At 41.8% G+C, this 144,179-nt stretch overlaps 1 protein-coding gene and 1 long non-coding RNA gene across 5 annotated transcripts; one reads left to right on the top strand and one right to left on the bottom strand.

Annotated features, from left to right (window-relative positions):
* Positions 1 to 43,522: 43,522 nt before the first annotated feature.
* Positions 43,523 to 46,735, bottom strand: LOC116787074. Of its 2 annotated transcripts, none has more exons than XR_004357164.1 (3): positions 46,253 to 46,735; positions 45,606 to 45,678; positions 43,523 to 43,657 (listed from the first exon to the last, which is right to left on the bottom strand). It is a non-coding gene; the product is annotated as an uncharacterized LOC116787074 (long non-coding RNA). The 2 variants fall into 2 exon arrangements; XR_004357163.1 differs by having other exon boundaries at positions 46,212 to 46,733.
* A 13,162-nt stretch (positions 46,736 to 59,897) lies between these two features.
* RASSF8 (Ras association domain family member 8) lies at positions 59,898 to 142,679 on the top strand. 3 transcript variants are annotated; one of them, XM_032688431.1, is made up of 7 exons: positions 59,898 to 60,163; positions 96,121 to 96,218; positions 122,003 to 122,198; positions 133,867 to 134,756; positions 137,082 to 137,226; positions 138,342 to 138,497; positions 139,420 to 142,679. In XM_032688431.1, the coding sequence occupies exons 3-6, from the start codon at positions 122,096 to 122,098 to the stop codon at positions 138,461 to 138,463; spliced, it is 1,260 nt and encodes a 419-aa protein (XP_032544322.1). In that variant the 5' UTR covers positions 59,898 to 60,163; positions 96,121 to 96,218; positions 122,003 to 122,095; the 3' UTR covers positions 138,464 to 138,497; positions 139,420 to 142,679. The 3 variants fall into 3 exon arrangements, with proteins under 3 accessions (XP_032544322.1, XP_032544319.1, XP_032544321.1); XM_032688428.1 differs by having other exon boundaries at positions 59,899 to 60,163; positions 138,342 to 142,679; XM_032688430.1 differs by lacking the exons at positions 59,898 to 60,163; positions 96,121 to 96,218 and adding an exon at positions 108,532 to 108,669 and having other exon boundaries at positions 138,342 to 142,679.
* Positions 142,680 to 144,179: the final 1,500 nt, after the last annotated feature.

The raw sequence follows: 144,179 nt of genomic DNA, 5'->3' as shown, positions 1-144,179 counted from the left end.
AGGTAAGTTGTTTGGGGGTTAGAGCAGCAACCAACCAAGCCACCCCAAAGCCCTCACAGCTGATCCTGGTGGGTGAAGCCATTCTTGGCTGCTTATCCCAGCAGTGACATGTGATCCCTGCAGAACATGCCACAGGCTGTACCTTAATGATTTGAGCAACCAGACCACACCCTGGAGGAGCTGGCTGTGATGGCCATGGTGCTTACACACCACATTCACCCTTTAATTAAAAAAACACAGGGAAAGCAAAAAGGTATGATTATTCTTCCCTGTCATATCCAATAAATATTGCAGAGCTCAAAATTAAGGCATGAAGAAAAGCATCTACAGAACAATTTTCTCTCCATTAGAAATAAAGCATTGCTGCTTCTCCCAGATTTTAATTTACTAAGCCTTTTCCAGTCATGCATCCTGGTCAAAATTTAAGAAGTTTTCTGTCTGAAAAGAGTCATTTACTGAACTTTATGAGCAGAAGAATGCTGTTACTGATTCTAGAAACTAATAAACAGTATTCTAAGTGATAGTGTTCTGGATTTCTTGGGGGTGGAGATGTGGGTGGTTTGTAGTCCAGGAAAGAAGTGCTGTTATAGGGACAGAGTAGCTTATACTGCTGCTTAAAAGAAAAGAAAATTTCTCCCACGGTGGATCTTTTGCTGCCTGCAAGATGCACAATGCCATTAAGACCCTTTATTCTTCCAATATGATAGTGGTCTTGGCCATACCATAACCTGTTGGATGTTAACTTTGTTTTATATTATATAAACCCATTGTGTACAAGGAATGCTATTCATATTAACTAGACAGTGTATTTAAAAATTCATAGTTAAAAGCAGTGATGTTGTTAAAAAAAGACTGAAATGAAGAGGAACACCTGGGTCCTGTTTCCATGACTGAGCTCAAGCCTGCAAATCAAATTTAATCCTTCTCACCAGAATTGCACTCAGACTCAGTACAGTCATTATGAAAATTAATACTTCTCTGTATGAAAATAAACACACACACGCTTTGAGAAGTGAAAATATATATACAACTAAATTGCTTTCAAATCCAGAGTGATAATTTAGTTTTAATGATCATCTATTGCAATTTAAAATGGAAACCTGTACGTTAAATTTGAAACAGGTTGGCCCAATACTCCGATTCATCCAAGGAGCATTCCACACTAAAAAAGAAACAATCATTGATGTCTAAACAAGATTTTTGATTGCAGAGTCTAGCTGAGCTCTATCTGTCCCTACTAAAAGCCAGGGCAACTGCCAGGCCCAGAACAAGCTGAAAACCCCAAGGAGGTGGTGATCCTAGGAAACTGATGCTGGATCTTTCACTGGGTGTATCCCTGATGCTGACAGCCTAGAAAGGGAATGACATTGGAGCTGCCATGACAACCTTACCAGGCATAAGGTCCTCCAACACCAGGAGATACTCTCCAGTGATTACTTGATCTACTATAAAGCTATTTTGTGCTTTCAGAGAGCTAAAGAACAGCTTTAATATACTGGTGAATCAGACCGAGAAGCCATTTAACTGCAGAGAGTACTGGAAAGCACATATAAATTATCTTTTCCCAGGGAAACATGCTCTCAGATTCTCTATTTTCCCCCTACACAGAGGGATGTTTTCAATACTCTCTTGGTGGTTATTATACAAAGAGCTCCTGAGCACTGCCACTATTTGAAACAAACATAAAGGGCATAAAACACGGACAACTCTAAGAGGCTGCTAATCTGTACATCAATAAGGTTTGGAGATAAACTCCAAGCCAGCCAGGCCCACACTGTTAAGGTTCAATCCAGTCCCCAGTACAGCAGGGGATGGGAGAGGGATGGTAGAGCTGCTGACCCTTCCTTGAGTTGGGGACACACACAGCAGTTTCTGCATCTGGTTGTTCCTAAAGTTAGGTCTGTCTTGTGTTGATAACATCCCTGGTTGCTACAGAAGCAACACAACTTCACAGCTGATGGTGAGCAGCAAACATCAAGCACTTCCCAGAGATCCCCACTAAGGGTTTATGGACTGAAGCAATCACACCTCTCGGGACCTTTTCTACCCTAAAGAAAATTAAAAAAAAAAAAAAAAAAAAAAAAGGAGGAGGAGGAGGGATAGGGGGAGAAGGAAAACTCAAGCATGTCTGACCCTTCAGATCACTCATTGCAATTCCCAGAGACCTTGAATTGTTACCAGGAGTACTCAGTCCCAGGCTAAGAATTGGCATAGAGCCCTTCAACTCTAAAACTCCCTCCTGGGTAAATCCCTTTTTTACTGAACATGGGCAAATCAAGCTGCCCATCATCATCATCACTGACACCCTCCTCCAAGCAGTCATGTCAACCTCCACCCTGTAGGAAGAGGTGGCTGCAAACCCCTTTGGCCCTTGTCACATGTGTGCTGGGGGAAGATTGTGGGGAGCCAGGCTTCAGAGGCATTCATGGCATGCCCGAAAGTAACATTTGTCCTGGGGGTTTGCATCTTCAACAAGACCCTAAATCAAAAGGAAAACAGCTTGACTTTCAACACCCAGGGAGAATCTATGGAGTCAGCAGTTAGGGAAAAACATCTCTGCAGGTATGTGGAATGATTTTTGTTCTGAGAGTCCGCAAAAGTCAATAAACACGGCGCCCTGGGACACTGTTTTCTAAAGAGCTTCTCTTCAGGGAAGAGGGGAAGTGACTCACAAGCTCTGAAGGAAGGGCCAGGAACAGAGGGAGGCTTCAGAGAGCAGGCACCAGCAGTTAACCAGCTTGCTGCTCATGTGTTCCTCATCAGGACCATGGATTTTAACAGCCAGCACCTCTCAGTGCTGTGCCTGTCTTATTGCAGTATTTTATTGGCAGCACTCATGCTGACAGCATGTTGATTATGCTACAGGACTCTGAATTGCTGTACTTTTTGCTTAACAGTTACTTTATCTCCTTTGCATTATGTCTGTTCCACATAAAGCTCCACATTGGGGTTTCTTAGGTCCAGGGCTAGCAGGGAAACACTCAAAGTAGGGAACTAAAGGAAATTATCACAAGTATATGTCGGTGCAGGGAGAGCCACGACAGAAGTACGGCAAGTTTTCCTTAAAGAAATAAATATATTTTGAAGCCAACAAGGCACTGTTTTACATACACACAAGCATCCTTTTTCTTCCTTGCTCTAGGAGATCTACAAATATATGCATGGTTCTGCTTACACAGCGTTTTTGACCCTTTGCCAGCACACATGAGATAAGAAAACCTATTCTGGAAGATAAGAAAACATTCCCCATGAAAACCAGTTCCCTACAGGCACAGGTACACTGCCTAATGCAGCAGTAGGTAGAGGGCCCAGAGGCACTCCATGGGATCTGGTCCATCTTACTGCTCCAGGCAGAACATCACATTTGAATCCTGGAAGTGGGATAAAACCACACCACAGATTAAACTGGCACTGCCAGGGCATCCAGTGCCACAGTTTGCCTGTTTCTGCTGTCCAAGCTGGGCCACTCAGCCTTAACTCAAATGATCTCTGCCCAGCTCTGTACCATGCAATGCAAACTACCCTCAGGGCAGGAGACAAGGCACACCTAAATTTAGAGGGTTATTTTAAAGACCACAACCAAGAATTTTAAACAAGTTCCCTAAACATTAAAAAAGCAACAAAAAAGAAAAAATAGGGAAAAAACACCACCAAAACCTTCAAGTGTAGAGGCAGAGGAGCAGTTTTTAAATAAGGAAAAAACCTCCTCTATTCTTGTTAGCACAGATCTGAGGCAAGAACTCTTCAGCATGAGGAGCTGACACTCTTTTCCTGTTATGAACTGCAAACAGTGATATATAGAGAGAGAAACAAAGGGCATTTTTTCCTACACACAGTATCTAAAGTGATGAGATTGCTCAGACATAGGTGGTTCCCAGTAACTTATTAACTACATACAAGTAATATAATATATATACAGAACCAACCTGCTTAGGGCCCAAGGAGCCACTACAGAAAATGGGAAAAGCCTGGAGAAGAGTTTACCTACCCAAAGATGTGCTTCGTAATGGCTGTATTTTACTGTGAGATGTTTTCTCTTTTGCCTGCACGAAAGGGTGGTACAAAGAGTAGTAGTATGATGCCAACTGGACTCAAACTGAAAAGCAATAAAAATTGGGAGAATAACAGAAAAGTGAAATAAGAGGAAGAAGCTCAACGGGACCGGGCTCTGAAAAACCTACAGGAGACCTACTGATGCCTAGTCAGGTGGTTACTTTCAGCTTGCAAAGATATAAATATTTTATGGGTTTAGGATAACTAAGGAATTTTTTCCAGAAATAGGAACACAGATCTCTCCAATAAGCATAATGCAAAGCCCCAGATTTGTTTATTTCCCAAGAAGGAGCTCCAGAGCAAGCACAGCCTTTCTTCCCCCCACCCCCGGATTCTCATCTTCAGTTTAAGAATGTTTAATGACCTACAGGATATGTTGCAAGCTCTCCCCCTTTTTAGGAAATCACCTCATACATACACCACTAAGAAAAAGAAGATGAAATAATGGCTTACTGTGGTCTGGACAGTCACCATCAACCGGATTTACATCCTCCATTAATGCACTTAAAAACACTTGGAAACTAGCTTAGTACCTAAATCTTTACAACCGAAACACTCAAGATGCTTGGGAAGTACTGCCAGTATTGTAAAGTCAAAGGCTAAGTTGCAAAGGAAGGTTGACACGGCAGGAGAATGGAAAACTCATTTTAAAACAATGATTTAACGGCTGTCTGCTTTTGTTGCCTTTTTTTTTTTTAAGAAAAGAGCATCAAGTAGTGAATGAGGCCGTCAGGTGAGACTGGAAAAGGCAGACTACTTAATCTGTTGCACCATTAACCTGTAGAGCCCACCACTATAGACGACAATTAAGATAAAGCAGCAGCCGTGAAGACAGCAACGGCTAAAGCAAAATAAATACCCTGTTAAGTAGAGAAGAGGTGGATCCTCACACAATCTCCAGCTCTCAGAGAGCAGAGAAAAGCTTTCCTGAGGACTTTCATGAGATGCTGTAGTGGAAGGTAGTGGGGGAAAAAAAGGGAATTACTGACTTGTAATAACAAACCCATTGGAGTGCAAAACAGCCTCCCAGAGGAAGCCAAAAACTCTAGTAGTAGATAAGAGGCAGGAATAAATCGCTTGTCTTTATACATTATCATCTCTGAGGAAGGATAATTGGACAAAATTAAGGGAAGAGCAAGACCATAATCCTCTGGAATAATACTGGTAAAGAAATACATCAAATTACATTGTCTCCTGGATAGCAGAGCTACAAGTCACTACTACAAGATAGTGGGTTTAAGTATTTAGAACAAGAAAGAACCTGAGTCTTACCCAGACTTCTTATGCCATATTTGGGAATGCAGAAGTGTAAATACAAAGCATTAAGTGCTTTTCTTAGAGATCCCTATTGGTACTGTTTGGGGTAACGTTGCTATAAACATGTCCTTCATTCATCTCTAGCAGGGCTGATAAAAAACACACTGCTTCTGACTCAGATTATTTAGTTATCTATCAAATATTGAGCATGCCAGTAACTTTGTTAAAGTCAGCTGAGATTACCCCTAGCTCTAAGTAACACTGGGCTTCAACACATCACCAAACCAGGATTATTATTTCTATAGTATCACAAACAGAAAATACATACAAGATATTCTCTGTAACGGAGTTTTCCTTAAAACTTGGAGAAGTTGAGAAAGATTCAGTCCATCAGTGGCTTTTAAACAGTGACCAGAAGAAACTTTTGCCTCAGGAAAGCCCAGAGGAGAAAGAAGGGAGGTATTCAAGAGAAAGGCTGTCATGCCCTCTTGCTTTAGCCTTTGCTGAGCATCTGCTACTCAGCAACACCAGGGGAGAGTCCCGACATTTAATGTCATCTGAATCATCAGGCATTTCTGTAGCATCTCTAGGAAAATTCATGGTCCATGTACTCTTCTCCCCATCTCTCCATGATCAGAAATTCTTACAAAACCAAAGAATTTGTGTTTCAGTGAACAGGTATTTTCCAGCAAGGTGGTCTGCTGAACATGTGCTGACTTGCTGTGGCAGTGGAAGCACAAAGTTGCAGCTCCTCTTACCTCAGTCACCCCTGTACCAAATACCAGCAGGTGCCTCATCACAAATACAATAACCAGCAGGTGATTTTTTTTCCCCTTAATGTTTATATGTTGATTCATAGTTCTAACAAATAATTATTATCTCTCTCTTGGCTACGGGAAAAAAAAAAAAAAAGAGAGAAACACACACTTGTTATTCCTCAGTGGAGTGCTTTTCAATTATTTCTGCATTTCTTTCTTTACTTGACCTCTGTTGAGTGAGGTGGTTGCAGAGAAAGACTATTGTTGGAGTAAATTGACTCTAGAAAAGAAGTTGAATGTTAAAGCCTTTTCATCTTGCTCTTATGTCGTCCATACAGTAACATTATGGAAGTAATAGTGAAGTGCAAGTTTAATTTTCTTCCTCCTTAAAAGCTCCAATTAGGTATCTCTATTCCAAGTTTCTCTCCTTTCCTTCCATCTCCCATGGGCATTTCCTCTTCAGACTACAGGAAACCTAGTTCACCCCCATTATACCAAAGTACAGTGCAAGTTTAAAAGCAGCAACTATATTCTGAGCAAAAAAAAAAAAACAAAAACAAACCCATATTTTTATATTTAAAACAGGTCTGGTGTGTTTACAGACACTAACACAGAATAAGAAATCCATGGGCTCCAGGAGCTGCATTACCTTTGGAAACAGCTCTGTGCATTTTTCCTCACTACCAGGAACACTACTAGGACACAAAAAGTCAATCCAACTGGAAAGCTACCTGGGGAAAATCCCAAGAGAATATTGCTGCTTGTCTCACGGCGAATCAAAGACAAAGGGCTCTTGGAGCCACAGATTTAAGGCTGGACTTTTTAGCCTTAATTTGTTTCACACATTTTCTTACTCTCCCACCCTTAGCCCTCTACTTCAGATGCTTTCCAGACACTTGGCTGAGACACATATATATATATATATAATATATATATATATACATACATATGTATACATACACACACATACACACATGCCTCCAAAAAACCTCTTCTGGTCACAGAGCATCTTTCTTCTGAGGTGTGAGACAGCCTCAAAGTAATCTCAGCAGAAAGACAGGCAGCAGCAGAGCTTCTGTTTGTCTCTGGGCAAATCTTAGGAGAGATGTCTCTTTTAGATTTTTTTTTTTTGTTTCTGTTGTTGCGGTCCAGAGGAGCCTGGATGCTCAGGGGTTTTCACTGGCAGCTTGCACACAGAAGCACAGGCACAAACACAGCTCAGCTCAGCAGTGACAGCAAGTCCTCGCCCTCAGCAGCTGTGCTGGAGCTGCTGTGAGGCAGCTGCTGGTCAGGCTTGTTGATGCATGTCCCAGTAAGCCTTTACAAGTGGTACCCATTAGTGTTTTGCTGGTGGCCCCAGCAGGCCAAGGATTAAGCAGGAATTGGCAGCTCTCTGGTCCCATGGGAGGCCACCCCGCAGGGCAGGACTGAGCTGGTGCTCACACCTGGCTGTAGATTTAACACGTGTCTTCAGAGCTATCAGCAAACCACCTTTCACCAGGGCTAAACCCACAGATATGCTGGGTTAGTGCAGCAACTGAGAGTACATCATGGGAAGGTGAATAAGGACACTGGGGAATCCCCAACCGACAGCATTTTCTAGGGTGGGCTGAAAACTGATCCAAGAACCCTTGTCACAAGGAAGAGCAGCCTCAGTGCTGCTTTAAATTGCAGAAGCTATCACATCTGCAAACAGTGCAAGTGTGTTCTTGTTTGAGTTCACCTCGTCTCACAGTTCCTTTTACTCAGACCCATTTTGGGAAACTCTCACAGAGGTGAATTAAAATGCAGGAGTGGAAGGAGGTTCAACTCAAATACTGTGCAGCCTTCAAGGCTTATCATCTGATTGCAGACAAGTCTCAGTTTGCCAGCCTGTAGCTTCCAAAACACAGTACAAGGGTGCCAGAAAAGAAAGACAAAGCATCTCTTATTGCTCAGATAGCTCTCCCTTCACTGTAATGAAGGGTGAGTTATGGGCTGCACCTTCATGCCACCCATGACAGAACTGCCTTTGCCATAAATATCACTCTTTACTATAAATATAGTACCCACAGAGACAGTACAGACCTAAACCTACTGAATCCCTTCACATTAACAAGTCAGGAGTAATTCCATTTGTGATGAGGACTAACTCTACTACGAAGTGATTGCAGACAGGAGCAGCACATTTTTTCCTTTCAACCTATACTGTTAGGTTTAGAAATAACATACTTTTTAGTGTCTTACTTAGTCTTAACCACTAACTGATTTATAGAACAATTAATGAGTATTTATTAGAAAGTCTAATGGGTCAGTAGTTAAACTAATCAATTAGGAAAAGCTTTAAAAAAAATCTCTGGATCACATATCTTTTAATTTAAAGACCTTAACACACAGCATTCCTCTACTAGTTTATAGATGTAATTACTGCATTACATTACCAAATTCTTAGAAATAACCTTGTTTTCTCCCTTGAGGTAGAATTAATCATCCTGTGATTTCCTTTCACTCAACTGCACAAGTGTCCTGGGAAGCATTTTTATCTCTTACACTCCAGATGTGATTCACCATTTCCCACTTTATCTAGCTAGATGATCTTTCCATTGAGTATTAGTTTCTCATCAGGGCTGTTTCTAAAAACCCAACGATCTGTTCCTGCCTGTGATGTCAGATGAACAAGTAGGGTTGACCATCATTTCTCAGACTTTCAGACATCTCTGGCTTAGCTACCTTCACACAACCTGGGCAGCAGTCTGGCTCTGGCTGGGACAGGAGAAAGAAAAACCAGCTGCAAACACCAAATGCAAGAGCTGACCCTCTCCCAACCCCGTAGGTGCTGAGTTCCTACCATCCATTAAATGCACTTAGCAATTATAACACCATTTAAACACTTGCAGCCAGTAATTACAGCCTTTCTCATCCCTTTTACCCTGAAAGAAATCAACTGCTGCAGAAGCCTAGAAAAAGAGACACATGGTTCAGTGGCACAGAGACAGCCAAGAAGGTTGTGCTTTTTCCTTTCTCACTCTCCACAAACTCCAGACAAATAACCCAGGTCAAAGAGAAGCCCCAAACTCCTCAAAATCTCTTTTACATTATATTATCATCAAACTGTCACACTATTAAAAAAAAAAACCAAACCAAAAAACACCTCAATAGGTCAGTGACACCACATTAGACCAGGAACACCATGGACTCACTGCAGGTAGTGCTGTACCTGCACCCAAAAAACCTGGGACCTCTTTGAACCACTTCAGAGCCCACCAGAGCTCAGGACCCACCATTTGGGACACACCATCTCAGGTGTAACAGTACTGTCAGGGCTATCCTCCTTCCTACCACCCCCCTTAAAGCATCTGAGGTCCTGACCAAGTTTATGGCAGACCTCTAAACATCTGCTTGAGGGATCATAACCCACCGCTTTTGCTACACACCAGGATCAAACCAAACAGTGCATGGCAGTGCTCTGGGATGCTCAGAGCAGCACTGAATACTTGTGCATTCCAGGACACACATGCACACATCCACTATTCTCCTGCTCACCATTTCCCCATTTTAGGCAGCAAAGATCCATTTGACCACTTGTCATCTCTGCACAACACACAGTGAGAGCACACACTTCTGTTCCTGTACCAATATAAGGATTTACTCAGCCTGGAATTTGGGTAAACACAATTTGCTTATAACTAATCCCTCCTGTAGCATTAAAACAGGTGAATGCTGGGAGGGGGGAACTGATATTTACTTGGGAGCCTAATTCACCCCATGTTGAGGAGAACAGAGAAGCTTCTCTCAGTTAAAGTGGGCTTTGGATCAGGCCCCTCATTCCCTGCTGCAAGTGCACTGTCATTTCCACAGCAAGCCCTTGTTGCTACCACAGAGAAATCAGTGACATTAACTGGACTCAGGAATCAAACTGCATCTTGTCTACTGAACTTCATAGCCATGGAAGTCTAAACCCAGAGATGCAGGAATTCAGCTTCACAGAATTAGCAGTCAACAGCCCCAGCAGAGTTCCTATGGCAAATCCCTTACACTGTCACAGAGAAGACAAGAAGAGTGATACACAAAAGAGGTGTTCCCATTTTCCCCTCCCAGGTGGATAAGCAGGCTGACTGCTACAGGAAGCACTGAGGGGTCTCTCTCTTGGTGCTCCACAGGCAGGAGATAGGACACTCAAGAGACAAAACCCTCACCCTCCTTGCAGGCTCCCACTAGCCCCCACATGTTTCTTTTAGGTCTTCAGGCTCCAATCATGCTTAGAACAGAGCATTACAAGCCTGGGCCTTCTCCAGATCCCAGAAAAGCAGAAACACTTTCCCCTCTTGAGGAGGAATTGGAGGCTACAGGGGGTGGAGGATGATGACACACATTCAAACACATCCATCACGGTTGATCTGTGTTTTAGGAAAGCAATGTAACATCATAAAAGTATCTGTAAATGTTTAATAAGGCCTCTTTTGCACTGAAAAAATACTACTTTTTTTTTTTTCAAATACAGAGCAATGTTTTAAGTGTTCTGAACTTACCAGGGAAACTGTTGACTTTGGAGCTAACAGCTAAATAATATTAAGTACACATTTGCAGCTCATCAGGAGCAGCACACCCGCTGATCACAAACCCAAAACAAAAGAGTTGATGAACTGTGGTCTTTTACCTCCTCAAATTTCCCCACTGACGCACATCATCAGAGCCCCTGCAAAGAGAGCCGAGGCAGTTTCCCCCGAATCAAATAGCAAGGGAGATTTTATTTGGGAACATTGACCAACTTGGGAGCATATGCCTTGCAGACTCTCCCCAGGGTGGAATTGATTTTATCCATGCCAGAGCTTTGCACCCTGGGATCCCCTTCATGGTCAAGGCAGGGAATTAAGCTATCATTCCATCAGTTACACGTTACTAAGAATCAGAAACACTGACCTTCCTCTTGCAAAAAAAAAAAAAAAAAACAAACAAAAAAAAACCAACAAAAAACAACCAAACACAAAACAAAACAAACAAAACCAAAACAACAAAAAAACCCCACAAAAAAACCAAACAAACAAACAAACAAACCAACCAAACAAACAAACAAACAAAAAAAAACAAAAAAAAACAAACAAAAGAGCCAACTAGTAAATATTAAAGTAAGTAGTTTAGCAGAAGATTTTATAAGTGAGTCAAATATGGTTTTCATCTATATACACAGTCATATGTGAAAAAACCCACCAAGTTCTTTAAAATTCCCAGTTTTTTGGATCTGTTGCTAAAACACCTATCAGGTGTTGCAGACTTAATGCCATATGATGGAAGTTGGGTGTTAAAAGCAGAGCCTGTAAGGAAATGGATAATTACAATTGTTGCCGCTCTCAGTCTTGCACAAAGCAAGTAACTTCAGATAACACATAGTCAAAATAACCCCACACTCAACTGGATGAGTGCTTTGAGCAAACACACAAATCATAACCTGACATGGCAAATAATAGTTTCAGTGCTAGTATCAAACAGTTCTATCTCCATTCCCCATCCATCCTGTAATAAGCCATACTTCAAATCACGAGGATTCTATGATCTGTGAAAGGTCACATAGCATTATGTATTTATGACATGTAGGTTGTTAAGTATTGCAGTCACCATTAACTGCTTAACTTATCCGATATCTGTTTCTACAGCTGTTCCATTAAAAAAAATAATGTTTAGTCTGATTTCTTGGGTTGTTAGCTTTGTTTCTTAAGGAAATGAAGCTTAAGCAGCTTATTAACACATCCACACATGTGGATGGGCATGTACACACACAGGGTCCCTCTCACCTCCAACAGCTTTGAACTTACTGACTAATTTCAAACAGGTTTTATAGAGCAGCTGAAATTAAGCTCAGTGCCCAGGTAGAGAGGAAAAAAAGCAAAATTAGTGACTTAGGGAAAAACTACCATTATTAGTAGTCAGCAAACAAGCTCAGGGATACATAAAGAGAAACAAACTTCAAGTTCTGTCTCATATGTAGGTAAGTTATGACTGAGGATAAACTTGTGACATGATGAGTTCCTTGTAGACAGAGATACTCAAAGCACTCATTCAAGACGAGGTTTTACATTTTGCATCTTTGCACTTTTTCCAGCAGAAGTGCAAGTCTGTTTAGGGCACCTAAGCACGATGATAATTATCTTTTATGGCCTCTCAGAAAAGGGTTCATGGATCCCCCAAGAATGATGTACCACAAGTTGTAAAATAACTCATCTCATGCAGATTTTTTTGCATCTGCAGTTTGGGGTTGGAAGTTTCAGGAACACCCAAGGAGATTCGCAGGATTTCCTAACTCTAGTTGAACTGGAAATACAGCTGAGAAACCTCTTTAATAGTGTTTTAGCATCTCTCATCATGACTGAAACAATAGAATTGACAGCAAGAAGTAACCTTAGCTCACATTTTTCAAAGATTTTTCAAAGAGTCAAGGCCACTTTTTCCACAGATATTTTAATGAAAGCCCTTTCCTATATCTTGACCAGATATTTCTAGTGCTCAGTTGTGGGACAGCTTAAAGTAAGGACTTAGATCTTTGCCACTTCTTCCCCTTCTTGCTATCCCAAAATGGTCTAGAAAGACTAGGATAAAGTGCGCATATTGTGGCCCAACTCCATACAGCAGCACACTTCATCCACAGCAGCCCTGATGGATTTGCTCTTTAAAATGGTGAAAAACTATTTTGATTCCTCACATTTTTGCTAAGCTAACTAGAACAAAACACAGATTCCTTTGGGCAGCATTTCAAAGATTTGACATTGCTATTCTTGTGTCAGAAACTGTCACTTAGATTTTCTTAATAAGGTTCTTTGAAGAGAAATAACACTTCAATGAAGATGTCTATTAACATTCAAAGGCATTACTTATTTGATAGAAATTGATGCTTCACTAATCAACTGTTCACTGAGGGATCTGAAGAGAAATCCATGAGAATGACAAGAATAAGACAAGGGACACATGGTTTAGAATGATAGAATACCCTGTTGGACCTTCTCAGACTTTTCCAAATTTGTGTATTTGGAAAAAAAGGTTTTCAGTCATCCTACAAAAAGATCAACCACTTATTCCTGTTATTCTTCGTTTCATTTCTCATACACACACACACTTCATTGGCATATTCTTTCACTGGTTTCTGACCAATACATTTTGGTGTCCTTTTTCAGAAAGCAGGCTGTTGATCAGGGAAAAAATTGTAATTATGCTTTACCTTGAAAAGGGAACTGCAAAGCATGCTTCATGACACTATGTTGACTAGTTACTGTTTTTTCATAAAAACGAAAAGCCCACCAATTCTGAGCTCTATTAGCAGGTTCTGGCCCCAGAGACCTCAGCCTAGGGCTTCTGCTCCATCTTAGCTCATTAACTGGGCTCCCCAAAAACCCCAGACCTATGCTGCTGATATTTATCCAGCATAAAAGTAAGAAATAAGGTTCTTTTACCAACACTGGGTAGCTTCATCTCCAGTCCAGTCTCCTGGACTCCATTCCTGACTGGAATCCTAGACATATCCCAGATCTGACTCACCATCTCCCCTTGCTTAGGTCTGTCAGAGGAGCTTGCTATAGTCACAGGATCACTAAGGTGATCCTCCAAGATCATCAAGTCCAACCTTTGACCAAACATCACCTTGTCAACTAACCCAAGTGTCACATCCAGTTGTTTCTGGAACACTCCACTACTGACAACTGATGTCACCACCTCCCTGGGCAGCCCATTCCAGTTGGCCTGACAACCCTTTCCAGGTAGAAATCCTCCCGATGTCCAACCTGAACCTCTCCTCTGGTGCAGTTTGAGGCAATTTCCTCTTGTCCTGTCCCTGGGTGCCTGGGAGAAGAGGCCAATCGGTCACCAGCTACGGCAACCCGGGCTCTGTGGAAAGAGGGTCTTGCACGGCCTGTGTCGGCACCACCCTTGATCACAGCCATCACCCCCATGCCCAGCCCCTGTTGGGCTGCTCCATTACATTGGGTTGAGACAAAACACAAGGATTTGTGTTGTGACTCAAATAACAAGGTAATGTAGACATCCAAAAACATCTTTCCCCTTGACCTACTTGCACGCTATCATGGACACACATCCTGCCTGGTTGTAGCAAAGAAAACACTACTCACTCCAAACATGCAAGAGAGGTCAAAGACCCACTTCAAAACATTGAGCTGCTGCTTTCAGAGGCCTACATCAGGAACCAGGAAATACTATATGCAGAGAGGCAGGTAGGACACAAGCTATGGAAGTTCAGGCCAGAATTTCACTCACTGACTACTGCCACTATTTATCGATAAAAGACTTGGACAACCCAGAAAGCCACTGGAAAGTACCAACCTACATGGAATAGGGAATAGAAAGGTTTTTTAGAGTGGAGGGGAAAAAGAGGAGCTGATGTCTCAAAATACCTGGAGATAGTCAATTATCAGATGCACTAATTGAAAGGGAAAACAGCAACATTTCCAGTTCAACATCAGTACCTACTTAAGGCACTGTGGAAAACCACCAGAGGCATGAAACATCTGTCAGTCATATTGTGAAAGGTCAAGATTAAACACCAGTAGTCTTAGTCTAAGGACAACAATTGTGAATCAGTCACTCAAGCCCACAGAAGGCTTATTCCAGGAAACTGCCTTTAAAAAGGGCCAGGATGGCTTGGAAATACATACAAGACAAAACCACATGAGCAATCTAACAAAAAAAATATTAATAATCTACAGACTATACATCCAACAGCCAAACTGCCCCAAGCCATGCTGGGTTGGGGCTGAGAACACATCCTCCCATTCTGTCTCCTCCAAAGGAGCAAATCCCACTAACATAGGAAATGGAGAGGAAGGAAACGTCCTCATACCTCCTCACAAAGGACAAGTCCAAGAAAAGTAGGGGTTTATTTACAGTCTTCTGAAGTCCTTGCCTACCAGATGGTCCTTTAGAGCTCCTTGGAGGGGCACAGCTTAGAGCTGTGTTAAGACTCCCCAGAGCTGGGATAAAGCCCACAGCAGAAGGAGCCAGGGAATTGTGCCAAGTGCCAACAAGACCACACTGCATCAGGTGCAGATGACCTAATTTTCTGGAGGATTTGGCATTAGAAGAGAACTGTGTGTTTCAGGTGTGAGGTAAGAAGAAGGCTATTTCTTATGGAAATAAACAAAAAACAAACCACCAAACAAAAGAATCCTGGGAAGTACCCCTGGAAGGTTCTGCTAGATAGAAGGTTAGCTAACCACCCTTTGTGCTTCTGGAAATACCTTCCTCTGCCATAGCAACTGAACCAGTACCCCATATTACCATTTTGAGTTAAACATGGGCCCTTATTGACTCTCATCAGGCCAGGGTTTAAACCTCTTTGTTTTCCTAAAGCAAAACATACATGCTTGCAGAAATCACTCTCTTCTGATTCATTTCCTCTGGCATTGTGTTGTTAAGTTGCTTAAAACAAAATATTCAGTTTTCTCCTCTTCCTCCCCTTCAGGGCCACTTTTTCCCCCAGTGGAGAAGTCTAACTTCCTAAGTAAGCCACTGCTGGAGCTAATAGCCTAGAGGGAAAAAAAAGCCTCCTTGTGAACCCTGAAAACACTGTGTATTAGCTCTTGTAAAGTAGACAAATGAAAGCAGGAACACATGTTATACATTAAGGCTCAGATTTGATGGTAGGCTGCTGCAGCCTAATTTTCAATTAATTTCTCCTGTTTCATTGGCTTCTTAAGTTTTCTGAACTTTAGCTTTTAAATCTAAGTTTATATCACTCAGGTTCTGAAGGTTCTGACGGAAAGAGGTTCTGACCTCACAAGCCTCACTCTTGTGATGGAATCTATAACATTTTAGGAGATTAACTGACACAGTCTTAGGGACAGGCCATAAAGAACTAGCTCACAAAACCACATAGCATTTATTACCAAAAAAAAAAAAAAACAAAAAAACAAAACCACTCAGGTTCGTAGCCTTACATTTGCTGAAGGAAACCAATTATTGATTGCTAGGCCCAGTTTAAGAGGAACCTCTAATATGCCTAAGTTCCTGCTAGACTCAATACAAATTGCTGTGGCAAAAGGGTAGAAAGTAGGAGGGAAAAAAAAATCTAGCAGGAAATATAGGATTGACTGTACTTCTGAAGTCAAGAGAAGAAAAATTTCACTCGTAACCTACAGCTTCCCAAGGACTAAAGAGATAAATCTTTTAACATAAAGCTGTTCAAATCATACCTTTCAATTAAGCACCTATAAAAGTGAGCAGCAGACTGTCACCCCAAGTAATGAAGACAGCCCTTAAAAATGCTTTATTGCTCATGGCTCTGTCCTGTGCAGCACATCCTGCTTTTCAGAGCACAGGATGGCTTGTCACCACACATGTGCCAGCTACAGCAGCCTTAATAACTTGGTGCTTTCAAAACCAATGGAATATTATCTCATATACAATATACATGTATATATATAATCCCCCATCATCTCTGTGCAGAGCTGCAAGCTATGCACAAGCCCATAGTCTTCTTTCCACAACACATTGTTGTACACATGAGAAAACAAACAACCAAAAAACTCCAAACAAAACAAAGACCCAAAAATTTTCCAGGATAGAATTTAAAAGCAAAAATGGGGAGAAAAAAAAAATTGAGTTTTCAGAAAGCCTTTCAACCATGTAAAAGTATCTTTGTTTAGCAACATACTAGATGTTAATACTCCAAAATTATCTTTAGTTAACAGGCTCCAGCTATTTGTTTCACATAGAAAAAAAAAATTTATGCAATACTTATTTTTGCTGAAGATTTGAAATTCCACTGCACCGAAAAGCAATTGTGTTCATTATTATGACACACAAATGCATATATATGAATTGTATCAAATAGCTGGGTGAGGTCAATCACTGCTCTTTCTAGTTGCCTCAGAGGTTTAGTTGGGGCTTAAATTGCAGGTACTAGTTATGCTTCAGATGAAAACGCTCTTCTGGAGTGAGAGGAAGCACTAGCAGAGATTCAGAGACAACTAGCTCTGTGCACAGTGTCAGAAGTTAAGCCATCTCTGTGAGGAAGGACTAAGGGAAAATAGCAGTCAGCACTGGAAAGGGCACGCTCAGACTTCCTGGTTGATGAGATTCACAGAGTTCTGTAACATGTGTTGGGCAGTTAATCATACACATGGTTCTGGCTTCAACACAGTCTGCTTAATCCATCAAGAGCTGCTGTGGGGGAAAGGAGGCAGAAGAAGAGCAAAACTCCTCTCAGAGTGACCTCAGTTAATGCTGCAGCCAAGTCTGTGAGGTTTGGATCCAGACACTCCCAGCAGCCAGATCTAGACCGTTAGTTCTGCCATTACAGAATGAGGGGCAAGAGAGGCAATAAATATGTAAAAATCAAGCTTCAGCTCTGACCACGTCCTCAGCACAAAACCCAATGTGTTTTGATGTGTGTCCATCTCTCCTTGGTACAAGAACAGTCCTGCCAGCAGCAGAGGACTTCAGGAAGATGGCAGAGATCTTCCCTTCATGCCAAGGGAAACACTTCTTGCTTTGGCATTTTGGCCCACACATAATTCACCTCACTTCATGTTTGAAAACAAAAAGGAGGAAAACAAAAAATCATCATTCAATAAACAGCAACATCAACTCACCAGAGGAAACAACAAAGGCAAGGGAACACAGGGAGGAAATGTTACATATGCGCAGGAACAGCCAAGAGAACCAACTAATGAAAAGACAGAAAACAAATCCCACCCTGTGCTGCTCACCCTCACCTCCAGCTGCAAACCAGCCGGACTTGGTATCAACCTGATGCAGGTGCCAAAACTTTATGCTGGCAGCCCCAGGGGTTTTTGCTGCCCCAAGACAGAGGGAAAGCAGGGCAGCAGAACAGCAGGGATAGTTAGAATAGCTGGCCCTGCTATTTGTATTCCTAGTGGTCCATTGGGCTCACTGCTATTGCCACAGAGCAAACAGCCCCAGTGCACCAGGCTGCTCTTCCTGGGCTGGGACAGCAGGAGGCAGGACAGGCAGTGGAAAAGGAAAGGATGTGGTTGCCAGCCAGCACACTGTCCTTCCACCCCAGTGCAGGAAGAGGTCTGACAGCAAGCTCCAACCTCTCTCACACTTGCAGGCACACAAACCATCCCAGTGCTGCCCTAATCCTCATGGAAGGGGTAGCCCACTCACAGTATGTCCCTAAGTATGTTCCTCTAAAGCAATTTTGTTCTGTAACAGAGAACCTTTCATTTCTCATTGCTCCTCAAAGGGCTCATCACACGCAGTGTGGAGGAATCACCTTGGATTTGGAGTGCCTCCCACTAGGCAATCCTGACACAAGGCATGGTGTGTCCTTGCGACATCCGCTCAAAGGTGGTGGCAACAAACTTCCCACAAAAGCAGCAAGTAGCTCATAGCTGGTGACTGCTTTACAAATAGACCCAGAAAACAATTAGGACCGAGCTAAAGCAAAATTGGGCTGACCACCACTGCCAAAAGCACTCATATCCATCTGGGCTTTGTGATCCCCCGCCTCACTGCCCTGAATGCTTCCACTGGGAGAGGAATAAAACATCTGAACAGGTCATAAGCAGCAGATTGTCAGCTCATAATTATACTTTGCCTCTACACAGAGTGATAGAGGGACCATGAGGGACAAAGCATGCTTCTCGCTTTTGGGTTGTTATTATACCCATGCCAAACAGAGATGGAGAGGTGGAACACCTTATGGAAACAGGTCTGTACCAGGGATGCAGGAAACCTTCTGCCTGTGCCATATCCAGCTCTTACCCAGCCTCACAAAAAAAGGGGGAGGTGGGGGCAGGTGAAAAAAAACAACCACACAAGAAAAGGCCCGCTGAACACAAAATCCCATGTTTTGGTGTTCCACTTTGCTCTGGAAGCAGCCAGCCATACACAATGCATTGCAAAGGACCAGTCACATTTTATCTATCAGCTTGCAACATTAGAGTGTTAAGAGTCAGCTCTTTCTTTCAGACATGCTTCTTTTTCACTCTGCACACAGGCTGAAATCATGTTCTTCTTGTTTCCACTCTTTAATGTACCTGGAGACAAACCAGCTACTGATGAGGGCTGAGTTTTACCACAGAAGACATGAAAGCAGCACGAAGGTAGTTCAGACCAGCAGTGATTTTCCAGAAGCTTTGCAGGGCTATTCAAAGTTACATACAAGACAACACTGAGGAACAGAACAGACTCATCTTGCTTCCTGTCTGAAGGAAGACTCCAGGAGTCTTCTGTTGGCTTCTTCATTCTATGTACCTTTAATATCACTGTGTTTGTGCAAGTTATTAAACCCAGCAAATGCTGATTATTACCTTTGCTGTTCCCACTCAGATCATTAACTTAAAGTCAATGATACTGCTTTTGGCACCAGCACAGGCTCTGTGCCTCTGAGGGAAGGCTGAAGCCTCCTTACTGTGCACCAGCTCCTTTGCAATGTGCATACAGAAACAGGATTTCTTTCTGGCCACTTCTAGGAAACCAGTTCCCTAATCAACAAGTTTAGATCTCATCTCACCTTGTGCAATTTTAAGTGTTCTCCCACACAAAACAAACCACACACACACGAAAAAGAAATAATCCCTAAGCAGTTACTGACGTGACTCCTGCTCTGTTCCCATAGAGAGTCTCTTAAAGTGAATGGCTATAAAAATGAAAATAAATAAAAGACAATAGTGCATAGACTACAGAGTAAGCTTAAAAGGCAAGTGAACTTATTTTAAAATTAAAAAGCCTCCCCGATTCAAGAATATTCTTACATTTTCTTCTCAGCAAACTCTTGTCCATCTACACAAGGAACCAAAGTGACAACCATTATCAGAGCATTCAAACAGCACATCATTTTAGCCAGCAACCATTTAATGCAGGGAGCATCTCACTTTCAGGTAGAACACGAAGAGGTATCCTAAATACAGGGCACAAGTACTCACAACCTACCTGTCCTCTGCCTAAGTCAGGCTAAACATCCAGGCTAAAGGGGAGAGCAGAGCCATACTTTAAGAGCTGTTCCAGCGATGCCAATGGTGTTTAAAAACAGCTTACAAAGGACTCGTGTGAGGACTCAGAAACGAGGCTCTCCACTACCTTCATTTCTTGCAGAAGCCATCAATATCCACCTACTAATGAGAACCCATTGCCTTGCAAGTGGCTCTTCCTTACCCAGCTGTGCTCTAAAGCTGTTCCTGCTTGCCCAGGGATAAAGAAATGGAAAGAGATACTCGGGTCTCTAGAGTACAAAGCCAGAGACCTAAAGATAGAACCACTTCTTTTCCTTTGTTGGGCTTCCATTGTCAGCGTGCCAAGAGCTTATGGATCAGCAAGGTGACTACCAAACACACACAGGGCTTGTTGTCTTGTGACTTTGACAGCCATTCTCTCAAGAGTCTCTCTAATACAAATGCTAATTCATGCTTTGCTTGTTCTTTTTAAATCCACACATAGGAAAGATTTCTGTTGCCAAGTTGTCATTTCAGTGGTTTCATCAGGAAAATAAAAGCAGACTAAAGGGAGAAGTTGACCCTGAGGTTTCAGGAGGAAGCCTGGAAAACCTGAACCTGGCAACACTGATTCCAGCTAACAGAGTCCCAGGGACACTATTTTTGGCACAGTATCTGCAGCTTGACTTAGTGACATTTCAAGGACCTTTCTTTCACTTCCCTTTAACCTCAGGTTTTCATTCTGGGGTGTATTTTCTTACGAAAAGAACCCAAATAAAACAAATAAAAAGTGATCCTACATTATGTCAATTCTCCATCCCCTTCCACTATCCCTCCACCACCAGCTTCTGTGTCTCAGCTGTAGTGAGTTAACTGATCACAACCAAAAACTATTCTCTCAGGAGGGAAGAGGTTCTGCTCATTTCCAAGTTTGACAGAGGAAGTTCCAGGACTAACAAAGAACTTAAATACCCCTCAGTCCTGGTGGGGTTGGAAGTCATCAGTCCAGGGGGAAGTGTTCCCTTAATACTCACTAGGAACAAGATTTAATATTAAAACACATTTTAATATTGTAATCAAACAGCTCTATCACTTAGTTTATAATAAGCTAAATAATAATCCAGCCCTGAAAACTTTCAGCATAAGACCACTAGTAAGGTCTACAAATCTCAGGTAACTTCTTCACAGAATTTAAAAACACTTAGGAAACACTAATTAATCAAGCATCACATCACTTTCCAAACCAAGTGACCGAATTCACCATGATAACACATTAGATTTTCCTGCCTGCACTTGGGGTAATTCAAACAATTTGCTTTCTCATTCTCCTCAGGAAGAACAGCGACTCTTCCCTTAGCAACCAAAACAGCCCAACCCGCTACAGACGTAGGGCCACGCAGACGCTTTGAATCAACGAGTGGAAAAAGGGATTTTTTCACCTTTTACAAGCTCAGTCGTTTCCAAGTCCAGCATTATTTTCCCTGTCATCAGCAGGTGGGCTCCAGGAAGTAATACCACATGCTGGCCATAAAGGTCACTCTATAGTAGGTGTTAGAACAGAAGCTCCCCATCAGCCCACTCACTGTGTGCGAGTTGATAACACAGAGGGCTGAGAGCCCACAGAGAAGATTTCTTTCAAGTGAAGCTAAACAGAATAGTCAGCTCCATTTGCTAATGGACACTTAGTCTGCTGGATGAAGGTAAGAGTAGCCCGAAATACACATACTACAGATATCAGGCCCTAAGCAACAGCTCTTTTGTGCTACAAGTCAGTTCCTATTGGGTTGTTCAATTTATTAAAAGAAATAAAGCCACAAACAACCTGCTCCTGAGAAGAAGCAAGGGCTGAGGCTCTTTAAATTTACATTTTAGCAGGGAAGGAATGCAGAATGGAGGTTTCGGTTTCTTCCTTTCAGACAGCAATTTGCAGAGATAGAAAAGTTCATTTAAATTCACACAGAGCTGGACCCCTAGGGCAGCCAGCAGAGCCATAGCTTCCTTAGCACTTTGAGAACTCCACAAACTCATCTATAGAAATGCCTTTGGATGAAAGGAATTAGATCTATAGAATAGCCCTTTCCCCAGCTGTTCCTCCTTCCTGCAGTACGAGTACTTGCACCCCAAGCAAAGTTTAATTCTACATGCAACTTCCTAAGTCATCTTAAACTATTATCTAATCCAAAAGCATTTATTCCTCCTGTAGAGGACCTGGGACAAGTCACCCATGAACAAAATTAAGAAGTGAAAGGAAGTAGAGTTAGCATGTGCAATATGACATAAGGCATCAACTCGCTGGACAAATACACCTCCACAAGTAACTCCATAAAGCACAAAGTAAGAGCAACTTCACATTCAGACAAAATCACTTACTATCTTATATCACAAGTGTTAATAAAGCATGATATACTCACAGAGAAAACCTCAAAGAACCAGCTTCATAGCACACACAGCCTTCAGGACCAGACAAAGGATCTCAGCCTTCTCACGAGACCTAAATAGCAACTCTACCTGGCCAAATAAAAGGGAAGGGGGGGAGGAAACCTTTGCTGGGAAGCATCAACAGGTGTGACTGATTAACAATTAGGTACAATGGCTTAACTGGGGCCACTCAGCATCAAATGTGGCTTATTGAGTCCCAGTATTGCAGAGATCCAGTTGACAAAAATGAGAGAAACCTAGAGCTCCCAAAAAATTGAGCCCTGTGAGGAGTGTCTTGTACCTTAGCTTTTAAGAGTGTGGCCATTGAAATGCTCTCTAGCACCACTGCAGCAGTGCAGTTGAATTAGTCTGTGCTCATCTGCTTTGGAAGGAAAGTCAGCTCTGTGGCAACAACAGCACAATCAAGAGGCACTGAAGATGTCTCTTTTAAGGCCAAGGTTACTTTTTGCACCTGTAAGCAATTGTGTCATTGAACTTCAGTTTGGTGCTGGAACTGCAGTACCTGGTAATTTCAGTTGTTGGAAAAACCCTTTCATGTGCCTGATGTTTGGGGGTTGGAAAGGAGAAATAAACAGATGTTTGTTTTGTTTGTGTGTGTGATTTAGTGTTGCTTTGGTTTTGGTTTGCTTTGGTTTGTTTGGTTGGTTTTTTTCTCAAGGAATCAATTCCAGTGAAAAACGTGAAAGTCCAACTCACTTGCATCGGGAAATAGGGGTGGAAAGGGCATTGGAATTTCATGTGACCAGTGTTGCTTTGTCTCTCAGATACCCTAATTTGGGTCTGTGGAGTGGCAAAGGGCAGATTCAACAGGACAAAGATATTCTCTATCACCTTCCTGCATCCCTGCTTCTCCTTTTGCATCATGTGCTGATAATCTTGGTGTCAAGATTAAAAATTCAAGATGTCACTCAACAAGGCTTTACAGAGTAAGCTTTTATGAGGTCAACACAGCCAGTGCAGGTCTGTTGGCCCGCAGATTACTTTTGATGATTTATAAAAGAGATGTGACACAAAAGCAGGTTTTGCTGGTTTTTTTAAAACACATCAATTTGACCCTGCAAAGAGACAAAGAGAAACCAAGTGGGTGCAAACAGATTAGATCCTTCTTTGTTTCTTAACAAGTCTGGTGGAAGAGCTCATCTGGCGGAGAGGAAAATTGTTGTTTGCATTAGGACCCTTTTGGTTGCTGCTCCTTTGCTCTGAATAGATCATGAGCCATTGCTTTCCTCCTCTCTTTGAAACTGGTGCTGGGGGCCTGTTTTCCTAAAGTGACTCTGGGGAAAGCTTTTGACTTTCTGGCTCAGTTTTTGGCTAGCAAACTACTTGCTACAGGGTGGTAGATACCAATCTAAAATTTTTGAAGGTAAGAAATGTCGTTGCATTGAACCCTAATTTAGCAAGGACCGATCCTCCCGTGCCAGACTCAAGCTCTTCTTTCTGGGAGCAATAGGGAGACTGTCACTGTGTAAACAAGTCACACATTGTCACTGAAGATTAAAACTGCTGCTGGTTTAATTTTAATTTTAATGAGTGGAAACTTCGGGGGGGGGGGGGGGGGAGAAGTGATGTAAAACATTAGCCTGAGGATCACAGAATTTGGCCCAAGATCTTTCCCAATTTCACTGGCATGGTTGAATACACACTGCAAAAAGACAACTGTGCCATATAATGCAGCCCATTGCTATACAGAATATCTAACCAAAGGAATTATTTGGATGCTGAAGGCGCCACAGAGGCAAATAAAATTCACTAGCTAGGGCTTGCTTGAATCCCAATTATGCTTCTTTTTCTGAAGGGATAAAAACTGTTTTCAAATAAGGAAAGATTCTTTTCAGAAGCCATCTGGTTTCTTCAAACACTTTTGGAAAAAGAAAATCTCTGCTTTGTTATATATAATCATAATTTTTCTTCCACTGAGCTTCATTGTAGGAGAACTTGTTTCTAGCCTTGTTCTTGAATTGAATTTCTGTTATTCATAACAATTTCTGTGTACCAAACTAAATTCTTCATTTTCTTGGTACCTCACTCCCAAGGTCTCTTGGTAGGAGTATCACTGTTTATCCATTAGTTGGCCAGTCACAAAGCTTAAATACGTTTGAAACTCTTTCAGGGTTTCTAGATGAAATGAAACATTGCCATTGTGAAAATAACGCTTTCAAAACACTGCAGAATGGCATCACACAGTCCAATTGCTGTTATTGTACACAAACACCAGGGTGTACTCACATTTGATGCCCTACAGAGTTCAGGATGTGTAGAAATGCCTGGGGTTATATTGCCACACCCTGCTCAATGTTCTTGAAGTCCCAGGACACTCAGCAAACCTGGAGGTGACTCTAGATGACCTCTTGGCTTGTGAGCTTCGAGAGGCTTTCGCTCTTTCATTTTGTTTTTATTTTTTAGTAAGTAGGTATGGGAAGAAAAGCCAGGGTGAGAGAATTTCATATTTATCTAGAAAAGCACAATAACTACGGGGCAACTCCTAGACAAAACTGCTCAAGTGATGACCAGAGTCTCGAATGAGTGACTTTTTGTACCACAACAGTGCTGTTGACTCAACAGGACCTGAGCTGAATCCTACATGTGTCACTCAGATTAAGTGCCCCCCTGACTCCAGAGCAAAACCTGCCTGATCAATGCCTGGAGGATGCAGCCCTGGAGTGCGTGGTTCACTGCTTCTGCCAATTAATTGAGAATACCATCTCCATCACTGACTAGGGCCCGTTTCCACTGTATCCGTATTAACCTTTACAGGTTCTGCCAGTGCCCAGAAGGCTTAGCTGAGTTTGGAGAGGCAATGCGTAGGTCTCAGTAGAGAGATAGCATCTGTTTCCAGGAGTCAAAAGGCAATACCTCCAGGAACAGGGCAAAAAATAACTTGCAAGTCCTGTCACTCTGCCCTGGGCCCTCTCCATCAGAATATGTTATCTTGCCTTGAACTCAAAAAAAACAAAAGTGACCAGATTTACATCCCCCTGTTTCACATGGAAACTGCTAAGGTCATCAAAGGCCAGCTGGCTACAATCACAAAGACATTTTTTAGTCATGCCTACAATATATGCAAAAGGTAAAAATGCTTCTTGGCATTCCAGCTGAGAAAATACAACCAAAAAAAAAAAAAAAACACAAATAGAAGGGGGAATAGGGTGTAGTAAATTGCTACATTTCTGAAACCTAATTTTTAAGATTTTGCTTCCAGCCCTGGAGAATTGCCAGGTTGGCTTTACAATGCAGTACTTTCCTTGGTGTTTTGCTTTCCTATTACCAGGTGCTAAACTGGCCAGGCTTCACGCTTGCCTCTCACACAGCAATCTTGGATCTTTGAAGCAATAATACATGTTCTCAGATGTCACACAAATAACCATGTCGTGTTTGCCAATTATACTCTGCTTGTCTGTTGTTAACAAACCATGCAATTTCTAGTTTCCTGTAATAAATTCAGGCACAATTATCTTGTAATCTTACAGGTATAAATGTAATTAAACCAGAGAAACATAGTAATAATTACCAGGTAGGTACCAAAGACACTGTGTTGATCCCAAATTCTTCTGTATGATGCCAATCATGTCACATGGCATTTGTATTTCTTTGATACTTTCCCTAATATCTCTGAGAACAGCCATGTGAAACTGATTATCTTGTACATTATTAACTGGGGCCTTCAATTTAAATTGACTTTCCAGCTTGCAAGGCAATCACAAATCTTACATGGGACAGAGATGTGACAATTTCATTCGTAGATAACAATGCAAATGTGAGACCAAGCTATGAATAACAATTCTAGTCGATCACACCAAAGTAGTTTCACGTTAAATTGCTTTACTTGGTGATATTTTTTTTTGAGATAACAGAGATTCCTCTGCCCTGCATCAGCTTCCTGTCAGGAAACATCATCTGCCAAACTTCCTGCTTGCCACAGTGGGGAAGAAGAAGACAATATAACATATTTTCTTTACCAGGATCATTGCATGGCATAGGACATCTGTGGGAAACTGCTTCCAGCTGGGCAGGAAAAACAGCAAAGTAACAGCAAAAAGGGTTGAGAAGTGACAAGTAGAGTGAAGAGGACAAGTTCAAAACACAGAGGACATCTGAAAAAAATACACCTGGACACCCTTTGATTTTCTAACACAGTATGAAGCTGAGACCAGCATAATTTTGTGGGTGCTCCCGTACCTTCTGAAGACATAGAACAGTGCAACAAATAATTTGCTTTTTAACGCCCACAGAAGTGCTGATGTTTTACAGGATAAAAAATACGGAGTTCTCAAACTTATCCTGAGGTACAGTAGTAAAATCTTCCTAGTAGGCAAAGCCAAAAGGTCAGAGTTGTCAGATGACATACATCTCTCTGTGGAGGAAGGACAGAAGGTGAAGGCCCAGTGCATCAAAAAGCTATTGCTCATGCAAATGCACACATGAAGGCAGCAGTTTTGCCTAATTGTTAACAGAAGTTCTGCCGGTTTTTCATCTCCCTGGGGCTCATTCCCACTTCGTCTGCTAATATAGCAAGTTATATTGAATTGATTGTCGTCAAAGTTTGCTGATCAGGACCCAGTCTTTCAAGCTGGCAGCAAGCCTGGAGTATGGATTTGTCGCAATAATGAGCAAGGCTGGGATATTTTGAATAAACATGGACTCTTCTGGTGCAGGGCCAATTTGTCATCTGAGTATGAGAAGTGTGGTTACAGGTATTAAATGCCAGAACACTAAAAGCTTGGAGACTCCTGAGAACCCTACCATGAGCCAGCTCCCCTATCCTGTATGTCTAAGCAAAACATGGGAGATAAAAAACTCTGGGTGGCATTTGTATTTCCAAAGCATTTACATTTAATTCAATAATATTTGTAATGCATTCAGTGAATAAGCCGTGGCGAATTTCAACAAACTCCTTTACACCTCAGAAAACCTGAGCTCCCAAAGGGGCTGCCTGCTGGAATTAAAGGCTGGAGTGAAGCAGAGGTTCACATGAGGCAGTATTGCTGGGGGCAGTGGCACAGTCCTACTGTCTGCAATGCCAGGCTGCTGCTGCCCACCAGGAAAGAGGTGTACAGGGCAGCTGTAACTGGGGCTCTTCAGCTGCCCAGTGTTTCTTCTTCTGTTTCTGCACTGACAAGCTTTGTTTCTTACCTTCTTCAAGGCATCACTATGTCCCTATTTTGATGCCTAAGCTCTTTTCCTGGCAAGACCCAGCAGCAGGAAGGTTCCCCTTCAAGCCCTCAGGCTCCACAGCTTTCCCTCCTGCTGCCCTGAGAGTGGTTGCCAGAGCTCCAGTGCTGAACTCCTCCGCCCCATATATGCACAAAATCCAGCTTTATCTAGTAATGGGCTGGGATTTCTCTCTTGTGCAGGCCCCAGGTCCAACTGCAGTCATGTTACAGCCACATTTAGCACCCCAGTGTGCCCCTTCACCTTTCTTGTCCTGGCATAGTTCAGCGATGACCTGCCCTCATCATTGCTCTGCTTAGCTGAGAGGAGACTTCTTTTTAGGGAAAGGAAAGAAATGACCTTCTGTAGGATAAAGTGTTTTTTCCTCTGTAAAAGGCAGCAGAGAACAAACCTGGTTTGGTATGTGATTTTCTCTGGGGTTTTATTGTTGCCGTTCTTCACTTTTCTCTGCTTGCCACCGGGAACTGTTCTGTGTCAGGACCAAAAAACACCTCATTTCCTAGATGGTGAGTGCTGGATGAAGGACTGACCTGCCTGGGGAAAGTGAGGATATGTGACATTCCCATCAGTCCCAGAGGATAATGTAGCAAAGCTAAGCTTCTACACCATCGAATTGCTGCCTTCGCAGCGCCTCAAACCTGGCCCTGCCATGGTAAGTCTCTGACTGATGGAGTGTAAGATCCAGCTCCCCTTTCTCTCCTAACATCTAAACTGTCCAAACTGTGAAGCTTTATATTCCACTGCATCACCCTGCTGGGCCCAAACAGTCCTATGCCCCCTGATCCAAGAGTGCAGACTGGTCTGTCACCCTGCCTGAGGATGAGACTGCACCACTTAGTGCGGAGACTTCTGTGCCATCCCCAAAATGATCCACTCCTCTGAGATCCATGTGGGGAAAAGCTACCTTTCCCCAGCACTTCAAAAGATCATTTATTAAGCTCACTGAATAAGCACAGGGCAAAGCCTGCAATATGAACTTTCACTAATGTAATGCAATCATTTCTAGCAGTAACTGGCAGACCTGAAGCACATCATGTTCCCCACAATCATCAAGCAAGAACAGCTCTCTGCTGCAAGGTAGAGTCTTGTTTCACTTTGAACAAAATCCCACTTTGCTTCTAATATGAAACTCTCCAGAGGAAAGAAGGCAGAGCTTTTTCTGATGTAGAACAGCTGCTCCAACCCATTGATTCATGTGGGACACCTAGAAACAGGCACAATGGTGCTCTGTTACAGATGCTGTAACACAGATTGTTAAAAGCAACACAACATTAGCACCTCAAAGCTTTGAGAACCAGGGCAGCGAAGAGAGCAGGCTGGTAAAACACAGACTGAGAGAGAAACCCTTCTCTGGACGGATGACAAACTTAAACTTGCAAGGCAGAACATTTTATGGAGTTATTTTGATGTTTAACTGGAGGGCAACTAATGTAGAGCGAAGAGAGGCTTCCCACAAGAGTGCACATAATAAATTTGGTTGCACATACCTGGGTCTTCAGTTAATGTTTGCTAATGCAACTCTTGTGAATTAGACACAAGATGTAAGTCTAGTCTCACCTGAAAAAGTAGTATATGGAACAAATCCTGTGTTTTCAAGTACTTTTACCAAGTGTTGGTACCTTGATATCCCTGACTTCAGTGCTGCAGCAAGCACAGGTGACTCCCAAGGAACTGATGCACTGTCTCTTGTGTATGGAAAGAGGGTGAAATTCACTCTGAAGCAGAAGGGTCTGGGTATCACATCTCACTTCAGCCTTCAAAAGACACTCCAGCTGATACACAGACGCTGAGAATCTGTGTATCCATCGAAGACAGTAGTGTATCCATACCAACATCTTGATGTACCAACTTCTCCAAAGGAACCCCAAAACCCCAGGAGGACAAGAAGCAGCTTTTATTCTTGGCTAGGAGTAGCTATGAGGATTGGAACATGATGACAAATCTAAATCCTCATGAAAAACTGCCAGGGGCCCATAAGGCTGCCAAAGTACAGTAGGCAGGCTTTCACATAATTGCAAGTCTTCCTTTCTCAAATGCCCAACCTGATTGACCAATTAAAGTGTTTAATTCTCTGAGAAAGAGTCTATCATTAACTGTAATTTGTTCTAGTCTCACCGGTCCTTTCATGACTGCCTCTGGTGAAAGAACCATTATGTATGATCTCAATCTCCATATTACAATGTGGAATTCTTGATAGTTGGCTATAAATAGGAATTGATTCATAAGGAGAATAATGAATTCATTGCTAGTCCTTTACCAACTACTTAATGACTGTCAAGATACATTAAACATTCTTAGCCCTACACTAGGGTCTGAGTTTTTCTTGGCTAACACATCTGACTGCATTATGCACTCAGTGAATTAATGCCAAGTGAAAAATAGTCTCAGTGACTACAAATAAATTTTAGAGTGCTTTATTTCATCATAAATATTGACACTGATCATTATAAATGCCTTCCAAAAGAGGTGATCTTATTCACTAGATGATTTATAATTAAAAAGAAAGAGAAAACCAAAACCAAAACCAAACAAAAACAAACAAAAAAAACCCAACCCAATCCAGCATATCATGTTATCATCATGCTCTCCTGGTTATTCTCACCTGAAAGAGCTTGACATTGTGCAAGGCCCTGGACGAGTTACAGGCACTTTTTAAGCTGTATTACTTGACAGGTGATTAACAAGACAGTATAAACTCATCTGTATGTTTAATTTTATCAAACCTCACTTCCATGTCATGCCCATGCAGCAGTGTAATTACCAAAGTGTATTGACAACTGCATTTAACTTCAAAATACAGCAGGCATTGCTCAAGAGTCACATCCCCTGCTCTTGCCCAGCTTCTCCTCACAGAACTGGCTGCAAAGATTGAGCCCAGGCTCTGAGAGCTCCTTAATTCCTGTGCTATTCAGGGGTTCCCTCATGGCAGGCTCACAAGTCCCCAGGGAAAGGTGCTGTAAAGGTGTCCAAAAAAGCCTGAGATTCGGCCATTGCGAGAGGGAGAGCCCAGGGTACAGGAAAAATGTTTTTTGAAGGCTGTGTGTCTCTTACAACAGGATTCATTCCCAGCTCTTGCATTTCCAAGGCCCAAGGAGGAGAGCATCTGTTATGCTACAAGAACACAAATCCATAGTTCGTATTTCTGAAGCGAACAAAGCAGAGCCAGGCACTGTGGTCTAGAGGGAAGGTCTGTGATGTACAATTACACCACAGAACATTCACTTGCATAATGGAGGTTGGTACTGGGAACAACCTGGAGGCTTCTCTGTGATTGTGTACGAATTCACCATGAGAGCTCATTATTTGTTGTATGCACTGGGTACATACAGTGTGTCAGTTCAACAGCAGGCTTCCAGGGAGCACAGGGAGGATGGATGACTACAGTCCAGAAAAGTCTCTCAATCACCTCCAGGATTACTAAATTGCTACCTTTTCTATTTCCTTTCTCCAGTCACTTTAAATAGGCTGAGAAAGCACAGCAGAAAGATAAAGTTCGTTGATACCTTCAAAGACATTTCCTAAAAGAAAAGGGAACACACTCAAACTTTAGAGTCTACACCAAATAGGAAGTTAGAATTAGTTAATGAAGCCATTTTCTGAAGGACCTAAGGGATTTGAGCACAAATAACTGAAAGCAGCTTGTTTTCTACTGGGAGTGACTGTTGTAGGCAACCAATTGCTCAGGAAAATTTGCCTGGACCATTCTTGCCTTTTCTTGTAGGAGCAGTGCCAGCTCTACCTGACTCATGCTCAAACAGGGCATCCTGAACAACCTCTGACCTGTAACTTCTTTGCTGGGAGCCAACCACTTTCCCAAGTGGAGCCTGGTTCCTCACGTTCCCTCCAAGGTCCCACCTCATCAGGTAAGAACAGCATCAAATCTGGGAACAGAACATCTATTTGTGACTTCCATATGCTCATGCTAATCCCTGCAATGCATTTTCCACTGTGGCTCCTGGTCTCCCACTGATCGTGTCAATGTCAAATTAAACTTATCCCTGCAATTTTTAATGGAAGTCACCCATGACATCTGAACACCGTACAGACACTTGAAGCTTTGCTTCATTTCAATAAATCAGGAAGAGATGGAATAACAAGCCTTGTAACCTATTACCAATTCAAGAGAAAGGAAGCTCTTCAGTCAATATTCGTGAGGCAAAAGCATTAAAATACATATATTACCTTGTATATATCATGTTATATACAAAAAGGAGCTGACACAGCTTGCTGGCAAGTAACACTAAAAATATATATATTATATACAATATACATTACATACATTATATATATTATATATATTAAGAGCTACTGTCTTGGTTTCTTCTTGGAATTTTCTCCAGAAGCATTCACAAACTAGTGAAAATCCACAAACTGTAATCCTAGTAAATTAACACTGCTTGCTAAAATAGGGATTATCACGTTCAAAAGACGCTCTTTTCTAGTTATAACAGGCCCCATGTCCTACAAAAGCTGCCTGCACACAGCAACAGCACAAATAGGAAGAAAAGATTGGAAATCCAATTATTTAAATCCTGATTCAAATGAGGCCGAGGAAGCCACAGTAATAAATCACCTCAAGGCACAAAATACACTTTCATGGAAAATTCAGGGTAGGTAAAGAAGCAGCAGACAGTGTGGAAATAGACCCTTCCTGGTACCCCCAAAATAGGAAATTTATACAATAGACAGATAGGGTCTAATGTTTACACAGGTACAGAAGAATGATGTATTCCAGTTAAGCCCAACTGCTATTTAAAATGTCCAGTGACTGTTGGTGTGACAAAGACTCTGATTGCTAAGTGCCATTTATCTGACAGGGGACAGGAAGGCTTCAGTGACATCATTTACATTTCCCTCTCCTTTGTACCCCTTCTCAAAGGAAGTGTTCAGCAGACAGCAGCAGAAGAAAGACATATGGCTCTAAATAATATTCCTCACAGTCTCAATGCCTCAGCCTGCAGCAGAACCTTTCCAGAGGATGCTTAAATCCAAATAACAGCAGCATTTTTCGGCAGATATACTATTATCAGGCTAGTTCTCCATTCTGGGAATAAAGACTATTCCTGCTATTGGAGCTGTCTTGGCAGCACTGATGAATGTCTTTCTTCCTGCAGAGGGCTGGGAATGGACAACAGTCCCAGTCAAATGAGTGGATGTCAAGGAGCAGGACTCTTCTGGGCTCTGCCACCCAGGGCACACAGGGAAAATCACCTCATATGTCTGAGCCCCAGATGTCCTAATGATATGACAGAGATAAGAATTAGAGCTGTGTGAAAGCTTGTGAAGCCAAAAGGAAGCCCTGGGTAGAACAGATGCTGTTTGCAAGAAAATTCCTATTTTTGTATAAATGTTTGGGCTGTTTGTAATAAAAAAATCACAAAAGACAGATTTGTTTTTTCCTTTTTCTGTTTCTCATTTTTGGCATGGAAAATGCTTAGATTTTCAATGAAGTCCAAGGGAAAAATAAAAAACTATCCTTTTCCCCTAAAACCTTCCCTTTTTTTTCATGAAAATCATCAACAACAATAAGATAAATCTTCAGCTGGACTTAATGAATCTTATCATAGAAAAATACTTTGGCTCAAAGGCAGCGTATGAGAGCCAAATACTGTTATAGATCAGCTCTCTCTTAATGGTACAGTCATGCTGAAGTCACAGTCCAGCTGACAGCATCCTGACTTTCACAGGTCAGGCTGGTCACGCAGGTGGAGACAAGGTCAAGTCGTGCTGAAAGCACATTAAAGTCCCGTGCTGCACCATTTTGCTCCTACTTACACAGGCAAGATTAAACTGAGCTGTGTCAAGGTTAAATGACTATTTTGCTTGAGCCAGTGACTCAGACGTTAAATCAAATGGGGAGCTGATGGCACCTAAAAACCTTTTCGTGATGGTCAAGGAAACCATGTCAGCCCTCTGCTTATTAAATACTTGTTTAAACGGTTCTAACCAGCTTCAGTTTCAGGCACTGAAAAGATTGAGGAACTCAGGGTTATCTTAGCAGACCACTAAAAACAAACCAACATTATCATGTTCTAAACCACTTCCCTATTCCAATACACAAAAGTAGCCTTATTATATGAAATATTATAGCAATGGCTACAACTACACAACACTTAAAAACATAAGGTGTTTGTTGGGACACCCAGCAGCACAGAAATAATTAGCACTGTTGGGAAGGAGAGACAAAGGGATCTCACATTTATTTCCTTAGCACTTTCCCAAAATAGTTCTGATGGATGTGGTGGTTATACATTCTTCCTCCCCCGGGCTTTCATTTGGATTGCCCAGGGTAAATGATTTTGATAATGTTGCCTCTGCTTTCTGTGGTTTGAAATAGAGCTATTATTTCCAAATGGACTTTCCAAATAACAGTGGAGATGAGAGGCCATCAAACAAACATCTGCTGTGAGCCTTGGGGATACTGACTGGAAACGGTGTCAGAGGCATTGTTTGAATAGGCAGTCAAGAAAATACCCATTTTGATTAATGTGTACAGGCATTAGTATCAATCATCATTTCCTTCCAAGAAAAGACTTGGAAATGCAGCACTTGAACCCAGTTGTATACACTGCTTTGGACATGTTCATAATGTCTCTTTGAAAACAGAGCTTGCTGGGTTACTTTCCTTGACCTGTCGGAAGAATAGACAATAATCCGAAGCGTCCTAAATGCAGTTAATTGCTCTAAACTGTGTCTGGGCACAAAACAGGAATAAAAGGCATTTCTCTCTCCCAGCAGAAATCAGCTACAGGAACTATTTATAGGGGAAAAAGTGTCGGTCATTTTACATAAATCAGTTCCCTTTGGTGTTTGCAAAACAGAGCAAGATCATAACATGTGAGCAGACTGAAATTACAGCTGAATAAATTTATAGCCTTGTTTTCATTCATTTTAAAAAGAGATTGTAAAGTCTAAAAGCAATCAACTGACAGTTTTGGTCCACTTCTGCCTAATCAGTGCTTCAATTGATGCATCTCCTAAAAATACTTGAAATGGGAACCATCAGATGCTAACAATATCTCTTCTTCTGCCATTAGATAATATGCAATCAGTGATTATGGGCAGCAATGAAGCTTCTTAATTCAATGACTGTGCACCACCTATCTTTGCCATTTTGCTGACGGAAGATCCAGCTGTTTCTGGTTCGTATCAACGCACTTCAAAGATTGGCAAGTATAGCTACAAAGCTAAAAATAGGAACACTCTGCATCCCACTTCAGTCACCCTCTTGTAGCAAAAAAGAATTTCAGAAAGTTCTTGAATAGACCAGAAAGAATCAAATTTATTTTTAATAAACAGTAGACACTCACACTGATAATCATTGTGATATATTTTCTCCAAGTGACGAAAAATGACAACGTTACTGGTGGATGAGTTGACTCTTGGGCTGCTTTGCTTCCAAAAGAATTATCCTATGCAGGGAGACTCTTTTATGCTGCTACATCAGTCTTCAAGCTCATACCTGCCTGTAAAGTGGGTTAACATTTGGTCCACGGAGACAAATTTTTCAGCTGTTTTCTCTTCTGCTATGTCATGGCTTCATCTGTGAGGTTACATTCACTGTAAAAGTTTAAAGTAATGAAGTATTTGGGAAACTCAAACCAGAGACAGCAGATTTGCCTTGACTGACATTGGGATTTGTGCCTTTCTTGATGTGAAAGGTAGTGACATAGCACATCAAGGTTCAGGTAATTATTTCTGTAACCAAAGAGTGATCCCACCCTACGGATCTCACTGCTGGGGCTGCATAAAGATGAGTTAGCACAAGCAGGTGTCAAAATGGCTGCACAGCAAAATCAACTCGCAATTAAATAGGTCTGCTTTGAGGATAAAGAACGTTATTAACTTTAAAATGTGCTAAAGAAGTGTCTGACCACTCAATTCCAAGAGCAGAGGACTGTTTTGTCCACGGTGTGTGCATGACAACCCTGGACACTGTGTTGACTCAAGGCAATTTGTTTTAATCACTGCTATTTTCAGATGTCTGTGAATACAGGTTCCTTGAAACAGTGACCATGATTACTTTATGCATTTATTCATGGTTAGTGCATTTATTCAGAGTTTGTGCAAGATGCCAAGCTCCATTGACATGTGTACTCCAAAGTCAGAGAGCACAAGGGCAGTATTGATGTCTCTCCCACTTCCTAGAGTAAATGTGCTCCTCTAGATCTCTCTGTAAGTCCAAGAAGCTGCTCTGATTTACAACATACTCACCTGGTTGCTGTCAGCTTTTCTGGGGCACAGGTTTTTAGTCTGTAGTGGGCTCAAGTCATTCCCTCTCTGTCTCCCAGCCCTCCCACGCTGCAGAGGCAGTGAGGAAGCAGTGTGGAAAGCTGTGACATGCTCTTGGATGGGGAGATCCCCTAAGGTCTTCCCAGCCTCCTTTCTGTGATGAACAGAGACCAAAAGGGTTGCAGTCTAGCCTGAAGTACTTTATCTGACTTTTCTCTAGTAAATACCACAGTCCCAATAGCAAATTCTTGCAGAGAACTATTTATGGTCAGTTCACAGCCTGGAGAATAAATGCCATTATAGAATTAAAATACTTTTGAATTACAAAGCTGAAGAAATTGTGTTCTGCTTTCAGAGAGACCACATTAAAAAAAAAAAAAAAAAAAAAAAAAAGCTGCCTTCATTGCACAGCCCTTACTTCCAAAATCTTGCAAGGACAGGGGAGAAAAGCAGCACCAGTACTGCCCTCAGGGATCTGCTACAGGGTCTGCCAGGTCAGTAGGGTCCCTAAGAGCCCCAGAGCCTGTCCAGGAGCATTATGCTTCCCAGAATTTACTTTTCCCTATACTGGCTTCAGTCAATTCTGTGAAGTTATTTGTCTCTTGTGGCTGGTTCTCCTTTTGTCACCCCCTTGGGCACAGATTAACTACTAGGAGCAAGTTGTCCTGAGCAAGGAATTAATCTCAAAATAAAGAAGAATAAATTCAGAACACATTTAAGCCTATCTGAATGCAAGTCACAGGTATGGATTATACTTCCCAAAGTCTAGCATTTGTTTGTACACTGGGTATTCATCTACCACATTGGCACTCAGAGGGCTCATAGAACCTACCCAAGGACCGTGTGAGACAGAAATATGGGAGAAACCAGCACTGAAACCAGACTGTCCAAAACATGGCAGCTTCTGATCACAAAGATTTGTCAGGCCACCTTCACTCTGGGCTCAAATCTAAAAAGAGAGCTGAAATAACTGGATTTACCCAGTTTCCATGGCATGGTTAGAGGGCTGTCCCCACAGATAGGTTATATGTTAGGGATAAAGTTCCCCCATGTGAAGCAAAGCTGTGTTTACTTGTGCTGGAAACAGATGAGTTCTCAGTAGTAGGGCAACCAAATAGGAAATTGGTATTTTCTGAAGCAGATAGGAGAGTTGAAATTGCTTTAGCTCTGCCTGCTTCCTTGTATATCTTTTACAGTTAAGTCCCTCCATCCTAGTCTCAGGTTTTGCTAGATATATAATCTAGATCTGCTAGACACAACTGTTTTTCTCCCTTCAAGCCATATTTAGAGCCTTTACATGGAACCACACAAAGCTCCGTGTGCTCACGAATTAGCCTTTGCTCAAATAAGATTTTCCTCAATTATTAAACATCCTTCCCTTTTCCCCTCCCCACTTGATTCTTTTCTATCTTTATGCTCTGGGGAGATTTCCAGAGGTCTTGTGTGAGGATTACAAAAGCAATAAGCAGATTAGGGAAGAGTAGCTTTTTGGTGTACCCAGCATAATACAAATTAGGATTGTTTATAACTTTATTCCCTTATCAGTTATTACTGCGTGTATGCTGATGTTCTTTGAGGTCTCCAAATAAAATGAGAGGGCCAAAGGTAACTGAATTATTTTAATTGGCACATTAAGGAACACACATGCCAAAGAAAAGGTCATGTATACAACTCTGCTAATGAGCAAAATTTGTCTTATTATTATTAAAAGAAAGTCTGGAAAAAGGAGTAATCTTGTGCAGAAGGGCACAGGACTTTGGCAGGTCTAATTTATGGATCTGTGAAAAGAAGTCCCTGATTTTCATGACTCTGGTCGTGAAGTTTTAAACTCTTCAAAGCAAGGAGTGCCTTCTTACCTAGCCCAGCAGAATGAGAGTTTGAGCTCGATGAAGTCCTCATAATGTTCATGTATTGCTAATTAAGAATAATATTGTTTGATATTTCTCCCTATATCTGTTGGGAAATTTACTGCATACGTTTGCTTCACAGTAAATCTAAATAAAAACATAAAAATTCACCACCCTATCACCAGGAAGTCCAAAGAATGCAAAACAGTGTATTTTATTTTAGGCTCTTCCACTTTTGCCTTTGCAGCACCTCCTGTGTTCAGGAAGGATGTTGGTGCCCAGACCTACCAAATGATAGACCAGACACCCAGGTAGTAGAACCTGTTCTGGTAGGTAGCAGTTCCTCTGACTTCAGGTGTTCCTGTAGCTTTCAGACAGCTGTAAAAAGAGAAGGGGGAAGTTAAAAATTAATTGATCTATCAGTGAAATGAATATATGCTCTGGCATTTGATTGTCCAGCAGAAGCAGTCAGGTAGTTATTTGTATTGCTAAGAATGTCAATAACAAGGAGCAGTGCACTGCAATGTTTGTTTTAATGAATTGATGAAAACAGAGCTATTTTTAGATTGTGAATAGGTCTCAGGAACTGAGCTCTACAACTCTTCAGGAGAAAAAGTACCCACTGTGTTCAAGTTTACCGGTATTGAAAACCATTCCCCCATCTCCTGATAAAGAATACGAGGAATAATGTCAAGCCCAAGCCAGTGCTGACCTCTGACTTCTCTGAAAATGCCGTGTTCTTTAAAAAGAGCAGTAGGAAATAGGCTGAATGACTAACGGGCAGATCGTGCCCCCTGGAAAAATCCGAAGAATGGTGTTGAAATTGCTGACTTCCCTGAGGCAGGATAGTTGTACTGAGCAGAGATTCCGGATCTGCATAACAACAGCTCTGCCTGCCTCCAGCACCACGACAGGCTCCTTCCCCACATCTGGCGCTCAGGGGAGGAAAAACACGAAGAGAAATCCTTCCCCCTTGAAACCTGAGCTGGTTTTGAAGTGTATGTCCTTGTTTTCCTTTCCCTTCCTCTCCACCTCCTGTTCCCAAAAGCATAGGTGTTAGCACAGGGGCAGCTGCTGAAACCCACACTGCCCTGACCTGGGAAAACATTTTTGGTTTGGGAGGGTCAGAATCCATAATCCCGCTGCTGACACCCACCCTCAGAGGCTGCTGCACTTTTTTAGACCTCCTCCGAGGGAGGCAGCAACTGGTCCGCGGATAAGGCTTTCGAATGGATATAATTTCATGTGCATTCCTATGCATTCCTAATTTTGCAGCTCGTGCTGTCTCATTTCACCCTGGTGTGAGGAGACAGAAGGTGTTCCCAGGTGAGCCTGGAGAGGGTACTGCAAACACAAGGGCTACCTGGATCAGGTATCAAGAGTCAGAGATGGTTTTCCTAATAAAAAAATACAAATAGACCACACACACCCCCTATAAATATGCTATAATAGATACATGTATCTTCCCCTTACAAGGTGTTTAAGGTTTTACATAACAAGTCAGCAATAACATACTTCAGGCTGTTAGAAGGGCTGACTGTGATATATCCACTCTTGCAGATTTTTGAAACCAGAAGAAGCCTTGCTGGGACTTACAACATGCCATCCCCTCCACAGCTGAGACAAGCACCTCATGGTCAGTAGTTTCCAGACTCACTCAGGATCTCTTTCTGCTTTAGCAATAGTGACTGGGGTGCAGCCAAGCTGGAGGAGACCTCCATCTCACCCTGAAGACATTACTTAATACTTACTTTCTCTCTGAAAGCTCCTACAGGTTAAGTCTTCCGGATGCCAGGAATCCTCAGCTGAACATCAGCACAGCGACAACCACACACTCTCCATCCCCGCGGTGAACTCGGGCAGATTTGTTGTTGGGTTGCTAAAGGCAACTGGTTCTGATTGATGGTTTCCATGAACCTTTCCACCAGCAGGGTGGAGCCCGGGCTATCGCGTTTCCAGGGCTCTACAGGCAGGCAGGGGCAGTAGGAGAGAAATAGGGGAAAAATAGGGAAACGGGAAGGCCTTAAAAGTACCTACCCTCATCGTTCAGACATCTGCTTGTGCGTGGTTGTAACAACATCTCAGGGTGGCAGAGACTGTGTGGGAGTTTGTAAGTGATACGAATTGCATGTTGTATAAAACAGAGTAAAACACAACATAACAAACAAAGAGTTTTGCAAAAGCTCTTTCAAACCCATTAATATTAAACCTCTGCTCTTTTCTCTTTCTCGTACTAAAGTCATCTCGGTAAGACAAATCTCTTTTACAATATTATCAGAAGAAAAGCAAAACGGTAGGAAAGGGATTTGCACAAAACCTGTTTATCAGTCCTGGGCGTGTGAGCCAATCTATCAGCCCTGCTGTGACTCTGGGTGTAGTTTTCTCTGCCTGGCTCTTACACTTCAGATGATATGAAAGGATTTCAGTGTGCATTTGAAACATTTTTTTTCCCTGATTTATCCTACCAGCATTTTCTCTAACATGAGTATTTGTCTCTTTTAAGGTCTGCTTTACATTACGTAGTCTCTTTGTATTCCATGCAGATGAAAAGCACATGCATCCCCACTCCTCCCTCATTATAATGCTACTTTCTGAAGAAAGCATCTCATGTGCTCTAAAAAAACTGCTGTTATTACAAAGTTTTAAAAATCCTGTTGATGACTCACTGGAAAATAGTGAACAATTTTCCAAGCTTTGCCTTATATCCATTCAATCTTAGATCTTTTTGCCAAAAGGGTGCAAACCACTTCTTGTAGGTGGGGCTGGCAGCTCTATTGTTAATATTGCTTAAGTACATTTACCAAACATTAGATATTTTAGCTAAAAATTTCCACTCTGAATATTCACCTAAACTTGAATTACATTGGAAACTCTTAATCAGAAGTCTCTCTTATCTCTAAGACCAGGGCTTGGTTATATTTTACCTTTTCAAAACACCCTGGTAATCTTTCTCAGAGAGGCTTTAATACCCTTAGCCTTTGAAAAGGGAACACGAAATTTGCCTTTGTGAAAGCCTGCCCCAATTTAACTACATTAGGAGCTTTGAAAAACTGCAGGCACTGTCTGACCAAACCCAGAGACTGCAACACTCTGACCAGCTTGTCGAGGGAACAGAATGGGGAGGTCCCTGCCCGGCTCCTTCTCCTGGCCAGGGTGTCTCAGCCCCCTCAGTGTCACTTCTCACTCTTATCAGGCTCCTTACACAGCTCACTAATCTCACAGAAAATGGCTCTGACAGCTGTCAGAGGTAGGTCCGAGGGATAGAAGCACTGGTGAAAGACAAATGGTGGCAGAAGCCCTCGGGAAGAGGAGGTAGGGAGCAAAGAGGAGGCAGGGAGGGAAGAGGAGGTAGGGAGACCTCCATTTGCTGGCAGTGAGCTCTTAGATCAGCACACAAACCAGCTTCAATAAAGCCTCACAGCCTGATTTTCTATAGATTTAATAAATCTCATCTGCACTATGCACCTGGTATCCTAAGGGCAAGCAGGACTTTCAGCTCAGTTGCAGTTCTGGATTTGTGGCTGCCCCATCCCTGGAAGTGTTCAAGGCCAGGTTGGATGGGGCTCTGAGCAACCTGGGCTAGTGGAAGGTCCCATGGCAGGGACTTGGAATAAGATGATTAAGGTTCCTTCCAACCCACACCATCCTAGGATTCTGTGGTTGTGGCTCCTTTAGCCTGTGGATGGGACACCAAAGCAAAGAGCAGGCACTCCTTCCTTCTTGCTTTCCTAGGATTTCTCTCTTCCCAAATATACCCCACAAAGAAGGAAGCTGCCAGAACTGTACAGCAGTGTGAAGAGGCTGTGGTCACCAAAGCACATCCCTATTTGGAGGCTGGAGAGGAAATCAAGAGTCCACTGTTTTCTGCTCTCAGCAAATACCTGCTCCAAAGCGCGTCACAACTCTCCAGTGCCAAGTTCACAGTCATTACTGGCATTCCATAAGCCCAAAGAGCAGAAATGCTTCAGCAGAAAAGGGTGTCCCTCTCCTGCTGCTGATCACCCTGGACAGCGGTATAATGTTCTGTTAACAAGGCTTGGAGGGGCAGGGGAAGTGCTAATCCAGTGTAAAAATAGGTACTTGAATTTCAGAAAACTCCAGTTCTCAATATAGATAATCTTACTTCAGGTTCTTTATGCATATGGCAAGGTTCACTGGAGTAATACCTTTTTATTTCTGTCCTTGTGACCCTTAGCACACAGAGAATGGGTGTGCAATAGGGACCAGTTTGGTCAGGTTTATTTAATGAGGCCATTGCTTTTCTACAGCAAAAAAAAGTACAAGGTCATGGAAGTAAGGACATGTTCAGAGTGGCTGTGAACAAGGGACCAGATAAAGGTTTCAGTAGCCTTTCCTGGCCCTTAAAAAATTGTCTTTTCAGATTAGAAATGATTTTTAATGGCTTGTTTAACATTTATGCTCAGTCACACTGTTACACCACATCACCCTATAGCTAACCCCCAAAGGTTTAGAAGCAAATGTGACCCCAAAAGTTCCCAAGATTTCCACTCATTTAGCAGCCATGAAAGGCTCTTTGAACTAGCCATGGGACTAACCCCTGAAACAAATGAACAGATGAAACAAGTGCTTAAATTCCTGCAGTTCTGCTCACATTGCTACATTTCAGCTGAACACCTCAGCATGGCTGCGGACTAGAATAATTCAATCACTTTCAAAACTGACAAAATTCGTGGAAATCAAAGGGCAGACCTCATCTAAGGAAGGCAAGCTAACTAATTTCATGTAGGCTACCAAGCATTTTACAAGGAGAAACTTCGGATTCTTCCTCGTTTGGAGTTGGGTCTGAATTTGTGATTCAGAACTGAAAGTCTCTGTTTCATGGTTTTAATATCCTCAGATATTTAACCTTGGAGAAATCTGTTTTTCCAAACTGCAACAATTAACAATTTCTTTCCAATGCTAAAATGCATCTTTAGGCTTGTCTTTTTGCCCACCAAACCAGGCAACCAACACCGCAGCCACTCCAGTTAATAACGCCCTCAGTTAAGGCTTTATTTAGAGGAACCCAACCAAATAAACAGAGTGACCCAAACCATTAGACAAACAGCCAGGGAAGGTTCTTCAGGTCAGATACTAGCAATGCTTGGTGAGTTCGGGGCTGAGGGAGAAATCTGACCTGGCACACAGGAGAACCCCGAGTTCTTTTGAGCACTCCCTTCAGGCAGGATGTAGTCTAAATTAAACACCTAAACAATGTCCTTTACTTTTTTCCCAAACCCTAAATGTCACCCTGTCTCAGAGAGAGCCTTGCTGCTTTCCCAAATCCTTGAAATCCTATTACTGCCTACAGGCACTACTGCAGTGGGGAAGAGTGGTGACAGTACTCCTGTTGTGGTCAAGCTGTCCGTGGTGGAGTGGCAACTTGTGATTTTCAGTTCCCATTGTGTCCAGCTGGGGTATTCTGCAGGTTTGCAGGGATTTTTGTGGTGTTCTGTCTCTTTGCATCACACAGCTCATCATCACTTCCATCTGCTGCTCTTTACAGTCCCGTGATGACTCTTAGGACCAGACCAAGCACAGATCTTTCACTCCAAAGCTCGTCATCCATCGCCTCCCGTTACCTGTCAGGCTAACACCTTCCGCCTTTCCCCTGGACTGCCTCCCTTCATCACACAGCTCACCAAATCCCTCCTTCCCATTTTTCTCAGTGGCCCCTTGACTGCTCAGGGCTCCGCCCAAAGCCTTTTCCGTGCTGTGTTTTATTAGCTAATATATCATGCTGTAGCTATAATATGCAGAGCAGCATTTCACTGCATAATTTCAGAACTGGATGCATTCATCTTTTCCCCAGTCACAGCTCAGAAAGTGCCTCTGAATGGATGATTAGTGAGTCAAGAAGTTTATTAGAAGACAAACAACATACCAAGGTAAAAGCCATAAATGCAAAGCAAATCACTTATGGTCATTATTCTTTCTGGTGCCAAAAGGAATATGACCTCTAAAGCTGTGTTTGATGGCCTGTTCCTGGCTCTCATGGTTGTCCTCAGGTTTTCATTCTTGTAGGCTTCAACAGAGAGTAGAGATGAGTTCAGATTTGTTAGAACAGAGTTTTTCCCAGAAGACAGCATAGATCTGCACCTCAAGTTTGGATGTGTCACTATATAATTTTATAATGTTATATTCTGATGGTGCTGGACAGATCACTCCCCCAGGTTGTCTAAAGTACTCAGCAGAAAACAAGTGTGGAGAGCGTGTCCTTCTCCCCATATTCCAATATTCAATTGTGTTTTTAACATTTGACTTAAAATGCATAGAGGACCAAGATGAAGTGTGTAATACCAGCAGTACCTCATTACCAACACCAAACATTCAAAAATTGTAAGCTAAAGGTCAAAAAATCATGACATTGGCATTCAAATAAAAAAATTAAATACTAAACATTTTAAGTTTTTTCTAAGCATAAGAACAAGGCACTGCCCTTTGTATATTTGTTTGGATGACATCAGGACAAAGGGCTCTCAAGAAAACAGTAAATATTTTGAGATATGTCAAAGTTACAGGTTTTGACCTGCAATCTGTGTGTTCATAGACTGTTTTTAAGGGGTCTGCAGAGGGTAGCTAGGAAAAGCAAACCTATTTTCTGCAGTATTAAATCACTATACAGGAACTGACACTTCCACTGGTAAAAAAAAAAAAAAAGTTTTAAGGTGTTGCAAATTGTAAAAGGTTGAAAAACATGTTTCTGGTGATTCTGACTCAAGCTTTCAATTATTCAAGCATGTGAGGGCCCCAGTTCTACTGAAGTTAAGTGGGATTTGTTCTAAATCCCACAGGTACTTCGGAAAGTTCAAACCCGAGTTTCTGCATGAGTGGTTCCAACTGTGTACAATGTGTAGAGCTCTAAACTTTTTCCCCCCTCCTTTTCTTTTTTTTTTTTTTTTCTGGTGGAGGTGTAAATCCCTGTGTACAGAATTTAGGCCTATGTATAGCAAGCCAGCATTTTTTTGATTGTGTTTTGCAGACCCTTTCCTGACAGTCTGTGAGCCTTAGCATTTCCAGCTACACAGGCTGCCTGAGCTTTTAGTGACTTGCTCCTGTCCTTCAGCTAATATTTCTGGGATGGATTTCAGGGATCTTTTTTGGCTTGGGAGTAGTTAGTTAAACTGTCAAGGAAATGATGAATGGAATCTGCACCCATGTGTTACCACAAAGATGCCTTGCAGACGTTTCCTCAGATTTTAAGGCATCTGGCTGGGACTTCCTTACGTCACCAAATACAATAGAAGAATAGTAATGATTAGCAGTTGTATAACAGTATCCTTCTCCAAGTTTTTTTTGCTTGGATGTTTATAGAGCTCTGCTGGAAGAAAAACAATAATTCAAATAGGAAAACTAGGGAAGAGGTGAAGTTGAAGTTCCTTGTTTAAGCCACAAACCCATCTCAAGTCAGTGCCCAACACACAAGTCAGACTCTGTGCTCAGATTAAAACTTCGCAGTGAAGGTAATTTTTTTTTTTACAAATGAGGAAAAGAGATTTTAGTTTCAAAACCCTAAGGATTTCTTGACAGTAACACTGAAAAAACTACATTCAGTTCCTCTGAAAGCTGCCTTACAATTCAGAAACTGAGTATTAATTTTTCTGTGTGTCCTTCTCACATTAAAAATTGCTAAATACCAGAAGATGAGCATGTGGAAGAAATAAGTCTCATCCTTAAACAAAGAAAATAAAACCCCCCAAACCTTGCAAAAAGAAAGCAAGTGATTCCTGAATTCAAATGATATCTTGGTGTTCCAATTTTGCCTAAGGCTAAATCACTCCTTTCAAGGAAACATCCACAGGAAGGGCAAGGTTGTTCATACCCTGAGTCAGGGTCTGCCACAATGTTGCTGCTGGAGAGCTGCCCAAATCCTGCCTCCCTGCTCCTCCTGCTCCTAGGCAGGAGAGGAGGAGGCTGTGTGATACTCATTGTATGAGATGATGGAGCCTAGAGTAGATCTTGCACAAAAATACCTTTGCTCTGGTCCCTGAAACATTCCTTTCCTGCCCCAGGGCATTCCACCTCTCAGTTCTCAGTGATGGCTCCCTGTGATTTAGGGAAAAGCAGACAATAACACAGCTTCCCAGACCCTTTCAGGGGTTAAAAACAGAATATTTGAGGAAAAGGTTTACGCTGACGTGCCTGTTTAGGAGCCAAAGATCTGGAAATGATTTGTGGTCTCAAAACAGTGGACATCAGGTACGGCACTTAATGCTGAACTTTGAGGGCGTTGTTTTTAAATTCTTGGGACCAGCTTAGAGCTGCAATAATTAATAATTTCAGCATAAAGCACGGGAGTTTCATGTTCCTTGCCTCAGCCCTCTCCCTGTAGTCTAGTTGGCGTTCACAGGAGGGAAAATTGTTGAAACACATTACCCATCCACAGGAGCAGCTCAGCCTGCACTGCGATACATCCCTGTCTGGCTCCGCTCTCAGTCCCAGCCCCGGAGGGAGACGCTGGCAGGAATCCCTGCTTACACAATCCTGCTGATACAGAGGACAAGTCCAAGACCAGACCAGCTTCCGGGGCCTCTCATGCTGCCATCTCATCTCATCAGCCCTTGCTCTTTCCTCCTCACCCGGAGCCTAGGGTTTTCCATCCCGGTTTGCACAGGCAAACCTCTGCGATTCAGCATTGATTCCAACAGGGATTTTTCCCCCACTCCTCTTCCTAGTTGACAGCTCTACTCTCAGCGTTTCTCAGCGACAGCAGTGGACCTGCAGGGATATCCCAGTGTGCTGAGTGAGCCTGAGGGATCAGCCTTCCTCTGGTTCACATCTGTCACCTTGTCTCTTCGCTGACGCTGCTGCTTTCCAGTGTGTCGTTCCCCTAGTGCTTGTTACACTGAAGCTTCTTGCTCACCTCAGAGGCTCATTCTCTCTCTGATGGGGTTTGTGTAGCCTTCAGGCTTGACTTCTGAAATTGCTGATGTCACAGGACTGGGAACATGACCACCATGCTGGATCTGGGGTCATTTTAACTGCAAACATCCACCAAGAGACAACCTAGGGAAAGGGTTATCTAAATGGCAAACCCTTAAATCTCCTGAAAGGCTAGTTACTTGATGGGGCATCCACACAGGCTTTTTGCACATTGTGACTGTGAGAAAACTCCTTCAGCAGGAGCTTTTTGTTTGCACATGGCTGGGCAGCATTTGGCACATGCTAAGTGAAGTTAGCGGCCACTCCTGTGATGCGTTGCAATGTTACCCAGTAAATAAGGCTTGACGGGTTTTCCTTTCTTCCCTGCATAGGCTCCACTGCTGTGCCTCTCCATGGCCACCTTCCCAAACGATTACTGCCGCGGCACTGCACCCCTGTTCCGTGAGGAACAGGCAGCTCCATTAATGCAGCTGTCTCATCGTATGCCGTTATCAGCTTGACTCATCACAGCAAGACCTCTAAAGCCTCCCTGGAATTTCTGGCAGATCCTATCATTTCCTAGACATAATACATTACCTTTAATAAATTAGTATGTGCCTAACTTTAATGACCCAGGGAAATGTAATCTTTAAATTGATGGTATCCTTTTAAAAGAATTTAAGCAAAGATAAGTCTTATGTAAATTGCGCAGTGTGTGACAGTTATATCCACCTTGAAATGGCTGAACGGGCTGCCTCCAGCTTATAGGAGACTCACAGTTTTAAAGACACAGCAGAGGGGAACGACAGCCCCAACCTTCCCCTTTCATTGCTTCAAACACCCTAAGGGGTGTTTGGGTTCACATCCCCTCTCTGGGCTGTTTTGATGCTACGCAATTAAAAAAGCTAGTTTTGGAGTTATGTACTGTAAATTCACTTAGTGCTGCACAAACAGAGCTGCCCTTTTCAGGGCCATAAAACCACCCTCAGTCACAGTGTGGGGAGTCACGTGAGTCCCATTTTGGGCACTGTTTGGCCCTGACTGTGTTATGGGTTGCGGGGAAACTCATTACAGATCCCATCCGTGTATCAACATAAATTTGTCAACCAGTAACTGGTATAATGGTGGTTAAGGAACATACCTTTCATTTGCTCCCTCTGTTTAGTTTGCTGGAGTCTGTGAGAATTTAATTTTTCACACCCTTCATTAAAAAGACCAGAGGGAGGACAAATGAGCAAGCAGAGCCACAAATATATTACAGATGTGCAGAGTTTTCTTTGGGGGCTCGAGTCAGGAATGATTTGGCTGGAGCTGCCTGACAATCATACTGTGTTGTAGCTGTTCCATGGAGGGATTTCTCTGTTACACAGACGTAAGGGCACGAAGGGTGCAGGTACAAAGGGCACCTGACTGTACCCACAGACTTTTCTAGTAGCAAAGTAGGTATTTTCTCTCAACAGCTTTGAAAACTAATGCTGGTCTGGGGGATTTCTGTGTCTGCTCAAATTAGGAAGATGGAAACAGATTCAGTCAGCAGGAAGCAAGGAGTTTTGCTGACACTCTTGCAATTTTCATGGTACTGACTGAAAAGCATTTCCATCACATCCCAGATGATGCCCTGCATTAGACTGCCATGTAACCAAGCAAATCATGATGCTCTTAGGCTCTGAAACTACTGCCAAACCCTGAAGAAAGAGTAGAGAAGGTGAAATTAGCCCCTTCATTTCCTCGTAAAGTGTCTCAGCACTCAGATAACCAGACCTATCCAGTGTCACACGTTGAAAAGGGGACTCTGCACAAGTCACCACTCCACATCCCTCAGCCCCTTGGCTTTTCTCCCTGTATTTACACCACAGGTCCCTGACCTCGCTTCTTCTTTGGGACCACGCCAGGCACAGCTGTTTGTCCTGTGGGCTGTACCTGGTCCAGGGGGCCAAGAATTAAGGGAATGACCCACAGGACCCTACCAAGGCTTCCCAGGGGCAACAGCCCTGTCCTTCGGCTGCAGTCTATCTGGGCAGGCATCTCCCATGGAATGATCAGTAGCAGCACTCTTTCACCCACTTGGAAGGCAAATACAGACCAGGAGAAAACAATTAAAGAGAATACCTGCTCAGACACGCAACCTGCCCTCTCTGTCAGTGGAGGCCCATAGTAGCACACATTAAATGAGGCTCTTCTGAGAACTCGTTATATTCCATTCTTTGTTCACAGAAGAGATGCCAGGCTAATCCTGAGGACACTGGTCTTGTGGCCATCTACAGTTGCTTGCATGAGGTGGAGGGGGAGGGTGTGTTTTTAAAAAGAGCAAACCCATTACAGGTGCTTCATGGGCAGCATTTCTGAAATAAAGCATTGATTTTTCAAAGCAATGTTTGGTATTGTAATTTTTTTAAGGTTATTATGCCTTTGAAGTTAATAAACATTTAATACTGGAAAAGAGAAACACAGCCCTCATTTGTCCCAAAATTATTTAGATCCTTGTTTTCATCATGAGTCTCTTTGGCACAGCTTGTGAAAGACAAAATATTCACACAGTGCTAGGCATAATAGGTGTACGACTTTGGCAAACTTCCTCCAAAAAGTTTGGTGTGAAACAGGATGGGAACGTTGTTTTAGGAAGTGTGCCTTTGGATGAAAGAAAAAAAGCCTTCAGAAAACAAAAGCAGTTTTACAGCAGGGTTTAATTGGCAAAAAGCAAACAGGATCATCTTCTTACCCTCTCACTATTAAGAATCAAAACTCTGTCTAAACCTAATTTTCTTTATAGTCAGCCTGTCTCTCTCTATGTGTTCCAAGTAGCAAAGTCCTGTTACTGCTTTCTTCCATTTTCAGCCCACAGGAACTATTCTTACTTGCCCAAAGTGCCTCTGATTTCACTGCCAGCCTGTGTAAGGGAAGCTGAGCTGGAGCAGACGCTCCTCAGCTCCTACATCTAGAGGCAGCCAGAAGGTATTGACCAACAGAAAGATTTGGGGCACCTTTGTCAGAAAATACCTTATCAGCCAATCTAAAAATGTATATTTCAACACAGATTCTGTCAGTGCTCCTCAGCTGTGACATGCTTAAAATCAGAGAACCCCAAGGACAGCAAGAAGCTAAAGTGTGGGGATTCAGAGCAGGGTTAAACTGCCCTTCTTCAAAGGAAGAATTCAGGAATAATTTCTTCACAGAAAGGGTGGTCAGGCATTGGAAAGGGGCTGCCCAGGGAGGTTGGTGCAGTTCCCATCCCTGGAGGTGTGTGCTCTGGGCTGGGGAACAAGGTGGGGATTGGGCACACCGTGGACTTAAGGATTTTGGAGGTCTTTTCCAACCTCGGTGATTCTGTGAAAGCACAGAAGCAAAACAGGGCACCGGCCCCTTGATCTGCTCCTGCTCTCTGTAGTGAACCAGCCCACTGGTCTGGCAGGGAAACGAAGGCAGGCTGAGGTGAGAGGGAACTAATTGCACCCCAGACCCTTCGACCTTTCCTGAGGAATGGGGATGCACATCCCAGTATGTACATTTTAGTAGACTGTAGGAGAAGAATTTGTTGGCATTTCCAAAATATCCACTGGACCATCTGGAAAACCATTTCTCAGCTGAGTGTAGGCAAAAGCCTCTTTGAATTGGGAGACCTGCAGAGCATCTCCGAGAGATGCCTGGATCCGCTGTTATCTGAGTGCAGAGGGCTTATCATTACTTTACAAGCCGTGTTTGTACAGCACAGATAACAGAATGATTATCTTACAGCAGTCTGACTCTTCCTTTGTTTCTGTCTTTGGCTGAAAGGCTGGGTAATTAGCTGAGAAACCTTCTTCTGCTACAACGCCTAAAAAGTCAGTCTTATTCAAGAGTCGGTTTTCAGCTTCCCATTTGCACGTAGAGGTCATAGAAACCAAATAAAAAGTGAGCAAGAACAAAAGATCGGTCTGCCCTTTTATTTAGGCATGACACAAGCCTAGTGACATGAAAAAGCAAACAAACAGCAGAGGAAGTCAGGGGCAGGTCAGAAAAACAGAGAGATTAGAGGTTACTTGCTAGTGCTTGAAAAAATAAAAATTGGCCTAAATCAATTTACTGCGTGTTTACTGCTTTCCTGCTTGGCGCATTGTTTGCCTTTACTTAGTGATCAGACCCTTGAAAGCCGCTTGGAGCTTCGATTTTACAGCAGTGAAGAAAAATACAGTTAGAGGGCTGTGCTTGAATCACTTACACCTCCCATGCTTACATTTACATAGAAAGTTTAGTGAACAATTAAGTGATGTCCTTTGTGATGGAAATTTCTACCATGTCACGTTAACAGATTCCTTTTGCAGTTGGGTTCCTTAGAAAAACATCGGTAATTTAACAAAACTATTTTGCTGGGTTTTGACCAGCTATACTTAATAATATTTTTCCCCTGACATTTAACAGTACAGCCACTATTCAGTTTTTACACCACTTTCATTCTCTTTTGAGGAACTACACTGGTGGGCTGTCTGACATAAAAGAGATAATAATAGAAAATGGTACATCAATAATCAGATTTCAAGGAAATTCACTTACATAGCAGACTACCAGGCAAAAGTAGATACTTAAAAAAACAAACAGAGCCATTCTCTCTAAAGCTATTACTTTCTCTCTTCCTCTGCTTCCTCTAATAAGAAATTAAAATCCATCATGTTCAGGACACTGGAATATTCTCACTTTGTTCACTGGAGGGTTGTGCTTCAGAAGCAGTGGGGAAAAAAAATGAAACCAGTGCTTATTTTTACTTGGTATAGAAAATTACAGACCAGATCTTCATTTAGTATAAATTGTTTATAGTCTTTTTGAAGCAATTCTGAGAAAGTAGCCCTGGACCAAAATGAAAATTACCCTTCTCCAGGCATTATAGTTACGAGCATGGACATTTTCAGAGGTTCTGTAGTTATATTTTCACATATGAGCATGGTATTTTCCCTTGGACAAAAATAGATTACTGTAGAGCTGAGCTCTCTTGTGGAGTTAAAACCAGGAGAAGGTGCCACTTGCCTTTAACCACCAGTAGAATTTCTCAGAAAGAAAGTTCCCTCCCACCAGGATTCTGCTGTTCCCTCTTCTAGGAATGCCCATGGGGACCTGTGTGCTCTGTAGGATGACTGTACCCTACTAATCCTTACTGCAAAGGGACCCCAGGTAGGCATTAGATCACCACCATAAGGGAATACAAGTAACAACAACCCCCCTCCTGATACCCCTCTGCAGCTCACCGGTCCTTCCCACTTACAGAAGATGTGGAGCTGCAAATAGGGAACTGGCTGGGCCAGAATGGGTTTGCTATTCAGCAACAGAGCTGCAGTTTTAAATAACTGCACTAAAATACTTTGCTTGTATAGAAAAGAGAACATTGAGTTCAGCTTATTTCCCAGGAAAGTAAATTAGCTTGCCCTGCTCTCAGGTTGGACCTGACCTTATACCACCACTGTTACAGCTATTTAGGCATCACTCTACCATGATTCAGTCAATCCTGTGGGCATATCCATACCCTAATCTTCAGCCAGCCTGGTTGAAGCCCTCTCCCTTGTATCAGGATGCTGGAAAATGCACTTTCGTTATGCTCCTGTGAGACTGAGCGCTGGCTGTGCAGAAAAGCGTATGGGAAGAGGCGTCAACCTCTGCTCTGTCCTGGGCCAGGAAACAGCTTGAGGGAATATATGCCAATCCCTACTCTCTCTTAGGTCAGGAAACATCAGCCCAGATGTGGGTTAGGTGAAGGTAGAAGCAGGTGGCTGTGTTAAGGCCATCCTGCACATGGCATTAGGAGGGAGGGTCGCATGGGGACACCTCCCCGTCAAACACCTCAGGGATCTTGCACCCCATCCTGGCACAGCCTCTCCCAGATCCATCAGTGCTCCCAGTGTAGGGTGCCCCACGAAGGACAAGGAATTAGGGTATTGCACAACAAATTTGCAAAACTTGTGGCTGTGGGAAGAACGTGAGGCACGAACCGGTATCTCCCACCTTGATTCACCAGTGAACTATCTATTCCCAACAGATATTAGAAGCCAAGATATGTGGCTGTAAAAGTTAAATACAGAAAACTCTAATCCAGCAAAGCCATGTATAGATCTGTAAATACATGTGTGGTTGTTGTGGATGGAGTCTCACACAGGCATACGAGCCTTTTGAAGATTTTGGCCTTAAAAAAGACACCATCTCAAAGGAAAGGAATGGACAAGAAAAGCAGCAGGAAGGAAATTTTAATCCCGATAACAATCAGTTTACAACGTACGTATATGAAACTTTCTCACAAACCTGCTTTTGCCATTCTCTTTGCTCTTTTTCAGTTGTGTCTGAAGGAGACAAAAAAAAATGAAACCTCTCGAAAACAAGGGGCTCGATGAGAGAGGAAATGACAGGTAAAGCCAGGAAAGAGCTTTTCACAGCTCTGATTTCCAATAACTTACTTGTAAGGCATAGAACTACCCAATTATCCTAAAACAGTCATCCAATTTGTTTCTCTGTAGGGAAGCTTGGCTTGCTAGGGTCATGAGGATCAGGAAATTAGTTCTTTGCTGAAAGCAGGTATCTTGCCCTCTCATGTTTCCCAACCTATGGACCACAAAAGCAGAGAATGAGACTGAGAAAAAGACTTTACAAAACAACAGAGAAACTGTTTTCAACAAAGAAATGAATCTGCTGAACTCATGTTAAGTACAGACCTTGCAAAGCAAAACACCAATTTTTGCTAGGCCAGCCTAAAACATCTATACAAAGCTACAAAGACCTGGTGTACAGTGAGGTTTTAGTGTTTATTCTCAAGCTTTCCAAAATCCCTGAGAAGTAAAAAACTCTTTTTCCCATGCAAACTTCTGTATATGGAAACCTCAGCAGCAATACTTTATTCTGGTTTTTTTTCCCTTCTCCATTTTGAATGTGTGTTTTGAAAGCCCTCTAGGCATCTATTTGCATTTTCCAAAAGCTTTGGAAATCTGGCCCCAACTTACTTATGAAAATGGGGCTTAAGCTCTGGAATTACTGAAGTGTTTTTTGAAATTTTGCACTCTTTGTATTTTAAAGTATATTTAGATTTGATTGTGCTGCTTCAGGGGACAGGTAATTCCTATGATTTTCATGGAGATGAAGAACTGTTCAGTAGAAAAAACAGAGGGTTTAAGTTTATTGACAAAGGGCAAAATGTGAAAGAGGTTCAGTATTTCTTTTTATGCGCATGATAAAATCTGTGCATAATAAAAAGTGGGCATGTCTTTTGGCATACCTTTGCCAGCTTTGGAGAAAAATAACAAAACAGTGATTTATAAACTGAAAGTGAATATAGCTATAAATGTATTTAAACATATTGCTCATAGAGCCATATCTTGCACTGGAAATGGTAGTTGTTCTAAATTATAAGCAAGAGCACCATGTCAGGCCCTTCAAATATTGCTGGCTTGTGAACTTCATGGAAGGACATTTTAGTATCTTAAAGCTTTGTATCACAACTGGAGAGAGAGGGGATTCCTTTAAGTTTTACAGGAGATGAAAAACAAAACCAAACACCAAAACCAAAGAAACATTGGAATGACAAAGAGTTTAAAACTTTTCTGTTGTCTAAATGTCCTTGATCAGAGAAGGGCACAGATTTCCAGACATCAAGCAAATTAACTCCTACATTAAATATTATACCCGTTTCAAGGGCACATTTCCAGGATCCTAAATTAAAATCTTCTTCTTGTCGTTTCCTCCTAGTTAAGTCAACTATTTTTGTCCCTGTCATTGGATTTCTTTTAAGGTGTGATTTTTTTTTTCTATACTAAGCCAACTCTTCAACAGAAGACTTATTTTAGATAGTTTGATCTTCAGATGGTTTCTCAGTCCTTGGTTGGGGAAGTGATACTGTCACCACTTAGCTCCTCTAGGGAAGACAGATGCAAATTCCCATAGGGATGTTAATTTTTTTTAACTGATATCTGTCCATGTTCTCAGACCTTTATTATATGCCTTTTTTATATGTCTTTATCTCTTTTCTCAACTGCTTGAGATTTATACTTATCTTTCTTTCCAGGAATTGGCAAAAAGTAGTTGCATGAAACTTAACAGGCTAAGCACTTTTGTTGTTATTATGTTTAAATTAAATGTCTAAAGACTGGTATTGGTAACTTCTTCCCCCATATCATACTACATTTATATATTTCCTCTTATCTGCATTTTGGTTTTAGGACTGTCAAGGTTCACATCTTTCTTGCTCCTCTTTGTAACCATGACAACTACAAACTTACTTATTTCTCTAATGAAAGCCAACACTCTTTCTTGTGCAATGATCTATGACAGAGAGAACTTCAGGAAAAATATTTCAAAAATTGCAGTTTACAATTGACCATGCCAGAGAACTATTGATTTAAGCAGGCCTGTGAAACCTTTAAAGCCTGGTTTATAGGTGTTCATCCAAATCTTATAATCTTATGGCTAATGCACAGGGGTGAGGTCTGTCAGTAATGTTTTACTCCTCTGCAACCTTCCTCCATCTTAAATTTCAACATATTCCTTTAACTTAAGCAAACTGATCTATCTCTGAAGGAGGAAGATGACTTTCTACTAATCCAGGAAAATCAGAGGAAAAGAGCCATTTGTTGATGAACAGATAGAGGCAGGCTTGCCTGATTCCCATTCTTGTGCAATAAACTGAATAACCACACTCATGAGTAATGAGTATCTTGCCTATCTGTAATTATCTCTTAATATGTTCATGCTGTGCTTAGGCTGGACCCATGAACTGGGGGAGCTACTAGGTATTACTGATAGAACTGACAACAGAAATAAGAGTACAAGATCACCCTGATTGCTTATTCAAGGCTAGTTCCCTAGTTAATGTGAGTTAACATACATGGCCAGGTCAAGAAGAAGGAGGAATTTGGTTGGGATTTTTTTACTCTTTTTTCGAGCTAATTTGGATTTCTTCCATGGAACTGAGTCTTGAACTCTGCAGTCTCTGGAAGTATTCAGAACCTGTTGTGTGACATGGAAATAGAGCATATTTTGCATCTTAGAATATCAGTCTTTTGAATTTCAACCATTTTTAAATGGAGATTGCAATTTTCTGTATATTTAACACAGCACACCACTCACACTCAATACACAGCAAGACAAGACCTAGAAAATACAGAGGACAAACAACCAGGACATATTGCTCTTCAGGCTCCAAGAAATAAATATTAACTGAAAGAAAAACAAAACTAAACGAAAGAGTTTGAAGAATGCACTTAAATTCTAATCTGATGTTTGTTTTCTTCTGAATATCAGACAGCAGCTCTATTAAAAAAAAAACAAACAGCCTCTTGAAATGTTCATTTTACAGTTAAGCAAATACAGAGCAAGACATAAATTAACCCCACTCCAAATCAGCTTGTTTTTCTGCTTGTTGAGTATCAGTTCAGATTTATTTGCCATGGACCAAATTCAGCAAAGCACTTAAGCACATGCACAACTTTGATCATGCAAGTGGCCCCACTGAGACTATTCACATGCTTAAATACACGTACACAGTTAAATAATTTGCTGAATCCAGACCTACTTTTCCTCAGGAAAGCATCTGCAGAGACAGAGTTGTTCTATTCTGACCATGAAGAGCAGTAAGCAAATACATGATAGTGAAAGCTGCATTGACCACTTGTAGCTGGTCACACAGAGCTGTTTCTGTTCTCAGTGAGCTGGATTTTATAGTCTTGGTTAAATGTAAAGAGCCCACCAAGACATTGGATTTCCCAAGGTGAAATGACAGTGGAAAGAAAAGGCAGAGGTAGCTGAAGGTAAGTCAAGGAGAGGAGGAAACTAAGGAACCTCAGAAACATTCTCTTCACGATTTTGGTCAAAAAGGCATCATTCTTGGAAAACTTGCATAACCAAAAGGCATGTGGGGCTATTTTCTCCTTTTTGTCCTCATTAGGAACATCTGTGTGAGACTGTGTGTGTGTGGGGGGGGGGCTGTGTTGTGTAAGGAATTCCCTATTCGTTTCACCCCTTTCCTGGGATTGTTAGTTACCTCTTTGGCAAAACCAAAGCAGGATCTTTATGGGAGACCTGCCTCCCACTAAGAACTAGTGATACAGATCTTAAAACTTCTTTGGCTAGATCCTCAAGATTGCCACATAAGTGCAAGGATGTGCTTCAGTGTTGTACTGAATTAGAGTCCCTACCCTTCTCCAGCAACGTGGGAAGGAAGGATTGACTGAAGGTGAATGTCACACAGATTATTTAGGATTACATAAAAAGCAACAAAGTTAGGAAGTGATAGGGGTGGGTACCAGTAATGAAGAACTGTCACAGCAGACTCACCCTGTGCCAGCACAAAGTTGTGCCTTTGGCTGGTACAATTCAGCATCACTCCATAATACTGTCCTAACAAATCTTCCGGGGAAACAAGGCATCCTGTTCTTTCACTATAGCTCAAAGAGCAGCTGGACTGCTATGCCACATAAGGGAGGTATTTGTACAATTTCAGGCCTATTTCATGGCTGGATTTGAGCCTCATTTCCCCATTTGAGCCTCATTTTTGCTTAAATGACCATTGCCATCTTCCTTGAGATAGCTGTGGTCAAATTCTTGGTCAAATTTATGCAATCTCAGCAACACAGAAAATCGATTTTCTCTTTTTGCCATCACCTCACCTTCCCAAAGAGTTAGATTTTTGATATACCAAATAGCTCTGAAAATGTATTTGATGCCCTCCCTGGACATACCAGCTTATTAACCTGTGCAAAAATTATTCTGAAAAATTCACAAATGTTATTTTGAAGCAGTAGAAATGTGTTCTCTTCCATGCCTTCATAATTGAATTACAAAAGGGAAATAGGAAAAAATAAGACATTAGAATATTAAAAATTCCAGCGCTCAGCCAGCAAGTGAAACACCACAGCAACACTGAACATAAAGATTTTATGCATGTGCTGAACATCCAGAAATCTCTTAATTGTGGCCACTACTTTCTCCTCTATAAAAGGGTGATTTTCATTCACTAAACTAACAGGAAATTATATCAAGTGTATAAAAATCATCTGTTGGGCTTGAGAAACTAATCGGAGGGTGAGTTTTCAATAGAAAACTTGATGTTTTATGTTTCGGCCCCCAGTTCTGCTGAACACCTGCAGTGGCAAACAATACAAACTCAATGACTTATCAAGTACTTGTTTTCAGTAAACCATTAACTCCTTGAAAAAGGCTTTTCTCCTCCCAACAATAATTTCCCAGGTCATATAGTTTCAATAGCTTCCCAGATCACTCCCTTCATAGGAGTCCCTGAGAAGCCTGGATTTTGAGAAAAGATCTTCCATGAGTTTTACAGCCCTTGTCGAGTTTACAGGCTTCATGAAAAAAAGGAAGCAATATATTCTGAGAACAGCAATCCATGGGAGCTTTACAGCAATATTTGGTTAAATATCTTGCAACAAACAATCTACCTGGAAAACACAACCTTTTTTTCCCGGTTTTGAGTTGTCCGCTGGCACTCTTGAAAGTCATAGTTAGAAATCCCCGGTGCAAACAAATCTCATCCGGTAGATTGCAGAACTGGCCATCAGCACCATTCTTTTCTCCCACGATTATCCCTCTGTAGCTGACCATGTAAAGCACATGGTCCCTAACAGAATCACCTGATCTTAACGATTTCTTCCTAACCACACCTAATTTCATGCTGTGCTTAAAGCCTTTCTCACACACTGCTTAGCACCTCTTCCTGTGCAAAAGAGGGCAAAAAGGCATAGACGCAGAAAAAAACTAAGTGTCCTTCTGTGCCCTGAAGACTTTTTAAGCAGGAGCTTTACATCTTGCCAGGTGTGCTTACAAAAAATACACTTGGCAGGCAAGAAGCCTATGAAGGAAGATGTGATCATAACCCAAGATCCAGACGTACTGGAAGTATTTATAGAAACATCTCCAAACACAAATAGTGAAAATATTTATTTGCTTGCATTTAATGGAAGCACGTGTGTGCTCTTGAAAAATGTCCTCCATGTAGCATCAATGCAGAGTTGCAGAGAAGCAAAATCCTGCTCTCGTCTGTAAGATCAGGAATTCAAAAAAAAAAACAAAACACAAGAAACCCACTTTGCTACACTCAAAACTCATAAGAGGAATAGTACAGGAATATTGTTAAAACACAATCATAACAAAATCAACAAAAAGAGTTCCCTTGATGAGACTCTTCTTTAAATGACCAACGTGCCCTGGACATGGTGCACAGGCAGTTTTGGAAAGGCCGAGAGCCCAGGGAAGAGCTGGGAATGACGGCTGCTGCTCTGCTGCTGCTGGTAGCTGAGAGCAGACCCAGCGCCAATGTTTGTAGACAGTGAAAAACGCCTGTGAATCACAGCTCTGAAGTTCATTTTCCAATAGGTTTCAGTTTGGTTTTTCTTTCTAACGGCATTTTTTTTATTCCAAATTGCATAAAGACAAAAAACTGATTAAAACTTCTCATTCAAAACTTTTTTTGCCCCAAACAGTGCATCTGCAGTGTTCACTGCTCCGAGGTTCATGACTTTTTTTTTTTTTAATTATTTTTTTCTCACAGGGAATTTTCCATCATCAAAAGCCCGAAGCAGAAAACAATAGGAAAAAAACCATCCAACACCCTGACTGCTGGCTTTCCTTTAAAACAAGCACCAAAGGCATTCATTCTTGCTTCTCACAGAAACAATAGGGGAAAATCTCGGGGAGAACAAGAATACAACCGGATTGGAGGGGGGACCCGGGAGGGGGACCGGAGCTCCATCCCCGCCGGGGTGTGAGGGAAAACAAGAATACAAATCCCAAGCCTACAGCCCAAGCCTCTCGCTGTCCTTTGGGACCGCAGCAGGACCCCAGAGCTCCGTCATCGCCGGGGTGCGAGGGAGAACAAGAATACAACCCGAAGCCTCTCCCTTGCCCTTTGGGACCGGAGCGGGACTCCGAAGCTTCATCCCCGCCAGGGTGTGAGGGAAAACAAGAATAGAACCCTAAGCATTTCACTGTCCTTTGGGACCGCAGCTGGACCCCAGGGCTCCATCCTCGTCAGGGTGCGAGGGAAAACAAGAATACAATCTCAAGCCTAAAGCCCAAGCCTCTCGCTGTCCTTTGGGATTGGAGGGGCACCCCCAGGGCTCCATGCCCGCGGGGGTGCGAGGGAAAACAAGAATAGAACCCCAAGCATCTCGCTGTCCTTTGGGACCGCAGCGGGACCCCAGGGCTCCATCCCCGCCGAGGTGCGGGTGTGTGCGGGCGGCCCCGAGCTCCCACCGCCCCGCGGCCGCGGGGGCTCCGCCGAGGGGGGGCGATTTGGGGGCGACTTGGGGCGATGCCGCTCTCCGGAGGCCGCCGGAGCGGCCGCCCCGCGGTGGCGGTGGGGGCGGGGGTGGCGGCGGGGCAGGGTGCGGGGGCAGCCCCGGCGTGCGGGGGAGCGGCTGCGGCTTTAAGAGCTCCCACAATGCCGTGCTGGCGTCCCAGTTCCGTTACATGTCTCCCCCGGTGAAGGGGAGCGAGGGAGCGGCAGGAAGGAGGCGGAGGACACCCACCCACTCACCCACCCTCGCACTCGCCCTGCCTCCCACCCGCGGGGCTGAGCCCCCCCCGGGCTCCGCTGCGGCCGCGCCGCCCCCCGCGGGCAGCGAGGCGGGGCCGGCGGGCGCTGGCGCTGCCCCGGGAGCCGCCGCGGAGCCGCCGCCGGACGGAGGGGAACGAGCGAGGGGCAGCGGGAGCGGTGAGTGCGCGGCCAAACTCTCGCCCTCCTTCCTTCCTCGGCTCCCTCCTCTGGTCCCTCCGTGCCTTTCCCGCAGCCCGCCCCGCTCCCTTGCCTCTCGCTGGCGGCTCGTCCCCGCTGCTGCGGGCTTGGTGACCCTTCCTTGCCGCCCCGTTCCCCACTGCCCCCTTCTCGCTCGCCAACTTTCCCGTCCGCTTCCCACCTCTCCTTGGATTTCCATTTTTTTTTTTTTTCCAAAAGCGTCTGCTCAGCCCTCTCGCGCCCGTTCTCGTCCTTTTTCGCTTCTTCCTTCGCTGCTGCTACTTCCACGGCTTCCTCCGGCTTTTCCTCTCTCTCTCGGTCTCCTGGCGTTCTGTCTTTCTTCCTTTTGGGCATCGCGTGGAAAAAGTAAGGGGTATTTCTCTTGTGTCCTTGAGGAGGGGAGTTCAGAAGCGACTTTTCTTTACCCAGGGAAATCTTTGTAGTAGTTTTCTCCCCCCCCCCCCCCCTTTTCTTTCTGTGCTCGAAAAGAAAATTCAACCTATTTTTTTTTTTTACCCCTCCTTTTTTTTTTTTTTTTTTTTTTTTTTCCGACATGGACTGTTTTGGTGGGGTTTTTTTCTCCCCCCTCTCCCGGCAGTGTCGGTTTGTTTCACGATTAATCTCTTTTATTGCTGTCCCAACTCCTCCCTCTCTCTTTCTCTCCCCCAGTAAGAAAAAAAAGATTAGCAGAAAATCTGTTTTGCCAGCAGCGAATGTATGAGACTTTTTTTTTTTTTTTTTTCCGGGGTACTATTGACGAGAAAAGCTTAAGCAAATACAGTACGGTAGGACAATAGAGAGGCATGAACTTTAAAGGGTAAGGATTATAGTCCTTGGTTTCTGCAGCTCTAAACTGTTGTTGGGAAGGTCTGGGTCAGGGTCCGGTTTGGGGTTGTGTGCCAGCCTGTTTTCTGTTCAGCAGAGGGGTGATTTAATATGCCAGGAGAGTGCTGTGCTAAATTGCAGTTCAGGATTGCTCGTGGGTTTCATCAGCGTGGAAAATCAGGAGACATGGGAAGGTTACGGATTTCGGTGTCCCCTTTAGAATTACACCTGTCACGCCTTTCATCCCCGAACTGCAAATGTATCGGAGGCAGATACATTAATAGAATGGCTGGAAACTGCTTAAATCCGTGTCAGAAAGTGCTGTCGTGTGGTTTCAAGAAGTCTGGTTCGAACTTGAGAGCTTCTGCCTGAGCTCTAGTCAGCATCACACGGTAAAATTAAGTATGTGCCGGGCTGTGGAGAGCAAGTAAATCAATTGCCTAATGATTTCTGCGAAGACACCTGTTTAAGGGCTTTCAGGCTCCCAGCTAATTGTGTTTGGGAGCGGTGTGATTGTGTTAAGTGTTGTAGAAGTAAAGTGCTGTATCTTTTTCAGTAGAGAGTATGTAGTTTGTGAATAAGATGTCAACTCTTTTAATCAGAAATGGGTTTTGGTTGTGTTATGTTACCTCTCTTGATAGATAGCATTTGAAAGGTCCTTAACATTATGTGGCTAAAAGGCAAATAAAGTCAGCCCTACTTCCCCCCCCCCCCCAATGAAGAGAGAAAACAACTTCAGATTAACTTTTGTGTGATGATATCTAATTAGAAAGTAGGCTGGACATTAAACTGGAAGTACTTCTCTGAGTCTTAGAGCAAAAAACCTATATGGGATGAATTGCTGAGGGAACTGAAATGACTGCTTGGGATTCATCGTGTTTAGCTGTGTGCCCTTTAGGACAACTGAGGTGTGAGGTGGTTCACTTCTCGCAATTACTTAATCCATTCCCACCCTCATGAGCCCGACAGAATTTGATCAATTATTCGAATAAATCTTGTGTTTTAATCTTTCCTGGAGATGAAAAACTTTGGGATAGGGGGAAACAGAAGGAGAAGGATAACAAGTTATGTTAGCAAGTTGTTTAAGTCTCTCTAAACTGTACCTTGAACTGTTTCTGAAAACACCGTCAATAATTCTAAAGAGCCAAATTGAATTGATTAATGTCACTTTTTAAAACCCTTTTGAGGGAAACCCTGAAGAGGAACGTGTTAAAGAAGATGCAATTGCTGGAAGTGCAGAACTGAGTATTGAGGATGGTTGGTTCTGTTCCTGCTTCTGCCATCGCATGGCAGTGTGACCTCTGCCTGAGCTGCCTTCCTACCTGCACCTCATAGGATATGGAGATTTTCCTGAATCTCTTGAGTGCTTTTACACATGATTTTTAAGGTTAATTATGCATAAATATATTACTCCTTGTTCAGTTGTCCCTTTGAGATCTGATCAGGTGGTAGTTTGACTAATACTCATTCTTTGAAAGTTGTAAAGTAGAAATCTTGAGCATCACTGACATAAGACTTTTGCATTGCTGTAAAGGTTTTGAGGTTGTTTTTATCTCCTGTGTATCTCTGATGGTATCAATGCATGCTTCTTCTATGTTACCTTAAGTCTGCCTCAAGCAGAATATGAAGGACAATGTTGACCTCTCCAGAAAGAAACTGTTAAATTGAATTGCAGGGTGGAAAACTGTTCTGTGGGGACTGGGCTGAGGACCCCCCTCAGCGTGATGCATTCTGTTCTTGGTAATTCTATTTTGTGAGCTCTGTAATTATAAACTTAGCTTAGCACACATGTGTGTTTACATTCTAACTTCAGGGTTTTGCTTGAGTTTTTAAGACTTCTGTCATGAAATTAAATGTAAATGTGTGATTTTCTGGAACTCTTTTGAAAGCCTGGGTTTTCTTGTTTACTTTCTTGTACTTTTTTTCATGATGGGGTTGGGACTTTACAGTGTAATGAGACTTATTATAATCTCAATGCCTGCCTTCCTGTAATGTTTGAGACTTGCATACTTTGTAAATGCAGGGTTTTACCTTGTTGGAGAGAGTTGTTTCTCTTCAGTGAAAATGAGACTTGACTCTATAAAATGTTGTTATTAGGCAAGTGTATGTGTGTGTATATATGTGGAGGTTTTATATAAATAACTTACTATCTTCTTGCATATGCATATAGCCAGCTCTGTGCTTCTTAGTCTGGACAGTCAGTCTAGTTTCAAACTCAGTTTCATAAATAATTCTTTCTGTCCTTCCTGACCCCCTTCAAAGCGAGTGGTGATCTCACAGCTTTGACAAGAATAGTTTTCTTGGCTGATGAGAGGACGTTCATGTTGTTCCCCCCCACCACCCCTGAGGACTGTGTGTTATCTTTCTCTGTGCTGATAGAGTGTGGGGAGGGAGTTGGCTGGTCTGTGTGTGCCAAGTGGTGCCGTCCTGCTCTGTTTCTCTCTGGTTCGTCACCTGTGAAGTTGAGATCATGAAACTTGTCCTGCTTGGGAAGGGAAAGTGGATTTGACACATCTGCCATGGGAGCTGCAGACTGTGCTACTCTGGGTTGTCATTTCACTGGGATCTCAGTAAGAATCTTTGTGATATCATGAATATGGAGAGTGTATCTGTGAGGACTCCAGGCACCGTAAGCTTTCAGATGGCAGACACTTGAGAAATCCACTTAATTCACCTTTCTGCTTTTGAGTAGCTCCATAAAGAGGGAGGAATCTGTTTACTTTCTTGTTGTGCTTGATAAAAAAGGGCGTTCCTACAACAAAAGGCATTGTAATGCTTTCTATAGTCCAGGCTTATTGAACAAAAGCATCTTGCTGTGCAATATTGTCGCTGTGCTCAGTGCTGTATGATAACACATGTTTCTCAGCTGTTGTTGATTCCTCAGTGGCACAGACTTCAAAGGAATGTGCTGAAAGAGAGCCGCAGCAAGAGAAAAACGAGTTATGTTCCAGTGGCCTGTACCATCCATCTGTTTAAATACTTTGCTGAACTATTCCAGAGTGTTCAGGCATCCAGTCAGGACTGACAAGCAATTATAGCTGGGAGTACAGCCTGCTGCGAGGAGACCACCTAGGGAAGGCTTAAGTGCTACCTCCCCTCCATGGGTCAGAGCCACCCTGCCCTCCCAGCCAGGGAGGAGAGATAAGGCTCGTCATTTGGGGAATCTTTCAACATGACATTGTCTAATTCCTAATGCTGTTGAGGATTTATTTATTTTTACTCTCTATGCTATCTTTAGCACAAGAAGGGAAGAATGGTAATGAGGACAGACGGTCATCCGGGTAGTCTCCTCTGTGTGCATGTAGCAAACTAGGTCTGTAATTTAAATAAGTAAATATTTATACAAAGTTAGTGAATTCTTGTTCCCCCCCCAAAACGATTGGGATAGTTCATAGAGAGTGATCTGTTGATCACTCATGTCTCCAAAGGCAGTAATACACATTACTGGATTAATTTTGGCTCCAAAACACAACTAGTAAAGTTAAATTGGAGCCAGTTATGTTGTGCTATTTCCGATTGAGTTTGGGGAAACACTTCACAACTTCATCCACAGTAACTAAAAAAAACCTCCCACTGTACTCCTGCATTATAATGCACTAGGATACTGCCAATTCCAAGCATTATAATTTGTTTTTACTTAAATTCCAGTATTGGAGTCCACATGCAAGACATGTCTACACCTATAGTTGCCAAGTGAATCTTCAAATCATGGCCTGTGTGCTCTCCATAGTCCCAAGTACTGGAACTTGGAGGGAAATATTAAGAGGGAGACTACAAGTGATAACCTCTTGATAACCTGTGAAGACCCTTGAAGTTTTTCCATGTGGGACTGACCCTCCTTTTGAGGTTTGCAATGAGTACTGTAGGTAGAGCAACGTGTGTTTCAGTTAAGAGGCTTTAACCTTCTTTGTCAAGGGAAAATGCTCATGCAGATGCACTAAGAGGATATTTGAGCTTGGGAAAACTGTGAGGCACTCCAGGATTTGATTTTCACCTGCAAGCAAGCAGCACAGCTCCGAAGGTAAGCTTGTATGTTGTTCTCTGCTGTAGTATTGCTCCTGCCTTTCTGCTGCAATGTGACATTTATACCTTTGAAAGGATAGTTCTTTCTCCCAATGTTGGCAGTCCTGATGGTTTTTTGGTATTTTGAGACGTCAGATTTTAATGCCTCACTACCCCTTTGAGCAGAAAGGGGAGGGAAACTTCCAGAAATATGTAATGCAACTGACTTCCAGCTTCTGCCCTTGCTCCAGGGTTGACACTGTAGTTTGAATTTACTTACTTGCTTTGAAAGCTGTACTCAGTGTAACCTTGAGTCTTACTCTCTTTACCACAGCAGCACCTGATGTGTTTCCAGTGTGCACCTTGCTGTGTCTTTAGATTGTCCAGGCTGTGTTGATGCTCTCTCTTTATTGTCCTCAGTAACTTTAAGAGCTGTAACTTCTGTTTCAACTGAACTGAAAGTGTTTTGCCAAAAGAATTTTTTTTTTTTTGGGACCTCTGAAGTGTTTGTCAATGTTTTCAAGCTGTTATTCAAAAGGAGTTTGGAGTTTCCAGAACACCCTTTTAAAACTTTTAGGTTTCACTATCAGTCAGCAGTTTCATGAGCATGGATAAGGAAAGGCTGTAATTCCACTGGGTAGCCAGATGTTTTGTGTCTGTGCCGAAGCGAGGAGACAGTGTGGCTTTTTAGGAGTTGTAGGGTCTGTTGGTCTTGTCACAGGACTGTTTGGGGATCTTCAACAGATTGTATCTGCTTTCTGTCCTCTCCCTTCCCCTCCCTCCTGCCATGCCTGTACTGATTGTGATCACCTCCTTCTAAGGAAAATGAGACTGAGAGCAAAGCATTCCTTGTTGCTTTCTAAAAAGTAGATATTTTTGTTGTTGGTCTGTGCTTTGTAATACTAAGCTGCTTGCAATTTGACAATTAGTGAATTTAGAGCAGTTATGCAGTAGATTAATACTAATGTTAATTCTGACTAATGTGGGATTAAATTAACATTATAAAGAAAGCAGTTTTCATTGCAAACAGAGGGGAGAGTGCTCTTAGATGCAGATTCCCTCCCCCCCTTCCATGCTAAATAGCACCTTTTTTTGGCCAGTACTTCTTAAGACTTGTAAAATCCTTGTCTATCCTTATTTGTCTTCTCCTGACTCTATGTGAGATATGAAGGAAGGGGAGAAAGGAACTCCTCAGATGTCTGCATGTATCAGACTCCTCCTGGAGAAGAAAGTAGGAAGATACCACAGCTAATAATACTTTAAAGTTGATATTGGGAATGAAGAGACCAAATGCTTAAATGTGCCATTGCAGCTGTGTGGTTGGCGATATTAATTAGCACTTGTGCCTGGAATAATAATTTGCATCCAGAGAGAAACATATGGCAATAGTTGAATGTCCTTGCCCATCGGAAAGAGGTTTTGTGGTGGAATTTTTTGTTGGTTTTATTTTTAAAAAATGTGTTCTCGCCCATCAGAATGGCCCCCTCCACACTGGGTTTGTCTGCTTGCTTTGGGCATCATCTGTGCCTCCAGGTCAATCAGAGCATTTTGCACTGGTTTCATTGGGAGCAAGGACAGAAACTTGGAATGAATAAGCTACGTGTTTGAGATTGTGTATTTCCAGTAGTGGAGTTGGCACTGATGAGCACCAGGACTAACAAAGAACAGTCACACTGCGTACAATGCAATGTTTTCATGCGGTTAATGGGATTGGAATTGGTAACCTGATACTCCAGAGATAACAAAAGCTATTTAGCATACAAGGGACATTGATTTATTTTTTTTTTTTACTACACTATTTATCAGCTCCCTAAAATCTTTTGTCAGAACTCATTCTAGTGAACAAGTTCTGTTTGAAAATAACTGAATTAACAAGAATTTACAAAATAGTCTGAATAGAAAAATAAGTTCCTTTCACTGCAGTTCCTGTATTTGCTTAGTAGTTTACATGCTCATCTCATGTCCTGTGAATTTAGCCTTTGCTACAAACTGAAATATACTGTAAATTACAATTGTTTGTGCTTTTCTTTTTCCAAGAATGAAAGACTTAAGGGGATAACGAAAGAAAACTCCTAACTCAAGAATTAAGATAATGTTCTACCTTAGACCTGCTGCTTACCAGCAGGGGAAGCTGACTACTTGCCTCCTTGGTGGTTTTAAATAATCAGAGGAACTTGCAGTCCCTGTGGGCAAGGTAAAGGACACATACCTTGGGGAGGTGGTACATACCATAACAGGAGAGCTGAGTGTGAGTTTGCTGATGGTGAGCTGAGGCTCTACAGGCAAGGGATTGGTCGTGTTCTGAGGCAGAAATTAAGGGGAGAGGCTCACCTTTCCTACGGAGAGTGGGAGGGAGCTGGGCTCCTGCCAGCAGCCAAAAATCATGCTTTAAAACGTACTCCAGTGGTGGGCTTTGTTTTAAACTCCTAGCAAGACAGAAGGGTTCTGAGGTGTTTGGTCTGTTAGGACTTGCTGGTCTTCTGTTTGTCACACATTGCAAAACACCTCATGAGGATAATTCCCAACCACAGAGTTGGGAGGCGTGGAGTGAAATCCTGACCTCTGTGGCTCAACCTGGTGAGAGGAGCGTTCCTCTCTTACTGTGGCCAGTGAGAATGTCAGGGTGACCTGCCTGTGGGGCTTGGCAGGGAGCACTGGCTACGTGGTGTGGGTCTGCAGCCTTCCTGACCATTGTCCTGCTTGGAGGCCACTGCCCTGGGTCATCTGTTGCAGGTGTGTCTGCAGTCCAGAATATCCTTTCCTGGTCTGACTTGACAGATGAAAAAGAGGGAGAGTGACTTTTTACATGGGCAGGTAGTGATAGAACAAGGGGAAACAGTTTCAAATTAAAAGAGGAGAGATTTAGATTGGATATTAGGAAGAAATTCTTTATTGTGAGGGTGGTGACGCCCTGGCACAGGTTGCCCAGAGAAGCTGTGGCTGCCCCATCCCTGGAAGTGTCCAAGACCAGGTTGGATGGGGCTCTAAACAACCTGGGATAGTGGGAGGTGTCCCTGTCTATGGCAGGGGGGTTGGAACAAGATGATCTTTAAAGACCCTTCCAACCCAAACCATTCTGTGGTTCCATGATTTCTATGTTGGATTTGCAAAGTGCCTTTTGAAATAAGAGGCTCTTTTCCAACCCTTGCTGGCTTCCTGCTGCACTCACTGCCATTCTTGTAGCACTTCTCTTAGTGACTTGTTAATGTGCTCCCTGTGTCTGACAGCACAGGCACCTCTTCCTGCTCTGCCAGTGGGATTCCTAAATACTCTTCCATGAACTAATGGCTTCCTAGTTGCTTCTCTGGTTGCTGCATAGCATTTGCTTTTTGATGGGAGGGGAAGATACTGGCGCTTTCCCTCACAGCCACAGTGAGAGGCATTCTTCTAATTCCTCTGCTGCTGAGCTGTTCGGAGCCAGGGCGGGGGAACACTTGCTTTCCCATTTCCTTGTCCAGGAGTTGGGTTTAACTTACATGGAGCACCTGTCCTGCTGTGATCCTGACATCCTGTCAGTGCTCATTCCCCCTGCTCCCTGGGAGACAGTGTTTTTGTTGCTGGCAGTTCTCTGCCTTACCCTTAAAAGAAATCCCACTCAGGAATTTTCTAGAATCCTTCCCCTCCCTATCCCCTTATCCTTCATTGACCTCTAACCACATTTTTATCTTTCTTGACAAGATGCTTAGTTTCATTTATCAACTGCTTTTTCCTTCACTCTTTGGCTTTGATTATTTTTCCAGGAGCTGCTTAGAAACATTAACCATTACAGATGTGCAGGACAGTTAAATACAGTCACATTCCTTAGTGTTTTGTATTTTTTTTCTTGACTCTGATACTAAAATGCCCATGATAGGTAAATACTTTTTATGTATGCTACTTCTCATGATAAAAATATCCATCTTTAGCAAAGGGTAAGGAACTGCAGTGGCTATATATCTATATTACAATATACCAGTATTACCAGTTACAAGAGCCCTGTGTTTCCCTCCCTGAACATAACCACTACTGTAGTAAGGGCTTTTGAGTTCAGGCTTAAAATATATTTGCACACTGCAAGATAAAAATGAGACATAAATAGAAGGAAATGGCAAGTGCACTTTCCTGTCTTAGGCTCGTGGCTTCCTAACTGCTTGAGAAATGCTCTGTCACCTCTAGACAATATTATTTTGTTCTACAAAACTTAAATAATTCAGCTTTTGTAAAAAATGTTTGTTTTAATTGTGGGTAGCAGAGAAGAGCATGACTGGATTTATTTAAATATATGCTGCAAGGATATTTTTCCCTGTTTTGTGGTACCCTTCATGCTTGTCATCCTAAGTGTGTATGCAAAAGCCTGAATAACTGGAAGTCTGTATGCTTCCCAACCTTTTACTTTGATAGTCCGTAATGATCTCTGGACAAACTGTATTCTACTTTGGAACACAACATTTCAAACTAACTTCAGCTTGACCAGGATGAATGAGGATAGCATTTGATGTATACACCATTTTTAAGATATACCCTTCTTTTTCTTGCTCACATGGACATAAAGCAGGTGGTAAGCAAAGACAGTTCTATAACAGAGTGCAAAATAAAACAAGAGGGAAGAAGGGGGAATGGCTTCAAACTGAGAAAGTAGGTTTAGAAGGAAGAAGGTAGGAAGAAATTCTTTATTGTGAGGGTGGTGAGGCCCTGGCACAGGTTGCCCAGAGAAACTGTGGCTGCTCCATCCCTGGAAGTGTCCAAGACCAGATTGGACAGGGCTCTGAGCAACCTGGGCTAGTGGAAGGTGTCCCCCCCCATGGCAGGGGGGTGTAGTTGAATGATCTTTAAGGTCCCTTCCAGCCCAAACCATTCTATAACTGTGCTGTGGTATCTGAAATGTCCTCCCTATGTTCCTGCAGCAGTATGTTCTCTGAAATTGAAAAGGTGGGTAATGACTTTCCAGTTTTCCATCAGATGGGATATTTCTCATCATCCCCTGGTTCTGAGAATGGATCCTGTTGCTCAACAGAGCGACTGGGTAGGTGGCTTCTGTGAATAGAGAGCATTTCCCTCGTATACACCGTGATCCATGTGGAGTCCTGACCCCAACAGGACTTTGTTTCAGCTCTGGTGCTTTCAGGAATTTGGCTTCCAAGGCCTGCAGTTAGGAAATGGAGATAATAGAATTTTGGACACCATCCAAAACTGGGCTCTCAGGGGAAAAAAAAGAACTTGTTTAGGTCAATGTATTATTTGATTCCCTTGTGGTGATCATAAAAAGTGTGATGTCACAATGTGTAGCTGTAATGTTGAGCCTCTTCCTTGCTGGGATTTCACGTACAAGTTAGATGAGAATCTCTCTGCTTTGATTTTAATATTCTAATACCTGGCACCCTGAGTGGGATAACAGCAGGCCTGTAGCTAAGCTACAGCATCTCCCCTGGTAAGAGGCTCAAGCAAAGAGAAACTTAAAACTCAGCGATCTCATGGCATACTTAACAGCATTTTAAGGAACAAGTGTCAAAGGAAAGGTTCATCTTGTAAGTGGACACAGTGATGTGAGAAGTGCCAAGTAGAAAGTCAGTATTTGTTACAAGCCCCTTAATTGGTTTCGGAGGCAGTGGTGAATTGTTAACTTACCTTGTTGATTTTAGTGTGTATGTAAAGTGTAATTTAGGTGTTGACACACATATACTGTGTGGCAAATAAACTACTGGCTATTCTTATATCTTTTCCTGCAGCTTCTACTTCAGCTTTTCCTACAAAATAGTAACTCTCAATACCAGTGCTCCTGTTCAAGCACACACAGCTTTTTATGTGCTTTTATGTGTTTTTATTCCTGATGGAATTTCATAATAATCTTGCTGTGTATCCACTGTTTTCATCTTACTCTGTGTTGTGTTTTCCTTGTCTTACTGACTTGTGCAATTTTGTAATAAAGTCAGCCCTGTGCTTGGTGAACTGTCACTAGAAAAAGGGAATAATCATATGCCCCAACATGGGTCCTTTCTACTACACTTGATGTTCAAGAGAGTCATTAAAGCCAAGGTAAATTCAGTGAGTAGTTTGAGTTCTGTGCATTTTTTTAGCCCTTTTCCAAAAATTCTGACCTTGTCATATGATTTCCTGCAGTCAATTTATTCCTGATGTTGAGAATTGATACACACCTTCAAAAGAGATCACAAAGTAAAGAATCAACAATATTAATTTACAAGTTTTTACTATTTGTTTTTTAAAACCCATATAATAGCAAATTCATGGCAGAGAAATTCTTAACATCACTTTTATTAAAAAAAAAAAAAAGGACTTTAGGTTCTGTTTTGCTCTGCTGAGCCCATCACTAGGGTGTCTGACTGGTTACCTTGTAGTTTTTAATGTTCTTGGGATGCAAATGGTTTTTAGTCATCTCAAAGGCATTATGCGCACTGAAACCTGTGGATGTACTGAGATATGTTCTTTCTGTGCTTTGTTCATGTGACTTAATTTAATTAAAGCAAAGGCCAAGCATGTCCTGAAATTTGTAACACTGTTGTTTGCACTGCTGGTACTTATTTGCTCATCGTCACCAATTTGACAATGTGTGAACCTGAGGCAGAGCTTGAATACGTGGGAATTGGTTACTTGTGTCTACATTTGCCTCTTCCTATGGAAATTTCAGGGGTTTTGGTTTAGGTCTCTGTTAATTAAAAATTTCTAGTATTTTATTAACTTGCTTACTTTTATTTAAGACTTCTATTCATTACTCTGCTGATATGGAATATAATCACTTAATCCAAAAGGGACTTTCTTTGAGGACTATGAGTTGACTGTGAGGTTTTGAGGAAGAATCATCCTTGTTCTCTGCCTAAACTGGACTCAAAGCTTGTCCTCAATACTTGTTGTTGGGATCACCTCTTACCTTATTGCCTTTCCTGGTTTGGTCTGGGAAAAGATGCAGTTTGATTGTGGGCTCACACTGATACCCTGCTGGCTGTTTCTGTGTCTTTTTTGTTCTTTTAAATTAATTATTGCCAAGTTTTGCTCACTGAGCATTGAAACTCCCAAGCTGGATCTCAAGTCACTGATTTTATCATCTACATCCTGGGATCTGTATGTGGAATGAGCTGCTTCATATGCGTTTAAGAGATGTGAAGACTTTTATTTGAAAAGGAAAAAAAAAGCTTAAAATATGGATTTATATAGACCTGTAAAAATGTGTTACTTTGTCAGCTTATGCTATCAAAAATACACTGTGTGTAAGAATTAATGTGTTGGTCTTCATGTGAGATGGTCTCACAGTCAGTAAGTGTTGAAGCTTATTTGAAGCATCTGAAATGTATGTAGAGAGTGAGGTAAAGAGCGATGTGGTGCAAGTCAATTTGAGCCAAACAAATACTGTGACACAAATCACTTGGGTAAGTTTGCTTTTGTGTGTTTGCTTATTTGGGTTTGCCTGTGGGAACCGATCTGTGTTGTATCTTGGACAGAGTGGAAAGCAGTGTGATTTGATGATTCCTGTTAAAAACTAATGTACAAGCTTATTTACATGGGTTAATCACATGAAATTCAGGTTGATTCATTCCCCTTAAAAACAGTGGTTTCAGGCAATGAGAAATCCAGTTGCTCTCTTAAATAAGTCAACAGTAGTTGTCGTCAGAGGTGAGACTCCAACTCTGTACCAATGTACCCATGACTCACTTGTGAGCACAACTTGCTTAAAAATGTATTAAGCATTAATAACAGGGGATATTTTTTGCACTTCAGTAAAAACTGTTTGGAATGTTTTGGGAGACTGGAGTAATTCAGTGGCTCTGAATTTCATTAACTGTGAAGTATTTCACAAAGAAAATTAAGACTTGTCACTGGCTTAGGGCAAGTGGGAGTAAATGGTCTCTGAACTGTGTCATTATTAATGACCATATGTAAGGAATCAGAGGCTTTAATTTTCTAAGGAAGCATCTTCATCCTTTGAGTCAGTTTTCAAAACCCAGCTGGTGAAAGAAACCTGGTCTGATTTGAGTGTTGGCCTTGCTTTGAGCAGGACTCTGAGCTCTGGTGGGTCCTTCCAACCTGAAGGATTCTGTCTTCTTGTTTATTTTCTTTTCCTTTAAAGAGTGTTTGTGTCACGCAACCACCATCAGCTGTAATGGGATTGCTTTGCTGATACTGCCAGCAGTTAAACCAGAGGGGTGAATAAATCTTTGTAAGTAGTTTTTTTATAACTTTTTTTTTTGCTTGTCTTTATAGATAAATGCAGAACACGTAAGATTTTCTTTGCATCTCTTATTCTACCTGCTGCAGAATCTTTTAAAGGTTTAAAGAGGGGGAGTAGGGCAAGTTATTATGACCTTTCTCTAAATTCTAGGGTAAGTTCTCAGCTTTCCAGAGCTGAAATTTTATATGGAATCTAATGATTCTGTACTTGAATGCAACAGACAAACAAACTGTGCTTTAGGGAAACTTGTCACAGATGTATAATATATTGAAGTTACCTATGAATTATTTAGTTGGGGAAAAAAAGCTTTAAACACAGTGAACGTTAGAAAGGATAAAGAATGAAAAAAGGCTTCAGGGTAGTTTAACAAAATACAATGTATATGTTTACCTGATGAGACCTGGAATGAGGAGTTGAAAATACAGACTTTTCTATTGGAGAGGAGCAGTGGGATCTTTGTCCTAATTGGTCTGTGTACCTGCTTGAGTAAGGTGCATATTAAAAGAGAAAATATATATGCCTGGTAATGAATCCAGGATTTCAGGTCTTCTTGCTCACACACCAGCTTCCTTTGTGAAAGGAAGAGTAGAGTGGGTGTTCCTTTGTGTGTTTAGGTTTGTGCAGGCTGTGTCACAGACGAGCCTGTCATTCACTGATGATAACTCTGAGACTTAGAGAATCATCCCACTCTGGACCCAACACGATAAATCAAGCTTTCAGCTGCAAGCTTTGAAGTGGGAAGAGAAGAACAGGTTTTTAATGAAGTTGAGGGGGAATAAGTGATTAATAAGTGTGCTTCACTGGGTGCTACATCATCAGAATTTTTTTCTTGAAATTAAATCCTTGATCAAACCATTCTAGTGTCATTTTATTTGTTGAGGGAAAGGATTCCCCTTTGGTTCAAGTGCTGGAGTACAATTTTTATGTAGTTGATGTTGGGTAGGTTGCTTGGTGTACCTTTTTTGTGGTAAGCTGATTTTCTTCCTTTTGATTACCTGATATTTTTCTCTTCTGGTGAAACAATGCTAGAACATGCTATCAAGAGAAAGGGGGCAAGTAATTTGTCACTATTTTACTTCTAGATGAAGTAATCCTGCAAGAGGTCAATGGTGGGTGGAGCAGAGATGAATGAAACTTTGCAGGAGTAAGAATAAAAAGGAAATTCCCTTAAAGGGTACTTGTGCAAAAATACTCAGCAGCTGCAGCATCAGTTCTTGGACATTTTGGCAAATACTTGAGCATGTATGTATCATGTGTAAATACATGAACAGCATGTGTTTAGTTATTTATGTAAAGGCACCTTAATTTCAAAATCTCGAGTTTCTTAATTTAAAAATCAATAGATTAAAAGTTCATTTAATAGAACTTACACCATGAGTCAGGGGAGTTTAAAAGGGGAACCTCAGGACAGTGGTATATTCTGGCATCCTCTGCTGATGGTTTAGCTGTGTGCATCAATAGTTATCTACTCTAATCATAACTTCTGTTTTCTAAATCAAGATTAGATAGAGATTTGGAGCCACTGTGGTGTCTCAGGTGGTTTCTGGAGGATTTTTTGGTTTTCTCTTGCTTCCTGATTTTAGTTAAATAAGACTTAGCTGCCTGTAGGAGATAGATGGGAATAGAAAGTTAGAGTAGAGCCTGTGTTTGTCTGGAGGTGTAGGTGCAACACTTGGGAGCTGACATAAACACTGTAGTACTTTGGTGCTACCAGCACTGCAATAAGATGCAGGCTCCTTGCCAGGGCTGTTGTAAAAGCAGTTGTACAGCCCTGGTAAGAAGGTCTTGGAGGTCACTTAAGTGTCTGTCTGGGATGAGTAAGCCCTTATTACAAGCAGGACATACTAGGGCTTGGAGAGCCTACTCTGGTAGTATCAGTTGCAAACCATAGTATTCACAGTACTGGAGCCAGCGTGTGTGGAAATGCACTGCTGTTACTGGAAGCATTTACATGGCAAAGGGTGTTTAAAGATCTGGGAACTCTGAGCTTGTCAAATGTTTCTGTAGTGTATTTTGGCCAACTTTTAGCCTTGGTGGTCTACTGAAGCAAATGGCTTTTTGATGATGTGATTCTCTTAAAGGGATCAATTGATTAAAGTGTTTATAAGTTCACTAGTCCAGCAACACCTATAAAATCCTGTCTTCTTTTGATGTGACTTTAAACAGCAGAGCAACTGTGCACTTGTATATCTCTTTTTGAAAGGGGAGAAAGAAGCTTCCATGCTTTCACAGCAACTGTACTTTAAAAATACCTATAGTTGCTTACAGAGCTTTTTCTAACAGCATCTTCTCATGTGAGTTTTGCATTTCCTTTACAGTGACAATTTACAGTGGAACAGCAAGCTTTAGGTTTGATAATCTTCTTAAAAGAACCTAGATTCAGATCTCTGACCTACAGCTACGGTAAATAGAAGTCAATTTTTTATAAAACCTTTCGCAGTTGTTCCCTTTTTTGTGTTAATTGATTAAAATATGTATTGGGTTGGCCCGAATTCCTCTTGCTAATTGGATAAAATGAAACCACAAACTAGATTAAAAAATCAAGAATATAGCTTCCTTCTGGGGAAAGTTGACTATTATTTTGATGGACTGTTATTGCCTCTTGTGGAGGTGTGTGTATATATATATTTATATATATATATGTGTGTGTGTGTGTGTGTGTTCTAGCCCTCAGACCGACATGCTACTTTACTAGGTCTATCTGTCTCAATGTTACAGAACAGATGGTTAATTCAAAACCAAGAGTATTAAAGCTGAGTAGATAAATCTGATCTCCTAAAAATGAGGTTGCCAAAACAAGCTGCTGTATTTGATGTAGCTGCTGAATTGGTCTTTTCTTTGCTACGAATGCAAACCTCAGTCTAATGCCTGAGTGCAAAGGGGTTGGTCACTTCAAGATTTTTTTTTTCAGCTCTCAATTTCCCTCAGAACCTGTAACTTGAAGAAGTAAGTTGCTTACATACTGTAGGGATGCTGGAAGAGAAGGCGACTTGTTTCAGATTTAAAATTTGGGTTTTTTTTCTGGGCTTATCACTGCAGTCCTGGGTTTTCAAAGTAACAAAGACAAATTGCAGCAGTGGAATAAGGCTGATACCTGTTTTTAAGATGCCATGATTTGCGTTTTTTCTTCTATTTAGGTGGTCAGTGAAATGAGAAGAAAAAGGCAAATTGTTAGAAGAAAGAATTATTGTGTTTACAGACAAATTCTCTTTTTGTCAACAGATAAGAGAGATAATTTGAGACAGGTGTTGTCAGAAGAACCCTTTAGATACCTAATCCAACCTGCATTCCACAGATCCAAGTTACCTCTGGACAGGGCCTAATAAATGAATTCACACTCATGTGTGGCTACAAAAGGGATCAAAGCATTTATTTTCTGCGTTCATCCTGTTGGGATTATTTCTTAGGGACACCATTTCACAGTAACCTACTTTCCTGCTTTCAAATGAACCAGGTGAGCAGGCTGATGCCCTTTATCTCAGCCCTTGGGGCTTTAAATACTTACAGATTCTTCTATGAGCTGCTGGAAGTCATAGTCCCTTTTTAGGAATCTCTGACCTTGCAGTCCATTTTTCTGTGGTGGATTGAGCATTTCATCTGTGTGTGACTTTTGGGTGGTTATTTTTCACTTATATGGTGCTGTAACATGAGCTATTGCATTTTTTGGGAATACTTTATCTTGAATGATAACACATGACATCCAGGTAATGTAATCATTGTATAAAAGTTGGAGAAAGCAGTCATGTTACTTGTGTGCGCTTCTGCCTTGATAAATGCCTTAAAGCTTAAAAAAATCAGGCTTTCAAGCCTTTCTTTGCTTTTGCTGGTTCTTTTAATGTTTAGCTCTGTATGAAAGGTGTCAGGCAAACAGGTGGAAACTGAATCCTCCTATCTGTTTGATTTACACCACAGGTTTTGAGGGTAGAATTGCACTTGTTGGATAAAAAGCTCAAGTCCTTTATTTTTGTGGAGTAACCCAGTCTTGGCTAAAGAGAAGACATTGCTTTATTTGGCTGCATATTTAAATACCAAGTAAAATCTTGATTTCCATGGGACTTCTGGGCTTTTCTTAAAAGAATGAGTTGGTTTTGATTCTTTTTAAATTCTTCTGCTTCTAATTGGCCTCAAGACCCTTTTATTTCAGGAATTTTGGCAGCTCTGGTGATGGTATCAGCCATATCCTCAGGCTTCTGGAGGTGATGCTCTTGAGAGGGGGAGTAATTTGAAACACCGTCTGTTTTATTTCTGATCTGTGGTTAGGGCATAGGGTTAGATGTTCATACCTCAATTTGGAATGCCCCCTTCAAACCTGGTGGAAGAACGAAGTTAGGAACTAGAGAAACCTTGGCAAAGCCTAGAGAAAGCAATGCATTAGGGAATAAACTGGCAGAGGCACGAAAGTATCTGAGAGCAGATGGAGTGTTGTCACCAGTTGCAAAATCAGTATAAATACTTCCAGAAAATTATCCTTCCTCTGCTCTTGTCAAGCAGAAGGGACATGAGCCATAAGTACCATTGGCAAATTGTTTTAGCTGCAGTGAGCATCCTTGCAGTTGGACTCAACAAGTTGGAATTCTCCCTTGCAGCATTGGTAGGGATGAAATGCATCTTCTTGGTTCTTGCCTGAAGATGATGGATTTTTACGGCTTGAAAATCTCACACAACTGTTGCCTTGCAGTTCTGTTGGGTTGTATCAGCAATAAAAATGACGGGTTTTTTGTTCTTATTGCTGATTGTGGTAGTGTTGTATGGCACAATTTCCCTGGTTTACTGTGGTTCAGAGCGGGCCTGTAAAGCAGTTGTTTTACATGTATTACCATCACGTGACTAGGAACCAATCAGTCCTCCCAAATGCACAGTTTTGGGGATATTGTCATGTTTATAAATGTGTCTGGCTGGCTGCTGCTGAATTGATGGCTCTGGTGCCTGGTTTGTAAGGGGCTGGCAACCTGTAAATGAAAATGGGGAGCCACAAAACAGGATGAGTTAGGAGAATCACTAGTGTGTGTAGTATTTGTGTCTCTCTTGAACCCTTATTACCCAGGAAAATGAATGTAGGAGTAGAGAGCGTAAGAGGGGAGAGCGTTAGGTTTTAAATTCTGAAATTCCTGTTTGTACTGATCCAAATTCCATTTCCATGGAAACTGGAAGTTTTAGTACTCTCACTTCATCTGCTGGCTGGCTTTGGGGAGACTAAAATTGTTGACTTACACTAAACCTTTCAGAACTGAGAGCCGTGTTGGTGTATTAGCACCACATATTTTGTGCGGACTGGGAAAGTGTAACTATAATTACTTCATGCATTTATTTTCTGTGAGATGCTTAACTTTTAACTGTTTCCAGATCAGATATCTAAATGTTCAGAGCTTGTGCCATGTTATCTAATTATTGAATTGTCATAATAAGCTCATTTTTTTTCTGGAGTGGGTAGTTTCCTCATTATTGGCTCTCCCTGCCTCTGAGTGGAATGAGAAGATTGTGGAGGCTATAAAGAATGTACTACTATGTTGAGTTCAGGACAAGAGTTAATAGAAGAAACTCTTAAGTGTGAGAAGGTAACTTTTCTGTTCTTGAAGCTGGGCTGGTTAAGTGAAATTCTTTCTAACAACTTTAGATACACTTTATCAGTGTTCCACTTTCACTTAGAGCTGCTTTGGGACTGGTTGTCCTGGCTGTGTATGAGCAGGAACAAGGCTGCAGGAAGGGCTTCTCTCAGTTCTTTTGGTCAGTAATATGGTAGTTTAAATGAGGATAAACTTTTTTTTTTTGTAGGTAAATAGCACTAGTTTTTAAAAAAATTAAAAAAAAAAAATTTAAACTTTCAGCTTTGTAAATGGGTTATGGCAAGGTGGCATTTTGAATTCAAAAAATGAGTGGTTCTGAAGCAGTGCCTGGGATCTGAACTTGGCAGAGATGTCTCTCAAACACTTAAGAAAGAACTGCCTGCAATTAAGAACTTGCATGTAATTTTGTGCATTTTAGGATTTCTTTTATCTGATGGAAGCGTCAGTTTTATCTTTAGTATATTTTTTTCCCTTTAAAGATCATGAGGTCAGTAAGCTAAGTAGTATCAGAAGTGGAAAGGGAGGATCACTTGATTTGGATATACTCTTCTGTCATGAGCTGGAACTTTCTGGAGATCTGTCTTCCTGCCTGGATTCCCTGAATTCCAGATTTTGGTGTGCCTGCTTGTTTAGGTGCAATATAGCAGGTTTAAGGGGAGGTTGTCTTGGGAACAGGTAGCATCACTGCTGTGATGGCCTTGTCTGTCTCCAGGAGGAAGGTTCCACGTTCATTCTAAACTATGGGGGACTCTTCCCTGCTGTGATGGCTGGAATTCCATTGAAATTTGCCAGTATAAACTACAAGCTGGTAGAAAAGAGAGAGCCAGAAAGGACTATAATTAAATAATTCTGCTACCTGTAAAGCCAAGGTGTAGCCAAGGCATCTTATTTGTTTGTGTTGAGAAATTTGCCTCATGTTTGAAAGGTGCTGCCATAATGATAATTTGGCAGTCACTTTGTTCTCTGTTCCAGCAATCAATAAGTCTAAAAGCTAAAGACAAGTTTTAAGAAGGTGCATGTACAAGGTAAACCTTTATTTAGTGAAGATATTCCCAGACTACCTGCAGCTGAATGGAGAAACATTAAATTATCCAATGGGGCTTCTAATCTTTAAAATGTTACTTGAAGAGGTGCTTTAACATAGAAAAATCATTTCGTCTTGCTGATGTTCTTGATCTTGTACATGAATTTAAATGAAGAAACAGGAAAAATTCAATTGAACTTCAGCACAACTTGTTTTTGTGTGTCACGGGTGTTAGTTAAAGGCTCAAGACAGGATCTCTGTGTACCCAGCTGGGCAGTTATTCAGCTGCTTGTTTCATCCCTGGTGCTCAGTTCTCCCCTGATTTCTCTCCACTCACATAGGTTACAGATTTAAAGAAAAAAATGAATTAAAAAAGAAAATCACTAACACTGAACAAGATGAGTATTATTGCATAAAAGCTTTGTGTGGTGGAAGTGTATCATAACTAACTGACTGTGAGGTTTCATTCCTTTCATGTGGGAATTATCTTACATTTTTCTCACTGAAAATGGTTTTCTGTCCATGCTGTATAATGCTGTATAATAATTTTGAGCATAAAAAGTGATGTTTACCAGGGATTTTTAGGGTTTGCTCGTTGTATATAGAAAGTGAAGATGCAAATAAGCAACTCCAGAAATACAGAAATGCTGAACTCTTTTCCACCTTCATGTAATATGTGTGAATAATAGACATAAACATAATAATATATAAATATAATAATATAATCTGGTTTCTGGTGCTATTAGTTGCTGATACCTGTGAGTAGCCATCTCTCCCACACAGAATCTAAGAGCCAAGATTCTCATTCATGTCATCCTTGGATGCAATTTGCTTACCAATAGTCACACTATTTACATTATATTCCTTATTTTTAGAAGGCTCAAAGGGTTATGGTGTAATTGAATTACTGTAAAGAGTGTTCTGATTCATTATCTAGCACACTCAGTCCTGGTCAAATGGGTTTTAATGGCATTAAATAATAACCTCATTAGGACTAGGAATATATGTGTTTTCTCCAGAATCGTAGAGTAAGGATCACTAGCAAGGAAAAAAAAAAAAAACCAGCAGCATGTCACAGTCTTGTAACACAGCTGAATGCAAAGGAAAGCACTCAAGCTGCTCTGGATCACAAATATCTGGCCATTCTGCTCCTAAAACAGATATAGGCTTGTACTTGACTGTAGCTGATTTTACTTTGTACGAGGGCTTTGTGTGCTATGCTATCAGCAAAAGCAGACAAAAAGAGCTCTCTCATGCCTCTTACACTTCTCTTGAACACATGGGATGGTTGGTGGTGGCAGATATTATATTTGCTTTCACATGAAGGTGGTGACTTCTAACTCTGACCTTGAAGAGATGAAAAGCTCCCTTTGCTGGTGACTGTAACACCAATTCATTCACACCTTGGATTAAAAAGCTGGGTTTGTCCCGTGATTGAGCTGAGTCTTAACGTTTCTAAGACTTATGTAGATCATAAACCATGCTATAAACATAACTTTTGGCTTTTCAGCTAATATAGGTAAGAAGCCAATTCTGAAGTCCTTAAAATAGTAATTATGGCTGGTTTATGGGACTATTTCTTGAACTTATGGATTCCCCTGCACCCTTTATGACAGTGTACACTGTGTGCATAGTTCCAGGTTATTTTAGGCAATATATATTGAATTAGTACGGTTGGCTAGTCGAAATCAACCTCTCTGCCCCAAAAGCTAGTTCCTTTTGAAGTCTGAACAACTGTTTGAGGTATTGTGTCCTACTTCGTTTTTAATATGAAACATTCTTAGAGCTTAACAGTGGTGTCAGGCCTCTGCTTAGTCCGTTCTGTTCCTTTATAGGGCACTTAGAAATGGGATTTTGTCTCCTGTAACAGAATTATGAATTGCCATTTAGGATGTTTTGTATTTGCCCATGGCAGGAAGGTTGGAATGAGATCATCTTCAAGGTTTTTTCCAACCCACACCATTCCATGATACCACAGGCACACCTCTCATGTTTTTGAGATGACCAGCATTTTGCTTAGAAGAATGACTTAATTTCCTACGTACTGCCCAGCATTTTGGACATGATTTATTGAGCTGTTCTTTATTTTGTTTTGTCTGCAACTCCACTTTAATGTTTCCTGGAAGGTTTTCCAGAGTGGAGTAGCTATGGGGAGGGATATGAGTGCTTCTCAGAGCAGTTTCAGTGACCTTCTCCAGAACATTGCTGTGTTCTCAGGTTGGTTTTAGGTGAGGCTTTTTGTGGCGATGTGATTTTTTTATTGCTGTGATTTTGAAGAACATGTGGTGGTCTATGTATATGAGGAACTTTCTGAACTCTGCATTCAGCCTAATTTTCTGTTTCTGTTTGATTAAGACACACATAAGAGAAATTCCTTTTCTGAATAAGCTGCTTTATTTCGGTGAAGGAACTTTGAACTTGAAATGGTGTAATGAAAGCAAGTATTTGCATGGGGAAATGATGGTGTGTGTGTTTTACCCTTCAGGTTTCCTTGTGGGGCTGCAATCTACAGCTCAGACTTCATCTATGGCAAACCTGCTGCTGTGGTCAAGGGCTTTCCTAGGACAGAAGGTGCTGCAATAATAAATATTGTGGAATTCTTATGCATACATATAAATTATATTTGTATTTCAGCTATGCAGTAATGACCAAGGGATGATGATCTCTTCTAGTCAAGTGACAGTAGTCTTGCCTTTATTGCATTAGTCACGTAATGTAAACCAATTTCAGTTAATGTGGGGTAAGAAGCAAGGTTGAAATGGAATAACTCTTAAGTTGGATTGCTACCAGCTTGCTACACTGGCAGAAATGAAATAATTATTTGTCTGTTAATGGCAAACTGCCAAGAAAATGCTGGTTCTGATTTTAATGCATTTCAAGAACTTATTTATTAAGAATTATGTAACAGCATATAAACATAATATTGCTGCAGCTTTGGTAGCTTTGGAGGCTTCACTCTAAGAACTGACTTTTTTTTTCTTTGTGTTTCCAAGAACGAAACATAAAAGAATGTGGGGTTTGTGTTGTATGGGATTTTTTTTTTATTGTGAATACGATAACTTGGTAAAATGTCGTACCTGAATAATATTTTCTTATTATAACAACTTCTTTTGGAACTGACTGAACCAATGTTTTTGTCCTACATTATTTCCATATTAAAAATACTTTGTGAGGTAAAGAAATGATTTCATGGTGATGCCAGGTCACTTCTCACAAAATCTAGAAATTGTTCTCATATGGGGTATTATGTCCTATGCAAAGTATGTGCTTTTCCACATCACATTAATCTCAAGGGCAAGAAGGACAAAAATGACTGGAATAAAGAGCAGAAAACCACAATTTACATTTTAGAAAGGACATTCCTTTGTTTTTTTTTTTTATTCGAAAATATATCTGAGAAAATGAACAATAGGAGTGTCTGGGTGAATTCATGCTGGTAGAGTTTGAGGTTTGTTGTTTTTTTTTTTTTTTCCCCTCTGCTGCACATCAAATATAGATAAATCTTGTTACTTCTAATGCTCATCACTGTTGGACATGGCCTTAAAAAATTTAGCTACCTCTTCTGAAGATCTGGGCTAATTAAACTTTCATTTATCTTCTGAAACAAAAGGAGTAATGTTTCACTCTGCTATTGACCATGCAGAGAGTCCCACTTGGCTTCAAGTGGAGAAGGTACTACAAGTATGAGTTTATCCAGTGCTTGGGGAAGGTGGGACTCCTGGGGTGTTTGTGCTGTGAGGTTTTTTGGGATTTGTTTTGTTTTGTGCATGCTGTGAATGCTGTGGGTCAGTCATTAGAGCTTTCCATCGGTTCTAACAGGAACTGTTGCTTGTTACTTGCTCCTGTAAATGCTGATAAGAGGCTGTGCTGAGCAGTGAGTGCACTCACATTTGATTTCTGTGTAGCACAGGTTTGAAAGCCAGTGGTTTGGTGTTGATTTCCCCCCCCCCCCCCTTAGATTGTTTCTGAACCTCTCCTGTGAGTGTTTCAAAACGTTATTGAATGCTTTGCCAGCTGCATTTGTCTAGTCCTTTTGGAAGACTTATTACCTTTCCTGTGATAATCAGAGACACACAAAATTATTGTTCTTGTAGTCATGCCTCACAGACCTGGCCTAACACAAAGAACAATTAGCTACAGTGTTCCTGAAAGCAGATTGGCAAAGGAAACTGGTACTAACCTAAACTGTTAGATTTTGAGAGCAAAATATGTGCCTTCTGTTAAATGATACATAAGTTAGGAGTGCTTCTGCCCATTAGTGTTATCCCGTGCTTGCTTTATTTAGCACAGAGCATCCACTTGCAAAGTCAAGGTTATACCGTTGTAGCTGGTTTGTAGAGCTTTATTTCAAAAATTCTCATTACCAGTAGTTTCAGTTAAACTCTGGTAGGGAAGTCTCAACACAGGCAGCTGATGCTATGGCAGAAAACCACCTTTCATTCTACAGTATGGAATTATTTAGCTGCAGTTGATCAGGTGAAAAATGAATCATTTTTTGTGCTTCTGTCAGTAAAGAGAATTCTTAATCACTGCAGCTGAATTTAATATTGTGTGCAACTGGTATATTATAGAAAGAGCTATAGCTTGATACTTTTTTATGACACTGAATAAAATTTTCATTGCTGTAGATGCCTCTTCTTTCCAACTGAAGAGCCTGCCTGAACTGAGACATTGTCCAGCAATAGCTAATAAAGATGTTTGAATGTTGCTTTTAACTCAAACAATTAAAATCTCATTAATGTGTTGAAAAGTGGCCCATTTTCTAACCATAAAGTGGTATTTTCACTTAATATTTGTTTAATCTTAGAAACTATGTAAATATACTTTAAAACTTTTTATAGTTATAATGTATAACCACACTAAGTCAAATGAATTGGTGTGTTCTTAATGTAATACGTAAGGATTAATATTAATAACTTGACTGTGCTTTGTGTTTTTTTCCCAAAGCATTTATTTAAAAAGGAAGCATTAAGGATTTTACTTGATGCTGCAACAAGAAAGAAAATAGAAATTAAAAAAAAGGAAAACAAATGCAAACTCTTTGGGAGTATCTGTATTTTTGCCCATATAAGTGCCTATATGGCATTTCCATAAGGGCCTAATATGTGAAATATTGCCCACTTAAAGGCATCATTGAGGCTCTTTGTAGGTGTTACAACTCCCTGCTTGGTTTGGAGATTGATGCTGTCAAACTACTGGTTTGTGCTGGTCTCTTTGGAGATAGAATTGTTCTATGTCTCTGTGAGAATCAGCATAGGAGTGAAGGAACTGGATGACTTCATGGTCAGTGTGTGCCTTGAGTGAATATAAAAAGATTTGTGTGTGGATTTTTTTGTTCAGCTCGCAGCTATCCTGTCATGGGATAGCTCAGGTATTGGGGGTACCTTTTGGTTCAGGTTGTTTCATTAGTTTCTACTTGATATCTACAGATTCTTACATTATATGAAGCATAAGGAGGAAAAATACAGCTTTCCTCAAATAATTTGCACTGTCCTGCAGCTTCATGGTGGAGAGTTTGGTCACTATGCAGCTCTCCTACTCAGACTTTGTTGTTTTTTGGGGTTTTTTTTATGTTTCAACTACCTGGTTTACTCACAGTGTACTCATCCTGCTTAGATGTAGTAGAAAGAGAATATTTTTAAGTATGCTTTCTATAAAATACTTTTTATAGAAACAAGATGTGCATCTCTTATCCCCCAAAAGCCTTTTAACTTTGTTAGTCTCTGTCTTTTTTGAAGAAGGTCAAAGCATCCTGCTCAGCCTCTTTTTGTCTGTTACGTTTGCTGTTTCAAAAACTGTCTCATTGATTGTGAGTTTTGGTTTTGAAAAATATCCACGCTTTGCTATTGACTATTTTGAAGGTTTTGTGTGTAGGTGGATTCCATTTGCTCTCAAGAATGAAGCTCTGAGGCCTTAATTAGTTGTTTCTTGATTTTGATTGGAATTCTGGAAATTGAAAGTGTCAGGGCTCATCAGAATTGGTGCAATTTGAATGGGATCCAAAAAAATCCTTCCCTGTGAGGGTGGGGAGGCCCTGGCACAGGTTGCCCAGAGAAGCTGTAGCTGCCCCATCCCTGGAAGTGTTCAAGGCCAGGTTGGATGGGGCTTGGAGCAACCTGGGATAGTGGAAGGTGTCCCTGCCCATGGCAGAGGGTTGGAATGAGATGATCCTTAAGGTCCCTTCCAACCCAAGCCAGTCCATGATACTGTGAATTAGATTTGTAAGACCTTACAAAAAAAAAAACCATTTGCAGGTTGGTAAACAACTGAGTTTGGGGAGGAGGGGAGAGGAATTTATGAAATCATGTCTAGATGTAGTTGAAAAAAGAGCTTTGATTAAAAACACATGAAAAAATGGCAAAGTCTTGAAAACAAACAGACTTATTGTCATATATTAGCAGGACCTAGAGAGCTTATTTTTTGGCCATGTAACTTCAGATCTCCCTTGACTGAATGGTGTTTTGAGAACCAGAGGAGGATCTCCAGATTCAGGAATGGATGTTTGAAATTGCCTTTTTTACCCCTACCTGAGAGTTGTCACACTTTTCCTGGGAAGCAGCCAACATCTAGGGAAGCCTCATGCATTCCATGAAGGATGTTGCTGTGGGGAAGAGTAAATCTGCCTATGTGCTGGTGTTTACATCTGGCAGGTTAACATTGCAGTACATCTTCACAGCTTGTTGGTCTCGTGTGTTTGCAGCTCTTTGGCTTTGAGCTGCAGAAGTTTGGACCTCCCGCATGTTTTTACAGTGCATGGTACCTTTTCAAAGGGAATTTGGGGAATTTTGCTGGCCAGTGCTTGAAATCAAGGGAGAGACCTGGCCAAGGAAGTCTGAAAACAGCAAAACTGACATGATGGGCTTTATTGCTGCTTTTCTCTTTATCTTGATTCTTTTCTTGTTTATTCTGCTAGTGGCAGCAGGATCTGAATCCTGCTTTTGAACTTCAGAGGAAAACTTACCATTTCCCCTGGCTTGTGTTGAGCACTTAATTTGAGGTAATGGTCCCCTGCAAAAACCAACCAAACAAAGGAAGTAAGTAAGTAACTGGTTGTTCAGCTGTAAGGAAAGGTCTTTGGAAAAGTGTTGACTTCTGCCTTGGTCTGACTCTGGAGTTAATGTGAGGAGTTGATTAGTCAGTTAGGAAAAATTTGAAAAAGAAAGCATTTCCTTACTTCAAGTTCTTGAGAAGAAAAGGCCTTAGGGAATATGAAGGATGTCTCTTTCTGTTGTTCCAATGCTTGGAGTCTGGTTATCATAGAACCATAGAATAGTTTGTGTTGGAAGGGACCTTAAAGATCAGCTGGTTCCAACCCCCCTGCCATGGGCAGGGATGACACTAAGCTTTTACATTTATTTTCACTTTGTTATACAACATAATTTTTAACCAACCCATTATCTTTGTGACAAACCTTTTTGTGGTTACTTCCTATCTTTTATTTGACCCACTGATCCTGAGCAGTCATCTATAAAAATATCTTCTCCCTGATTCTCATCCCATACCTTGGATTTACCCCCCAAAAATGTACCTTTTTCAGAGAATTCAAATACTGAATGGTAGGGGTCATGTTTGTGTACAAAAACTTAGGTTTATTGTTTTCATTATAGCCACAACTAACTGTTTGCATTTAACAACCACAGTGGTTTGAGATGTGAAGAGATTGATTTAGAAGTGACAGCACCAGCCTGTACCATGAGCTGATCTGTAGAACCTCTCACAGGAGAGCAGAAGCAGTGAGCTAATAATCTGCCAGGTTCAATTTTATTATACTTAGATCACAAGTTGCTACATTTTTTATATCTTAAACTCTGCTTAAAGTAATGCCACCTACATACATTTAAAGTTTGCTTAGCTTCATAGAAATATCTTCAGGGTTGGTTGTTCCCCTCCACTGTAGGCAGAATATCTTGAGATTTGTCTTTTTTTTTGTTTGTTTGTTTTTTTTTTGCCTTTCTGAGATGAGCAGCCTAACATTTTCTATAGTTAGTTGCTGAAAACGTCTGATTTTTCTGTACTTCTGAGTTAGGATCTTCAGATTTAGCCCTGTGGTTGGTTTTGGTTTGTTTGTTTGTTTATCCCCCTGAGTGAGTTAAGATGTTATTATAATTCTGGGTGATTTAAAGCCATAGTCATCCTGTTGTTGTGAACTAGGAACTAAATTCCAGACATATTTTCATTAATTATAAACTTAAAGTAATCTTGGGCTGGAAAATGTTGCTTTCCTTTTTGTTACTAGTGGCCTTTTAAATGTTGATTTGTGTTGCCAGGGACACAAATTAAGTTTTGTAGTAGATAACACAAGAACTTGCTGTTTACCTTTATCAAATAAATAAATTTCAAAGACTTTAATGGCATAAATTGCCTCAGGGGCATTTCCTGGTAGCTGGTGCTTAGTTGGCCCTTGTATCTCCCAGGTGCTATTTAACTACCAGTTAGTGTCCAACTAGAGATTATAATTAGTGCTGAAACTGTTGTTGTGATCACTTTCTACAGGGTTTTTCTTAAATTAATGTCTTTATTGAGACAAAATGCTGTGGCTTCACTTAGTGCTGGTTGAGAAGGAGGTAATGGGTTGAGATGGAGAAATAAACTTTCCTCTCTCTCACGTTTGCCTCACACTTGCACCTCTGCAAGGTCCAAGTGCACTTGACACCGATTAAATTTCCTTTGACAGAGTGCAGCAAACCCAACAAAAATCAGCTCTTTGTCTTCCATTGACTCACAGCTGATTGCAAGGAAAAGAAAAACGTAGTTTGGTGTCTATTGGCTGCACAACGAAGTAAGAAATGAAAGCTCCAAACAAAAAGAAATCTATGGTTATATAATAGCAGTAGCTGCTATAAAATGCCTATTCCTTTGGTTAGTAACAATTAAGAAGTGGTGTGCATTATAATCCCCCTCACATGCTCAGGGAGGGGGAGACACATGACACGGAACACGCGGGTGTTGGATGAAGGTCTCATGGAAGGTGCTCATCTTCAGCAAGGACAAATGCTTGTGGAGGCAGCTGGAAATCAAGCTTGCAGGCCCGACTCTGCTTTCTGCAGGTGCCATCTGTGCCTTCCTACAGCCATGAAATTCATAGCAGCTGCACACTTCAATATTTTACCTGTTATTATCCAGCATGGGCTTTCAGTTAGAGACATTTCAAGTTCATTAGATAGGAGCTGACTATTTGCAGATACAAGTTACCTGAAAAAAATTATTACTTAACAAACTCGCTATATTATTCTCTATGCTGAAATCGAGTTACTTTGAGGGTGTTTCAACATATACAACAAAATGATTTGTTGTCTTCTACTTTTTCATGTGCCATAAGCACAAAACCCCCCCTTAAATTAGTGAAGTTTTTTTTTAAAACATCTCTTGAAATTAAGTTCTCTTAACATATGGATGATATGAAGTCTCTTTCACTCTTGAGCACTTTAACTTTGTCTTGTGTGTAAAGGCACAGCAAAGAAGTGGGCTTTTGATGGTTGAAATGGTTTGTCATCTGCAAGATGTCAATCACAAAAAAAAAAGCACTGTAGGCCTTTGGAAAAGGGGCTGGATTTCTGTCTCCCACAGTTTTTGCTGCTACTGAGCACTGTCTTAAGTCCTTTGCTTTGTCCTGTGTAAGAATACTGGAATTTGGGGGGTTATTAGCAGTGACTTATAACTCTTTTTGCCAAGCAAAGGGTGATTGAAGTTAACCTTTAAACCCTCTGGAAAATCACTGGTTTGCATAAGAACTTTCTTGTGTAGTTGGAAATGCAGAGCAATGTTGGATGTTCCTGCTGATGTTAAAGACAAAACTGACTTGAAACTGAATTTTTTTTGTTGGTTTGGGTTAATGCTAAACTGAACCATTTTGAATTTCCAAATTATCTGCAGTGACTGCTTAATCCTGGTATCTTAATTATTTTATGTTCCTGATGTGGACTCTGCAAACTACTGTTACCTCAGTGCTCATATAAAACCAGGCTAAATGATCCTACAGAAGGATGCTGTGTAAGCAACCTATGGTAGCAGAAAAGAACAGCCTTTGCTTGCAAAGATAGCAGCAGTCCTTCATGATTTTTAAAAATAGAACAGGCTCTCCAGAACTGACTATAAATTGATATGATGTGGAAATCCAAATTTTCTGGCGGTGCCTGGGAAGTGGAGAATTGTTTACTCAGGAGCTGCAATATCAACTGTTTAAACAAAGTGAAGGGACTGTTGGATTCTGCCTGTAGTGCAAACGCAGGCTGCATGGTGAGTTCAGTGGCAAAGGAGTCGTGGAATCAGAGTGGTTTGGGTTGGAAAGGACCTTAAAGATCATCTTATTCCAACTCCCTGCCATGGGCACAGACACCTTCCACTAGCCCAGGTTGCTCAGAGCCCCATCCAACCTGGCCTTGGACACTTCCAGGGATGGGGCAGCCACAGCTTCTCTGGAAAGGGAGATCTGGTTTCATTCTTCATTAGTTCTACTTGTCCTTAGCTCCACTGGTGCAAATAAACCAGAATTTTATTCCTTTTTTTTTTTTTTTGCAATTGCTGTCAACCAGACTTACCCTAAAGGAATGAAATGAAAGCAAATGCAACACCATCATACTACTGGTTTTATGTGCTACCACTTTTATATTGCCTAAATACCTGGATGACTTGCCCAACTGTACTTTTTCAGAGATGTGCATGATTAATGACATACATGTTTTAACTTGAATTGTTCTTTTAAAATGCCCTCCTATGGTTCTGTCAGCTACAACTAATAACAGGAGCTAATTCAATATGCTTTCTGGTAACCTCTACAACCCAAACAGCTCAATGAATGTGTGAATACACAGACCTAATTCTGATTTCTGTTAAATGGCACTCAAGTGTATTACTCAGTCTCTTTCTCTTTAAGTATGCTTTCTCATATATGCTTTTTGAAGAATTGGTGCAAAATATTTAGTCATATGTAGGCATGGCAAGAGTTTTTTGCTGTGTTTGAAGAATTAATAGTCAAGGGTGAAATTGTACAGGTAAGGCAGGAATGTAAATTCCTTCTCTCTCTTTTCCCAACAGCTGTAACTCTGAAGGCTTAAAACTGCATTAAATAAATTCAAACCTGTTGTTCCTGGAAAGAAAATGCCCTTCACACACTTGCAAGGAGAAAAATGATGGGCAGAACTCTGAAGATCACAGTTAAAACTTTTCTTTTATATCAAACTGCTTTGTAATATTCATTTCACTCTTTTTGGTTTATGTATCAACATGTTTTTGTAGCACTTACTTTTCAACACTTCAGTAGAGCCTGAGGGAGTAATTCAGGGTTGAATTTGAAGATATTATCCAATTTTTTTCTGTTTCTGAGAAGATCTTAATAACAAAGAAGCAACTTCTTCTCTGGCTCATATGGAAAGGGATGTAAATGCTTTTGTTCCTGATAATGCAGGATATGGTTTTTAAAAAGCAAACACACACAAAGCTATATGGGAATCACAGATGTAGGCTTCTCACTCAGGTAAGCAGGACTTGAGTGCTCCAGAGAAAATGGACACAAGCAGATGTGGGATTAATGGTGCAGTGAAGTCTGGGCTGGACAAGTCCTCTCTTAATTCCGGTTGAGGTGTGGGGTTGCTCAGGGGAAGATGGGGAGTAAACCCCTTTGATCTTCTGCAGTCAGGTGAGGATACGAACAAGTCAGTGAAGACAAACAGCTTGATGCTCTTTGTATTCTCCTAATAAAGTGTCTTGCTTCCAGTTTTGTCCCCACAGGTAAAAGCAGTAGCCAAAACAGGCTGATTAACAGATCCTCTTAATTTGGGAACACCTTCTGTTTATCCATAGGGTCAGAAAGAGCAGAACAGTGATGTAGCAGGACCTTCTCCCCACTGGTACACACTTAAATTCTCTTGTCAACATTTCCTGTGTTCCACTTTGACACTTGATGTGGAGACACCACTTTGCACTTGCCACAGGCTTTTAAAACACTTCCAGCCAGGGTGCTGCTTGCACTGATTTGTGACAGGCGAGTTTTTTTCCTTGCTAGAAGCCAAACACCAGTGCCAGATTTACTTTTACACAGGTTATTATAGAGCTGCTGAAGGAGGACTTCTGATTAACAGTGATGAGAGGATAATTGGGACCATCTGACCCAGATGTGGTAAAAGGCCTCCCTAACTTGCAGCACCTGATCCTCCTCAGTGCTCTGTCCAAAACAAACATACCTTTCACCACCACTACCTCAAGACATTTACAAATCCATCTGTACTTTGAATATGATGGTGCATCTTTTCAGATTGTGGCCTCAAAGCTAAGTAATTCATAGTGGTGTAGGCTCCCTGTGTATCATCCATTACCCAAAAGAACTGACTGAAATGTTCTGACCTTGTTAAAATTACAGATGTGTCTCCTTGGAGATAATGACTCAAAATTTGAAGGCTACTCTTTCCATATTTTTTTTTTTGTGGCTAATTGTTACTTAACTTAAAGACTGAAAGGGATTTAATTTAAAAGATTTCCTACTTGTAATCAAGATGCTGCTTTTCTGTATTTAAAAAAAAAAAAAACAACCAACCACCAAACCCCCCAAAAAAGACAAAAAACCCACCCAAACTTTTTGAAAGCAAACTTCACTTTTTTTTTTTTAATGCTTTCTCTGTAAGGTTTTTGTCAGTGTCATAAACTGCTTTGTGTTTCCTGAACTTCATTTAAACACAGGGTTACTTTGGTTGACGTGAATTAAGACATAGTTTTGATAGCCCAGTAAGCTACCGAACGCCTGTGAAGAAAATAAAACATGATTTAAGGTAAAAAGATTTGTTACCATGCCAGTCTAGTTTTCCTTCTGTGTGAGTGGAAGGGTTGCAGTTGCTTTGGAAATGTGTGACTGAAAGAGACCACTTGATTTTGAAAGCAACTTCTTGTTCTTCCCAGTTTTCCTCCTGCACTGCAGACTATTGATTTAATAAGTTTAGTCAAAGAAGTTTTGGAAAAAAACATCAGTGGGAAGAGATAATCAAATCAGACACTTTGCATTTTCATGGAATTGAGATTGTTCGGTCTGGTGAAGAGAAAGCTTCAGGGTGACCTAATTGTGACCTTCCAGAACCTGAAGGAGCTACAAGGAAGATGGAGACTGTTTCCAAGGGCCTGGAGTGACAGAAGAGGGGGGAATGGCTTCACACTGACAGAGAGGAGGTTTAGATTGGATATTAGGAAGGAATTCTTCCGTGTTGAGGCCCTGGCACAGGTTGCCCAGAGAAGCTGTGGCTGCCCCATCCCTGGAAGTGTCCAAGGCCAGGTTGGATGGGGCTCTGAGCAATCTGGGCTAGTGGAAGGTGTCCCTGCCCATGGCAGGGGTTTGGAATGAGATTATTTTTAAGATCCCTTCCAACCCAGGCCAGTCTATGACAGTCTCTAAACACATCAACCTTGTTCAGTTTGTTGGTAATGCCATCATACATTCAGATGATGAACTATGCCTTGGTCCCCCCTTTTCCCATCATCACTAAGAAACCCCTTGCTTGCTGTGAAGGCTCCAGGGTGTGATGCAAGTAGCTGTTTGGCATAGACAGGGATAGCACAGACTTCACAAATGTCTATGAGTGACATCTGAGGGTATGAGAATAATCTGATGTTGTAAAAAAGCTGTTGCAAGCAAAGGAAATCAGCTCTTAATCTTAGAAAGGGATTTTCCCCCCTATAAGAGCTAAAAATCTTACTCTTCTCTCTGTATCTCCTCCCTACCATAGAGTTCTTTGCATATGTGGTGTTTATTTCCTCGTGATCTGAGATGCACATTGTCACCAGTGTGACTTTACAAGTTTAGAAGTGTCAAACACATTATGTAGTGTATTGTGTGGAACTGGTCATCTTGGTTCCCCTTGCAAAGAAAGTCCTTTTCTGTGGCATCTCTTAAAAGAAGCTCTTGCTTTCAACTGCTCACGGCCTACTTGTGGTATTTATTTACATCTACACATCTCTTCAGAGCTGCCTCTCTTGTTTTACCTATTTGTGTTAATTACAAAAAACTGTAAGTTTTGTTGCCTTTTTCTTTTTTTGTACAATATACTTGGGAGCAGGTAGCAATTTATACTGCATCCTTGCTAGATATTCAACAAGGCTGGACTCCTTTCTTGCTGGTTTGACTATTGCTTTATTTCTTTGCATTTTTAAGATGTGAAGATCTCCTTCTACAAGTATGTACTGGAAATGCAGCTCTGGCCTACAAGGCTGCAGTGTGTGAACAAAGACTACTTTAGTATTTTCCTTGAGACTTTCATAAAATAAAATACATAAAACATCTCCATTAAAATGTCTGGATTGATGAAGGGAAGGGGGAAAAAAAGGCTTTTCCTCCAGCAGTGGCTTGATTAATGGATTTATTGTTTGTACAGATTTTGTCAGGAAGCCATATGGCTTGAGGAAAACAAAGAGGAAGTGGCTGATGTTGGGAATCTGATTTAATAGGGGTCCCTAAGGACAGAATGTGGCTCTTATCCTCACTCCTTCCCACTCAGTTTGCAAAGTGGTCTGAGAAGAGCTTTAGGGCTTCAATAGAGCAGAAGATAAAGCGGCTCTGTTGGAGTGGAAGTGTTGGTCCCTGCTGCTAGATCAGCATCACAGCTGCTCCATTCTCAGGTTAAGAATCCACTGTTCTTTGGCTGGTGTGTAAAGTATCCTGGATAATTAACAAGGAACAGCAACTGCAATGTTTACTGCTTGTATATTGGCAGCTGATCAGTTTGCAATAGTTAAAGACAACTCTTTTACATCTCAAAGCTGAGCTTTCACAGTTTGGAATGAGATGATATTTCTCTCCTCTACTGTTCCTTCCCCCAGCACAACTCAAACATATGTGCCTCTGGATTAACTAAATCACCATCTGTATCCTAAAATCAGATCTATTTTCCTAATCTAACATGTGTATAAGTAACTGGGGCTTAAGCATTGGGGATCTAACTTGATGTGGTGGGTTAAATGAATGTTCTGCATTTTGTATGACTGTTTGACTGTAGTTATGGCTACGTGGTGAATAATGGAACTGCAATCAAATACATTAGGGATTTTTAACAAGCATATCTTCCTTCTATGAAATTATAGGTTCTCAGCTGAGAGGCATAAACTCACCAAAAATTGTTATGGTCCTTTCAGAGCTGAAGTAAAAGGCCCATGTGATGAACCATTACTAAATGTTAGTGGGTCCACAGAGTGGAAAGCACAAAACATCACCAAAACATTTTCTGACAACCCAGGAATTTAATTAATACTGGTTTGTGAGTGCAAGCTACATATTCAGTCAGTGGTGGTGAAAATTATTTGATATGAGATTTTTGGAGCTCCTGAACGTCCTATTATGAAGTTTTTGGCCATAATGAGAGAAGCAATTACCCCTGTAGGGCTTTGATGCTCAGTGTGCATCTAGTGTTTTACAACAGGCAAGTCCTTTCTTTCCAGATTTTTAAGAGGTGTTTGTCGCTTTTTGAACTCTTAGGGCATTCTTATGCTGGAGTTGGTACTTAACTGCATCTTTTCTTATAACTCTGAGAGATACTGGGAGACAAACATTTTGCCTGGACAAAATTTAGTGTGTGACAGCAGTGGAAGAGGAGATGCCAAAATACTAGAAGCAGGTTTTTCTGATATAGATCACTTCTTTTATGCTAAAGTTCCCATTTTAGAGTTACACATAATATATAAGTTTCTTTAAAATACTGTTCAGAAAGTCTTTGGTGATGAATGTTTGAAAACAACCACCTCTCACTATGACATAGTGTTAGGCAATGTTTGTAAGTCTGTCACAATGATGCTGTTAAACATGGCTGTAGTAAGCATCCCTTCCAAGCTGATTAATATTAGTCTTAATCAGCAGTTTGGGATTTGTTACCCTTTGCCTAGTTTGTGTGACTGTTTATGCATTATTGGTTGTGATTCACTACTCCGAGGGAGGCAGGGTATGCAGTTTGAGGGCACTTGGAGGTTTTTATGTCTGGAACAGCTCCAGTCTCAGGATTATTTTCCTTAAAAAGAAAATTAGGAAAGATTATTTCACAATCTCCTATATTTACAATTTAGCAGTGGTAGATGCTCATGACCACCTAATACAGTGCTTAGTTTTTTTCCTAACCTTCTGGAAAGCTGTTGAAATGCTGTTTGCCACACTTAGTTATTTATAGCAGGAAAATGTATAAGAAGCAGCAAATTAGGTTCAGTATTCCACATTTCTTTTGAACTAACTTTTTAAAAATAAACTGCTATTTGTATGTAGCAGGCTGTTACAGATCTACAGATGCTGGGAGAACACTCTTTTTTTCCAAAGCATTAAAAGGGAGGAGTGGGAATAGGACTTTATCCTCAAGAAAAAGTAGTTTTACTAATGTATAGCAATATTTCAATTTCTTTCTTCTAGGAACTGACCCTGTCAAGCAGAGTTGACACCTATGCCTGGAGCAGCAGGTTGCTCTAAGCCCACTGCATAAAGAGATCTCTGTCTGTTTTCATCTGCAGGTAAGCTATGAACAAAAAGCTTCAAATTGGGCAGCAGATCTTCAGGAAGAATTTCTTCACGATGGTGAAGCATTGGAAGGGTCTGCCCGGGGAGGTGGTGGAGTCCCCATCCCTGGAGGCGTTCAGGGAACAACTGGACGTGGCGTTCAGGGAACAACTGGACGTGGCGCTCAGTACCATGGTTTAGTTGACAAGGTGGTGTTTGATCCAAGACTGGACTCAGTGATTTTGGAGGTCTTCTCCAGCCTTAGTGATTCTGCATAAGGGGTTGTCCTCAGCTCTGCAAGTCAGACATTGCCAAAACTCCAGAAAAGCAGACAGGAAGAGTAAACAGAAGAAGCAGGTAATGGTTTTCCTGACAACATGATTAATTTTTGATATCAGAAATATCAGAACTTACAACCCATTGCTGTAAAAATATATACTGTTAGACTATGTATTGGTATGACTTTTCTTCTCTGTTTGATTTTTTTTTTTTTCCCCCAAGCCCCCTGTTTTATGATGTAAATGAGATTGGTGAAGCAAGTGAAACTCAGAACGCACTTCCTTGCTTAAATCTGGTTTACCTTATGTACACATCAGCTTTTCAGTGGTAGACTTCTGTATGAGTCACACCTCCTTGTGTTTCTGTGTGTGACTACCATTCTGCAACTCCTGCTGCTGCAAACACAGTTATCTGTAGTAGTATTCAGTTGATAACTGGAGCAGGTGAGGGAACCAGTATAACTAAAGAGAATAAAATTCTCTAGTCCTTTGCAAAATGATAGCTTGTCTCTTGTTGAAGTTCTGTGTATCAGAAGTACAGATGAGGATAAATGTACAACAGCTTTATCTTGCTGCAGAAAAAGCTGTGTAAGGATAGATAGTAATATTGCATGACTGAAAGGATTTACTTGCATTGTCCTTAATATAATGTAGAACTAGTAGAAATTCTTCTGCACATATGTAAAATGCACTCTGTGCTATATGGGAGCTTTGCCAAAGTGTAGCATGTGTGTGAGTATGTACAGCATAAAAAATGCTGTGTTGTCTTAGAGTCTGGCTTTAGACACTGTCTTAAGGTGTCCTGTATTTGAGAAGGGTTTTTTTGGTTATTCATTGGAGTACTTGCAGTCTCACATTGCAGGCATGTTACGTGTCTCTTTAATGTATATCAGTTGGTCATTTTTCTTCTAAAACAAACATTTTCGGGGAAGGAATTACTGCCTGCAACCAACAACATGTTCTTGCTAAAGATTGTGGTGGTTCCGTGTGGTGCAATAGTACCAGCAATGAAGACTGTCCTGCTGGCTGAAACAGGGTGCAGAATTTGTAGAGACACTGGTCTCTCACTTTTCCCATGTGGCATTTAGCCAGAGCATGTGTACGTTAACCTGTAACTCCAGGAAATTTGGAATGCGCTGGTTTGGGCCAGGTTTTCTCCCGCCAAGTTAAAACATTTAAGAATTTGTTGTTGATGGTATTTGAATAAATTCCTTTCAGTGGAGCCAGTTTGTGGCTATCTGCCAGGTGACTGCAGTGTCACTCCTTTATTTGTCGCTTTGAAACAAGTCATAGTGAGTTACAGTCTTTGAATGATTTTATTGTGTGAGAACAGAAGGTATGTGCCTGCTGAAAATTCATCAGGATGGTGCTTGCCCATCCTCATGTGGGGAGAGTTACTTATTTACCTCTACTTGTTTCGAATAAAGCAATTTGGTTTGTCATCATAAGCATCACTAATCTAATTTGTTGTTATTATATGACTTCCTTTTGCTGTCTGTTTTGGGGCATGAGACAAAGGGTCAGCTTGTAGTGCGTGGTTTATTAAAACATTTTTTCCCAGCTGAAATCATGGAATCAGAGTTTTGTACTTCAAAAAAAAAAGATCAATCCACTTTTATTCAGTGTTAATAAATAAAACGATGAAGAAAAGCAACATTATATGTATATAAATCAGTGGTTCCTACATGTTTTTGATAGTCTTTACCGCCTGGTTCCTTCATCTTGGAGAGAAGGCAGTAGAACTGAAAAATGCTTAGAGGAAGGTAGTAAAGTTGAGAGATGTGAGCAATTCAGCAATTTAGGAATTTTCAGTCCAAAAAAAACCCCAACTTAATGTGGGAGGGAAGCCTATGAAATGCTGAATGAGGTGAAGGCAGACAGAACTTGTTTTGTTCATTCTGGCAGCACAAGAACCAGTGGACATCAGATAAAGCTGGTCAGAACCTAGATCAGAACAAACAAACAAAAGCAGGTCATTTCATACTGGCAGGAATTAGATCTGTAGAATTCCTTGCTGTGAAGCTGTGGAGACTGAAGAGAGGAAGAGAATTCCTCTGGATGATAGTAAATACACATCACACCTCTGGTCTTGGTCCACTATGCTGCCTCTTACAGCCTTTGGGTGTTGTAGGTCCTCTGGAGTTGTCTCTGTGACTTTGAAAACAAGGATTTTTGGGGGCTACAGTAGGTGGTTCGGGGCCCTTACACTTCTTCATGAAACTTTCAGTTGATAAGTTAGAATTTCAGTCATGTCTCTACTTGATTTCAGAACAGAGGAGTGACTTTCGCAAATGCTTTTCTTTCACAACTTCAAATATGAGAAGTGGATAAAAATACACTTTTTTTTTTTTTTGAAGCTCAGTGTAGGTCTGATGACCCTCTAAATTGAATTAACTTGCACAAAGTCTTAAATACAGTTGAGAAAACTTGTTTTTTGAGAGACATTTCAGAGGCATTCAGGTTTTGCACAGTGATATTGCATTCATGTTTGCTGGTGGTATCTGCTGAAAGAAAATGAGTAGATGGGACAAGGTCCTGGGTGCTCTCTAAAAGGATCTGTGCTTCAGGGAGAGTTTTTCTCTGACATGCCAGCGAGTTCTGGTTGAGGTGAGAAATAATCTCAAAGGAAAAGTGCTGCCTCTCACATTTTCATTGCTTCCTTTGCTTTCTGTGTGCACACCTTTTACTGTCTGGATTGAGTCAGCACAGGAAAAAAAAAAAACAAGATTCCTTTGACAGTGGTATCACTGGGATCCTTGACTCTTTCTGCATTCTTTGGATTACAAGAGATACTTTTCATCTCTTGTCTCTCTTGAGTTGAACACTGCACAATGTATCTCTTGTTTCCTTGCTGTGTGTTGCACTTGTTCAGACTGGTGGGATGGCAGAGCTGAAACTGAAGATTCCACGGCTTGTGCATCCATTTCTTTCCTTTTCCTCACTTGTTCACATTTTTATTACATGTAGTTTCTTGCTTTTTCACGGAAAGAAGCTCATGAGGCTTCTTTTTCCTCACTTTCTTTGTCTTATGTAAATCTGTCCTTACATAAAACTTGGATTTTATATCCACATCTGAGTGGTTTGTTTACATTTGGAGCACCAGTACTTCAAGGTTTTGGAATGCATTTCAAGTTGAATTCTGTGACTGTGGTTCCGAGGAAATATACTTGTCTAATGGTTAAAAAAAAATCAAATTAAAATTCTACCAGTGGTTTTTCAGGGTTGAGATTCATCTCTTGCTTGCCAACCAAGGGCAACTGAAAATGGAATGTAAGTGGAGACAGAATGTCTGGAAAGAAGGACAGAACTATTGATAATGAATGACAGGGGAGGGTGGTGTGTGGAAATGCCACTTACATGAAGAGACAGGAATCTCTGGCTTTTCTGCTTCAAAAATATTTGGTTCTTGAGACATGGGTTGCCTTGGCCAAGCCCTGGGTGTTGCAAGCAAACCATTTCAGATTTTTTTTGGTTTTTTCCTATTAATTTATTGAGCACTGGCAAAGTTTGCATCCTCTCACTGCTCTACTTCCTGGATTGTTGTTTTCTGTAGAGCAGTGAAAAGAATGGGATCATGTGTTTCCTGTGGACTCTTAACTTTAAATTTAAAGTTAACCTGACTTAGTCTGGTTTTTATTAATTTACTGATCACTGGGGAATCCTGCAATATTCTAATCTTTGCAGTAGCAAGATACAGAAGACCTCACCTGAGGGGTGTTTAATGATTCACTGTCATTAAATATTTGAGAGGAAAAACGTGCCTATTACCCAACTTCTTGTTGCCCACACAGAAGCAGTTCTGCAGCGTTTAACATCCTGCTTTGCAGATGCTACTGAGCTCTTTGGGCTGGAAGTCAGCTTAAAGAAGACAGAGGTCCTCCATCAACCTGCACCTCAGGAAGTCTTCCATCATCCCCACATCACCATTGGCCAATCAGAGCTCAAATCAGTCCAACAGTTTAATTACCTTGGTAGCCTCATCTCCTCAGATGGTAAGATCGACGGAGAGATAGACAACAGGTTAGCTAAGGCATATAGTGCCTTTGGAAAACTCCACAAAAGAGTATGGCGTAATAAACACTTGAAGAAAAGCACCAAGATCGGTGTTTACAGAGCCATAGTGTTGTCTACTCTCCTATACGGCTCCGAATCATGGGTCATCTACCGCCACCACCTGCGTCTCCTAGAACGCTTCCATCAACGCTGCCTCCGTACAATCCTTAACATCCGCTGGTCTGATTATGTGACCAATACATCTGTACTAGAGCAAGCAGCTGTCACTAGTATTGAGGCCATGTTACTGAGAACGCAGCTGCGATGGGCAGGGCACGTCTCAAGGATGAAGGACCACCGCCTCCCTAAGATCCTGCTCTATGGTGAACTTGCCACTGGCTGCCGCATGAGAGGAGCCCCGAAGAAAAGATTCAAGGACTCCCTGAAACAACATCTCAGCCTTGGCCATATTGATCACCATAACTGGTCTACTCTGGCCTCCAATCGGGAGGCCTGGAGACACAGCATCTATAACGCAGCTGTCTCCTTTGAGAACTCACGCAGGATCACTCTCGAGGAAAAAAGGCAACGCAGAAAGAACCGTATCTTGCAAAATACACCATCTAAGGAGTCTTTCTGCTGCGCCTTTTGCAATCGGATATGTCTGTCACGTGTTGGCCTCATAAGCCACCAGCGTGCCTGCAGCAAATGTGGATAGTGCCTTCCCAAATCTTCGTTCGCGAAGCCTAGCCATGAACAGTAGCTCAAAGTTTTCCCACTTCATTTACTGCTGTGTAAACATCAAAATGTAGTTTTCCCAGCCTGCAACTGCAGAGATAGTATTGTTTTTCACACTAATTGCAATGCACATTAGTCATTTCTTTCTCTGGCAGGAAAGAAACTCAGCTTTTTGGAGGCATGTCATTCTGATACAATCTTTTCTCTTTGTTCCACAAAGGTTTGGCAAGTCTGGAGACTGTACAGCTATCCTTTGTAGGAAGCAATGTTTAAAAACCAGAATTTCTAGACTTTAAAGAAATAAAAGTTTACCGTTTGAGTTTTAGTTGTTAAGGAAACATGCTTTAATAGTTGATATCTTGGAGCAAGGAGAAAAAAATAGCAACTAAATGAAGTCAAATTTAAATGCATCTCACTTGTCAAATCTGCAGAAAACTCACAAATACCTCCAAATTAATATTTAGGTCATTCATAACTAAATATGTGAATGCCTATCTTACTTTACACTAGAAGTCTTTGTACTTTCAAAAGTAATTTCAGGTTTCTTTCGTATAACCTTTCCTAGGTCTGAGGAGATTTCTAATTGAAGTCTTAAAGCTTCTCCAGGAAGCAGTAGAACCACACAGCTTGTCACAGAGCTGGCCAAGCCTGACACCTGTCACCTGGAACAGGATTATTGCATTTTGGACAAAGCATCCCTTTGAATTCCATATAGCAAGGCTTGATTTCTTCACAAAAAAACCCCACCAAAAACCCAAACCCAAACCTGAAAGCCCCTGTGCTTTCAAAGAAAACCAAAAGGTTAGGATTCCAGATTCCTTCTAAAAACAAATATTCAGTGTGTCCTTTTGCCCTGGATGAAGAACAATCATTGTTTTCGGAGTGGTCTTTTTCAGTTCACCAGCAGAGTCCTTTTCAAAATACAAAAATTAAAAATTAAGGGGCTTTTTTTTTTTTTCACACACAGCCCGTTTTTTTTTTTTCTTTTCTCCCTTCAGCTCCCTGTTCCATCCCTAGGCTTTCCCATCACTTTGGATTGTTAGGAAGGAAGGGAGGCAAAGTGTTAGACTGCCAGAACTCATTGCATTGTATTTTTGCTTAAAAGATCAGTGATGAGCACACTTCTTAGTAAGGTCAAAGCCTCTCCCTTGCCAGAGGGCCTTTGAATTGGCATTTCTACCCCAGCCAGACTGCCGGATTGTCTAAGCTATATCTCCTCAGCTGAGTACATTGAAACAGTTTACTCCTTTCCCTCTTGAGGGCCGTGTCTTTGGGGTATTCATGGAGTTCAGGAACACCTTAGTTGTGCATGTGAAATGGTAGATTGTCTGGAATGGCTTTCCTCAGAATCCTGTAGCCTTATCATTGGCACAATTTCTTAGGGCATGTGAGATCCTTATTTCATGCTTTTGGGATAAATATCTCTTAAACCAGGGTGTTGGCAAGGAACTGGTCTGTGCATTTGTGCACTTGGGCATTTCCTTGAGAAAAACTATGTACTTGTAGTGCAAGCACTCAGTCTGAAGTCAGAACTTAGTTTAGGAGTTTATAACCTTATTTCACTTCCCTGCCCCTCTGCTCAGCCCTGTGAGGCACATCTGGAGTGCTGTGTCCAGCCCTGGGCTCCTCAGGACAGGAGGGACATGGAGCTCCTGGAGTGGGTCCAGCGGAGGCTGCGGATATGATTCAGGGACTGGAGCATCTCCCTGACCAGGAAAGGCTGAGGGAGCTGGGGCTGTTCAGCCTCCAGAGGAGACACTGAGAGGGGACCTCATCCATGTGTGTCAGTGTCTGCAGGGAGGGGGCAGAGGATGGACCAGGCTCTGCTCAGGGGTGCCCAGCAATGGGATAGGAGGCCATGGGCAGGAACTGATGCCCAGGAAGTTCCACCTGGACATGAGGAAGAACTTCTTTGCTGTGCAGTGACCAAGCACTGAACAGATCGCTCAGAGAGGGTGTGGAGTGTCCCTCACCGGAGATTCTGTGCCATGTGCTCTGGGATGACTCAGCTTGAGCAGGGAGATGGGACCAGATGACCCCCGTGGTCCCTTCCAGCCTGACCCATCCTGTGATACTGCTGGTTTTTGAAGGTGTCTGGTAGCCAGATCCTTGCTTCCAAAAGGTGTTATGTGCACGCCTAATTTCCCTGTGAATCCATGAGTATGTATGAAGTGAAGCATGTGTTCCAGCCTCTTTAGGCTTGGGGCTCTCTCCTTGTTTGAGTGGAAAACAGGAGCTTGTAAACTGATAGATTATGCAATAAAGATGGGCACTATATCTTCTCTTGCCACGTCCAAGAACTTTACTTGCAAAGTACAGACTCCATCACTGTTAGACTAATTTAGTATCATAAAATATATTGCCAGTAATTTGTTGTTGTTAGTTGAAACGGAGATATCCTGTTCTGGAGCATGCTTGGGCAATGGATGCTTAATTTTGTTGGCAACCTTTATCATATAAAAGGTAAAAAGAGATTAACTAAAACGTAGCTACCATGTGTATATATGGCCTACTCCTCTTCTCTGCTGGAAAAAATTATTAGATTTTATTGAGATGTTTTTAGAACCCTGTCTATCCAGAAAGGAAAGCAGATAATAATTACTCTGCTGAAGCAGAGGGTTTTTTAGTAAATGGGAGAGGAGTGACTGTGTGGTGATGGTCATTTGTGGATAGGTTTGGATTTTTTTTCCTCTGGAAATAATGCTCTCCTATATGTTTTTATCTCAGTTTAGAGAGGCTCAGACAGTTTCAGATAGCTGTAATGCTACTTGAAGAGAAAAATGCTGTTAGTGCCCTTTCTGTAACACAAACCAACAGGTTATTTTGTTGTCTCTGGACAAATCCTTGTATAAATATTAGAAGACTTGCATCTGAAGTAGGCACATAGTCAGGAAGCTGAAAATTGTTGTTCTGCTGATGGTCCTGTAATGATTGAAGTTTATTTACCATTTTAAAGTATTTCTAAGTATAATCTGGATGGAAGTAGCTCTGGCTCAGCTCTTGGTTTTGCCTATGCACAGGCAGTGCAAGCTGGAGGCACAAATAAATGTACGTGGTAGTACAGAATCTCAAACTAAAATGTGACAAATGCCTTTTTTTCCCAAATCTGTTGGGTGTATTTACATGCTTTATGTGCATTTTAACATGGTTATTTGAGCACATGAGAAGCATCTTTGACACACAGTGTTATCAGAGACTTTCAGGAGGGTTTGTGTAAGTTATTGATTGGGAAGCACAACGCAGTGTGGGAGTCCTTGTCAGATAAAGTCATAAATCTTGGCCCACTATTCAGAACATGCAATTCCCTCTCTCCTACACCTACTTTTATCGCTTTTTTCACGTAAGCATTAAGTGTTGGCTGGAATGCCACAAAAAATACGTAATATTATATGTAATATTCAGTAATCCCACAAAAATCCTAGAAGTAACTTCTGATGAACATATATAATGAAAGCTTTTTGGTGAGATTTAAGACTGTTTCACATCCGGGTATTGAAATCTGCTTCAGAATTTGATGAGGAAAAGAAATATCCTTCTTTCTTGTTTATTTTGTGTCTGAAACACTAACCTTGTTGAACAAGTACAGTGGTTTCACTAGAGAGAAACAAAGGAAAAGAACATCAGGAGTGTATTGTGCAGTTGAGGGTTCAATCTGTTCAATAAACCCTTAAGTTTCTTTACAGGATTGAGTTTTTTGGGGGGAGGAGATTTTTTGAGTGGAGGGTAAAGGGTGAGGGGTGAATCTTTACCATCTTCATAGCTAAAGAACTTCATATTTTCTTCACTGTACAAACACAAAAATTAAATGAGAATTTGGGGAATCCCTAGAAAAATAAGTTGTAAGTAGCAGCAATTTCCATCTCACAGCTCATGTGGTCTGAGATAGAAGAAAATACAGATTTTCTGCGAGTAACATATTAAACTTTCCATTTTCAAATCCAAGTGGGGATATAAATCTTGCCCTTGTATGTAGCTGATGCAAAAGCTGTGGCTGAACTGAAGAGAGAACTTTATTTTCTAGAGGTTATCTAGAAAATACAGTTTTACAGTGGAATCTCAAATGCCTTTACTTTCCTGGGAGATGTGTCAAAAGTACCTACAGAATTACTTAAATCACCAACTTCTTTTTACTGTCTTGGTGCTCGTAACTTCCATGTTATGGAAATGCTTTTCAGGTAAAGGAAAATAGCGATTTTAAAATAACATGGAAAGGCACCTGTGTGTCATAGTCTGTCACAAGTGGTTTAGATTCTTTTTACTGCGACATGTGAAGTCTGCTGTGTTAGACAGAGATTCTGAATTGAATCCATCACTTCTGATATTAAAAAACAACCCCAAAATCTGAGATATGCATAGCGATGGTAAAATATACCCTTCTACGGGGGTCTAGAATGTGTATAAAGGCATAAGTTATAACAGCACAGTCCTTTTCCTGGCTATACCAGCAAGGCTTTATGGACTAATTTTGCACTTATAAGCTTGCAGAAGTTTAGGAATAATGAGATAAAGCGCTTACTGGTCACATGGATATGGTATCACTCACTTAAAGCTTCTAGGAATGTATAAGATGGTGGGGGTTTTGGGGGCAGTTTTTTTTTTTGAAAATAAAAGTCAAGTAGCACTGGTTCTTCCTAAGGACTGAAAACTAAACTAAAGCTGCCATCTCATCTCACCTTCAGTATCAAAACCACAGGGCATGTATGCCTTGATAAGCTTGGAAAAGTGGTTGTGATGCTGAATTCCCTGGTTTTCAGGTAGGAGGGTTGGAGTACCGTGGTGTTCCCTTGGCAGTTGGGTTTGGTTTTCATTACATTTGCTATTTAACAAAATTTTTCCCTCAGTACTCTCTCCTGACACCTGACACTTGTCCTACTTGGATGGATTCCTCCATGGAGTGAGAGGCTGTGCCTGTCTGACGGTTTTACATGACAAGCTCCATTGGCAGCAATTTGTGCTGGACTGGGTCTGAATTGAATTAAGATTTCCTATTTTTAATTAGGCTTTACACTGTGTTTTAGTGTTTCCCATTTTCTTCAGCTTTCTCTTGCTGCAGTGAGTGAATACCTGTGTGTAATGAGTCATTATGGCCTGTGAGCTGATTTTTATGTTCTCTTGGGATCATACAGGGGATTTGGAGTGTGAGGTTTGGGGATTTTTGAGTGCCAGTGCTGGCTAAGTATTGAGACTGTAGATTGACCTGTGCTAGAGGTTTCCTGTGGTCTCTACACAGGTATTGCCTGAGGCCAATTTAAGGATCTCAGAGCCTGAAGCTCAGTCTACACCTTTGCTGGTGCAGTTTTAGTCTCTTTCCACATGTTCTGGCAGTGAGGTGGCACTAACATCACAGAACATAAGTAGATTAAAGTTTTGTGCAGCTGTGATAAGTTGTATGCTAAGAAAAACTTCCTCGTGCTGGGCTATTTCAGAAGTTTGAGGGGGAATCTGTTGTCTTTTCAGCAGGGCTACAAATGTTGCTCTGTGATGGACTCCTCCATTTGGGAAAATGAGTGTTGGTTTTTTTTGTTTTTTTTTTTTTACCATTGTGTTTGGGCCAAGGTGTCATCCTTGGCACTTCTGTCTGACAGAGACAGCTTCAAGGTTAAAACTAACCATAGATTAGATAACTCGAGTTGGGCTTCAAGGTGAAATCCTGTCTCATAAAGTACTTGAAGGGCAACTTGACCTCTGCAAGGAAGTTAAAAAAAAAAAAAGAGACAAAAAACGTGGGACCTGAACATTATCCACCAATTATATTGTACTACACTCTACATTTCTGCTCATCTTGCAACATCATAAGGAGTGTTGGCAGAAGCAAGAAATCCTAATAGTTCTCTTTTAGCATAAAAGGACTTAAAGTTTAACTGATCTCACTGATCCCTGGATGCTGAAATGTGGGGACTTTTTTAACACTTCGTGGTGCTGATTCATTTGAACAGTCTTACTTGATCCACAGCTTAAATGTTGCTTCAGGTAAGCTAAACGCTGGCTGTTTGACTTCCCAGTTAGTGTGTTTGTAGTAACCTGTTCTTATGTGCTGACAGGCAGTGAGAATCACAGAACAATTTAGGATAGAGAGAACTTCTGAGATTGGACTGAGATGATCCAGCACTTGTCCAAAGCATGTCCTAGAATGAGACTGATACACTGTATTGCTTTGGAGTGCTTTTTTCAAACCTTACTGTCCCTGTGGTGTACTTCATTATATTAAAATACAGAAAATCTAAAAGATTCTCAGTGAATTATATGTTGAGTTTATTTAGTGTGAAGGTGTGTCTGTTTTCATTTTTTTTCTCTCCTTTGGCTTAATCCTTTGAGAATACTAAAATGATTGGTGTTTGCTTCATGAAGGTTTAACTTTGTTTTCCTGTTATTGAGTAACTGATGCAGGGATATGCATCTGGTCCTGGGTTTAGTTAGTCCCTGTTGGTCTTTTAGGGTGTTTGAGAGAGAGCTTTTGTGTTTTACCCTCTGGAAGTTAATCTAACCATACACCCAGTGCTGTTCTGCAGATCCTGGTGCACACTTTTCTCCCTGTGCCATGGGAAACCTACAGTGAGAGCCTCCTGTGTTCCCATCTTTGCTGCCAGGGCTGTGTAAGCATTTCTGTGAAAGGATTTTTTTTTTTTTAATCCAAAGTCTGTAAGCAGTATTAAGAACTGAAAATTCTTCCATACCATAAGAATGCCTTTAATTACCAGATTTGTAGAGCTAAAATCCCACTTGCATTTTTTTTCCCGGTCTAATGTACATTGGGGGTATTCTTGGCTTCACGACAAGGGGAATGATAGATGCAATCAGCTAAGATAATACTTATCTGAAAGGAGAAGATGGGGTTTGAGGCCCTTCAAACAAAGACCTAGAACCCTGCTCTCCCATTTCAGGGGTAGGTGTTCTGAGCTGCTACACACGGTCTTCTCCTTGTCCCTGGGTCTGGTGTACAAATGTAAAGGGAAGAATTAGGTACTAAAATTCCTGAGAAGGACTTTGAGCTGTGAACATTCCCCATCTTCACTTGGCCTGGCTGAAGAGCCTGAACAAGGGAGAGGTGCATTTGCAGGTGCCTCCGTCCCTGGGCACTATAATGCTCAGTGGCTGTCCCCAGATATTTCCCCCTCTCCTTTGGCTGCAATCGAGGGAGCTCTGGCCCTGCAGGTTTGTTGAAATCCACTCCTGAAGCCCAGAAAGGCTGTCGCCATGTCCAGCATGCCCGTGAGGAAGTCTTCCTTTTGGTCTGTCTGTACCAGAGAATGTAACCCTACAGAGCTGCTTCCAGAAAACATCCTTCACTGTTGTCTTAAATACCGCTTTCAAAATGCAGATTTCTGAATTTCTGGATGCTGAAGTACTATCAGCTGGAATTTGGTTTCAAACCTGAATCCATGCTGCTCAGATATCTGTTCTGACACTATTATCCCTGCTGCATGAGCACTTTGAAGAATACGTGTTCTGATGGCAGGTAAGAACTCGTACCCCCATTTGCTTTTGCATTTCTGCAGGAGTAATATTTGGGAGCTGATGGCATGTGGAAGAAAACATTAGAACTTGGGCAGGGCTGGTGTCTGATCTGCAGGTTTTCTTAGCATGTTTGTCCTTAAAAGTATGTTTTGACAGAGCGCAGCAGTTTCTGTTCAGCTGGTGGTGGATTACGGTGATGTTGATTTAGGCTTCAGAATCCTTGTATTAGATTGCTGCTTGTCAGCAAAGTGCAGGATACACCACATGGAAACAGTGTGACCCCAGCTCCAGCAGTGGAATTCAGATAAAGTGATACTGTTTTCTCTTCTTTTTTTTTTAATTATTATTTCTCTGGTAAAAGGCATGAGTTTGCATGAGCATAGCTGTGTGTTGCAGTTGAATCTGCCTTAACTTTGTGAAAGCAAATATTTTAGGAATAGCTTTCTTGGGATACACCAGGTGTTAAAGCACTACTAAAGCAAAAAATGTATTACTAACATTGAAAGCTCTCAAGTTTTGTTACTTCAGCCTAAACATTTTGGCTTCCTATTTCTAGGATCCCAGTGAGCTTTTTTAAGTGGAAGAACTGAAAACAGTTGAACAAGCAGGACTTCAGCTCCAAAGTTGTTTTTAATTAAAGGCTCTCTCTTTTGCAGACTACTCCCACATAGAGGGTTGGAAGCTCCTAAATTTCCATGCATAGAATTTTTCTTTATTCCCCTGGGACAACAATGGACTTGACCACCTACAAAGAATGCAGATATTGCACTGAAAACAAAAAAAAAAAGCTTCCTCTCCAGGCAGAGATTGGCTGGGAATGAAAATAAGAGCTGGAAGTTTTTGGTTGTGCTCTTCTTCTTGCAATCCATGTGCAACACAATTTCATTTTACAGAGAAATCCAAGCTGTCCAGTTTTGACTGTGCTCGTTGCAAACACACAGAGGAATTCTCAGGCAATGAGAGTAGATGTTCCAGGTCAAAGTTTAGGGTGGTCAATATGCTGAGGAGGGAATTGCACTCAATTTCAGGTTATGGTAAAAATGCATTAAAAGTGACCTTACTGTGATCTTTAATCAGGGGACAAGATTTCTACCAGTGAGAGCAGGTTTATTCTTTTTTTTTTTTTTTAATCTTTTTAAAAGATAAAATTGCTTCTAAAAGCAAAAAGGGAAAACCAATCAAAACTTTGTGATTGAAACATTGTGATGAGCTTGTTCTTATCAGTTACCAGTGTGTAGCTGTTATGGTTCATTTGGATCCCTCAAATTTGTGGGACAACATCCTCTGTAAATTAAGCTTTATTTTATGAGCTCATTAGGAAAGAAAACAAACATGATAAATAACCGTGTCTCTCCCAGTGCCTTCCCTTCAGAGAAGTGCCACTTTATGTGCACAATTTACACAAGAACATTCCACTCTAAAATGATAAAGGTTTGGGCAATCCAGTTCTCCTGGTTTTGAAAGGATATGGGTACGCTGAGAAGCGGGATCATGAAATGCAAAGAACTGCCATTGCAAATCCCGTGACAATGCCTAGTTTTCCATGCTTGGTTTCTAGCAGATAACCATTAAATTATTGCAAACATTCCCTATATATTATATAATGGACTCTGGTATAAAGTTAATCATAATAACTGTTCCTGTGACTGAGAGGAGGAGAGGAGAAAGAAGGAGGAGGGTTCTTTAGGTGACTAAATTGCCAGGGGTTCCTTGGAAAACTTGAAGCTCACTCAATAACTAACATAAAAGTTGTTTGCCCTTAAAATGAAGGCATGTAGTGAAAACTTGAAGCAGAAAAAAAAAAACAAAAACCAAAACAAACAAAAACCAACCAAACAAAAAAAAATACACACACACACACAAAAAACAAAAAACAAACAAAACAGAAGATGGGGATCTTTAGCAAATGAGATCAAAATTTTGAGTCACTGGAGTACATCTGTTTTGGGCAACTCCATCTGAGGTGTTTGACACGATTGAAGTTGCAGGGCCTGAGGCCTCAGCACTTTCTGGAAATTAAAGCCCCTTGAACATTTGAAACACACAGGAACATGTGCTACATGAATAATCTTAAAGTAGCTGCTATTGAAACTACAGGCCTTTAGTGTCACCTCTTCAGCAACACAGATGTCCCAAGGACTTGAATGGTTCTGGGGTTTTTACCCTCTTTTTTTAATATAGGCCTGCATTATATTCATATAATGTAAAACTCTATTGCACTCTGTGCTAAAGGTGCCCAAGACACAGAATGTTGAACTGTTCCCCAGGATTGCTAATGCCTAATACCTTCTTCAGGGGAATGGATTCCATCTTTTTGATAAAGACGCTTAGAAGCACATGGGCAATTTGGACATGGATGTTTAATGTGGCTTTTCAATTTGCTCATTAGAAAAAACTCAACCAAACAAACCTTAATTCTCTTTTCTGGTACTTGTGTAACTGGGGCAGGAGGAGGGTGTTGGGGTTTTTTTTGTGGGGTTTTTTTTTTTGTGTGTGTGGTTATTTTAAGTTTAAATGTCATGTTTCGGATGTCTGGGCTCATGAATGCTTTATATTTTGGTAATTTTAATCTTTATTTGCTCACTAGCTTATGATCAGCACAAACTTTCTGTGGATGCCTCCCCTGGAGTTCTTTCCAGGGTTTGGATTGCTTGCTAGGTAACTGTGCTTAATAAGCCATTCAGCTCTCCTAATGTTACCTGGGATTGTACACTTCCATAGCTGCACATCAATAAAAACTAGAAATCCCAGCAACCACTTCCAGGCTCCTTTTGTTAAGATCCCTCACACAGCTCTAAATCCTTAACCCTGCCTATTAACTCATTCACTGCTCCTGATGGCTCTCCAGACTGTGTTTTGTTCAGCACCAGTGTCTGGCATCCCAGGTATCTCATAAGTTCAGAAACATTTGGTGAAGATCCATCATGATAAGAGGAATGATGATAAAATTCCTTCTGGAGGGACAAGCTTACTTCCAAAAGGTTTGATTAATTTGCCCATCTTCTGGGTACTTTCCTGCTCTTTACATCAGAACTGTGTTTGTCTTGGCCTCCCTGAAAGGCAACAGAACACCCCCCAAAAAAGAGATGCCCTGTCCAAGGTGTGTAGGGCACATGGAGATGAGTAGAGTAAGCTCAATGAGCATGAGAAGCAGTAAGGTCTCACTATGCTACCTGTTGATCCACTGGGTTTGGGTAGGCACTCTGCAGAAGTAGGTTAAAAGGGAGAATTTGAAGGACACTGAGATTTAACCAGAGTTTCTCCTCTATGGTGTGTCTGAGGTGACTTTTGCAAATGAACCATGAAGTGTCAGGAGTTCACTTGGGAAAATGCACGTGAGAAGGGCAGAGATGAGTGAGGAAGGACTTCCTGGAGGAAAATAAGTGGATCACATATGATGTACTAGAGAAGGGGGAGGGCTGCTTTGTGCTCTCTGCTTTTGACAGGTCTGCTGACTCCAGAAATCTGTCCTGAGGTCATTGTTCTGGATGAGATGGCTGAGGGTGCAGTGAGGAAGAAGATGTAGTCATTAAGAGTAGAGATGAAAGCCTGGAACTGCATGGCCAGTAATGAATGGCTGTATCTCAGCAAGGAACAAAATGTAAATACTGTCTGGAAACACAGAGGGGAATCAATAAGTTGAAAGTCGTGCTGGTTTAAAAATTGTTGCAACAGAGAAAGAAAGTAGGAACAGGTAAATGAAAGCCTTTCCCCCTCCCCACCTTGCTGTGTTGAATTTGACCTGACATCCATTTTCCATTGGCATAGCAGACTGTGACTTCTGTTTAATTGCAGTCAGACTTTTGACATAGAATCCTGTTTGTCCTGAAGAGCTCTTTGCTGGGTCATTCTCTGAATTCTGTGATGGTTGTAGGATTTCCAAGGGGATGTTGCTCATCTCTACGCTTCTCGCCCCTCCCAGTGAGTTTTGGACCTCTTAGGTGAGTTATAGCCAAACTTAACGAGAATTAGTGGTTTAGAAAATGTGAAGTTCATAAGTGTCCCTGAAATTATAAGTTGAATAGAGAACCTAAGTACACACCACCTGGTGGCATTCACTTCCACATCCATTTTGGGGAAGTGTGGCCAAAGATGTGTAGACTTATCTTGGAGCTGGTTCTAGCACTGCCACTGAAAGCAGGACTGTGGCAATTCAAACTGAAAACTGTGGGAATTTCGAAGTGAAAGAGGGCAAATTTAGATTGGATATATGGAAGAAACTCTTTCTTGTGAGGGTGATGAGGCCCTGGCACAGAGAAGCTGTGACTGCCCCATCCCTGGAAGTGTCCAAGGCCAGGTTGGATGGGACTCTGAGCAACCTGGGCTAGTGAAAGGTGTCCCTGCCCATGGCAGGGGGTTGGAATGAGATGATCTTTAAGGTCCCTTCCAACCCAAACCATTCTATGATTCCATGAAGATTACCTCAGATTTTACTCTAATAAAATTAGCCAAGTTCACAGTTTTCTAGAGAGGGGAAATACTTAAGTGATCCAGCTGAGTCCATCTTTGCTTCTTCTATTCTCTATTTATAGTTCTTTTGTACCTGGGGAAATATAGAAGCAAGCATAGCCGAGTGTAAATTTTAGAAAGTGATGGGTTCCCCCCGCTCATTTATCTTAATTAACAATTTAAAGACTCCTTGTAGAAATAAGCTCTGTTCTGTCTTGCAGACTCTTCTAGGTTACCAAGAGAGTGACTTGGAAGTTCTTAAGTAATGTTTAGTGAATAATGTCGCTGCTCACTGAATAAAGCTTTGAGATTATAATTTTTTTGAAGCAGTTATGTTGATTAAGTTGAAAGTGCCTCACCTTATTTCTGTTTTAGGAACTGCATTTAATTACAGTGAGATTTCAGTAGTCTTATAGTACCATGGCTTTAAATCATAGGATTAACTGACTTTTAAAACTTCAAGTAGATATGTCAGTTGTAAGATGCATTTTATTTCCTGCATCCTTCAGTACAAGCATGGAAGTGGAGGCATGGGCTCATTTATGTGCAAAGTTCCCCAAAATATAGAGGGGGAAGGTGTCGTGTTTGGGTTCATATCTTAAAATGTGGGAAATACAATGGGTTTTTAGTGTGTTTTCCTGAAATGTGCCCTCAGTTCACATTTAAGTCCAGTGAACACCTCTCTCTTGCAGCTGAGGCTCAGTGGGATTGTAGTCGAATGACAAAACATGGCAAATGCTGCATGTGGGCTCGACTGAAGTGTAAGGAGCAGAATCAGCCCTCCAAAACCAAGGGTTAATGCAGTTCTTGCAAAAACAGAGCTGATGATCTTACTGCCATCAGTGTAAATATTGGCATTGCACACTGATGTCTTCAGTCCCTCAGTGGGGTGTGTTTGTGGACAAATGTGAGGGGAGAGGGGAAAAGTTGAGTGGGTGGAGCTGTGTCTTCCCTGGAGCCAGCTGGGACAATGACCTCTTTTCTCTCCTTTGAAGTGAGTGCCTCTCAAGGTGTAAGGCACCTTTGAAGTTGTGTATTTTGTAGCTTTTGTATGAATGTTTCCCCTACAATGAAATAGCTTGCTTACTCCTTTGCTTTCTTGTTTTCTTTCACTCCCACACACTATTTAGACCATATTAAAGATGTATAGATATAACTTGCACTTAATGTTGCTGTTTATTAATAAAGTGTTGTGTAATAAAACTGCTTTCTCAAAATGCACTATATGTTTCATACTAATGAGGAACAAATACTTACACGGCTTTGGAAGACATTGCAGTGCAGTAAATGTATGCCTGGTGACTGGGATAATGAATCATGAGATGTTTATTTAATGCACGTGACTTTTTTTTGAGCTATTTGTCTCAGCATTTATATGCTGTGCAGTCTCCTTTGCATGTGGAAAAGGATATTCCTCTGGCACAGAACAAAATGCATCCCAGCTGCTGCCTTAACCTCTGCCGTGCTGCATCCAGCTCTCCTGTTGGACCGAGTCCAGAGGAGGCCACCAAGGTGATTAGAGGAGTGGAGCACTTCTCCTGTGAGGAAAGGCTGGGAGAGCTGGGATTGTTCAGCCTGGAGAAGTAAAGGTGACCTTCAGGGTGACCTAATTGTGGCCTTCCAGTACCTGAAGGGAACCCACAAGATGGAGAGAGACTGTTTACGAGAGCCTGGAGTGACAAGATGTGGGGAATGGCTTCACACTGACAGAGAGTGGGTTTAGATTGGATACTGGGGAGAAATTCTTCCCTGGGAGAGTGGGGAGGCCCTGGCACAGGTTGCCCAGAGAAGCTGTGGCTGCTCCATCCCTGGAAGTGTCCAAGGCCAGGTTGGATGGGGCTCTGAGCAACCTGGGCTAGTGGAAGGTGTCCCTGCCCATGGCAGGGGGGTGTAGTTGGATGATCTTTAAGGTCCTTTCCAACCCAAACCATTCCATGATTCTGTGATCCAACCCTTTATAGAACAGTGATGTGCAGTGAACCTGTCTGAGATGGGTCCGTTCACTCCAGCATCTCTAATGGGATTGTCTCACACTGACAGTTGTGTTTCGTAGAAGCTTGAATACAGAGTGAGGGAAGGAAGTGCTTCATGCAAAACCACCTGCAGGTGATACTTCAGTCCTAATCCTGAAACAGATTCAGGGTTGAGGTTTAGTGACTAAGCCTGCTTGAATCAAATTCAGACTTGTATCAAGGTAAATCCTATCTCAAGAGCTGAAAGAAGCCCTGCATCAGATATTGTTTTGATTTGCTGGTACATATCCTAAATATAATGCTCTTAACTTTTAAAACTTCTGCTCTGGAAACTCTCTGACTGAAATCTAGTTAGTTAGAAGCAAAGATCCTTGAAACTCTGACTTGAGTGCTGTCAGCATTTCCAAAATGCCCTTGGGTTTTTGTACCTCAAGTCTGTGTGGAGTTCAGATGCTTTTTACATCTAAACTGAGGGAGAGTGTTAATTTCGGAGTTGTTGTTCCTGTTGAATTAATTCAAGTGCGAGAGTGTGAAATTTACTGTTAAAAATGCAAGGTTATGTTCTCAGCAGTGACCAAACACAAAGGAACTTTAATAAGCCATCTGTTTCCTTGGCTCACCTGCTGGCTTGTTTGCTTTCAAATCTTTTTTGGGATTTTGAAAAATGTTTTAGAGCAGAGTTGGGTCAAGCCTTGAGGTTCCAAACTTGTGTCAAGATATAAGTCTTACAGACTGTGTGAGGTTTTGAGAGCAATAGCACTCCAGCCATCCATAGGTGTTTGTGACAGAGGGTCAGAACTTGGTTTTCTATGAAGGCATGTGAATTTTAGACACAATCTGTGATCATGTGCAAGAGGGAGATGTCCTAAAGACAAACATGCTTGCTGAAGTCAGAGATCATTCTGAAAATTAAAACACTGAAGATAAAAATAGAATTTTCAAGGTGGAAGAATTATTTCAACTGGTAACTGGATAGTTGCCGTTAACAAAATGTGTCTTTGAAAGAGATGAGAAGAAGCCGGGATGAAAGCTTTGCCTTCTCTTATCACTCCCTCACCTCCAAAAGAAAACAAGTTAATTCTTTCTGGCTAATTCTCACCAATACAAAGAGAAGAGAGACTGACAATTTGGTTTTTTCTGTGCTGTAAAGATTGCAGCTCAAGGAGAGATTTGTAGCTCAAGGAGAGGTTGGGGATGTTCTGTAATTATGCAAAATACCACTTGTAGCATCCCCTGCTTCAAAACACTGTTTCTTTCCCTCATTTTTTCCCACCAAATTGTTAGCTGTATTGCACCAGGAGAAACTGCCAAGCAAGCAGGAGTTCCTGTTTGAGGCAGCTGAGGGTTCTTGGATGGAAGTCAACTCGTAATTTATCTGGGAAACTGTGACTTTGGGACTTTTGGGGGATTTGGGGTTATCCAGAGGCACAATTTCTTGTAGTCACAGTTGCTAGAAACAACCTCCTGTACTGTGGGGTTTATACAAACTCGTGTACTGGTGCTGTCCTGTCCTCTCACAGGTTGTGTGTGTGTTTGGGTATCACTTGTGACACCTGGATTTTGGCCTGTTTCACACAGACATGTGTTAGACCATCTTTTGGCCAGTCTAACAGAGGAAAATTCCTTGGTCTTTAAGTCTCTCTTGAGCTCATTCTCAACACTGTCATCTTCATGGTTGTGGGACCTCTGGTTTGTTTGTTTTAAGCAGTGTTCATTATCTCAGAGGGTTCTTCTGGAATAGTAAAACAATAACACTGCACGAGTGTTAGTCCCACAAAAAAAAATTTGGATGCTACCTCTGTATAAACACTTGCTTTTCAAAGAAAGTTGTACACTGATTTCAAAACCACCCCCTCATCCTTTCTGATAAAATTCTGTGTACAGAAGACCTTCACTTGATATTTTTGATTTGAACCTGCAGTGAAAGATCTTTGCCCATTTACTGGTGGGAAGCTGCATGTCTTGTAGGATATTTCTTCTTCCTCACTCTAAGGGAGGAGACTTTTTGGAAAATACTAGCGAGCTGGTTTCTAGCAGCCAGTTCTGTATTTGCAGTCATCTTCACCTGGAAAAATGTTGCTTTGCTCTGTACCAGGATTCTTAGGGTGGGGAAAACCTGCCAAATATGTTCCTGTTCACGGGGAGGGCACTATCATGCTCTGCTGGATGGTTTATAAGCTCTTTCTTAGCTGGGTAGCTGGGCTGGCTTATTTGTACTTGTTTGTTTGGTATTTTCTGACCAAGCCTTACTAGCATGGAGTAACTATTCTTATTAATGAATAGCTTCCAGCCTGGGCGGAATAAGCTGCCTGTTTGTCCAGGGCCCTACCTTGTGTCATAATAGAGAAAAACAAGGAGCACAACTTTGCCATAGTGCACAGAGAGTGAAAAACAAAGGGTAAATGCCAAACTCCAAATGATGTTTGGTTACAGCTAATTACAAATGAAAGCACTCTGACTTTCAAGTGTACTAAACAACATGCTGGGTCCTTGTTGGGCTACAGAAGGTTACTGAACTGGCTGGTCAAAATTCTGCAGCAGGATTTTAGCTCTGATTCTGAGGTACATGATGCTTTCAGGTGGTGTGAACCTAGAAATGAGGTGAAATCAGCATCTTAATTTTAGCTCTCAGGGTTTCTTGTGACTTAACGCTTACGAGAAGGTGTTTTGCAAACATCTGCTTGGAATATTTGTTTCTTAAATAGAATACTTAGTTCTGCCTGTCTTCTATGGAGCTTCAGCCTTTTCTGTATTTTGTAAACTAGCTGTGGAGAGGTAGCCAAATAGTAGCATATATATATATTTGTATTTGTGTGTGTGTATATGTGTATGTTGGATTTTCTTTACACTTGAAAACTGAACGACTATCTGAAAGAGTAAGATACCATCAGCCAATTAGGATGAAAGGGGAATTTAGGGAAAATGTTTAATGCATGGTAATTGAGGAGGCTTCAGGCAAGGTAGTGGAAAAAAAAGGGAAGAAGAGGGAAGAAGTAGCTGGGGGATGCCAGATTTCCAGTGCTTGGTTCTAGTCAGAACTACATGTCACTGTGGAGCTGATGACTGACAGGCTGGGGAAAAGCTGTGATCAGAGGCGTGCTTTGGCTTGTGTGCCTCTCAGTAAATTACTTTTGCATTCCTATTCCTAGTCATTGCTAAAATAAGAAGTTGTGCATAAAACGAACTCCCTCCATTGGCTTCAGAGAGAAATTTGTACAGTGTTGGAGGTAAGGATTATTTTGCCTCCTGTCATGTAAAAGGACCATGTGCATTCTGGACAGAGACTTCAGGTCAAAAAATATATTTGGGGCTGTCAGAGTGGCCCTCAGTGGAAAGACAAATAAGCTATTACTGATATGCAAGTTAACTGTCAGCAAATAAAGAACTGAATACATATGAAGGAAAACCAAATGCTGATAAGAGGATGTTACAGAGCTATAATTGGGAAGCAGAGATAGGCACACTGCCAGAAGGTTTTTTGGTTGACTAGACCAGAGCACTGAGTCCAGTCTTTCCTTAAACATCTCCAGGGATGGTGACCCCACCACCTTCCTGGGCAGCCCTTTTATTCACACACTCCTTTAATTCAGCCCTGTGAGTTGTTTTACCACAGGCTTCTATTGGTTCTTCATCCCTATTTAGTCTACTAAAACTATTTATCCTATAAGAAATGAACAGGGAATGTTTCCCCTGAGCCTGAACTGTTTCAAAGACACTTTGTTGCGATCATTTGCAGCTTTGGTGAACGTTATTTTCAAACTTGGAAGTGTCAGCAAATATTCCATTATTACACGGTGCCCCTCTTTAGTCCATTTGTTTTTAAAGATGGATGGTAGGAAAACAGATGACCAAACCTGATCAGCACTGAACACAAGACATTGTACATTGTGTGCTGACTGGGGGGAAAAAATGCACTTGCTGGCTTGCTAAATGGAGATAATACTTTGGGTGTTGACAGGCAGAAAAACAATTAGAGCTGTCGGATGCTTTGCTGACGTGTGCGTTGTCACATGGAGAGATGGTTTGGCCTGTGCCAGGAACTCTGAACTGTTCAACCCTCAGCTAGGTATTAAGTTAATTAACAAAGTTCCTTATGGCTAGGCTTGGAATGTGAGGTCTGTTTATTTGGGAAGACAACTGGTCCAGGAACAAGCAAGGGAGGTCACTGATGGGGCCTGTGAGGTGTTTTGTCAGTCGTTGTATTGCTGGCTGGTAAAAGACTTTTTTTCTGCTTAGTTTATTGGTACATTAAAATGATATTACCTTATTGAAGTGTTTCTGTATTTGCACACTGTGCAGATTCTTTGAATTATGTAATTTTATGGGGGAAAATATTTATCAAAACCTCTTTGGGTTTTCAGGTGCTTACTCATGTCTCAAAAGGCTATTTCTCTACACACTTGGCATTCTTAAAAGCTATCACTTTTTTATTAAATGTACAAGCATATTTGAAATCTAGTTTAACTTTATTTACATGTATATTTATTTACATATAATTCTGGACAGGTATTTTTGGGCAGGATACACATACACACACAAATATATGTGCTGCACTGAGTTTTCCGTGCACGATTTCTGCCTCCACGTGCAGTTCTGTTAAATCCATCAGCATCATCAGATTCCATGTTCTGTGTGTAACCCTACCCTGCCTGTCTTCACTAATCCTCTAGATAATTTTCAGATATCTTTCACTTTATCTCTGTGTTATCCCTTTTCCTGGTACTTAAAACTACAGGCAATATTTTGGAAGAATTATCACTTTATCCATATGGGATTACCTGAATACATGAGCTTCTTTTATCGTATTATCATGGTTTATTTTTTCTCCATCTGCTTAAATAACCCAGCTGTATGATTAGGTTTTCTTTATTTGTTTTTGTTTGTGTTTTTTTTCTTGGTGGGTGTTTATTTTGGGTTTCTGGTTTAGTTTTGAGGGTTTTTTTTTTTTTAAAGAATAGTTGTTATTGGTGGTTTGGTTTTTGTTTCAGCTTTGGGGAAAGGCTTTACATTTTTAAGACAATAATTCTTCTTGGAATTTTTACCTCAAAATTTTTGAATTCTGAGGCATCTCAGCATCTCCACTTAGAAATTACTTCTTGTGAGCCATGATGCCCATGGATGTATATGCAGAAGGAAAGCAGCTCCTGGAAAAGCTGAGCTTAAAGCAAAGTTCAGATCAGTAGTTAATCTAGACATTAACATCAGATAAACCTTGAGCAGCTTGACTCTTGGTAACCAGACAGCAGAAGGCAAATGGCTGATTGCTCTGTCCCAGGTTAACTCCCTGGGTTTTAAACTTTATTTCTGTGCTTCCACATTTTCTTGGCTTTTGAGTGCAGAAAGAGATTTTTTTGACTCATGGGTTTTCTTTGTTTTGGAAAAAAACCCAACCCTCTGACCATTTTATTTAATTAATAATCTGGGGAGTTTTCTTTTTTAAAATTTAACTGGGAACTGGTATACCAGACATACTTAAAAGTGAAAACTGAGTAGATGAGGTGTGGTATGGCTTCCTTTTTTGTTTAGTATCATTGCAGTGCCTATGGAAAAACTTGGGATAACAGGTTTATTTATTATATTAGCATATCATTAACGGGTTTATTCATTTATATTAGCTAATATCTGTCTCCTCACAGAACCAGCACAGTGCTGGCAGGGGTAAACCACCTCTACAACATTTTCCCTGATGCATCTCCTTGTTTTGCTCACTTTCCTTTGTGGGGTTTGATACTAAATGCACAGGTTTGTTGGGAATAGGAACCTGCAGCTGTTTCTGTAGGGAGACAAAAGTTGGGCTCTCATGGATGGCTGTAATTAGAAGTGTTTCCCCCTTGTTTTGCTACAGCACCACCTGCTAGGTATTATTGAACAAACACTGAAAGCATCCCTAACCAGTCCCTTGAGACATCCAGGCAGCATAAAAAAAAAGAAGAGAGGCACTTGTTACTGGAAACTGTTACAAGTTTACTCTGGAGTTGTTTATTTAGTGCTATTCTCTGGGTGCTCTTTTTATAAAAACTTTTAACATTTCAGGAAACAAACTGTAATGAATGTAACTAGTATGTCTACACAACAGGTAGACATTGCTGAAGTGTGGGATCACAGAAGCATTAAGGTTGGAAAAGCCCTCCAAGACCATGGAGTCCACCCTGTGCTCAATCCCCACTTTGTCATCCAGCCCAGAGCACTGAGTGCCACGTCCAGTCATTCCTTGGTCACCTCCAGAGATGGGGACTCCATCACCTCCCTGGGCAGCTCCTTCCAATGCGTGACCACCCTTTCAGTGAGAAATTCCTCCTGATGTCCAACCTGGACCTCCCCTGGCACAGCTTGAGGCTGTTTCCTCTTGTCCTGTCCCTTGTTTCCTGGGAGCAGAGCCCGCCCCCCACCTGGCTACAACCTCCTGTAAGGTCCCCCCCGAGCCTCCTTTTCTCCAGGCTGAGCCCCCCCAGCTCCCTCAGCTGCTCCTCATAGGACTGACTCTCTAGACCTTTCCCCAGCTCCATTGCCCTTCTCTGGACACCCTCCAGCCCCTCAATGTCCTTCCTGAACTGAAGGGTCCAGAACCAGACACAGGATTTGAGGTGTGGCCTCACCAGCGCCCAGCACAGGGGGACAATCCCTGCCCTGGTCCTGCTGCCACACTGTTGCTGATCCAAGCCAGGTGCCATTGGCCTCTTGTCCCCCTGGGACTCATGTCCAGCCGCTGTCACCAGCACTCCAAGGCCTTTCTCGCTGGGCACTTTCCAGCCACTGTTTCCCCAAAATGTGAGGATGTGTGTGTGGTTCCTGTTGTATTTAAAGAAAGGAGGCTGAGTTGCTTCTCCTACCAAATAGGTGACAAGCTGAAATTGTTAACTTTCAGAATTGGTAATGCCTTGCTATGAACACCAGGATTTTTCTCTCCTGTAGCTGCTGCAGGGCATCTGCTGCCTTCTCTCCGGTGTAGCTGCAAGTATGACTTGACGGATGCACATCCATGGCTCTTGGATGATCTGGTGAACCATGGAGCTCAAAGTATGGGTGGATGGAGTCCAGAGAATCGTGTGTGGGGTCACCGAGGTCACAACATGCCAGGAAGTTGTAATAGCCCTTGCTCAGGCCATTGGTGAGTAGTTCTGCCAGCTGGGAAATGGGGTGAAGCCTTTTTTTACGGAGCTAGAATGAGGGGAGGTGAGGGGGCACTGAGTATGAAAGTACAATTTGTAGGGTAAACTTGTAGCCTTTGATCTTTCACCTGACAGAGATTAGAAAGAAAGCAAGGAAAGACTTTGAAATCTATAAACTTTCATTCGATACAAATTTATTCTCTAAATAATAATAATATGCTGTATGTTATTGTAAATACAGCCTGGATAAAGAAGGTGCTATACTGTCAATGTTTTGAGTACCAAAGAATATAAAAGCAGTGCATTCTAATGCTGTTCATTGAAAATATACACATTGTAAGTATCCTCAGTTATACTGGGAATAGCATAGACCAGTGAAATAGATCCTTCAGGTTCTCCTCCTACCCTTTCATTGTGGTGTGCAGGAGTAACTTGGAAGTCTGTACAGTGTTAGCAATTTGCAGAGCAGTTTAGGAGGAAAAAAATAAAATCTTTCAGGCTCCACAGCCTTGTCAGATCTTTCTCAGTGACTAAGAGCATGATAATTTTTCATAACTTGTCTTATCCAGATGAGTATTGAGTTTAATTTTCGTACTCATCTCTTTGGAATAGATTATAAAAAATTTGTGTGGTCTTATATCTGAAATATCTTTATCTGAATAAGCCTCAACTTCATCCCTTCAGTATCTCCCATGCTGATTCTTATTCTTTGCTCAGAAGTTATGATTGGCTTTAGATACTATTTAAATTTAGGCATTAAAGCCTATGTTTTACTTAAAATTAGATTAATAAATTAAAGGCTAACTTTTGCATTTTTCAGTGTGCCAGCAGTTTTGCAAATTGTATTAGCAGTCTGAACCAATTTAAAAATAATAACTTTCTAATAAAAAATAACTTAGGCTCACGAATATCAACGAGATATTCCACCTGTAAGCATGAAATCAGTTTCTCTGAAATTGTGATGTTTATTTATTTAAATTTGTACTTCTGGACATCATTTCCACCTACTTTCATCTGATGGAGTAGAAGGCTGGCACTTTTTTATTTTATGATCTAAGGGGGTCGAACACAATGCTAGCATGTGTTTATCTATATGCATCAAATAACTTTTAAAGCTTCAGTTAAAAATTTTAGAAAGTTAGTTTGTCTGTCAAATCTTGTATTTGATGTTTAACTGTTAAATGTACTTTTACTGGTGGTGCTACTTGCAGCTTTTCATTTAATGCTAATTGGTTCCTGAATAGCTTTCATATCTTATTTTCTGCCTGTAGGTTTTTTGAGACACAATTATGCTGCCATGGTCATTTCCTAGTAATGATTAAGTGATATGTATTTAGAAATAATAAAGTGGTTGTGATACTTTAGTTCTTTACCTTGCTTTCAATATCTCTTTACTCTGTTTCCTTTGCCTCCTCCCACAACACAAAAAACATCAGACTCTCGGTTCTAGACAGTAATTTAATGTTCTCCTGTGTAATTTCTCTTTAGGTTTTTTCTGTATCCTCAGTTATCAGCCTGAACTCTTGTAAGCCTCCATGAGCCTTGGAAACACACAGGTTTTGTCAGCTCTGCAGGCTTCCTTTTCTGTAGCACATCCCCAGTTCATCTGGGGCAGGCAACTCTGGTTCCAAGTGGAAACGTGGAGATAAATTTCAGTTGCAACCAGAGCCAAATTAAGAAAATCCCTTGGAAATTCCTTCCTGAGGCAAATATCCTCCCTGGAAAACACCCATTATAACTTCCCTCTCACTAGGGCAGCTCAGACAGTATCAAACACCACCTAAATTGCTCTTTGGCAGGTGGGGCTTTCCCAGCCCTCCTGTCAGGCCATTCATCACAAAAGCAACCATATGTCTGGTCCTTTGATTTGGCTGTAGGTACCAGCTTACCAGGAAAAAATGTCACTGGAATTTGAATGGGAATCTATTAAAATGTATCCCTCTAGCTCTCACCTGACACTTGGTGGTGGAAAGTAGCCAGTCTGAGTTGGCTTCCTCCTCACTTGGCTCTGATTGTATTTTCCACTTTGCAGTCTGGCTCCTTAAGCAGCCACAGAGCTTGGCTGAACTCAGGATTGTTTTGTCTGTCTGTTGGTCTGTCTGCAAAGTTTTTGAGATGCTCTTTTTGTTTTATCACCTCTTACAGTTTATTGACTTAAAAAATACCCCCCACACAGTGCAGTCTTCTTACCTGAATCTGAAGTGTGAACTGCAACAAGCATGTAATTTTCTTGAAGTGCAGTGTCTGGATATCTGCAAATTAACTTATGTTACAGCCATATCCACTGTAGAAAGCACAAGCCAAAGATATCTGAATTAAGACAGCCATGGTTAAGAAGCTTCTTGTGGACAAATGAAGCTGCCTCTGTTCTAGAGATATGAAAAGTAAAGCTTTGTCGTGTATTTCAAAAATCAAAATTATTATAGAATGGACTGTGATTAGATGGCACCTTTGAAAATCTGCTGTTCAGAGCAGGGTCAGCCAGACCAGGTTGCTCAGGACCACGGGTAGTTGGGGTTTGAATCTGGCTGAGCATGGAGACTCTTCCACCTCTCTGGGCCACCTGCTCCAGTGTCCAGTCACCCTTCTTGTGTTTGCCTTAAATGGAATTCCTTGTATTGCAAGGATTGCCTTTTGCTGTCACTTGATCAACTGCAGGGCCCTGTCTGCTGATCTCCTGCTGTGATAAGAACAAGAAAAAGGTTTCCAAATGTGTACTTTCCAACTCTCCCCTCCTGTCGTGGAAATTCAGTAATAACTTCAGGATACAAAAGTATTCTTTTTTTTTTTTTTTTTATGTTTTATGGCTGTTTTACTAAAAAATTATACGGGGTGCTGGCCTATGCCCCTTTGTAGGAGATTCTGTCCCATACCCTAATTCTGATCCTTTGGCCATGGTGTTCTGTCACTTAACTTGCCTGGCTAATGCTCCTTAGCCTATTCCTTACAAATTGGTGCTCTTTCAGTGAAAAAGTCTCTCTTTGGGGCTGTTCTCCTGATGGATAATATTTGTTACCTATTCTTGCATTATGTTGTCCTTCTGCTGCCTGTCTGTTGATCATTGCAGAGTAGGAAATGATTCTACCCCAAGTAAGAGGTTTAAGGAGGTTTGGGTTGGTTTTGTTTTTTTTTTAAATTTCCATTTGGATTGAAGTTAAAGGGTCTGCATTAAATCTCAAAACCCCCTCATTCTTTAAAGCAAAAAAAGAAGGGAGAGTTGTCTCCTTCAGTGATCCCAGCAAAGATTATTTTAAAAATACATGTATATAATTTAATGAATGTGAGATAGAATAATATAAACTAGATCTAATTTTGGATGCTAAAATGGATTGTGTCTCTGATTTAGGAGGAGTTAGAAATGCCTTAGATGGAGGGTGGGTCACTGGAATTCTGTTCAAGACAGACATAAAACTATTCAGTTAGAAATTTCCAGAGAATGAAATCACCTCCCCCTGGGATCTTGAAGAACACTTGATACTACCTTTTATGAGTTTTATCCAGGCCTGCTTTATTTTATTTTTTTTTTTTAACTCAAGCTGCTTACAAGTTACAAAAATTTGGCTTTTAGTACAAATAAGAGGAGTGATGGTTTCATCATGAAAAAATAAGCCCTCACCACTTTGGGAATGGAAAGTAGGATATGGACTTAGTTGAGTGTGTAAGTGTAGTGACTCCTCTCAAAAAATCATTATAATGCTGAGGGGAAAAGCAGATGGCATCCTAAAAGAGAGTGAGCATATCTTTTTAGCTGATGGCTTAGGCAAATGTACTTTAACTATGGATGGTTTTGGTTTGGTTTGGGTTTTTTTAAATTGGCTTTTATTGGTTGTTTTCCATTCAAATATGAAAAATAAAAATATCTTCCAAAGGAATGTGGGACTAATGCTGGAATCACAAATATACTTGTCTTGTTCCTTCAGAAGTGTTCTTCTCCCATTTCCAGCCCCTGTGAGGATCTTTACTGCATTCATTGTGATTTCTTTTACCGCTGGAGACTAGAATGCATCTTTTGTAATCAGAATGACATGTTTCTTTCCTAGAAAGAGAATATTTCAGTTTAGAGACACAAAGTTTGAATTTCTTGCCCAAGTGCACTTTTGTTTTCTGCCCTCCCCATAATTTTCTGTGGCAAATAATTAAAATGGCAGACTTGCTTTAAATAGTGCTGGGGGTTTGGGGTTTTCTGGCTGGAGAATATGAGCAACACTTCACTGAACAAGAAATACAGCTGTCTCTTTTTAAAATTAAACAAATGCAGCTGTCAGGGTTGTGGTTTTTTTTTTTTTATTGCAGTTGAGTATTTTCCCCCAAAGATAAATGGGGTGTGTTTATGAAAATAAAGCACAGATTTGTCTGTGCTGTCTCAGATGTGCGTTACAGCATCGTAAGGCTCAGCCAGAGCTGTGTCTGGAAAGATCACACCACTCCTTTTACAGGAAGTAAATGTAGTGACAGGACAAGGGGGAATGGCTTCAAACTGACAGACAGTAGGTTTAGATGGGATATTAGGGAGAAATTCTTGCCTGGGAGAGTGGGGAGGCCCTGGCACAGGTTGCCCAGAGAAGCTGTGGCTGCCCCATCCCTGGAAGTGTCCAGGGCCAGGTTGGATGGGGCTCTGAGCAACCTGGGCTAGTGGAAAGTGTCCCTGCCCATGGCAGGGGGTTAGAATGAGATGATCTTTAAGGTCCCTTCCAACCCAGGCCATTCTTCCAAATAATTTCTGCTAAAGCAAGTGCCAGAGCTGGCTGTCAGAGAGAGGGAAAAGAGTCCGAGCAAATTGAACCTCAGCACCAGCTCTGAAGAGAATTAGAAGAAGGGAGAAATTCTTGGTGTGTACAAACTAAAGTTTTTATTGTTAAATTAATCATGTAGTTTACTGCTAAGAATCGCTTAAAACTTGTGGTGTTTTGACCCCAAAATTTTGCTCTCTGCCACTTCAAGTAGCAACATTGAGGGATAAGAAGTACAAGAAAGCTGTGTGCTGTGATGAACTTTCTGGTTCAGAAATCTGGTGACAGTAACCTCTCTCAGAGGCACAGTGGCTGGGTGGGGTGATTTGTCTCCACCTTGAGTGATGTGATAACCTCTACAGCAGTGCTGGTGCCTGCAGCAGAAACCTGGGCTGCTTGATGTGCTTTTGTTGTCTGACCTCGGCCAAACTGCTCCTCCACGTTGTTTAACCTACTTAGGACACGAGTCTAAAATAAATGTGGTACCTCGGGGTGCTCAGAGAAAAAGACAGTTGAAAGTATGAAGTGAGTCTAAGTGCTTTGTGTTGTCAGGGTGTGATAAACGCTTGTATACCCTTCTTTTGAGAGCCAGGATAATGGTAATAAACTAAGGCTGCAGTTTTGATAAAGATGCTGGGAGCACAGCTCTGTCCAGAGAACTCAGCAGGCCTTCAGTGGAGCCTGGATATCTCTGTGGGTATTTCTTCCTAGGACTGGACTACTCTGATTCTTTATTTTCTATAGAATTCATACATGTGTGTGCCAGATATGGCACAAGTTGAGAAATCTGAGTAACACAAACTCTAACCTCTATTTTGAAGGTTTTTTTGCTCTTAATCTTGGGTATTTATTGAGTTCTCAAGTAGCCTGACTGGCATTTTTTAAAAATTGCTGTGGATGTTAAGTATGGCATAATGAATGTAATATCAGCTTCATATTTCACAGATAGAGAGTTCAGATCACCCTGGGCTGATTAAAATTGCCAGCAATTGCTTTTCTATCAGTGCTGTCAAGGATTCAGGAGTTGGTGCTGTTGTCCCTTTGGTAAGGCAGAGCATTTTCACCCACATGTTCCACATATTAGGAGTTCCTAGAAGTTTTTATCCACATACAAGTATGTTTTACTTTACATTGCCTTGTTAGGGAAGACAGGATCCTTCAGCCTGTGAGACCAGGGCAGTGACTCACCTGCTTGCACTGACTCACTGCTGTAGGGCCTGGCTCTTGAAGCATGGGAGACACTTACTGAAAAGATGGATCTTGCTTGGCCTGATGGGAAAGATAAGGCACAGTACTTTTTTTTTTTTCCTCTCATGGTGTATCATCCTACCTTCATACCAAAAAAATATAGTGCCTGAAATTCTTTAAATGTAGCGGATGATGGACTTCTGGGAGAGACTAAAGGGTTGAATCATTCCTGAAAAAGAGAATTGATGACCTCTCAGGTTACAGTCCTGCTAAACGTGTTGCCTGAGAAACACTGCTACTGCTTCTTTCCTTTGGAGTTTCATTTTCACTTTTGCCAGCAGAAGCAGTCACTCATGTCTACTGTGTCAGCTGCAAATCTTAAAGCACATAAAGAACCTTAAAGTGAATAATAGTTACATGAGTCCTACTGCCTTCATGGAGTGTAATTTAAAACTCTGCCACTTGAGAGTCTAAAAAAAAATGTTCAATTACCTTGTTCCTGTATTTCATTAGTTTAATCACTGTTCATTGTGATGGAATCTGTGTTTAAATTACCAAATTACATCAATCCCAAGTTAGTGTGCTTATGGAGCTGTAGGTGGGAACTTAACCTCTTAAACTTGACACTGGCCCTTTGTGCAGATGCAGTGTGCTATTGAGATGTAAAGATACACCTACTTCTCTTACAGCTTGTCATTTGCTGTCTTGCAAAACAGATATAAATTCTTGATGATTGGTTTGAGATGGTAATATCATGGTTCATGTAGGGTCTTCATTCTGGGGACCATATAGTAATCACAGAACGGTTTGAGTTGGAAGGAATCATAAAGATCATCTTGTTCCAACTCCCCCTGCCATGGGCAAGGACACCTTCCACTATCCCAGGTTGCTCAGAGCCCCATCCAACCTGGCCTTGAACAATTCCAGGGATGGGGCAGCTACAGCTTCTCTGGGCAACCTGTGCCAGGGCCTCCCCACCCTCACAGGGAACAATTTCTCCCTAATATCCAATCTAAACCTCCTCTCTGCCAGTTTGAAGCCATTCCCCATGTCCTGTCACTCCAGGCCCTTGGAAATAGTCACTCCTCCAAAGCTTCTCTTTCCCAGGCTGAACAATCTCAGCTCTCCCAGCCTTTCCTCACAGCAGAGCTGCTCCATCCCTCTGATCACCTTGGTGTCCCTCCTCTGGACTCACTCCAACAGCTCCATGTCCTTGCTGTGCTGGGCCCCCAGAGCTGGAGACAGCACTGCAGGGGGCTCTCCCCAGAACAGGGCAGAGGGACAGAATCCCCCTTTCACCTGCTGGCCATGGAGAAGGGTGTAGAGGCTTTTTGCTTCCACCAGCCCCCAAATTGCTGTTTTTTTGAACAGGAAAACATGGAACACAGCGCTGCTGATGCTTTTTGGGGGGCTGTCCGGGTTTTCTCTATCATTCCCAACAACACAAAGCTTTGAGAAAAGTAGTAAAAAGAAAAAGAGGCCTAATAATTTCTAGTTGTGCATATTCTTAAAGTTAGATTTCAGAAGTCACAAGGGATCCACTGGCAAGGCAGGTACCCATGTGAACATAAGTACAACAACTAAGACTGTGCTTTGGCTGCTCACTGAATTGACTTCTGAACTGGTCACTGACCTTTATCTGGAAATACTGCATAATTCTGCATGAGATTTAATGTAATCTGGAGCTGGGAGAAACACTGTAGTTTAGGGGATACTGTACATTGCTGGCACGAGGCTCATTATGTGAACACAACTGTAACTTAATTTTTCAAATGATAAGGTTTGCATGAATGAGGTGGGGCTGAGTTCTGCCAGGTGCTTTTTGTGTCCAAAAGCTCACGGACAACATGCAAGGCAAGAAGCAGCATGCAGGCGTGGAGCTGCTCTTTGGCATCAACCCAGGCAAGCTGCTTTTTTTTTTTCCTTGTCAGTGGTAGCACATCAAAACCAGCAGTTTGTTGCAGGGACGCCTGTGTTCTGAAACACTCTATCATTAGTTCTGAATTAACTCATTCACCCTTTCATTTGTGAATTAATCCCCTCTAATGCAGGCAAACATCACAGTTGTGGTTGTCTGGGTGTTGTTAATCTGCATCATACATAGGCTGAGCACTAAACCTGGGTAATGATCTCAGATGAGGACAGCTTTGTTTTAGACCAGTCCTGAACTCCAGGTGTGGTTGTTGAACTCTGTAAGTATTTCTTCCGCAAAACACTTTCTTTTATGTGGCTCTTGAGTGCTGAGTTCATTATTTAGGGCTGTGTGTTGATTTGGAACCCTGAGCTAAGATGGAAATAGTTCTTGGCAAGTGCTTTGCTTAATTCTTTAATTCACTTTTGGTCGAGATTGTTAGAGCTTTATTCTCCTCCCTTCCTTTCCTTTTTTTTTTGTCTGTTGTTACATTTCTTTTAAATGATGAATTTAATAGCAGAGTGCATAGAAATTGCACGCTGCTCGTTCCCCTAGTGGTACCTACTCCTGTTTGCAATTTTCAGACAGCTTTGAACTTGACTGTTTCTGACACAACACAAGCATTAGTAACACAGCCATGATTACAAGCTGAAAGCTTCTAAGAGTAACAAAACAGAGCAGCGAAGTGCAGCCTTTGTCCTGGGTCCTGGGGTATGTTTTTACTGAATTTTTTTCTCAGAGATTTATTGTTAATACGCTATGGCAAGCAGCGCTAGGTTTATTTTTCCTACAACAACACCAATGCCTGCAACAAACTATAAATCTTCATGGATCAATGAACAATATTGTGAGCTGGCAAAAATCTCTCACTTTATATCTTGGCATAGTAAACTTGTTTTTGAAGTACTTTATTAAAACAAACCTTAAATCTGTTTCTTAGAGTGTTGGCCAAACATGTTAGTGCACTGACAGATTTTTTTTTTCTTTTTTTCCTCTTCCCCTCCCCCCCCCAGTGCCTGTCTACAGTCACTTATTTATAAGGCTTTTGGGGTGGTGGATTGCTGTTCTCATGCTGCCTGGTTTTGTTGATTTCTATCCGTCAAATCCTTAAGCTCTCACTCCTGACTTGGAAGTGAACATGGACATTTTGGTCTCTGAACTTGACCAGCCAGCAACCTCTGGGATAAGGCAGGAGCCAAAGCTGCCCATTCTCTAGGCAGGGCCTCCAGAGCCAGTTTTTGTTGTTGTTCGTGCATCCTGAGCTAATTGTGAGAAAGTGAGACCAGAGGAGCCATTTCCAACACAGTAATTGCATCTTGGGAAGCTCTTTGTAAGGCAATATTGAATTTTAGGGGGGTGCATAGCAGGTTAATTACCACAGTCTCCTACAAATCTGAGGTGAGGAGTCCATGTGAGTGTTGTGATTGGAGGTGGGAGGCAGATCTCCAGCCTAAGATTAGGATATTTTTGTCCTTTTGGAAAAAGTGTGTTGCTCGGGCAGGTGGTATGAGGGAAAAAAAGTGCATTAAATGTATTACCACTGATATCTACATTTCTTCCAACTCCTCCACTCTACAAGTCATGTATGTATGTATGACAGATATTTTAGGCACTTATGTGCTGAAATAAATCATTTGAATGATCATCTGTCATGGAAATGGATATAGGTAATGCATTAAAGTAGTTAATGATGTTTTTAAGGTTAATGGCAATTGTGGAGCTGTTCAGAAATTCATTAGCATCGTGTGCTTTAAAAGCAGTTGATCTTTCACATCTTTCTGTAAACACTGTTGTGGCTTTTAAGTGAAGTCACTTTGAGAAGGCAAACTCTCTTCTGCATTTGGAGCGTGCTGTATCTCAGAGTAGTAAGAGGGGTTTGGAAAAATCCCATGAGGGGTATCAGAGGAAGAAGATTCCTGAGCTGAATTTAGGCATGTCGGGTGGCAGCACAAATGAAGACTTAAACGTAAGTCTTGTACTGTTTTGTTCCCAAAAAGCACACCAGACTGCACTCACTGTATATCAAGCTATCACCAGAGTGCTCAGAAAAACTCCCAGCACTGTTAAAGGGCTTGAGCTGCTTCCTGAAGGATGAGTATCCCAGGGGGAATGTGGGAGCTGCTGTTCCAGAGGAGCAGCCTGTGCATCGTTTGCGGTTCAGGCAGCCTGTGCTACTCTGGTCCCTGTGCTCTCCTCAGTGAGGGTTTGTCACACCAACAACACTGCCAGGGGCTACCTGAGCTGGCATCACACTGCTGGGACCTGGGCTGGCTCTCCGCAGTGTCTCAGTGGACAGGGGGGGCATGAACTGGGGGACTGAGGCTCTGTCAGTCATTAACAGCTGCCTCTCATTGATGAAACAGCTTAACAGCATACACTCCTCCCTTAAATTTGATGTTTCTCAGTGGCTGTAACATGTGGGACTCCTGTTCATGTTTTCTTCCTCTAGAGCTTTGTACTGGGTGTATTTACGTGGTGGTTGCCAGCATCACTGGGTCACTTGCTTTAAACTTTGCTGGAGGGTGGGGAGGCCCTGGCACAGGTTGCCCACAGAAGCTGTGGCTGCCCCATCCCTGGAAGTGTTCCAGGCCACGTTGGATGGGGCTCTGAGCAACCTGGGCTAGTGGAAAGTGTCCCTGCCCATGGCAGGGGGTTGGAACGAGGTGATCTACATGGTCGCTCCCAACCCAAACTATTCTGTGATCCTGGGAATCCAATCCCTCCAAACCTGGCGGCAGCCCCGGGGGTTGTGCGGTTTCCCTGGTGTGTGGGGTGTGAACTGCTCCTCACTGCTGCTGCACGGGAGAGGGTTTGGAGCTGAGCTCAGGGATGTGCGGGCACGTCAGTGGGGCAGCGTGTGCTGTGACACGCGAGAACAGCGCGGGGGGGACGTGGGGCGGGACACGGACACTCCTCGGGGCTGTGCAGGGACGGGACAGCCCGCGGGGCTGTGCGGGGATTGGAGAATGGCACACGGACACCCCGCGGCGCTCTGCGAGGGATGAGGGATGGACAGACACCCCCCAGGGCTGTGCGGAGGATGGAGAATGGGACATGGACACCCCGCGGGGCTGTGCGGAGGATGGAGAATGGGACATGGACACCCCGCGGGGCTGTGCGGAGGATGGAGAATGGGACATGGACACCCCGCGGGGCTGTGCGGGGGATGAGGGATGGACAGACACCCCGCGGGGCTGTGCGGGGGGGATGAGGGATGGACAGACACCCCGCAGGGCTGTGCGGGGGGGATGAGGGATGGACAGACACCCCGCAGGGCTGTGCGGGGGGATGAGGGATGGACAGACACCCCGCAGAGCTGTGCGGGGGGGTGAGGGATGGACAGACACCCCGCGGGGCTGCGCGGGGGATGGAGAATGGGACATGGACGCCCCGCGGGGCTGTGCGGGGGGATGAGGGATGGATGGACACCCCCGGGGCTGTGCGGGGGGATGAGGGATGGACACCCCCGGGGCTGTGCGGGATGAGGGATGGACAGACACCCCCTGGGCTGTGCGGGGGGAGGAATGGACGGACACCCCCTGGGCTGTGCGGGATGAGGGATGGACAGACACCCCCTGGGCTGTGCGGGATGAGGGATGGACAGACACCCCCGGGGCTGTGCGGGATGAGGGATGGACAGACACCCCCGGGGCTGTGCGGGATGAGGGATGGACAGACACCCCCGGGGCTGTGCGGGATGAGGGATGGACAGACACCCCCTGGGCTGTGCGGGGTGCGGGACACGGACGGTCCCGTGCCGCGGTGTCCCCGCGGTGTCCCCGCGGTGTCCCCGCAGCGCCCTCCCGCGGCCGCGCTGACGCTGCGCTCTCCCCTCAGGGCGCACCGGGCGGTACACGCTGATCGAGAAGTGGCGGGACACGGAGCGGCACCTGGCGCCGCACGAGAACCCCATCGTGTCCCTCAACAAGTGGGGACAGTACGCCAGCGACGTGCAGCTGATCCTGCGGCGCACCGGGCCCTCCCTGAGCGAGCGGCCCACGTCGGACAGCGTGGCGCGCATCCCCGAGAGGACGCTGTACCGGCAGAGCTTGCCGCCCCTGGCCAAGCTGAGGCCGCCCGGGGACAAGTCCATGAAGAGGAGGGAGCCCAAGAGGAAATCCCTCACCTTCACCGGGGGCGCCAAGGGGTTAATGGACATCTTCGGGAAGAGCAAGGAGTCCGAGTTCAAGCAAAAGGTGCTCAACAACTGTAAAACGACAGCAGACGAGTTGAAGAAGCTGATCCACCTCCAGACGGAGAAGCTGCAGTGCATCGAGAAGCAGCTGGAGTCCAACGAAGCCGAGATCCGCTACTGGGAGCAGAAGTACAACGCCAGCCTGGAAGAAGAAATCCTCAAGCTGGAGCAGAAGATCAAACGGAACGAAGTGGAGATCGAGGAGGAAGAGTTCTGGGAAAACGAGCTGCAGATCGAGCAGGAGAACGAGAAGCAGCTGAAGGAGCAGCTGCAGGAGATGAGGCAGAGGATCCTGGAGTGCGAGAACAAGCTCAAGGACTACGTGTCTCAGATCCACAACATGGAGAGTGGCCTTGAAGCAGAGAAGCTGCAGCGGGAAGTTCAAGAGTCCCAAGTGAATGAAGAAGAGGTGAAGGAAAAGATCGAGAAGGTGAAGGGTGAAATTGATATTCAGGGCCAACAGAGTCTGAGGTTGGAAAATGGCATTAAAGCTGTAGAAAGGTCTTTGGGCCAAGCAACCAAGAAGTTACAGGTAAGACTGTGTGTTTATCCATAGCTAAAGGAAAGTCAAAGACATGATCGTGGCAAATTTCTCTCAGGCAGATTTAGAGCCCATAAAAAAAAAAAAAAAAAAGGAGAAAGTTTCCACTGTGACTTGGGGTAAAAGGAGGAAAGTGTTTCATTTTCAGATTGCATTTCAGACTTTTTTTTTGAAGGGCAGACAGTTTTCATTTCACCTGTGTGTAATTTGCTCATTGAAACCATCTGAGATGAAAAACAGTAATTTACACCATCATAGCCTTTCCTGAGGCTAAGCTTCTGATCCTTGCTAGGTTTGTCTGCCACCAAAAGAGATGAATTAAAAAGAACAGTCCAAAAGTAGCACCTGGATAGATGGATGTAGAACTAAAGTAGCTGTTACCTTACAGGGCTTTTGTTTTAAAGAACAGCATCCCCCTTTTCCTGGCTGACTTGATGGTTAAATTCAGATCTTCCAAGCTTGTTCTAAACCTAAAGATGCACAAATCTAAAGTCCAGGAGGAAGTAAACTGAGCTCTGTATTGTGGAGTTTAGGGGGGAGGAAGTAGAGAAATATTTTCTTGCAAGGTGAAATTAAATGATTAATATTCACAGAACTGCTGAATTGAAACAGGAAAGTTGAGCATGGGTGTTTTTTATAGAGTTTTCAGTAAGGAAGGAAAGAAAATTTTGATTCACTAGATTTTCTGTGATAAGAAAAGGAAGGTGGCATTTTTTAGTGAGAATTTTCTAGTAATTTGGACTAACTCTTTCATCCCTTTCCTGTAGCCACCTGAGTAATGTAATTTTCCAACCATCTGAGGTTATGATCAGTTGAGGGTCAGATGCAGCACTCTGGTCTCCTGGTTTGTAGAAAAAAATTTTAAGTGCAAAAAACCCCCAAAGCCCCCCAAAGCAAACAAACAAACAAAAAAAAATCACCCTTTTTCAGGTAAAAGATCCCAATAAAGTTTCATGATTAGATACTAAATTTAAGACCTTAAAACATGCATGATATTTCAACCTTACTTTCTGTGAAAGCTGAGAAATGTTAAGAACAAGTTATTTATGTTAGTTCTGCTAACCTGCGTATTTCAGTAATTTTAAAAAAAATAAAAAACCCTGAATTTCCTTCAGTGGCAACTTTGTTACAATCTCATAAAACATGGAGCTGCACAATTAACACTGTAGTAAGTAAGTAAAGACAGTTGAGAATTTCCTGTGTCCCAGTTATAGGGTTTAATGGGCCTGAAATAAAGTGAAGAATTTTTCTGTAGAATAGTCTTAAAATTTTGTTTCCGTTTCTCCATCCGGTTCTCCAAAAGCTCGTAACAAATGAATGATCTGTTCCTAGGACAGATCCACAAAACTGTTCGTCCACAGTCCTCGTGTGAGTTCACATCCTATTCTGCTGACACAAGATAATTAGGGAAAAGAAGGTCAGCCCACCCTCTATCTCTTGCCAAAACAAAGGTGTAGCAGTACCTGCTGCATTGGAATGCCCATGGATGTGCTGCCTGGCATCAGAGTAGCCCATTTCCTCTGTGGCCAGATAGCAGGAATTCCATCCTGGCTGTGGAAAGAAAAAGTACCAGGTGCAGCTCTCTGTTAATGAAGCTCAACCTGTGCATGGAGGGGAATAAATAAGTCTAAGACTGTTGTAACCTCTCAGAGCTGCAAGTTTTGCATATCATGCCAGAAGTACAAAGCCTTGAGGAAAATCCTAAGTTATCTTCTGTGCCTTGAAGGGCTGGTGAACCAGCCAGGCTTTGGCCTCGTTGCACAAAACACTTGCAGAGAGAGAAAGTTCTGTCCATAAAAATTTAAGTAAAAAATGCAAAGAACGAGAAGAGAAAGCAATTACACTCCTTTTGTATCAGAGCTGTCCAAGCCATGCTGGACACTTCAGGCAGAACTAAGATTTGGTGCCAGACTGCTGCTCACTTGATTATTGTTTCAGAGGGCACACTGTTACCTTTATTTGCTTACATCTGATGCACCAAAATTTTTCTCAGGTGATATGAGTAACATCTGCTAGTCATCCTAGGAGCAATATAAAAGTATAATATATAAAAAATAACAGCAGTCACCTGTACTTAGAGTTGGACTCAATGATCTCAGAGGTCTTTTCCAACCTAATCGATTGTCTGATTCTAGTAAGTCATAGTGAGTGTTGACTCACTTTTTAAATTATGAGATTAGAAAACCTTTAAATTCTTCAGTTTGCATTTGAATTCAAAAATTGGAGGCTTTCTCATCAAAAGGAGTTGTCCAGTTGTAAGTGGAGCCTTGAAATGCTGCTTTATATGCTCAGCAGATGTTTTCTCTTTCCCGACAGGACAGGGAACAAGAACTGGAGCAGCTGACAAAGGAGCTGCGACAGGTGAACCTGCAGCAGTTCATCCAGCAGACGGGAACGAAGGTGACGGTGCTGCCAGCAGACCCCGTGGAGGTGGAGGCCCCACATGTGGAGCTGGAGAGAGGTGCAGCCCTGGGAATGACTTGGCTGGGAGGGAGAAGGGGTTGGCACTGCCTTTACCTACTGCTTAATGCCAGCACTGGCCCATGAAGGGAGCGCTCTGTTAGCGAAGGCCTCAGCAAAACACTAACAAAGCACGTTGTCGGATATTCCTTTTCCTTCCAAGGATTCAGCAGGCTATAAATAAACAGCAGTGTGTGGATAGCTTCTCCCCCACTGTGTCTGGGCATGTGTTTGTCCCATCAGCAGCCCATTAAGCCAGTGGCTTTCAAGAGTGGCTGTGGGCATGTAAAGCTGGCATACAACATCATTGCACTTCTAAAACTGCTGCTCATCTGGATTCTTCCCCTTCTGGTCTTGTCAGAGTAGGAAAAGGAATGTGTCTGGATCTCCAGAAATCCCAGACAGCAGCCACACGGGAATAGGAGCTAATCCAGCTGGGCTGCCAGCCATCCAGAAGCCCTGCACAGATGGCTGTTACGGCATGTGCAAATTGACTGTGCACCCAGTGAGATCACGGCAACCTGCACGTGCCCACAGCTGGATTCACATTTTCCTGGACGGAAACACAGAATGTGTGTCAGAGCTGTGGCACAAGCACAGCTGTGTGCTTTGAAAATACTCTGCTTTCAAGGGGGCTGTTTGCCTCATCATTCTCCTTAGCTGGTTCTGTTCTCCTTTTGGAAGACTTTCCAACCAAAAGGCACTGGGAGCATAAGGGGGGCTGGAGGGAAGGAGCAAAAGACAACCAGGCCTTAAAATGTCAGTGTGAACTTGTGTGAACTGTCTCTTTTGAGTGGGCAGGAAGCTGAAGCTTTGAGTTATGTACAGGTACAATCCCTTCCTGCGCATTACTATATAAATGGATGCATGTTTTTCACAGGAGAGTAGTTGTTATGGATAGCTATTTCTAGCAGATATTCCTGTTTTGAAATGAGTAGGAAGTATTATACTCGTATATACACCTTATATCTCATCCCTTCCTACCCAGGCATTTCAATTGTTTGTTATGTGTGGTGTTAGTTTTTTTTTCTTATCACACTAAGCAGGAAGAGGGGAAGTGTTTTATGGATGTTCCCCCTGATGATGACTTTTCTAACTGCCTTCTTTCCTGTTCAGAGCCAACATTTCAGTCTGGGTCACTGAAGCGCCCCGGCTCCTCGAGGCAACTCCCCAGCAACCTTCGGATCCTACAGAATCCCCTGTCGTCTGGTTTTAACCCGGAGGGCATTTATGTATGACAGTACATACCTCTTCTGGAGAGGACCTATCAAGGTACCCTGGACAAGATACACTTTATTTTATTCTGCCAATGATGAATGGAAGAAGTTTTTTCTTGTTTTATTTTGGGTTTTTTGTTAAGCCACCGTGTTTTTGTGGTTTTTTTTTTTTCTTCTTCCTCCAACACACCACTCGGAGCCATACCCTGTGCACTGATGCTAAAGAGACAGGAGCTGTCTCGATTCCTAATTGGCAAGGATGACCTTGCTGTCAACACAGCTAGAGTGCAGAAACCTTCGTTGTTTTTGCCACTTCAGAAGTGTTTGGGAAAGTATTGTCGCTTGTATAGGCATAAATGGAACACTGAGGGTGAAGGAAACCGTGTATGCAACTTCCCTGAGGTTTAATTTATTCCCTTTAATCAATGGACCTGTGAATGTTGACCTTTTATATTTTTATTTTTAACTTGTTAATAATCACGTATGGCTGTGCGTCAGTCTGACAAGGTGACTTTAATTTGTGTGTGCAAACACCCCCATTTGATCAAGTACAGCAACCTGCAATGCAGAGTTCTGTGGGGTGCTGAACCATTACAGTGGTTTCTCACCACTAACTTTGTTCATTTCTGTTGTGGGTCATAATATGTCATGTTCCATCCATTGCTACCTTTTAAGGCTTGAAAAGTGAGCTTGTGGGTTTTACTTGCTGTTGAATCTGCCTTTGAATGAAGCACCTAGTATTCAAAAGATGTATGGATTTTAAACCTTGGCTTGGTAAAAATATTTCCAGCATATAATTGAGGATGCACTAGTTAGATGATATTTTATTACATAGAATGTATATTTGAAATATTTTGCCACATTGTATATGCCTTTTGAGAAAAGAACAATGTAAGAAGTTGTCTTCATATATCTTACCAAAAGAGAGTAGGAGGCTTTTCACTGTGTGTGATTTTGTATTTTATTTTTTCCACTAGCCATTACAGTGTTCTTGTTTTGAGGTAAATCTTGCTGTTGGAGGAGAAGAAAGACACAAACCAAATGGGCATCCTCTTCCAGCCTTCCAGAATTCACTCAAGTTTTGTGGAGGGAAGAAACCTGGCAGAGTCCCTTGAAGTCAATAGCAGAGCTTTCACTGAAGTGAGTGGGGCCAGGATTTCGCTCGAGTTTAGCCCCTCTGAAAGACATGTTGCTGCTCAGTCACTTGCAGAATGTAAAGCTCACAAGCAGGAAATTCACACATTTGGTGGTCATTTTTTGCAAAACATGTGAAAAGAGAACATTTTTGTATCTTGGTGTTGCCCTAATGCAATCAAAGCTGAGCAAGGATTAAACAGAGTGGTTTCCCCGCAGAAAATTAAGACAATACCAGGTAATTTTTTGTTTATAGACCTTGATGTTAGATTGCTGAAGTGGACACCAGGTTTGTGGAGAAAGTGACTGCCATCAGTGAGACACTGTAAACATTGGAGGTTGGCCTCATGGATGAGTTAGAGAAGGGATGGGCCTTCCCTAGTTGTGTTTGGATTTTCTGTTCTAACAGCAACTCATAGCACCATCCCCACCTTGGAGATCCCCTTGGCACGAGAGGCGAACATCGTGCTCTCACTTAGTACTGAAAACTTGGGCTTAGTGGCAAAATGACAGAGCTCCTGATGGCTTTAGTAGGGTCAGGATTTTACCACTAGTAGGAAACTCCAAGCTTTTTGCCACAGAAAAATACTTAATTCCTAGCATCCTCTCGTGTTGATTTACTAATGTGCAGATAAATGTTAATTTAAGTCTCCTTTTTAAAAAAAGGAGCTTCCTGACAATGGAAGTTTTAAAAGATATAGTAGAAGATGAAGGATTCTTGAGTGTTTATTGCATCTTTTTCCCTTTCCACTTATTAATGGCATCATATATTCTAAAAATGCTGCTGTATTTAGACTAACAGCAACAGATAAGGCTGTGAATATATAAAGGACCTTTCCAAATGGACTCTGAATTTTTAGTGTTTAACTTATCATCAGGACTTTTTTTTTTTTAATCTTCCATCTTCCCTTGTGAGCAAACTGGAAAATTATATGTTCCTACCTGAGGAATCTTTGCAGTGCTCACAGATTTTATTGTTAGTTTATCACAGTTCTGTGCTCATGTTTACTGTGCCCGTAACTTTGTATTAAACAAAAAAGAAAGAATGTGTGTACATATATATATATATCTATATATTAAAAAAAAAGTGTAAAATATACATAGTTTGGGGACAATATCTGTCCAAGGTACTTGAGCATATATGCCTTACATTCTGGGTTCAATTTACAGAAGTGAAATGGCCCTCTCCAGTGGATATCTTGCATCTTCAGCACCTCTTGATGTTAGAGAACTGAGGCACTCAGCACCTTGCAAAGTCTGGCCCAAATTATGCTGCATGGGGGTGGGGGGAAACAGTCTTGTCCTGAGATGAAGTATTTTTAAGGCAGATCAGCATACTTACCCCAGCTAATGTTTCTGTCATACTTTGTGACCAGTCCATCTCCCACAGATGTCAGTTGGAGCTGAATTGGGCTCTTGCATCATAACAACTGCTCTCTTTCTCTGCCAAGTTATTCTTTAGGATGGAGGGAGGAAGAAAAGGATTAAAAGGAATGGTAAGAGCAGCTTTGGAGGGCTTTAACTACGGCTTTGTAATAGAATCAAAGGAGGAATTTGCCATTTAAGTTAAAAGAGTAGCACTTGCTGACTGCAGCAGCTGTTTGACAGAGGGGCCAGCCTGGAGCTGGCTCAGGAGTGGCCACTGCACCATCCCTGAGTGAACCCTCCCTGTCAGGGCTTTGGCACATGTCAAGGTGATCTGAAAAACGTTCACAGCTTCAGCCACTCTTGTGATCAAGGAGACACTTTGGTATCCAGACCTGCCATTTGTGAGACACTTGACAAATTCCCCTGCCCCCACCGTACTCTTCTTGCTTCTTGAATTTCACCCAGGCTGAAGTTCTGTAGCATTTTCACCCTCTCTGTAAATAAACCAAAAAGAAATGGCATGCCCTTGCATTAAATGTGAATTGAGCAATGTGTAACAGTTAGAAAAATTCCTCACACTACAGCATTTAGAATTTTGCTTCTGATCAACTGCAGAACCTCACTCTTTCTTTACAACTGTAGAAAAAATTCATTTTCAGAAATGTTCCAAACCTACTTACGGGGCATTAGCAGAAAGGAAGCAACACATACTGATTTTAACAAGTGCCATATTATTTACTGGGCAGCATGATAAAAATGGGGTTTTTTTTGCTTGCGTTAAATAGTTGAACACACAAAGCACTATTTTCCAGTGCACGGGGAATTTATATGGAGAACTCCTGTAATTTATTACTAGTGGAAATGAACTGTGTTTTCTCTCTCATCCATGAGGATACAGGTTATTTTTGCTGGAGATGCTATGTTGTTAGGGGAAAAGGGGGGGTGACCATTTGAAAAGCCAGTAGTTTAAGGCTAAGGTGAACAATCCGAATGCCCGAGCAAGGAGAAACCCAAGTCCCACTCTGAAAAGTCAGCTAGGAACACACCTCCCAGGATCTTTTAGTGGGACTTAGGTTCCCAAGTGCCTGAATTGCTTCTGGAAATGGTATGTTAGCTTTGAGATTACTTGCTTTTCTTGAACCTTTGCAAGTTGGGAGGAAGTTCTTGAAGAAAAGAACTACCCCTACTAGCATTAGCAATATGCAAGTGTGTGAGGTAAGAGGGAAAAGATCCTTTAGTGAAATAAAAATCTCCTCTTGGGGCAGCAATTGCCTTGTTTTTAGCGTGAAGAGTATTGCATTATTTTAGTGAACTGGGATCATATGAGTATGATCAAAAAAAAAGAATTGATCCAGTAATTTTTAGCGAGTTACCTTGAAGCATATAAATTCCTGATGTGCATTAACTTGAGTGAATTGGGCCTTAATGATCCATGTAAATAACAAAACTGTATTCAGATATTTTTTTCAGAAAATAGTCTCTAATGGTCTGTATTAAAATAAGTGTCAAAGTGTTACTTTTATATTACACCTCTTTTTTTTTTTTTTTTTTTTTTTTAGAACATTGAAATGTGCATGTTTATTCTATTTGCTACAGTATTTTAATGTTTTGGATGAAGGCCATCGGTTGTATGGAGATGACAAAACAATCATTCTGTCTATTTATTCAGTATTGCTGCTTAAAGTTTTCAAAATAAAGCTTTCAATGCCAATATAGTGACTGATTGAAAGCTGTTCTAGCTCTCTTCAGGTGTTTTTTTCTATGTTTATAGAAAACTAAATAAGTGAAACTTGGTATATATAAGCTGTTATACCAGCAAAGAATTATTGCAATAATACTGGGGGGAGGTTGGGGGTAAGTGTGTGTAGTATCTACATAAATGTATGCATGCAGTGAATGCCTTTAGGTCTCAAGTAAATGGAGTGCTGAAGAATGTTAAATCCTTTGTGGTCCTGCAAGCACTTTACACATGTGATCAAGCACTGGTTAGTGCTTCATGGTGCTTGTGAGGGCAGAACAAGGTGGTCACAAAGGATCAACTGAGAGCCCTTTGAACCAAAGGAGATTTAAGCACATTCTTGGGTGATCTAGTTTCTGACTGGGGCCTAAAAACATGTTCTGATACAAAAGTCTTGCAGTTGCAGCAAGGATGCCTCAAGCATAGCTGGTACCTCTGAAAATTTTAGTAGTTCTGCCATGGATGGAGTGTGCCTGCTCTACTTGTAAAGGGTATCAGAATGCAGAGTGTTCACCCTCATGACCATCCTGTGAAACAACTAACTAGGGGTTCTGACTGGAAGATTTGGGTTGCTGGCGCTTTAACCTAGAGAAGCAACGCAAACTAACTGTGAAAACACGAGTGAGCGTTTTATTACTGCTCTGCTTCAATGCAAGATGAAAATCTGTATTATATGTAACTATATTTTTTGTCATTTAAAAAGCTTCTATTTTTTATTATTCTCATGAATGGTTGACAAAAAAAGATATTGGATATGCTCCCATACAATAAATTCCCCTCTGAAACTGTGGATCTTTCCAGTTCGTGGTTTGCTGGAGTTGCACCGTTCATCTCGCGCACGTCTCACGGTACAGCTGCTGGGACTCTGTCAGAGAACACTGGGCCTGAAAGCAGGGCCAAGGTAAAGCTGGGTGTGTCTGCAGCTCAGACATCTTCAGAAAGGGCTGTGTGTCGAGCATTAGGACACTGAACAATCCTAAATGGCAGCTTACTTGGTGTGGGATACATAGCTGGTTGGGTGTGGGGCCTCTGTGGCAGACAGGCCCTCTGCCGTAAGCGTGCACGTGCTGTAATCTTAATCAGATAAACCCCAGGCACTACAAGAGAGTAGAGCATCTTGTTTTGAGCTGAGGAACTGCTTCTAGGATTAATATTAACCCTAAACAGATAGAATTGGCCAGCAACTCTCAAGAAGTGTAACTTAACTTAAAGCAAAGGGGTAGAGGTTTGCTTGGAGGTGATCAGGGAAGGGAATTGAATGCTCAGAATCTTCACACAACAAATGCAGGGTGCCTTGATCCTTCAGGGAGCAGAAAGAAATTAAGCTTTGAAAAAGGAACTGCAGGCCTGATTCATGTGTAGTTAATTGTGCTGAGGACCTGAGGGGGTGCAAAGATTGCTTGAGATCATTTGAGTTAATCAAGGCAGGGAACTTGCTACAGCTTGAGACTTGTGATTTAAGCCATCCAAATGCAGTCCTTAGTCTGATATCCCAAC

Source organism: Chiroxiphia lanceolata, chromosome 5 (assembly GCF_009829145.1).
Source record: "Chiroxiphia lanceolata isolate bChiLan1 chromosome 5, bChiLan1.pri, whole genome shotgun sequence".
NCBI lineage: Eukaryota > Metazoa > Chordata > Aves > Passeriformes > Pipridae > Chiroxiphia > Chiroxiphia lanceolata.
The sequence above is the reverse complement of the archived record's forward strand: the minus strand, read 5'-3'. Positions and strand labels throughout refer to the sequence as shown.

What these genes read in the sequence shown, in the direction of transcription:
- RASSF8 (XM_032688431.1), top strand. Translation starts at nt 122,096, where the DNA reads ATGGAGCTCAAAGTATGGGTGGATGGAGTCCAGAGAATCGTGTGTGGG. An exon ending in AGCCCTTGCTCAGGCCATTG is followed by an intron (nt 122,199 to 133,866) that starts GTGAGTAGTTCT and finishes CTCTCCCCTCAG; the next exon opens with GGCGCACCGGGCGGTACACG. An exon ending in ACATGTGGAGCTGGAGAGAG is followed by an intron (nt 137,227 to 138,341) that starts GTGCAGCCCTGG and finishes TTTCCTGTTCAG; the next exon opens with AGCCAACATTTCAGTCTGGG.